Source organism: Carassius auratus, chromosome 14 (assembly GCF_003368295.1).
Source record: "Carassius auratus strain Wakin chromosome 14, ASM336829v1, whole genome shotgun sequence".
NCBI lineage: Eukaryota > Metazoa > Chordata > Actinopteri > Cypriniformes > Cyprinidae > Carassius > Carassius auratus.
The window spans coordinates 10,720,444-10,863,406 of record NC_039256.1 but is presented as its reverse complement, the minus strand read 5'-3'; the positions used below and the strand labels follow the sequence as shown (position 1 = coordinate 10,863,406).

The 142,963-nt window shown below is 38.5% G+C and overlaps 10 protein-coding genes and 1 long non-coding RNA gene across 24 annotated transcripts in view; 5 read left to right on the top strand and 6 right to left on the bottom strand.

Annotated features, from left to right (window-relative positions):
• The first annotated feature begins 12,803 nt into the window (after positions 1 to 12,803).
• Positions 12,804 to 22,196, top strand: LOC113113597 (uncharacterized). Its single transcript, XR_003293610.1, has 2 exons — positions 12,804 to 13,161; positions 21,647 to 22,196. It is a non-coding gene; the product is annotated as an uncharacterized LOC113113597 (long non-coding RNA).
• Positions 22,197 to 26,821: 4,625 nt separating this feature from the next.
• Positions 26,822 to 29,076, bottom strand: LOC113113596 (small integral membrane protein 19-like). 2 transcript variants are annotated; one of them, XM_026279886.1, is made up of 3 exons: positions 28,795 to 29,076; positions 28,479 to 28,684; positions 26,822 to 27,326 (listed from the first exon to the last, which is right to left on the bottom strand). In XM_026279886.1, exons 1-3 carry the CDS (start codon positions 28,923 to 28,925, stop codon positions 27,265 to 27,267), a joined length of 399 nt encoding a protein of 132 aa, XP_026135671.1. In that variant the 5' UTR covers positions 28,926 to 29,076; the 3' UTR covers positions 26,822 to 27,264. The 2 variants fall into 2 exon arrangements, with proteins under 2 accessions (XP_026135671.1, XP_026135672.1); XM_026279887.1 differs by having other exon boundaries at positions 28,560 to 28,684.
• Positions 29,077 to 29,591: 515 nt separating this feature from the next.
• Positions 29,592 to 32,054, top strand: LOC113113594 (uncharacterized). Of its 2 annotated transcripts, none has more exons than XM_026279881.1 (5): positions 29,592 to 29,791; positions 30,044 to 30,208; positions 30,313 to 30,412; positions 30,637 to 30,773; positions 30,874 to 32,054. In XM_026279881.1, exons 1-5 carry the CDS (start codon positions 29,738 to 29,740, stop codon positions 31,165 to 31,167), a joined length of 750 nt encoding a protein of 249 aa, XP_026135666.1. In that variant the 5' UTR covers positions 29,592 to 29,737; the 3' UTR covers positions 31,168 to 32,054. The 2 variants fall into 2 exon arrangements, with proteins under 2 accessions (XP_026135666.1, XP_026135667.1); XM_026279882.1 differs by having other exon boundaries at positions 29,604 to 29,791; positions 30,643 to 30,773.
• A 66-nt stretch (positions 32,055 to 32,120) lies between these two features.
• LOC113113595 (uncharacterized) lies at positions 32,121 to 36,199 on the bottom strand. 2 transcript variants are annotated; one of them, XM_026279885.1, is made up of 8 exons: positions 36,012 to 36,199; positions 34,902 to 35,000; positions 34,731 to 34,814; positions 34,596 to 34,652; positions 34,426 to 34,506; positions 34,104 to 34,202; positions 32,432 to 32,680; positions 32,121 to 32,276 (listed from the first exon to the last, which is right to left on the bottom strand). In XM_026279885.1, the coding sequence occupies exons 2-8, from the start codon at positions 34,998 to 35,000 to the stop codon at positions 32,250 to 32,252; spliced, it is 696 nt and encodes a 231-aa protein (XP_026135670.1). In that variant the 5' UTR covers positions 36,012 to 36,199; the 3' UTR covers positions 32,121 to 32,249. The 2 variants fall into 2 exon arrangements, with proteins under 2 accessions (XP_026135670.1, XP_026135669.1); XM_026279884.1 differs by lacking the exon at positions 36,012 to 36,199 and having other exon boundaries at positions 34,902 to 35,977.
• Positions 36,200 to 38,753: 2,554 nt separating this feature from the next.
• On the bottom strand, positions 38,754 to 44,690 carry LOC113113593 (uncharacterized). Of its 2 annotated transcripts, none has more exons than XM_026279879.1 (8): positions 44,584 to 44,690; positions 43,295 to 43,438; positions 42,123 to 42,206; positions 41,988 to 42,044; positions 41,807 to 41,887; positions 39,477 to 39,584; positions 39,136 to 39,390; positions 38,754 to 38,982 (listed from the first exon to the last, which is right to left on the bottom strand). In XM_026279879.1, exons 2-8 carry the CDS (start codon positions 43,391 to 43,393, stop codon positions 38,956 to 38,958), a joined length of 711 nt encoding a protein of 236 aa, XP_026135664.1. In that variant the 5' UTR covers positions 43,394 to 43,438; positions 44,584 to 44,690; the 3' UTR covers positions 38,754 to 38,955. The 2 variants fall into 2 exon arrangements, with proteins under 2 accessions (XP_026135664.1, XP_026135665.1); XM_026279880.1 differs by lacking the exon at positions 44,584 to 44,690 and adding an exon at positions 44,183 to 44,483.
• A 2,675-nt stretch (positions 44,691 to 47,365) lies between these two features.
• On the top strand, positions 47,366 to 55,487 carry ppp2r2cb (protein phosphatase 2, regulatory subunit B, gamma b). Its single transcript, XM_026279870.1, has 10 exons — positions 47,366 to 47,786; positions 48,235 to 48,331; positions 49,001 to 49,098; positions 49,842 to 49,983; positions 50,069 to 50,181; positions 50,256 to 50,433; positions 51,560 to 51,724; positions 52,036 to 52,205; positions 53,364 to 53,455; positions 53,548 to 55,487. The coding sequence occupies exons 2-10, from the start codon at positions 48,274 to 48,276 to the stop codon at positions 53,903 to 53,905; spliced, it is 1,374 nt and encodes a 457-aa protein (XP_026135655.1). The 5' UTR covers positions 47,366 to 47,786; positions 48,235 to 48,273; the 3' UTR covers positions 53,906 to 55,487.
• A 317-nt stretch (positions 55,488 to 55,804) lies between these two features.
• Positions 55,805 to 84,250, bottom strand: ctbp1 (C-terminal binding protein 1). Of its 8 annotated transcripts, none has more exons than XM_026279875.1 (10): positions 84,128 to 84,250; positions 83,902 to 84,019; positions 71,154 to 71,308; positions 64,345 to 64,489; positions 64,024 to 64,230; positions 61,917 to 62,131; positions 61,695 to 61,825; positions 60,234 to 60,361; positions 59,939 to 60,053; positions 55,805 to 56,744 (listed from the first exon to the last, which is right to left on the bottom strand). In XM_026279875.1, the coding sequence occupies exons 3-10, from the start codon at positions 71,289 to 71,291 to the stop codon at positions 56,558 to 56,560; spliced, it is 1,266 nt and encodes a 421-aa protein (XP_026135660.1). In that variant the 5' UTR covers positions 71,292 to 71,308; positions 83,902 to 84,019; positions 84,128 to 84,250; the 3' UTR covers positions 55,805 to 56,557. The 8 variants fall into 8 exon arrangements, with proteins under 8 accessions (XP_026135660.1, XP_026135658.1, XP_026135659.1 ...); XM_026279873.1 differs by having other exon boundaries at positions 83,906 to 84,019; XM_026279874.1 differs by having other exon boundaries at positions 83,906 to 84,015; positions 84,128 to 84,146.
• A 3,414-nt stretch (positions 84,251 to 87,664) lies between these two features.
• Positions 87,665 to 96,385, top strand: maea (macrophage erythroblast attacher, E3 ubiquitin ligase). Its single transcript, XM_026279866.1, has 9 exons — positions 87,665 to 88,037; positions 89,948 to 90,130; positions 90,225 to 90,428; positions 90,494 to 90,616; positions 90,807 to 90,883; positions 91,011 to 91,119; positions 91,268 to 91,401; positions 92,672 to 92,867; positions 94,816 to 96,385. Exons 1-9 carry the CDS (start codon positions 87,969 to 87,971, stop codon positions 94,909 to 94,911), a joined length of 1,191 nt encoding a protein of 396 aa, XP_026135651.1. The 5' UTR covers positions 87,665 to 87,968; the 3' UTR covers positions 94,912 to 96,385.
• Positions 96,386 to 96,645: 260 nt separating this feature from the next.
• LOC113113589 (L-asparaginase) lies at positions 96,646 to 101,063 on the top strand. Of its 2 annotated transcripts, none has more exons than XM_026279869.1 (7): positions 96,646 to 96,755; positions 96,942 to 97,087; positions 99,876 to 99,971; positions 100,090 to 100,250; positions 100,318 to 100,401; positions 100,478 to 100,640; positions 100,751 to 101,063. In XM_026279869.1, the coding sequence occupies exons 1-7, from the start codon at positions 96,749 to 96,751 to the stop codon at positions 100,778 to 100,780; spliced, it is 687 nt and encodes a 228-aa protein (XP_026135654.1). In that variant the 5' UTR covers positions 96,646 to 96,748; the 3' UTR covers positions 100,781 to 101,063. The 2 variants fall into 2 exon arrangements, with proteins under 2 accessions (XP_026135654.1, XP_026135653.1); XM_026279868.1 differs by having other exon boundaries at positions 100,746 to 101,063.
• Positions 100,986 to 104,842, bottom strand: LOC113113588 (fructose-bisphosphate aldolase B). Its single transcript, XM_026279867.1, has 9 exons — positions 104,695 to 104,842; positions 103,909 to 104,021; positions 103,448 to 103,659; positions 103,188 to 103,242; positions 102,184 to 102,344; positions 101,982 to 102,065; positions 101,721 to 101,895; positions 101,443 to 101,642; positions 100,986 to 101,300 (listed from the first exon to the last, which is right to left on the bottom strand). The coding sequence occupies exons 2-9, from the start codon at positions 104,018 to 104,020 to the stop codon at positions 101,205 to 101,207; spliced, it is 1,095 nt and encodes a 364-aa protein (XP_026135652.1). The 5' UTR covers position 104,021; positions 104,695 to 104,842; the 3' UTR covers positions 100,986 to 101,204.
• A 27,982-nt stretch (positions 104,843 to 132,824) lies between these two features.
• LOC113113586 (fructose-bisphosphate aldolase B-like) overlaps positions 132,825 to 142,963 on the bottom strand; it is an 11,694-nt gene continuing 1,555 nt past the window's right edge. The window contains exons 1-9 of one of the 2 annotated variants that reach the window (XM_026279864.1): positions 142,159 to 142,241; positions 137,394 to 137,506; positions 135,344 to 135,555; positions 135,080 to 135,134; positions 134,083 to 134,243; positions 133,859 to 133,942; positions 133,598 to 133,772; positions 133,320 to 133,519; positions 132,825 to 133,144 (exon numbers count right to left, since the gene is read on the bottom strand). In XM_026279864.1, the coding sequence (XP_026135649.1) occupies positions 133,049 to 133,144; positions 133,320 to 133,519; positions 133,598 to 133,772; positions 133,859 to 133,942; positions 134,083 to 134,243; positions 135,080 to 135,134; positions 135,344 to 135,555; positions 137,394 to 137,506; positions 142,159 to 142,226 (1,164 nt within the window). In that variant the 5' untranslated portion in view covers positions 142,227 to 142,241 and the 3' untranslated portion in view covers positions 132,825 to 133,048. Of the gene's footprint in view, positions 133,145 to 133,319; positions 133,520 to 133,597; positions 133,773 to 133,858; positions 133,943 to 134,082; positions 134,244 to 135,079; positions 135,135 to 135,343; positions 135,556 to 137,393; positions 137,507 to 142,158; positions 142,242 to 142,963 lie in introns of those variants that run through there. The other variant, XM_026279865.1, reaches the window with a different exon arrangement.

Sequence of the window (142,963 nt, the reverse complement as noted above, 5' to 3'; positions counted from 1 at the left end):
TAGTTCAGGTTTTCAATGCATTCTGGTTTTAAGCAGCTAACAGATTTCCGAAGAGACCGAACTGCAGGTGCAAAAATGTCTAATGAGTCGAGTGCAACGTCTCCAAATAATGATAGCTCAGGCCACAGCTCCATGACGGAGACAGATGGACACTTCACAGATAACTGCAACAATACAGCCTCAACAATTGCAGCAGCATTGAGTCAGCACAAATAACTGACATAAAAACATCTTTTAGCTGGTGAAACTGGCCACCACTGTTTATAAATAAAACATATATTACAAATGTTACGCAGTTTACAAATGAAAATAGTCCATTTTTCACAGTTAACAAATATGTATGTTGGTTTTGATGTGAAAAGACAACAGAGGACGGATTATGTTACTGAAGATGGACTTTGGTATTTTGGCCAGAAATGACAGTTTAAACTTCAAAAGTTTTAACGATGGATTTATTTCTTACAAACATGCTATACTTCATTTTGCAAGACGTTAATTTATAGACTGCAGTGATGTGGATTACTTGAGGATTTTTATCAGTTTTTTTACTTTCATTCTGACGGCACCCATTCACTGCAGAGGATCCATTGGTGAGAAAGTGGTGTAATGGTAAATTTTGACAAATCTGTTTTGATTAATGAACAAACAATTTCGGATTGCCAGAAGATGAGTATCTTTTCAGCAAATTTCATTTCAGGATGAAATATATATATTAGGTCCACCTTGTCAGTACCTGGTTTTGCCTTCAGAACTGCCTTAATTCTCCATGGCATAGATTCAACAAGGTGTTGGAAACATTCCTCAGAGATTTTGGTCCATATTGACATGATAGCATCACACAGTTGCTGCAGATTTGTCAGCTGCACATCCATGATGCAAATCACCTGTTCAATCACATCCCAGAGTTGCTCTATTGGATTGAGATCTGGTGACTGTAGAGGTCATTTGAGTAAAGTGAACTCACTGTCATATTCAAGAAACCAGTCAGAGATGATTTGAGCTTTGTGACATGGTGACATGGAGTCATAAAGGGATGGACATGATCAGCAACAATACTCAGGTATGCTGTGGCATTTAAACGATGCTGAACTGGTATTAAGGGGCCTTAATTGTGCCAAGAAAATATCCTCCACACCATTACACCACCAGCAGCCTGAACCGTTGAGACAAGGGAGGATGAATCCATGCTTTCATGTTCTTTACTCCAAATTCTGACCCTACCATCTGAATGTCGCAGCAGAAATCGAGACTCATCAGACCAGGCAACATTATTCCAATCCTCTATTGTCCAATTTTGGTGAGCCTGTGTGAATTGTATCCTCCTGTTCTTAGCTGACATGAGCGGTACCCGGTGTGGTCTTCTGCCGCTGTAGCCGGTCTGCTTCAAGGTTCGAGGTGTTGTGCATTCAAAGATGGTTTTCTGCATACCTTGGTTGTAACGAGTGGTTATTTGAGTTACTGTTTCCTTTCTATCATCTCGAACCAGTCTGCCCATTCTCCTCTGACCTCTGACATCAACAAGGCATTTTCGTCCCCACAACTGCCTCTCACTGGATCTTTTCTATTTTTCGAACCATTGTCTGTAAACCCTAGAGATGGTTTAGCCATGTGATTGGCTGATAAGCAATTTGTGTTACCAATCAATCAGGTGTACCTAATAAAGTGGCCGTTGAGTGTATGTATGTATATATATAACCCAAAATGGTTCTTCTATGGTATCACTGAGAAAACCCCCTTCTAAAACCTCTATTGTTAAGAGTGACGTACATGCAATATTTGGTGATAAGCTCCAAATCAGGGTGTACTCTTCAACACATTACCTTTATTAAGGTCTAAATATTCAACCACTGAAAGTTCTGGACTGAAAATAGCCTTTTTTCTTAAAGTGTGGTGCAATATTCAGGAGGACACTTTTTCTGGTGTGGTAGCATTCCTGAAGCGACTGAAGGTAAAAGGTTGCCCTGCTGCTTTCTAGGTCTGTGACATTACTATATTGTTCGATGTTTACATTACATCCATCACCTGTGTTTTTCTAAGAACTTGCTCTCTGAATTCACACAGTGCAGGTGTGTAGTTAAGTCTCAACGTATTTTTATGAATATACAGAACGTGTATGTATGCTTCACTGCCCCATGTCTATGTCTACAGCCCATCCCTTGCTGTGTGTACAAACACACACACACACACACATCCATCCATCATCTTTTGCTATACGCCACTACAGCAGCTGTATGGACTTACGTGTGTCACAAGCAAAGAAGATTTATGAATAACACACACAACTCTCTGGGTCTGTATTAAAAAGCTCATGATGTCCCGGGATGCATCTGAGCCTCTTTAAATGTTAAAAAGCAATATGTTTTATTATTAAGCAAACATGCACCTGCTATGTTTATCTACATATTATGTCAATTTTCCCAGGAATCAAGGAGCTCCTAAACTTTCTTTGAAATTAAACAAAGGCTGTTCTGATGTATAACATCCAGCCTAGATATGCATGCTTCCACAAACACTAACATCTGTGCTAATAATATAATAGACCCATTTATTTTCTGAATCAATGATGATTTGTGATGCACTGAAATAAACATGCGGTTACACCGAATCCTTTCTGACGGCAGCAATTGATGTAATTGAATGAGTGTGTATTGATTTTTTACTCATCAACCTGTCAATCATCTGGTAGAGCTGCTGTCGATACATTGACGCGGCTTAAACCCTCAAATCTGTGTGATTCTGTTTTGTGTCCGCTCTCCCTCTCTTTCTCAGATTCGCTCTTTCAAACGCTCACCAGCACAAAGGCTAGGAAATCGACTCTGCTGTTCTCAGTGCAGTCTAAAAGGTCAGATGCTGCCCTGCACATGAGCTGATAAGGTAAAACAGCCTTGTGTAGAAATCCTGTTTAAGAACCAACAATCAGAGCGCTTGCATTACCAAAGCGTTTTGTAGCCACTCATAGAAGGTTTTTTCTTAAGGCATACAGAATATTTTTGATGTACATTTTGTGTCCCTTTCAATCAGATTTTTTTACTGTCTGCTATTGGTGCGTTGGTTCATTTGATGTCAGAATTTGGATTGTGTGTTGGTTTAAAAATCTTTATTTTTATTTTATCTCCATAATAAAAGCAAACTGTCCTTAATCATGAAATAAACTGCCATTTATGACGTACAGTTTGCATCTTTCCATGCTATTGTTCATGCAATTCTCACTGAATAACTGGCTCTTTGCATGTTTCATATCACTGCAAAAAAAAAAACATATGTTTATCACTAGATTTCCCCTTTAAAAAAGAAATACACTATAAAAGAGTACTTATGGAAATAATATACTTTAAATATATGTTTATAACTGTACATTAGTTGTTCAAAATGTGTCACAGTCTAAAATTGTATCAGATGCAATTAGTTGAACTCATAATTACCCCAATCGTCTTTAAAATATGGTTCAATAAGTTTTCTTCCGAATGTAGTGACAAACATTTATGATGACTTTAACGTCATTGATATTGAAACGTGTCATATATTTCAATACTTTTTTGTAATGAAGTTACAATCTAGTAAATTTAAAATATATTAAATGTAATATCCCAAAAAACACGACAGTAAAGATTTAAATAATGTACATTACGTACTTTCGACTGTTGATGTGTGTGTGTGTGTGTGTTTATATATATATAAATATTTTTATATATATATATATATTTTTTTTTTTTTTTTTTTTTTTATCCAAAGGGACAAATACTTAAATACAGCAATAGAACGTCAGACACTTGGTGATAATGATAACTATGATCAATGCCATTTTAATGGAAGAAACTGCACATAATGATAGTTCATTCTTAATTGTGCTTATTATGCTTAAGTGTCCCATCTTACCCTGTATTCAGTGTGAATTGGGATGTGTGAAGGCAGGGGAGGACATTGAACTCAGGTTTGAACGAAGCGATCAAAACAGGTGTGAAAACAACCTGAATCCTCAAATCTGGCCAGACTCTCATGCTTTCGATAAATGCAGGATGTTTACATATAGAAAATGTTACTCTAAGATAAGACAGGTTAGTATTGTAACAGAGATCCTGGTCAAACTACAGTCAAACGCTTCAAGCTAGCAGCTCTGTCGGATCTGCTCCTTATTCTGTTTCACTTTCCTCATTTAATAAGACAAGTTTGAACAGTTTTGTTTTGTGTTAAAGACGATGATGAAACCGAAGGAATGTGTGGTTTGATTACTCGCTCAGCCTGAGTAGTTGTTTGAGGGATTGTTTTTTGAAAGCATACATAAGCACAGTCTGAACTGGAAGGATTAGCTTAGCTTAGCCCAGTCACCGAGCAGCAGGGCTGGAGCTCAGGAGAGCAGGGAGTGGCTTGAGCACCGCCGAACACACACACACACACACACACACACACACACACGCTGCGGCCCAGGCCCTCAAATCTCTCCTCTCCCGCTGCGTGTCATGTGATCCGGGCTTAGGGAGCCAACCAGCTAAAGAAATATGGTCTCTCACGGCCAGCCAGGAAACCTTTGTGACCATACAAGGCACTTCCTTCCCCAACTCTTGTCTTCCTGTTGGCTATGTATGGAGTTTCCTGCCCTTTCACTCTTTTTCTCTTTCTCAGTATTGGCTGTCTGCCCTGGTAAACTGGCTGGGTGAAATCTTTTTTTCTCTCTCTCTGGCAGTTGCCTTTTCTCCGTGTGTGGAAAGCAGGCCAGAGGTTTCTGATTACTGATTGCTGCTGTGTGAAGGAATGGCAGTCGTGTGTGTGTGTGTGTGTGCGTGTGTGTGTGTGTGTGTGTGTGTGTGTGTTATCTTAACGCCATGTGAGATCAGGGTGTGGGGTTTAGACTAGGGAGACATATTAGAAATAGACATATTACAAAATAAAACCAGAAAAATCTTAAAAGTTGAAGAAAATGTAAAAGTTTATTTTGTAGGTGAATGTTAAATTAATGTTTTTTTTTTAAAGTAAATATAATACTTAAAATATAATGCTGGAAAGCTTCAAAATATTTTAAAACTATAGCAGTATTTGTTATATTAACTTTGAATACTGCATTTATAAAAACAAGTAATAATAGTCAGAGTAGTTTGAGTGAGTATCATATTTCATATTACTTCATACTTGAGGAGGAAAACAAACACCTTTTTATTATGCAATGTGGTGTCATTGTCATATTGACAGTATATGATGAAAATATTAAATTCTGATATCTCTTAATGTAAATATATGAGATCCCTATAAATACAGCAGTCACTTGCATAAAATGCATATAAGCATCAGTTGTCCCCCATATATTCCTTTAATATGTCTTATTAACATATTTAAATTGTTATGATCAAAACCTCTGTAGTTTTTATTGTGGAGAGAAAAATGCATTGCAATACAATTATTTCCTCAAAAGACTGATAGATTTTATTTGATAAAATTTGATTTCAAATTTTTTTATACATTTCTTTCAAAATTAAATTAAATTAAATTAAATTAAATGTTGTATTGATAATCAGGTAAACTTTTGTTGCTTTAGTTCATCTTAAAATATTACTAACAATTAAAGTTATTCTTACATTGTTAATTTAATTATTCATTCATTCTTTCATTCATTTTTTCACAGCTTAAAAAAACACAACCTGAAGGATTGTTTTTCACAAAAATATTACAAGTTTATTTTTATGAGCTAGAGAAAACTATCAATCAGAGGCATGTACTAGATTGTGTGAAACAGTGATTTCAGCAAAGTTTTGATAATGTTGATAATTTGGAGAAAATGTATCAAACAGGAATACAACAGGCTTTATGTAGGTATAAGCTGATATCAATAAATATTTCTAGCATTACCATATTTTTAATTAAAAGCAGTGCAACAAATACTAGTATGATTTATAAGCACTTTAAAATAATATATTAAAATAATGTTGCAATGGCACAGACAGTGTATCACAATTTCCCTCTGACAGCAAACCAAATAGGACTTTCCTCATGTAGGTCTAGTAGACACACATTTACATCACACGTCCTAACATGCACTGTCCTGCACCAATAGCCGTACTAATCCATTACAACCACAACCTCGTCTGAGCTGCTGACATCATGGCCTGCTGAGATCTGGACCAATGGCGTCGCAGATCCAACACTGACATCACAAACCGGATGAAACTGATTCCTCTGGCCTTGTGTGAAGAACGTCGGTGCTTAAGTGCAACAAAATACAATTCTTTAGTTACTTATCCATGAATTATAATAATTAAAATGTATTTGTTTCATTTAAGTATTCAAAACTGTCTTCCCCTGAAGTGCCTAAAAAAAGAAAAAAACAGTGCATTTGCAGACATACAGAGTTATGATAATGTTAATCAATTTAATTTTACCCAATTTCAGCAAAACTCTCCTTGTGATCACCATTTCATCATAGTTTCATCTAGGAAAAAATGTATGAGATATTAAAGAGGCCACATTTGCAGATAATATAAATATAATTCTACCTATTTACTGAACCATAATGAATATGATACTCAAACTGATGTGACTCCAAATCACGTTCTGAAAAATAAAAATAAAACTCAATGTATGGTTCAGGGACCCACTATTATCAAGATAAATATTTAACGTTTTGAGTCCAGTTGCAGTTACCAATTACCAATTTCAGAGTTAAAACACATTTCATTTAAAATACATTTTAGTACTAAATAATATTTTAAAAAGATTCCCCCTGGAGTTTAAAAAATGTTTGGTAAAATTAATTTTCAGCCATCATTTGCTCACCAAGTTATTATATGTCTTCAAAAGACTTCAAATACAGCATTTTGATTGTACGGTATAAACCACTTTCTATGGCCCTTTTATGGAACTTTTTATTCTCATTTTGATCACTATATACAATACCACGCTGTAAAAATGGATCAGAAACATGTATTTACATTAAACTTTTCCAAAGCCCTTCAAAGAGATATGGTGATGGTAAATAGAAAATATATTGCAATGATTTTGCATTCTTTCTCAAAAGCATTGCACTCCCCCAAAAAACTTTACGCACGTTCACAAAAGCAAAAATGATGGTAACACTTTAGTATAGGGTCCAATTCACACTAATAACTAGTTGCTTATTAGCATGCCTATTATTAACATATTGGCTGTATATCAGTTCTTATAAAGTACATATAATGCATGACATCCATAATCCTACCCAATACCCTAAACTTAACAACTACCTTATAAACTATTAATAAGCAGCAAATAAGGATTTAATTGAGGCAAAAGTCATGGTTAATGGTTAGTTAATAGTGAGAATTGGACCCTAAAATAAAGTGTGACCAAAATGATTTCAGTGCTTTTGTGAGTAAGTTTTTCAGGGGAACATGAATGATTTGACGACTGAGATCCCACAGAGTGATGTGGCTTATAGCTGCGATTACAACAATCACAAAGAACTATTATAAATAGTAGCTACAGTGTGTAACCAGCTTTAGTATTTGTGACTCAAAAGGTCCTTTAATCTGTAAAAGCCTGAGTTATCATCACTTCCAACCCTGCTCCAGCACACTTGTCTGTAATTATCCTCACATGTTCCTGAAGATCTTAATTAGCTGCTTCAGGTGTGTTTGATTAGGGTTGGAGCTGAACTTTGCAGGAAAAGTCTCTAGGCAGATCTCTAGGAGCAGGATTATCCACCTGCACTATATATTAAAAATATATTCGAGATACAATGATATAATATAAAAGAGAAGCAATAACACTCACTTCTGTTGATCTTGTTAAAATATATTTCTATATTGAATTAGGTTTCTTCTGGTTACTGCGCCCTGAGTTCAGTCTTGACTCTGTATGTGATTTTCAGTGTCTGTTTGTGATGAGATGTGCTCAGGGTTAGTGCTGAGATGCAGTGTGACCTTCAGGTAAACACCACGGCTGTCCATGCCAACACTTCCATAGGAGTCTGGCAGTCATCCACACGGCTCTCTCTGTCTTTCCCTCCCTCTCTCTCACTGAAACACACACACATGCAAATCCACATACAAGCACAGAGCAGATGTGGCCACATCAATTATATATCCAGTGTGCACTTTGTGGTGTGAACATTTCCAGGTCTGATTAAATGCACATCCAGAATGCTGAGATGCATCCAAAACAGAGAAAAGATCTGGATTTTTTTTCTTTATTTCTTAATTATCAGTTAAACCAAACATAAAAATACTTAAATTTTTATAAATTACAGTATAATTAATAAAGTGCAGTGGTTTTAACTTGATATCATCTCAGCTTTCTCTTTTTTTTAACATCAGTGTGCAGTAAACGCTACATGTAACGTTATTACATGTTATAGAATGTTACAACTTTTAACATATTTTACAACTTATAATGCATGGTACATATAATGCTACACATAAATACGTTATAACATGTTGCAACTTTTAACATTTTACAACTTATAATGCATGGTACATATAATGCTACACATAAATACGTTATAACATGTTGCAACTTTTAACATTTTACAACTTATAATGCATGGTACATATAATGCTACACATTACGTTAAAACATGTTACAACTTTTAATGTATTTTACAACTTGTAATGCATGGTACATATATAACACTACACGTAACGTTATAACATTTTACAACTTTAAACATAATTTACAACTTGCAATGCATGGTTCATATAAATTCTACACATGACGTTATAACGTTACAACTTTTAACATATTTTGCAACTTGTATTGTATGGCACATATAACACTACATGTAACGTTATAACATGTTACAACTTTTAACATATTTTACAACTTACAATACCACCCAACACTGAAGGTAGTGTGAAAAAGTAAGCTATTTATGTTTACAAAACAATGATTTTGTATTTTTTCTATTTAAAAAAGTTTTGTGTACAGATGACAACCTTGTCAAAGCAATCCTGTTCACACGTATATGTGAAAGTGACTAAAAATGCTGTATTAAACATGCCAGGCCAGCAGCTGGCGATGTTCTTTATGCTGTATGTCTGTGCACAAACAGTAACACTATGCATCTATACACATTATTATGGATTGAATACATCAAATGAATGTCCGTGTTGCCACCGTTTTCACAAATTCCCGAAAAATAATTCGCGAAAATAGTATCTTTTTCCAAAACTTTTAAAAAAAGTTGTTTTTAGGCCCCCAAAATACCATTTTGTATAAATGAATGTGTAAATGTGCCAACACACAAAAGGTTTTCCATTGTTGAGTAAACTTGTAATGCATGTTACGTATGTTACAAGTAACGCATACTACATAAATGCTTATGCATGTGCATGTGAACCAATCAAATGTAGCATTGTTTTGTTTTACTTAAAGATTACAAAGGCACATGAATTGTAAAACCATAATGATAAATAATTTACAATACACACTGCAATTTTCCATTAAGAATAGTTGATTTTCATTTCATTGTAACTTTAATGCTTATCGAAATCATCACTTAAACAGATGGAACTTAAAAACTCAAAACACACTATGGATGTAAATGAGATTAAGTTTATAAGCATATCCCGTTTTATGAAACTCTGTACAAATCGCACATCAAACAAGCTCAAACCGCCCTGTTGCTCGGCTTCCAATCCCTTTGATTTGATGTTTTCTTACACAGATATTGTAAAGTATTACTCCATTAATTCAAGAAAGTATAAACACACGCAAACACACACACACACTCTCTCTCTCAGAGAAAGCAGCGAGTTCTCTCATACGGCTGCCTGTCTCACAGCAATTACATGATGTGCTGTAATTGCCGGTCTTTCATGCATCCTCTTCAGACATACTTCAAAGAGATCTGAACACATCCAGAGCCGCAATTAGCAAGCACAGCGCAAGCCCCAGAGAAGCAGCACGGCCGCCGCAGCGATCCCATTGTTCTCCATCTCCCTTCTCAATACACACTCACGGTCTGCAGGGGGACACCTGCGCTCCTGCAGTGCCACTGACAAACATCCTGGTCAGGCACAGCTCAAATCACCTCTGCTTTCTCTTTCTGAACATTAAATGCAGTGCAGTAGTGTGGGGGGGGCGTTACATGTACAACTTCTAATGCATGTAACACTTTACACCCAAGACCAGAAGAATGCATTAAAGTATACACTTTACTCATAACACAAGTGATTAACAAGTAACACATAATATAAATGCAGTTACACTTTATTTTAAGGTCTTTGTTACAGGGTAATTATGCATTTAAGTACTGAGTAATATTAATGAATTGCATGTACTTATTATATGGGTAGCATAAGGCTTAGGGTTACTAGCATGTAATTAAGCATCATTTATTGATATTATAATTGTAAGGACATGTATTATGTGGATCAAAGACACCTCGAAATAAAGTGTTACCATAAATGCATTTACTTGTAGCTGTTAAAAAACATAACATAGTTCTTTTGAGATCACGTCTTCACAATTGCACTTTGTTTGAATCTTTTGCAGTAGATTTTTAATGTCACAAGACGGTTTGTGCGGTTGAATCTGACCCTAAATCTCTTCTCCCGCTCTGCTTTTTCAAGTACTGTGTGTTATTTTGTTATTTAAGTTCATTTATTTACTGACAAATGCAATTTAAAAAACCTCTGACTTCATGATAATGACAGTGAGTAAAAGCAATGCAAGTTGCAAAAATGCATACACAATAAAAATGTTACATAATCAAAGGCATTTTATTGCATGACTTTTAACATTTTTGTAGTGAAGTTTGTGTGCTGCCGTGTGTGCAAACATGCTTCTCAAGAACACATGAGATGTTTTCGAGGTTTTGTTTACCTCCAAGTCAGTCTAGGGTTGACCAACTCTCAGTTTTGCTTTATTCATGGAGGGTAATAGTCAACACGATGAGAAGAATGCTTCAAAAGAACTTCAAGGTTCTTTATAAAAGCCCAAACATTCAAGAAAGCCTCTCTGCCTTCATCCATTTGTACGGGTTCAAAATGGCACAGCTGAAGGTTAAACAAAGATGATGCTCTGTGTGTGCATTTGTTGAGCGGTGTTTGTGCATTGCTGCAAACACAATGAATCATCACAGACAGAAGCACAAAAGTCTCCACAGCAACTCGTATGAAGCTTTCAGCGGGTGTAAGACTGATAGTTCTGCGTAATAGCTGCACATCATCTCTGCCCTGATATTCTACACTGAGCAAACATACACGGTACATTCACAGATGTCCAAATGACTGACAGCTGGTGATGGCCTCGGCTGTCATGACCGCATCGCAGCAGCATCCAGACAGACCACATGGTAACACACAGCTCTGCTGACACCTACAGTAAATGTTGGGGTGAACCTTCAGTTCCTCATTCACTGAGATGCTGCAGTGCACGCGTGGACTGGTATAACAGAGGAGGCTTGTGAAAGTCAGTTAGTCTTACAGAGAAGAACAGTTATACGTGGTGTTTGCTAAGGCAAGTATTTGTATTAACAACAGTAACAACATTACTACTGTTGTTTGAACTGGAGATCTGAACAAACCTCCGTGATCTTTAAAAGAATCAGGTTTGGTCACAGATGGGTCTGGCCCACCCCAAAAGGGAAAATGCAAACCAATGTCACTTCACTCCATAGGAATAGTTGAATTCATGTATTTGAAATTAGCAGACAAGATAAAATATTAAAAATGGTAATTTATGATTAATTATTCAAAATATATGTGGTCTCTAATTAAATAAAAGAAAAAAGTAGATGTTATTAAAAAATGTGCAGACGTGATAAAAAAAAACAATTTTTTTCAATAATAATTAGTAGTATTATCCCATATATTTGGTTAAAAAATAAATGAGTAGAAATCGTTAATATTATTATATTTCTACTCATTTTAAATAATTTACATTTTCGAGTCGTTTTATTTAACAGTAAGAATAATTCTTGTTAATAATATAAACATTTAATAAAATATTACATGAGTAACATTGTTGATGTTGTTATGTAAATTAAATTAGTAGAAATAAAACAATAATTATTGTTATTAAAAATATTCGATTACCATTTTAAATTTAAAGTATGAATTTGTAGAAATTATTTAATATAATGATTATGATGATGATTACTCCTTCTCCTACTATTACTACTATTGCAAAAATATTTGATTCAAAATATAATCATGAATGCTTTTTTTTTTTTTTTTTTTTTTTTTTTTTTTAAAGTTTGGAGAAACTCTCAGTGAATTCCAAATGGCATTTTTGTGCCTTAAAGGGCACTTCAGGAAGGAGTAGGGCATTCCAAGGCAAAGTGGACAACTGAATCCCTTCATGAAGGACCCTTCCAGACCCTTGTTAGTGAAGGGAACATGTGCTGGTCACTTCAGGGAAGGGATGGCCATTTAGCATCATGTGATGTTGGGTAAAAAGTTCTCGTAAAGAATTTTGAAGCGAAGTTGGGGTTAATGTTCACATCAACTTTAACAGTTTAAAAGTGAATAAGACACAATTAAACATGTTTATTTGCAGAAACCGATGAAATGCTGAATTCTGCACTGTAAAGGTAGCATTTGGTCAGTCTCTTCCAACGGAATTCCTACTGCTTCCACGAGACAATAATGCCCTACACCCTTCAAAGAACTCACTTCAAGAGCTCTGCCCTTCAAAGGAAGCAGGGCATAAGGAACACTCTCTATCGGTAAGAATTCTCTCTCTAATTACTTATTAGAGTCATCTGCATAGCAACAGGCTAACAAGCGCTGAAAACACCTTGACAACCACAGCACCCCAGCACGACGATGGCCAGGTTTACTCAGGAGCCCTTACATCATAAAACCTAGTTCCATAATAGTTCCCAAAGTGCCAAACGCCTCGCTGCCATTTAAAAGACACACTCTGAGCAGAACGTCTCTCCTTATTCAGACAGAATCTTGATTTGGTTAGAACACATCATGCACTGTGTGAAGCGCTTGTCAGAAAGGAAAGGAACGGCTGTGACACACATGAAGCAGAGCAGTCAGTGGCTTTGCACTTTGATCCCAGAATCACTGTAGTGAACAGCTGAAGAAGTGGACTTTTGAGAAGCCTTGTGAAGTTACACACACACACACATAGTGCAAAGTACACACTCGAAAGCAGCATGCAGCACAAAACAACGAAGACCACAACCGTGATGGCAAATGTTACGAAGCACTGCATCGTCAGAAACCAACGCTTTTAAAACAGGTAACAGCGTCCAAACGCTACACAGCACGAGTTTGTCGTGTGCTATTATAAACCAATGAGAGCGTGTTATATAGCAGTCAGGCACAGCCTTCTGAGAACATCAGAAATGTGTGTAGTGTAGAGAAACAGACAGGAACGCCTGGCCCCTGTCTATCTGACCTCAGTCTGAGCCCAGCCTAAACCAGCGGCTCCAGGGAGAAGTGAGGCAGGACGTGTAAAATAACAAGAGGCTCTCGTAAAGACCCCGCTCCAAGGGCTGCATCACAGTTTTGGAATATATATAGATGTATTATTTAAATTAAGCCACTTAGCAGTAAAGTGGTGTTATTTTCTTGTAGAAGAGATAATACTTCTCTTTAAACTTGCCAGAGAGCAATATGAATTGGTTGTGGTATTAGTGAGTCCTTTGCATAAAATAAAATAAAAATGCATCTTTAGTTTATTTTATTTTTTAACTGTACTATAAAATAAGATTACTGAAACAAAAGGCCACTTAAGTGTACTTAAAGAGCGTACACTTTCCTGACTGTTTTTCTTAAAGTACACTTACTGTACTTCAAGTGCCCTTTTAAATCATTGTGTTAATAATCTTTTGTCTTGGTTTAAAAAAGTACGCTTGTTTTGACGTGTTGATTTAAGTACTTGATTATCATTTTAACTGTAATGTGTTATTTGACATTTGACATTTGGGAAAAAATTATTTTAAATGTACTAAATACAGCTTCATGTGTAAAATATGTTCAAATATGTGCCACACAAGTTTCAACAGAGATTACGGTAAAGTAAATTTTAGTTTAAAAGCTTGTCAGTACAGTACATTCACAGTAATTATTAAAAATGTGGGTATAATTGTAGCAATAGCCCAAAATACACTTCATGGGTCAAAATGATCAAATTTTCTTTTATGTCAAAAATAATTAGGAAATTAAGTTAATATCATGTTCCATGAAAATACTTTGTACATTTCCTACCATAAATATGTAAAAACTTTTTGATTAGTAATATGCATTGCTAAGAACTTCATTTGGATGACTTTAAAGGTGATTTTCTCAATATTTCCTTTTTTTTTTTTTTTTTTTTTTTTTTTTGCACTCTCAGATTCCTGATTTTAAAATAGTTGTATCACGAATTGTATCAAAAATTGACATTTAAGACTTGTTTTGTAACCCAGGGTCACATTTGCCCTTTAGTCTTACTTAAGTGAGTCAAAAATAGCTTCCATATAAACTTCCAAATAAAGTCCAGCCTTTACTATACGTTTAAACTATAACAGATTTTAATTTGATTGTAAATAACATGCAATGAGTTCAATTCACACTTAAGTAGCCTATATTCTTTTTAAGTACTATTTCCATATTGTTTATGAACGTATATGCTGTGTAGAAGGCTACTTCTTTTTCACAAGGGAGTGGGGCAAGTTGTCACACAGGAAGTGGTCAAAAGTGTTCAGTGTTATTTTTCCCGTAAGAGTAGGCATGGCCATTTGTACATTTAATGTGTCTAGCTTCCAGTCTCATCCGTTTCCTGCTATTTTTAGCTGTAAAAACAGCTGGTTTTGCTGTGGTCTGTATTATTTTAATTAAGAACGGACTGGTTTGTAGCACAAACAGTTTCACTCTTTACTCAACTTTGTTACTATCATTTCTCTACAGTGGCTAATGAAGTCATTCACAGAAAACAACGTACTTCCGCCTTGAGTTTAGCCAAACATCCAATGACACCAATATTTTTGGCAGTGAATTTGTATGATGTTTTCCAACATCGTGTTCAAAACTGGCTTGAATTTCAATGTTTTGATTCTGTCCTTCCTCCAATATTGTCATATTTTTGTAAAAGCTGTTGGGTAAACAAGCAAACACAAGCGTGTTAAATCAAGGCTTCGTCTATATTATATCACAAAGTATTTGGAGTCATAAAAGGTCTGTGTGTTCAATAACTCCATGAAACAATGTTTTATAAAGACTTAGTTTCCCTTTTATTTTTAATGTTCCTTTATGAAGTTTGACATGCTGAATACTTTCTGTGCTCATGAAAACAAAATCATTTTTTTTTACTTATACAAACTTATACATCAATGATGAAAATGTTTTTATAACGTTTCTGTTTTAAAGATTTAATAGAAAATTAATAAATATCTCAATGGCAATCTGTCAATGACAAAAAGGCAGAGTTCATGGCAAAACTGTGACAAATGGACAATTATATGTTTTGTTTATGAGATAATGATGCAGACATTTCTAAGAAACCAGATTCCAAAATATAACCAGACATGTTGTACTTAAGAGAAAAAAAAAATAATCTCCAACAATTCCACGAATTCTCTTCAGAAATAAGGCCTGTGTTTCCAGACAGATCCTGTGTAGTGTTAGTTACCGGCCATGTATTTGTCTTCTTTTGTCTCTCTCTGTTTCTCTCTTCACAATCACACACACTATTAATCGCTAAAGAAGGGCAGAAGTTTATATGTAACACTGAAATAGATGTACTGTAAAGCACACACGTCTGTTGTCCAAAAGCAATAAATCAGCCTCAAAGAAGTTACTCAATGCACCATAAACATACTGAGATAATCAGCTCGCCGAAAAACCATAATAAATGGTTCCAATTCTGGAAGTCTTGGCTCTGCGGATCTGACGTTATTAAGTGTGTCTGTCTGAAAAACACGGTTTACAGAAAAGTTATTGTCTGTAAACTTGTGCAACCGAAACAACAAGCTGTTTTTAAAAGAGACGGTATTATGTAACATGTTTAAACGTTTAAGTGTTGTGAAAATGAAGTGAAAAACACAGTTCACATCCTCGATGGAGTGTGTTCGTGTGTGTGCGGGGCAGCAGGCAGATAGTTTAGCCGAGCCAGAGTTTAAGAGGCTGGTAATTATGGTTAACCACACTCACCTCGCACACTTTTATTTATAGAGCGCCTTCAGCACGGCCCTGTTTTTCACCGAAAGGGGAATTTTCATCAGATTCCTTCAGTTTTTCTCCTCAAAGTGAAACAAAAGTTATTTCAGAAGCTATGTTGCTTGCAATCCATCGCTCTGTATGTAGGGCAGTGCAGTCACAAAGTACACTGGTATGCTTTGTGTGTGATCCCTGATAGCAAACATTCAAGATCTGATGTGTATGTGACTCTCAGTGACAGTCTAGCATTTAAAAGCTATGTTTATTGCACAGCCGTGCATCAAGTGACTCCAGTCTGAATCCCAGCTCAAGGTCTCTTTTTTACTAGCAAGGATACATTAAATTGATCAAAACTAGCAGTAGAGACATTTTTAATGTTAGAAAATATATCTGAAACTTATTTTTCCAAAATTTCCTCACAAAATGCATCACTTTTCACAAAAATATTAAGCTGAATCAGTTATTTTCAATACTGATAATCAGAAATGTTTCTTAAGCAAATGATTCTGACACTGAAGACTGAAGAGTAATGGTGCTGAAAATTCAACAATATTACTGTTTATACTGCATTTTTGTTCAAATAAATGACACTTTGTTAAGCATAAGAGACTTTATTCAAACATCTAAAAAAAATTAATAAGCCCCAACTTTTGAAAACATTTTGAATACACCTTTTAAAGCTTTATCCTGTATAAAATGTTTATTTTATTTTATTTTATTTTATTTTATACATCCAGTTTTTTCTTTCTGTAATCCTGTATGGAAATGTAATGTTGCCATATATGTGATATATAATTCACGATTCATTAATAACATATATAAAATCCTCAGTAAAATGTGTATATTTACTGCTAATATACGTATATGATGATTTGTATATAGTATAATATGTAGCAACCATATCAGTCAACAATAAATATTTTATATGCAACTTCCTTATAAAATCTGTTTATATATGTTTTTGTCATTTTTTTAATACATGACTTATCTGTACAGATCTTATTATACATTAAACATATCATATATATATACACACACACACATTTTTATGTATGTGACAAATATGTCGAAAACATTGTTACCTCATATTTGTGTGGGCAACATACATGTATTAATATATAAAGTTGTTCCAATTTATAGTATGTTTTACTTCCTATGACAATATACTTGATATATGGAAATATAATATATGTACTTGTATTACATTTGTGTATGGGATAAATGAGTGAATGATACATGAATAGTCGTAATTATCATTAACATTTACACTTCAAATGCAGTGTGGTCACATGTGATTCTCAGTAGTGATTTGAGTGAACAGAACAAAACGTTTAGGACGCTGTTTACGCATATTTTTAGAGCGCCAGTGCAGATGTTTATCAGATGTTTGTAGACAAATATGACACTTAAAATAGAACATAATGCATTCCAGATGATGCTTTTATTCACAGATGTCTTGGCAAAGCATGTCTGCTTAACAGTTAGTGGGTTCAAGACGAAACTTCACCAAGCGACTCATCTCCTGCTTCTTCTTCTCTCAGCACCGTTAAAGATTCTGGTTCACATCCTCATTCCTGCCCCCGGACTGAGAGACCAAGTCAGTTCACAGCGTAAACAGCTGTGTGACTGAAAGCATGTTGAAGACCAGGGATGTGCCCTGAGGACAGGATCAATTGTCAAGAAGAGTTGGCTGGAGCTAAACTGTACCGACAGGCCTCATCAAAGAAACATGGCCGTCAGAGTGGCTCTAAATCAAAGAGTGGGGCAAACTGAAAAGTGCCTAGACGGTCATGCAACTGTCCGGCTGATCCTCAACCCGCCCTGGACACATTCACTGGAGTGGAAAACCCTCAAAGTGCCTTTTTGCCTCTCACTCACCGCTTCCAATAAAACAGGTGGAACCGTACAGGAAGTGGACCAACATTTGTTTTTTAATGAGCCACTGGTGCTTGTAAAGGATTCTTAACAGAAGAAACCTGAATATCAGAAACTGAACCATGTGCAGCACAAATGAGGGAAGTGTAAAACATAACGACAGGATATCCGGGTTTGATTGTCATGAGGGGGTGCGGTCCTCTTAGATGTGGTCTTTCATTGAGCCGTTCAAGTGACACATGCTACAAATATTAGCAGCAGATTTTGTGATCACATATGGGGTTAGATACAGTATGGGGCTTTCGTTGGCAAAGCGCCCATTCCACCCTGTTAAATCTGGACGTCTTGGTCCTGAAACCACTAAAAAACACATGAACATGGCTTTGGCTTGGGCCTCAAAGCTTAAAGGGTCTCATTCGCTATTTCATACAAATGTTCTTACTTACTGTATTTGTGAAGAAAACACCCAAAAGCAGCGCAGATTTATTAAACTCCTTCAAATGTTCATAAATCCAGAGAATGTGCACAGTTTGCAATTAGCATAATACACGCCCAAACGTCTCTATACATGGGTTTTCCTTTTTCTTAACCAGCCAGTCATTTTCAAATGCATGCTTTATATGTTTTCAAATTCGAATGAAAAGTCCAGTTCCTTCTTTGTCTTTTGTTGTTTTTTCATTACAATAGTATTTTCAATCTTCTTCTTCATATCGTTTTTAAATGCAGTGGCCAAACTTTGAGTGTTGCCACTTAGTGGACCAACAAATCAGTGCAGTCGATTCCAGGCATGTGCACGAATTACAAAGACACGTGGGAAATAGCCCTTACATATGGTTTGACCATGATGTGAATCCTGCTCAGGGGTGTGTTTTTTAGCTTATCTGCCACAATAGGATGCATTGTTTGAAAAATTTATTAGTGATTAACCAGTACTGTAGTAACATGGTTTGAACCATGCCGTTTCAAAAATATAAGACTATCATTAGTGACGTCACATGTAGGTGGAGGAGTAACTTCTGATAATTAATCAACATGAAACAGAAATAGAATGCCATTCACTTTTTAAATTATGTTAACATGCAGTATGTAACTGGCATACTGCATCATGTTAACATTAAAAAATGACTTTATTTAATGATTTCATCTCTGCCGAGCTGTCAGGAGAGTACCATGACATATGTATGAACACGTGTTGGAGACTGACACAGAAGAGAATTAAATTGTTGAATTAAGTTATTTTTGTTTTGTTTTCTATTCTCGTGGCTTCATAAAATTAATCTTGAACCACTGATGTCACATGGACTATGTTAACAATGTTCTTACGACATTTTTGGTCCTTGAATGTGGTAGTTGCATTGCTGTCTACGCATTGCTGTCATAAAAATGAAATCTCGGATTTCATCAAAAATAACTTAATTTGTGTTGAAAATGGACAAAGGTCTTATGGGTTTGGAGAGACATGAAGGTGAAAAATTAATGACAAAATTAAAATTACTGGCTAAACTAACCCTTTAAGTAAAATGTATATTTGTTACAGATGGAATTGAATATATAGTTTGTATTGAATGTTAGTTTGCTTGTTTTGCTCAAGAGCATGATGAACTTTTCGTACTAGCAAGAAATTCTGCTTCTAACCAAATGTGGACAGCTGTAGTTTCAACCACACAAGTTTGTGATGTGTTAGTAATGACAGAACGCGCGACCGTAGTTGGTTAGTGATGTTTTTTGGAAAACACACCCCTAAATGGTATGAGGATGGATTATATTTGGTGCCATGACCCGGATGGGGGTTGAGATTAGGCACGCTAGCTTTTAAACCTTACTCCCCTGACTTCAAGTGATACACTAAGGGTAATACATAAGTGCTCCTGTGGCTCATTGGTAGAGCATTGTATTTAGCAGCGCAAGGTTGTGGGTTTGATTCCCAGGGAACACGTGTTAGGTAAAAAATTTATCCTGAATGCACTGTAAGTCACTTTGGATAAAAGTGTCTGCTAAATGCATACATTATTTTTATTATTACACTACAGGCTGCAGTTTTTAGCATCCCTGTTAGCCTGTCGACCTCCTATGCCAAGTGACAGTGGTTCGAGTCCAATGTCCCATAGTTTTGAATTGGTATTCATCTGGACCTTAACACTGTGTCCTAACTACATATGATGCCGTGAACAACACAAGTTTATTCAATTGTTTTTTACTACTATTTAGCTTTTTCTAATCAAGTCCAAGATTTTTTTTTTTTTTTTGGTGGGGGGGGCACATAGCGACTGCCATAAAAGTTATACTTTTTTTTCTGTCTAAAATGACCAAACAACACCAAAGGGTTAATGATGCTAAAAAGATTTTATATTTTTGAATTTGAACTGCCAATACCTTGGCTTCACCTGCACTTGTGTATGTTAGGCCATTTAGTGTAGTGTATACGTGAGATAGACTTTACCCTCTTTAACCATCATCAGAACCACAAAACCAATCTACAAAGAGCTACTCGCAACTGATGGGAAATTTCCAACGACAAGCTTAAAAATGTCAAGCAGCTGTAGTTTCCCTGGTCCGGTGCACCTCTGGAACTCCCAGAAGCTTGATTTTGGGCGCTGACCTCTATATGACCACACGACCACCCGTCTCTCATCGACTGCACCAGTGTCCACAGAAAGAGAAAACTCTGTCGCTCTTCTTGACACGACTGCAGCTGAGAGAGGTTTTTAGCACTGTCCAAAGAAATACTTGAGGTTAGAAGAGTAAGCACAGAAACCACTAACAACAAATAGACAAGAGGCAGTCTGTCTGTGTCAATACAGTACACACCACACTTCTGAAACTACAGGAGAGAGAGCTCAAACCGTGAAAGCTAAGGGTAGAGGCGAAGAAAGGAAAAACAGAGGGAAAATAGTCATGAGGACAAGCAAAAGAGCAAATTATAAGAATTTGTTGAATTTGGGTTTTAGGGTAAAACATGGGTTAAAAACTGCCATGCATATATATATATATATATATGTGTGTGTGTGTGTGTGTGTGCTCTTGTTTTTGTGACATATCAGGACACAACTCTGTATACACATGGGTATGACACAGGTTTTACAAGGAGAGGGTGACTTATGAGGACATAACCCATGTCCCCATTTTTCAAAACGCTTAAAAATCATAAAGAATGAGTTTTTTTGAGAAAGTAAAAATGCTCAAAGTTTCCTGTGAGGATTAGGGTTAGGTGTAGTGTTGGTGTAGGGCCATAGAATATACAGTTTTTACATTATAAAAAACATTACACCTATGGGATGAACACACTTTACACAAAAACAAACGTGTGTGTGTGTGTGTGTAAAAATATATATATATATATATATATATATATATATATATATAAACAGGAAATGGCAGAAAGTAAATTCGGGGAGTGGACTTGTTACTGACGGAGCAAAACCTGAACTCACATTACCTGTATAAACACCATTTAATTTCATTAACAGCAAATAAATTAAAGTTATTTACTGACGCTTTTTACTGAATTATCAATGTATGTAGTAATAGATAAACACACAAACTATCATCTCTTGGGTAATAAAAATGTCTGGCTTTCATCAGATTAACATGTCCTGAGTTTGTCCTTCTTGTGTCCATTTCACAGCTGATGCAAATATTGACTGAGCTGTCTTTTTGGCTTGCCATAAGTGACTGTGGCTTTTCAATTCTCCTCTTGTTGTTTCTTGCAGAAAGCTTGAGGTGAAATGGACCCTGCGGCGGAGCCATGGCTCGCATCCATACGGCGGTCCATACGTGTGATGACGGGCTCCGTGGATGCAGTCTGAGTGGGGGCCAGAGAGGAGGTTCAGCCTGGGTCTCGTGTGTTTGTTGTTCAGGGCTTGGCTCCACAGAGGCTGGTGGTCAGACAGAGACCTGGGTCATACCTGGACTGTTCTCTGCCAGTGACCGGAGCCGTCTGCCCCCGAGGGGCTCTTCTTGAAACCACACACATGACTAATAGCTCTGAGCTTTAGGAGGCTTTGTGGAACTTTAGTGTGAAGAGCAGCTGACCTCAAAGAGATGGTGAGAGCCAGAGACGCTTTCTCAATCACTTCTTTTCAGAAGAAACAGACCAACTGTACCAAGACCCTGGAGAGGAACCAGCTCCAAAACAGCCCTCGTACACTCTCATTATCTGACGAACCTGATGCTGAAATCCTTATGGATACCACAAGGACACGCACGAGACTACAGCTCTCGTTTTGTTCAACTCTGTTGGTTTAAAGGGTCTCTGTGTTTGACAAAAGAAAAACATGGAAACAAGACAGTTGAAAAGAGCTGTGTTCCTCTTTTGATCCTCCTGCTCTGCGAGAAGGAAAAGAAAGCGACCACCAGTCAGCCTCGTTTCCAATCCTCCCAGATTAGAGCTCCCTGTTTTAAACGTCTTATTATTCCAGTCTCTTTGTCCCAGTCCCCCTTCCCTAATTAGCGCCTGTTCTCTTTCATTCCCAGTCGTGTCTTGTTTCCACCTGTGACATAAAGAAAAAGTGTGGAAAAAAAGAGAAAAGAATGGTGGAATGAAGATGAGAAAGGCAAAGCGCTTGGCCCCACAACGCTAGAGCGGAGGGGAGGATGAAGGAGCTTGTCATGTCTCATCTGTGCTTGGATCCAGAGACACGCAGCATGGAAACACACACAGACTTGCGCTTCTGTGCGACGCCGATGCCTTTGAAAGAAGAAAGCGATGTGGAGAAATGAAACGGGGAGGGAGAGAGAAGCTCAGGTTTCGGTGCAGTGTTGGGGATTTCATTGTGACCCATATTTGTCCCGGTGTATAATTCAAACACAGAGGTATCTTAATGAGTCTCTAATTTCTGTAAGGGAATCAGAAATGCATAAAGTACCTTTAAAGTCAGCAAAGTCTAAATAATTTACTCTATTTACTTCCTTTTGTGACCGTGTACAATACATTTCTGCATGTTACTCCACAGAAAAACAAAATATATAATTCTTTTAATTACCGGCTGACGTCACCAAGCCTTTTTATTTTTCTACACCTTCCCTCCAACCACCTGTCATTTAGAAATCACTTTTCACAGTCCAATCATTTAATGATGAATGAAATCATGTCATCATCTGTTTCAGAGAGAAATATATAACATGTATTATGGCAGTAAATTCGGTTGGTTTTTAGAGCCATATAAGCTGTGTGGGCTAATGATAAATGTTAACTTACAGACAAATAGCTATTGTTTGTTGTATAATTTGCTTGCGCCTAACAGAGGGTTAGGTTTAGAACTGGACTGTCATGGGTTTTTTTCTTTCTTTTTTTCGTTGTTGCTAAAAATCATACATTTTTGTACAAAATCTTTCTAAACCTAGCAGCTTTCTGCTGATTAACGCTGTAAATGTGTCTGACAAATTTGAAAATCTTTTGAAATATTTGTTTGGAAAATATTTCACCTTCATACAAATTCCGTATAAAAATAAATAAATAAATACATAAAAATGTCAAAAAGTGGTGGGGGTTTGTCAGTGCAGATTAGATTTTTATGCCAATAGGTGGCAGCAAGTGGCTATCTTTCTATGAGTGAGTCATTGAATCATTCGTTTGTCCAGTTTGTTCAAAAGTGACACTTCATTCCTGAACAAAACAGCTATAAGTCTTCATGAGTCCCCTGTAAAAACCTTGTCTCAGAGGACCACCAGGACAAGACCACAGGAAACAGATGATTCTTCTGCACAATCTGACTTTGCTGCAGCCTGGAATTGAACTACTGGTTTCGTCTGGTCAGAGGAGAACTGGCCCCCAACTGAGCCTGGTTTCTCCCAAGGATTTTTTCTCCATTCTGTCACCGATGGAGTTTCGGTTCCTTGCCGCTGTCGCCTCTGGCTTGCTTAGTTGGGGTAACTTCATCTACAGTGATATCGTTGAGTTGATTGCAAATAAATGCACATACACTTTTTAACTGAACAGAGATGACATCACTGAATTCAATGATGAACTGCCTTTAACTGTCATTTTGCATTATTGAGACACTGTCTTCCTAATCAATGTTGTTCAGTTGCTTTGACGCAATGTATTTTGTTTAAAGCGCTATATAAATAAAGGTGATTTGACTTGACTTGACTTGAATCATTCACTTTTTTTTTTTTTTTTAATGGAAATTATTCCTGAACAAAACAGCGGACAGTCTTTATGAGTGAGTCACTGAATCATTCACTCAATCAGTTTTTAAAAAATGGAAATTAATTCCTGAATGAAACAGCTAACAGATTCTATGAGTGAATCATTCACTCAACTGATTCATTAAATAATGCAAATTCATTCATTCATAAATGAAACAGCTGAAAGTTTTTTAGCGAGTCATGAATCATTCACTAAACGGATTTGTTCAAAACCAATGAGTCATTCATGTTATGCTGAGGGTTTGTTTGTTTGGAACTATTTTCATTGCCTGATCAAAACTATTGTGTCTAAAATGTAGTTTCTTTTTGATTGAACTGTTGTATAAAAACAATGCCACAATCATGCTTAAAATTAGTGTTCCTGTAGCTCAATTGGTAGAGCATTGCGTTATCAAGCGCAAGGTTGTGGGTTCGATTCCCCGGGAACACATATTAGGTAAAAAATTGATAGTCTGAATGCACTGTAAGTCGCTTTGGATAAAAGCGTCTGTTAAATGCATAAATTTAATTTAATTTTTAATTTAAAAATGTAGTCCTGATAAGGTATCTGATCGAACTGTGCACTACAAGTTTAGATGTAACCTAATATGCGACCTCCAAGACTAGAGGCCGTCTGAAGCTTTTTGAACTTTATAAATAGCAGAGGGGACAGCCACATTAAATAATAACAATAATCGTAACAGGTCTGGATGGTACTCTAAAGAGAAAGCAGCATAATGCATTCAAATTCTGTGTGCTGCGGTTTCATAAACAGTTATTCCAATTCAAATGTTGCTTACTCACAGCATTTATAAATGTTTATACTATTCATAAGCATGTTGTATAAGCAGATCACAACCTTCTTGTGTCGTGCCTTTAAAAAAAGTGATTCTGTTTAACATTGACCAGTTTGTGGGCCTTGTGGCAGTGGGCCAGAGACGGGGGCCATGGCACTGACATTCCAGGCTGTTTTTGTCAGCTGCTGGCCTGGAGCCAGTGCATGCGGTCAGGCCATGTTTACATCTGTCTGGGCTTCAAGCAGCCACAGGTCTCAGAACAGCACTGTGGATTGAGACAGAGCAGAGGACGACACCCAGACTGTAAACATCAACCATACGCTGATGAACGTGTTGAAATCCAGCGGCCATGAACGTTGCTCCTCAATCCTGCTGGTTTATTTTTCCTCTGGTTTATTGATTTTTTCTTTTTTTTCTGTTTTGAGCTTGCAAATGGATGCAGCACGAGCGGTTAAGATCTGTGTTGATGCATGTCACGCGTCAGTACCTGGAATTCAGCGGTCTGTGTGTTTGTTAAACAATAGATGGGGTGAGACCGAAAAAAAAAAGGAAAGAGAGAGACAGATAGAGGGACAGTGTGTTATTTAAGTGTTAAAGCAACAGTTCGCCCCAAACTCAATTCACTCTCATGTCGTTCCAAACCCATGTGGAAAACAAAAAGAGGAATTTGAAGAATCTTCCCACAGCTCGTTTATATGTCTGTCAAGAGACAAAAAAGCTTCATAAAACCATCCGCATGACGCATGCGCTACTGGACGAATTAAATAAGGTGCTTTTTGACGTTAGTGGCACCGATAACCACCACTGGTTCTTGTGTTTTCTGACCAAACATCAGTGGCGTCAAACCTGTCACCTTATTCCTTGTTTTTTTTTCGAGCTTTTGTTATTTTTCTCACACCAGCTATTGACTTCAGGGGACTGTGGATATAGCACATGAGTCATATGGACTGCTGTTATGATGCTTATTGATGCTTGGCCGGTTTGGAAAAAGCTGCGTGAAGATTCTTCTAAAACTCTCTGTTTGTGTTCTAACGGCGCACACTTGGCAACGAGACTCTCAGGGTTTAATAGAAAAGGCAAAAGCAGATATCCTGTAGAATAAAATTAGGATTATTGGAGGTTGAAAAATGATAAAGAGAAGAGTTTGTTCATCTTATTTCCATAGAGACCAGTGGGAAAGCACAAGAGGAAGCAGCGGGAGGGGGAGGCAGATGACTAAGGCATCATTTCTTTAGCGTTCTGTGATTCATCTGGGGAAATGATAGCACGGCGGATCAGAAGCTAGAGGATGATGGAAGAGTGACATGAAAGAAAGACCAAAAAAAAAAGAACTAAAGCAACTAAAACAAAAGCGAGACCGGCCAGGATTGTGATTCTCTCTCACACCTTTTAACTTTTTATTTCTCACTCCATTGTTTTTCATTTCGCACTTCTCTATCACTTGGACTCGTTTACTGCACTTAGTTCATCCGATGTTTTTGAAACAAGAAAAGAAACTACATTTTAACACTGGAAAAAAACAAAAAGTGAGAGGTGCTTGCCCATAAAAGAGTCATCAGAATGATCCCATGGCATTTTATATGTTTGCTAATGTGTTTTGGACAGTTGCTAGGTGGTTACTTAATATCCCAAATCATATGACGTCCCCCTCCTCCATGCTCCATGATATTCTGATTTATGAATATAATTCAAATACTTCCTTAAATGTAAATCTTTGGGATTTTTGCCCCCATGTTAGTGCATGTCATCACTACTTCCAGTGAAGTGCGGTCAGGACAGGACAAAGCATTGCTGATACAACCTTCACACTAAAGCTATTTAAAGCTGCTGGAACTTATTTCTAGAACATTGTATCGACTACAGTTAATAATGTATTAATATAGAGTGGGGGAAGCGCTTTCTTACCACGTTTGCTATGGATACATACTGGCAAATGTTAAAAATTAAGACTCAGTAATATGTTTTTAATATTAACATCTTTATTTTATGCAGGTTCATATTTTACAGCCTATAACAACTGACATGCATGTCATCTAGCACTAGAGGGCAATATGAGACATCTGAAAAAAGGTACCTAGAATCAGAGTATGGTATTCTCAACATCTTCACTTTCAAAAGCTTAAATAGAATTTTGCAACAATGTTTTTGAGGACAGGTAAAGTGTTTGGATGCAGATCCCAAACAGTGATCAACCTTATGGCACACAATGTGTTTGCCACTCATATGAAACACTGAGATATTATACATCCTATTTCACTTCCAACACCAGAGAGCAGTCTGTTTCACAGTCCATCGATGCTCTTAAAGGAAAATCATATCACAAGGTGATAAAACAGCACTTCTGAATGACTGAGAGGTATGAAGTGAGCATTAGTGTGTGAAGAGCGCCTCCTCTGGTCAGATCACTCCATCGACAGCTGCACACTGTCTGACTGCTGCTGCTGCTGCTGCTCATATTTACGAGCTGGAAAGACACAAAAGAAGCATTTGAAAAAAAAATCTTGGTAACAATCTTACAATCCTATTATTAAAACAAAAAATTAACCGTGTCATGATATTCTCTTCAGGGTTTTTTGTTCAATTAATGTTTTGCACAGATCAACTTCATCTAAAAAAAGTTTCCAAATAATTTTCACAATTTTGACAAACCCTGACCTGTTGAGAAATGGACACGTGATAAACAAGTGTGAAATGAGTTTGGCATAATTTGATTTTTTATATATATGCGTTTTTTAAGTCTCTCGTGCTCACCAAAGCTGCTTACAACATAACTGTTTTCTATTGTAATATATTTTAATATATGTCATTTATTCCTCTGATGCAAAGCTGAATTTCCTGCATCATTTCTCCAGTCTTCAGTGTCACATGATCCACCAGAAAACATTTTAATATGCTGATTTTATGCTCAGTTATCAATTATGGCTTTTATTATGTGGTTCTTGCTACATAAATGTTAAATACAATTTCTGCTGCATAATATTTTTGTGGAAACCGTCACACACCTTTTTCAGGATTCTTTGATGAATAATGTTTAAAAGAACAGCATTTCTTTCAAATACATTTTTTGAAACATTATAAATGTCTTTACTGTCAGTTTAATGTGTCCTTGCTGAATAAAAGTTTGTTTATTTCTTTCTTTCTTTTTATTGTACTTACTCCAATCTTCTGTTTCATGGTTTCCACAAAAATATTAAGCAGCACATGTTTTTCAACACCGTAATAAATGTTTCTTGAGTAGCAAATCAGCTTACTGCAATGATTTCTGAAGACTGGAGCAATGATGATGAAAAGTAAGGAATAAATGACATGTTAAAATATTCTAATAGAGACAGAGAGAGAGAGAGAGAGATAGATAGATAGATAGATAGATAGATAGATAGATAGATAGATAGATAGATATCAAATGAAACAATGTTATTATTTTATATTTGATGTATTTCAAAAGGATATTAAAATGATATTAATAATTAACTAATAGAACCTAATGCATATACAGTAGAAGGGCTATCATAACAATTTAATATAGTATATCCTTCACACAGAAGCTGTCTCTATCTAATAGGGGTTTTGTTTTTATTTTTATTATTTGGTGTATAGCAACAATAAGTGTACCAACTTGGTGATATTGTGATAGGAACTATGATAAATGTTCCATGGTAAATTTTCCAAACGACAAAAAGACAGTTTCTGAGCCCACCGAGCGAGTACATCTCCAGCTGCTGTCTGAGCCGGACCTTCTGCAGACTGTCGTAGAAGTTGTGCTCCGAGGAGCTGCTCGCTGCTGGAGGAAGAGTGAAGATCCGCATTATCTTCCGCTTGTTTCTGGATGAAAACAGAAGACACTCATGGTTAACATTAGAGGAGACGTCTGGTGTTTACAAGTTCAACTGTTATCGTGTTAGTAATGAATATGAAACTGAATGTGCGCTTACTTTCTGGCGTACATCAGCAGGGCGAAACTGACCAGAATGACCAGCAGGTAAACATTAGTGGCCTCGTTCCAGGCTTCATGAACCGAATAATCCAGAGACACCTCATCTGACATCACCCCGTGGCCACCCATAATCAGATTATTGTGCGTTTATATAAAATGTGAAAATATGCCGAAGAAATTCTAATATAAGATGGATAAGATTTTAACAGAAAACGGCAACCCCTCAAAAACATTACAGTCAGTTTCGCATGAGTGCGTCTAAAGAAGAAGAGAACTTCAAAATAAAGGTCCCTGCTCAGACCTTTTATCACTAGGGAATTAATTAAACTTTTATATATCTGAATAATAATACAACAGTTATTAATTGCTGTTATTATTATTGTTGTTGTTGTTCGGCTGTAGTGTTAAGCAACTGAATTCTCCAGCATCCAATATTAACGATGTATTATATTAATGTTCAAATATATATTTATTTCAAAGCTTGATTAATATAATTATATTCTTATTTTGTATTTACAAATAATAATCAAATAACAAAATTGCAATATTTTCTTGACAATATAATATTTTTATACATGTTATTTATATGTTTTCTACATTTGAATATAAAAAGAATTCGAGATCTTTTGTGTTTTTAAAATGTTTTTTATTTATTTATTTTATTTTCCTTTCTCTCTTTCTCACGCATAAACATGCTTTTACTTTGACGCTACACTTCCGTGGTGTCTCTTATTATGCTTTGCTTCTCGTTTCCTTCAGCTGTGTAAACAGGAAGTAAAATGTAACTCCACGGGATGGTTTCATTGGTCGAATGTTCGTGAGGCGTGTCAGAATACGACTCTCTGATTGGTTGCGCTTTTAGCGCATATGACTCTGAACCAGCCACTGCTCGAGATATAAACACACGGAACACATCGTCATTTACACGATAAAGTTTAACAATGTCGTTACGAAGCGTTTTGAAGCTTAGCCTCCGCTCAAATTTGGGGTTATTGGTAAGGTTTTTAAATGAGCTAGTACTCTGAACTGTGAATTATTCAGATATCGCTTCAAAGCAGCAGTAAATCTAATGTCATGCAAGAAAGCATGCGTGCAGCTGTACATCTGTCTGTCACTGCATTATAATCATAAACATACATATCGTTCTGCACTGAAGAGTTGAACTTGGAAACTGACATCAAGTTGTTTATTAGTATGAAATGATATAATACATGTAACATTATTAAAACAAGCCCTGTCCTTCGCAGTACTCACTTTCCCCAGCAAGCAGAGTAGTTGTGAAAACAGCAGCGAGTCACACAAGACACAGCAGCAGCAGCAGAGGGTCAGAGGTCATCAGCCGGTACCCAGTGCCAAACAAGAAGAACCTGCCATTTGATATCGTGGAGCTGATGGAGGAGGTCGAACAGAAGGTTTACACCAAGATAAAAAATGAAAAAAGTCTATCTTAATTTACTCAAAAAATATGAAGACGTTTGTGTCAGTACTAATAGAAGATGTCCATTTTCATCTACAGGGAGGGTTTTTGCCCAATGTCTTCAAGGTTCTCGCCCATCGTCCTGCTGAATTTCGGGCTTTCTTCTCTTATTATAATGCCCTCATGAACAAAGAAAGTGGTATGACCTTTTATCCATACTTCATGGTCACTAGTAGATTTTTCAGTGAAATTTAATAAATTTTTATAGTTTCTTATTAGTTTCAAAAACATGGTGAGATAGGAGACCTACAGTCTAGAACTTATTTCATTCATTGCTTTTAATTCAAATTTGATGTTATATGTAGATAACTTAATGCTTTAAGGGATCAGGGTGTGATAATAATGTGGTTTATTTTACTTGAGTTACAGGTGGTCTGTCAAAAGCGGACCGGGAGCTGATTGTTGTTGCGACCAGTGCTCACAATCACTGCTTGTATTGTGTGGTATCCCACAGTGCATTGCACCGCATCTATTCCAAAAAACCCATGCTGGCTGATCAGGTACCTAAAACTTTAGCAAAACATACTGTTAAACTGTTCACCACCCTCTCAGACTCAGTATTCCTAGAATATTATAGATAATGTGTGTCTGGTCGCACAGGTTGCAGTTAATTACAGGGTTGCGGAGCTGAGCGCGCGTGAGAAGGCCATGCTGGACTTTGCTCTGACAGTCTGCAGGAGTGAAACCGTAACTGAAGAACATCTCAGCACGCTGGAGGCTCATGGATTTGACCGAGAAGATATTTGGGACATTGCTGCCATTGCTGCCTTCTTTGCTCTGTCGAACCGCATGGCCCATCTGACTGACATGAGACCTAACGCAGAGTTTTACAACATGGGGAGAGTGCCGAGAGACAAAGAAAAAGCCTCTGATGGGCAAGCCAAGGACAAATAGACTCTTAGTTATATTATCTATAATATAAAACTATTAAATAATCATTAAGAGGATTGTTAAAACACTGTTTTGCTAAATATCACCCAAAAGTTCTTTCTGTAACCCTTTAACAAATGTTTGCACGCTTAGCTTTTAAGCTTCTTTGATACACGCTGTTTTTTTCGTTAGTCTTCTCAGTGAGAAATTTATCTTTTTAGTTTACTTAAATTAGTTAATATTTATTAAAAAGAGAGAGAGATCTGAATATCACAAATATCTATGACATACAGCTGTGAGCGGGGTTATTATCTAAAAATGAAACCATGACAAAACATTAGAAATGTTGGACATGAGCTTTAGCTGAAATAAAATAAAATGATATATCTAAACTTGAACTTATTTTATTATTTTCATTTAGTTTAACTTGAAGTACTGAAGTATCAAACTAAATTATCTCAAATGAAAAACTATGTCGACAATACAATTTTTAAACAACAAAATCTACCAAAAAGGACGGAAACAAAAACGAAACTTAACTGAAGCTATAAAAGCTTAAATTACAATTAAAACGAAAACATGAATTCAAGATATTAACAATGACTGTAATAGTATCTCAGCTATAGTGAAATAACTGGTTAGTTTGGATACGGTTATACATGATTCAGATAATCATCTAATTTATAGGTTATGTACACATTTTAGTTGCATTTAAGTTTATTAGCTTAAGTGAATAATAGAGATGCAGATCAGGCCAACAATGAATTATTTTTACCATTAAAAACCTAATTTACCATTAAACATTTTTAGAGAAAAACAATCGTAATAAAATGGAAAACCCCTCATGCACATTAAACATATGTAGTTGTTTTTAAAGTAGTCTTACTTTAACATTAAACAGTTTTGCGTGACTTTTGACTTCACTGGTTTTATTAGGTTTTATGTGACAACATTCCTTTACAACAAGCACTCACAGATTTGATTTTCAAAAATAATTTATTTGTTTCATCGTAATATTATTTATAAATTATTTACACATTTATACAAATATTTTTTGGTTTTCCATCTCCCATGATCCAATGTGTAAACACCGACTGAGATCCGGTTCATCTTCTGGTCTGTAAATCTTCATACTGCAATAACAAACCACAGTGTATCAGAGCGGTGCAGTACAACAGTTAAAGCATGTTAGCAAGTAATTCTGAGTGTTTAAAGGTTTTAAATTGGTATGAACCATTATAAGTTATGAATAGATTTCCTGGCATTATTTAGAAATGCTCATAGTTACCTCATATGCTGGTGGAGGAGCGCTTGGGACTGAACTGTAGTTTGGTGGAGGTGCAGCTGAGATCTGGTCGTAGGCTGGTGGAGGTATATCTAGGACCGGACTGTAGTTTGGCAGAGGTGCAGGTGCAGGCAGCACATACATGACTGAACTAAAGGACTGTACCACTGCAGACGGGTCCGGCTGGCCCATGAACACAACATGGTTGACAGGCAAATCTGCGTTCATGTAACTGATCTCGACACGTCTTGACTGAGAGAGAACCAAAGTTATATTTGTTACACATCTTCAGGATTAGTTTTTTCAAGATGGGACATTTTTAAAGGGATAGTTCACCCAAATAGCAAAATTATGTCATTAATAACTTACCCTCATGTCGTTCCAAACCTGTAAGACCTCCGTTTATCTTCGGAACACAGTTTAAGATATTTTAGATTTAGTCCGAGAGCTCTCCGTCCCTCCATTGAAGCTGTGTGTACGGTTTACTGTCCATGTCCAGAAAGGTAAGAAAAACATCATCAAAGTAGTCCATGTGACATCAGAGGGTCAGTTGGAATATTTTGAAGCATCGAAAATACAGTTTGGTCCAAAAATAGTAAAAACTACAACTTTATTCAGCATTGTCTTCTCTTCTGGGTCTGTTGTGAGAGAGAGTTCAAAACACTGCAGTTTAGTGATATCCGGTTCGCGACGATTCATTCAGTTCACCAAATCGAACTGAATCGTTTTAAACGGTTCGTTCACGAGTCAAGAACCGTTTCTGTCAGACGTATCCGATTCGAGAACCGAGGAGCTGATGATACTGCGCATGTGTGATTCAGTGTGAAGGAGAATGACACACAGAGCATCTGAACCAAACTGATTCTTTTGGTGATTGATTCTGTGCTAATGTTATGAGCCCAGGTAAACCGAAGGCTTGAATCAAGGGCAATCATCGCCAATGACGCCATTATGTTGAGTGCAAAAGAACCGGTGAACCGTTTTCTTCAACCGGTTTATTGAATCAAACTGTCCGAAAGAACAACTGATGATCCGAATATCTGGCTCGGCTCTGTGTTCATCTTCAGTTCTCTCTTCACAGCAGTTCAGTCAATGAACTGTTTGAGTACATGAATTACTCCGGGATATTGGTTTGTTTGAACTCAGAGCGAGTGTCAGTCACATTAAAAAAGTTAACAGCTTAAGTCATTTGTGGATTAATGCTTATTGGAGATGCGAACCGTTTAAAACGATTCAGTTTGATTTGGTGAACTGGTTCAGAAAGATCCAGTTACATCGAATAGTCCATTCGCGAACCGGATATGACAAACTGCAGTGTTTTGAACTCTCTCACAACAGACCCAGAAGAGAAGACAATGCTGAATAAAGTCATAGTTCTTGCTATTTTTGGACCAAAATGTATTTTCGATGCTTCAACAAATTCTAACTGACCCTCTGATGTCACATGGACTACTTTGATGATGTTTTTCTTACCTTTCTGGACATGGACAGTAGACCGTACACACAGCTTCAATGGAGGGACTGAGAGCTCTCGGACTAAATCTAAAATATCTTAAACTGTGTTACAAAGATAAACGGAGGTCTTACGGGTTTGGAACGACATGAGGATGAGTTATTAATGACATAATTTTGCTATTTGGGTGAACTAACCCTTTAAGCTCTTGATGAATCTTACCTTTGGTCTGCAGCAGCAGCAACAGAAGGACAAAGCAACAGTGACAGAGAAGATGAGGATGAGAGTATCACAGGCCATCAGGAGAAAACAGATCACACCCTGATCAAATAATAGACACACAGTGATTATGAACTAAAATATGAATCAATAACCGGTTGCCAGATCTAAACAGTATAGAGGATGGGCTATGACACATTGTTGTAGACTATCTCCATCACAATATATAAGGCAAGGCAAGTTTCATCTATGTCTGGTAACACAAGAAATAGTTTGAATCTAGACATATATTTGTACATGTGTGAGATTCAAAGCAACCACTTACCCAACTGTAATAAAAATGAAAGCGTAGAGACACAGCAGCTGCTGCCGTATTGAAACAGCTGAGCATTTGTGAGGATTTGACCTGTGGTACAGAAGATCAGTTTTAAGATAAAACCCATGAAGTTGCCCTCAAGCAAAAATATTACACGTTTTATTAAAACTGACACTTACCAGACATGGTTTACATGTTCTTGCTGCCGAGACTGTCAATACTCCAGTTAAAATGAACTTCAGAACAGAAATGGAACAGAATTCAGTTTTTGTTCTTTGTATAATATTATTTTGGTATTCAGATGATCGACTCACGCTGATTGGTGACCAGAGAAGAGAAAAATGGACATTCCAGATTGTCAAACAGAGTCCCAGTAAGGCTAGCAATAGTTCCAATATCTGTGAGACAAAAACATAAGACTGAGTGCCTGTTTCTTCATGAACACTGAATACTTCTCTTGATGTGGAACAGAAGTGTGTTTTTACCCCCAGAGCCAGTGGCTTGACCTTCAGGAAGCTGGAGACGTCATACTGCCCTCGCTGGTGAACTGGCACGGTTGGCATCTCATCAGCGGGTTTTGGCATCTTTGAAAATAAAGAGAGTATCTTGTCTTTGCACGTCTTGTCTTTCTCGTCAGCCAAAGCTTACTGAGTGTGGAGAAACAATGTTTCACTGATCATTCTGTCCTTCTCAAAGAAGGGAGTCAGGATTTACCTGAAGAGCTGCTTAACAACAAAGAGAAAGCATTCCTGTGGTGTTAAAGAATGTAGAGGGCTGCAACGTTATCCTGTCAATCACAATCATAACCCATGGGTTTACCCAGCGACACATGACCAAAGAATGCAGGTCTGAACATCAGCCTGGCTGGCTCATATAAAGTATGTATATATAGATATGACATTGCTTTTATACAACAGTTCATTAAACGAGTTAATTCAATTGAATTGATTATGTAACTGTAACTGGGTGTTTCTTCATCTTTGGACACTATGTCCCAGCCGGGGTTAATTATTAAATCACGTTTAAATTTGTTTCATATTGGAAAATGTGCCAAGTGTGCCCATAGTCAAACCAGGCTGGTGCTGGTCCATCCAGTCAACATTACCAGAATATAGGCTACTAATATAGTCCGGGGAAAAGTGGCAAAATAGGTGTGTTTATATGGTTTATAAAGAGTAGTCTATAGATTGATATAGCAAATTACATTTATTTATTCACACGTGTAACAAATCCCGTTTTACCACCTTAAGATGTATGCAAAATAAATAGACGACTAGAAAATTACACCTAAACTTTAGTAGTACAAGCTACTGTTGTAGTCAGTTATCCATCTGTTTCCAAGCCACTATATTTGACTAAAAAAAAACAATAGGAAACTTGGGAAATTTTAAAACAGAAGCCTATTGTTAAAAGAATCTGTCATGTGACGCTATGAAAAGATATGTTGAATAGAAGTTTTACTCATCTCTAGCCATCCTCTGCCGGCCCAACACAATCTTTCTTTAAAGAGAATGTAGCGTTCAAATATATATATAGAAACCATGGAGCTGATCATAAACCTGAACATGAATTATTATATCGAGAGATTGCTTTACCTGATGTTGGTGTTGCTCTTGAATCTTGCTGTTTTCATTCTCACGTTATCTAGTAGGTCCATCTTTGTAAAATAAATATGAAAAGACTCCTCCCCTCCAGTCAGTGTAAGAGAAACTCAGTTTAAACATGTTTTGCATGTTTTTTTATTCATCACCAATTGCAGATTATTATTTCTCCCATGGAATAAAAAAAAAAAAGTAAATGCAACTATTTATCCCACAATTCTACAGGTTCTGGTCATATAATTATAATATCATCAAAAAGTTGATTTATTTCAATAATTCCATTCAAAAAGTGAACTGATATATTTCAAATGTTTATTTCTTTTAATTTTGATGATTATAACTGACAACTAAGGAAAATCCCAAATGCAGTATCTCAGAAAATTAGAATATTGTGAAAAGGTTCAATATTGAAGACACCTGGTGCCACACTCTAATCAGCTAATTAACTCAAAACACCTGCAAAGGCCTTTATATGGTCTCTCAGTCTAGTTCTGTAGGTTACACAATCATGGGGAAGACTGCTGACTTGACAGTTGCCCAAAAGACGACCATTGACACCTTGCTCAAGGAGGGCAAGACACAAAAGGTCATTGCAAAAGAGGCTGGCTGTTCACAGAGCTCTGTGTCCAAGCACATTAATAGAGAGGTGAAGGAAAGGAAAAGATGTGGTAGAAAAAAAGTGTACAAGCAATAGGGATAACCGTACCCTGGAGAGGATCGTGAAACAAAACCCATTTAAAAATGTGGGGGAGATTCACAAAGAGTGGACTGCAGCTGGAGTCAGTGCTTCAAGAACCACTACACGCAGACGTATACAAGACATGGGTTTCAGTACCTGGTTTTGAGGACTGGTATCCCTGTTCTTAATTGGCCAGCAAACTCACCTGACCTTAACCCCAAAGAAAATCTATGGGGTATTGTGAAGAGGAAGATGTGATATGCCAGACCCAACAATGCAGAAGAGCTGAAGGCCACTATCAGAGCACCCTGGGCTCTCATAACACCTGAGCAGTGCCACAGACTGATCGACTCCATGCCACGCTGCATTGATGCAGTAATTCAGACAAAAGGAGCCCCAACTAAGTATTGAGTGCTGTACATGCTTATACTTTTCATGTTCATACTTTTCAGCTGGCCAAGATTTCTAAAAATCCTTTCTTTGAACTGGTCTTAAAGCTGCGGTAGGTAACTTTTGACGCTCTAGCGGTTAATAAACAGAACTGCTTGCGTCTTGCAGAAGAACATCGTAGCCGGAACTACTTCTCTCTGTTTATGTCTATGAAGAATCACGAAGGTACTGGGTTACTCCGCCGCGGTACCCCTGAAGCAATCTAAAATAGTCAGAATATAAACACTTATTATAGGTGCACCCTATTGATTCAGGACAAGCTAAAAACACGGTTTGGAAAATGGATTCATGGTGTACTCGCTTATTATATACATTTTTCTACATTTTGAACACAAACAATGTTACGGACCGCAGCTCTGATTGGTTGTTTCTTACGGGAGCGATGTATTTCTGCAAATGACAATAGGACCACTGGGAGGAGCCAGAGGAACTTGATTTTTTCACAGATTATCTGTCTCATATTCTACTGTCAGGACATAATGACAGGTTTAACAAATATGTAAAAAAAAAAATATTTTTACAAAAGTTACCTACTGCAGCTTTAAGTAATATTCTAATTTTCTGAGATACTTAATTTGGGTTTTTCCTTAGTTGTCAGTTATAAGTCTGTGTGTAATGAATGAATATAATATACAAGTTTCACTTTTTGAATGGAATTAGTGAAATAAATCAACTGTTTGATTGTAATTATATGACCAGAACCTGTATATCTGTATGAACTTCATAACTCATAATTGCATTTTATCTCACAATTCTGAAAAAAACTATTGTCAGAACTGAGTCATGAAGTCTGAATTGAGATAAATTTCTCACAATTGATATAAATTCGCAGTTTTGAGAAAAAAAAATCTAAATTGCAAAATATAATCTCACAATTGTAAGAAAAAAGTATTTGTATCTCTTAATATGCTTTTTTATTCTTTACTCTGTGGTGGAAATAAGCTTAACAGAACATAAATTTGTTAGGCTTTGATTATTAATTTAAAGGAGAGAGAAGATCTAAATATCTAGTTGCACAAATGCATTCATAAAACACTATAACACAGTTGTGAGAATACTGTTTGAAATAAATTAGCATGAAAGGCTGTCCTATGAAATCAGATATTCATCTACTTTATTAATTTAATTACAGTATTCTAACGTTTTTCATTGATTTTATTAGCTGTGATCTGAACTAAATAATAGAGCAGGTAATCAGACCCACAGAGTAGTTTTCTGGCCATCTAAACCCATCTTCATGCTGAGATGAAGTGTTAATGTGAATATGCAGTGTTTTGTTTTCAGGTCTTCTGAAATATTTCTGAACAGGTTATGCTGTACTAGAAGTTAAGGGCTGGAAATAGTATTTTGTGACAGCACAGGTCAAACACAAATTAGAATCTAAAATTGTCATTCTATCTTCAGACCATAATTCTAAAAATTAATGAATAGTCAATTTATAACTTGATTGTGCAAACCACTTGCTTGAGTGATGCAAATTACAACATTATTATTTAATTTAAAGTACACTTTGAACACTAAGATAAGATTTTAAATGTTAAGTCTGTCTGTAAATCAATCGTGTGCCGTTTACTGTGTTGAATTAAAAAGTAGAAAATGCACATAAATTAAGAAAACTGCCAATTTATTATATAAAATCAAATCAAACAAAACAGTCATTTGGGGAAATATACAACAAATGAAACATAATGAAAACGTAAGACTCTGAGGCATGTTTCTCATCCATTCAATTTACAAACTTCTAAAGTATAATCTTTGGTTTTCCAACACCATAAATTGTGCAAACGTCAAACATTCCGAAGATATTATTCATCTTCTGGCCTGAAAATCTTCATGCTGCAATAACAGAACACAGTGTATCAGAGCTGTGCAGTACGGCAAATACAGCAAATATAATCAGAGGTTGAGATTATTTGTGTGTATTAACCATTTTTAAATATATTTTCTGATTTAGTAGGTCTGCACTTATTTAGAAATGCTCATAATTACCTCATATGCTGGTGGAGGGGTACTTGGGACTGGACTGTAGTTTGGTGGAAGTGCATCTGAGACTTTTTCGTAGTTGGATGGAGGTGTAGTTGGTACTGGACTATACATTGGTGGAGATGCATTGGGGACGTGACCGTGATTTGGCAGAGGCACCAGTGGGACCGGGGCCACTGCATAGGCGTCCGGCTGGCCCATCGGCATGATGGGGTTGACAGGCAAATCTGTGGTCATATAACTGACCATGACAGGGATTGACTGAGAGAGAACCAATATGATGTCAGTTATACAAACTATTCCATCAGATTTTTTAAAGCATGTTTTAATCCTTTGATAATGTTTACCTTTGGTCTGCAGCAACAGGAACAGGAGGTTACGGCAACAACAAGAGATAAGATGAAGATCAGGATATCACAGATGACAGGGATGTAGAAGAACACATCTGAAGTAACCTAATTAATAGCGAAACAGGGATTAATATAATTATAAATATGACTCAAAAACAAGTTGGCAGTTCTAAAGAGTTTAAAAGACAGATTAGACACTGTGAAATGGTTGTAGACTATCAGTGTCACAATATACACGAGGTAACTAAACCGCTTGTAAACAATATATCACGTAATGATTACCTCAGAAAAGCCAATGGCCATAAACTAGTTACTCAGCTGGAAAAAATAGACTACTCTGGAGAGGAGCAGTTTTATACATTTTTGCACTATATTCCACTGTTCCACTGCACAGGGTTGGAGCTTCTTTTGCCTTACTGCCTTAATTATTTGTGGCACAGATTCAACAAGGTGCTGGAAATATTGAGATTTTGGCCCATATTGACATGATAGTATCAAGCCCAAAAGCACTTCAATTCAGACCCCCTTAAATTTTTCACTCTTTGTTATATTGCAGCCATTTGCTAAAATAGTTGAAGTTCATTTTTTTTCCTCATTAATGTACACACAGCACCCCATATTGACAGATAAACACAGAATTGTTGACATTTTTGCAGATTTATTAAAAAAGAAAAACTGAAATATCACATGGTCATAAGTATTCAGACCCTTTGCTGTGGCACTCATATATTTAACTCAGGGTTATGTCCATTTCTTCTGATCATCCTTAAGATGGTTCTACGCCTTCATTTGAGTCCAGCTGTGTTTGATTATACTGATTAGACTTGATTAGGAAAGCCACACACCTGTCTATATAAGACCTTACAGCTCACAGTGCAGGTCAGAGCAAATGAGAATCATGAGGTCAAAGGAACTGCCTGAAGAGCTCAGAGACAGAATTGTGTCAAGGCTAGGATCTGGCCAAGGTTCTGCTGCGCTTAAGGTTCCCAAGAGCACAGTGTATCCTACATAATCCTTAAATGGAAGATGTTTGGGGTGACCAGAACCCTTCCTAGTCGGAAGTTATAGGAAGTCAACCATCACTGCCGCCCTCCACCAGTCGGGGCTTTATGGCAGAGTGGCCCGACAGAAGCCTCTCCTCAGTGCAAGACACATGAAAGCCCGCATGGAGTTTGCTAAAAAAAAAACACCTGAAGGATTCTCTCGTCAGATGAGACCAAGATAGAACTTTCTGGGCTGAATTCTAAGCGGTATGTGTGGAGAAAACCAAGCACTGCTCATCACCTGTCCAATACAGTCCCAACAGTGAAGCATGGTGGTGGCAGCATCATGCTGTGGGGGTGTTTTTCAGCTGCAGGGACAGGACGACTGGTTGCAATTGAGGGAAAGATGAATGCGGCCAAGTAAAGGGATATCCTGGACGAAAACCTTCTCCAGAGTGCTCCGGACCTCAGACTGGGCCGAAGGTTCACCTTCCAACAAGACAATGACCCCAAGCACACAGCTAAAATAACGAAGGAGTGGATTCACAACAACTCCGTGACCATTCTTGAATGGCACAGCCAAAGCTCTGACTTAAACCCAAGTGAGCATCTCTGGAGAGACCTGACAATGGCTCTCAACCAACATTTACCATCCAACCTGACAGAACTGGAGAGGATCTGCAAGGAGGAATGGCAGAGGATCCCCAAATCCAGGTGTGAAAATCTTGTTGCATCTTTCCCAAAAAGACTCGTGTCTGTATTCGATCAAAAGGGTGCTTCTACTAAATACTGAGCAAAGGGTCTGAATACTAAGGATCATGTGACATTTCAGCAACCATTCTGTGTTTTTCTGTCAGTATGGGGTGCTGTGTACATTAATGAGGAAAAAAATGAACTTAAATGATTTTAGCAATAACAGTGAAAATTTTAAGGGTGTCTGAATACTTTCCATACCCACTGTATATTTAAATTATCCTCATTTGGTACAAAGGAGCGTAAAGTGTGCCAGGAAAATATATTTCACGCCATTACACCACCAGCCTGAACCACTGAGACAAGGCAGGATATATCCATGCTTTCATGTTGTTTATGTCAACTTCTGATCAGATCGTCTTGACCATGTCTACATGTCTAAATTCACTAAGATTCTGCCATTTGATTGGCTGACTAGAGCAGTTGAAGGGGTGTACCTAATAAAGTGGCTGGTGAGTGTATATCCAAATGAATCGACATTGAATCTAATTTGAATTGGAATCAAATCGCAAGCTTGTGAAACTGAATTGAAATTTGTGTAAATACCCAGCCTACTAGACACACACATACTGTAGGAGTGTAACCACTTACCCAACGGAAAATGAAGGGAACACGGAGGGAGAAAGTAACTACCGCACAATTCACAAAGCTGAGCATTTGTGAGGTTTTGACCTACAATACAAAACAAACAAATGAATAAAATTCCCCTAATGTTTGCATTCTTAAACATAGGCCTATTGCTTCTTCTCAAGACAGTGACGTAGACACTTACCAGACGCGGTTTACGTGTGTGTGCAGCTGCGACTGTTAAAGCTCCAATTATGAAGAACTGCAGAATAGAAATGGAACAGAAATGAGTTTTTGTTCTCTGTATAATGTTGTACTGATACAGAAATGATTAACTTACAATGACTGGTGACCAGATAAGGATAAAATTCTTTTTCCAGATTATCAAACAGAGTTTCAATAAGGTTATCAATATTTCCAAAATCTGCAATACAAAAACATAAGATATAGTGCCAGTAAATCCATACACACTGAACACTGGCGAGGCAAGAAGAAGAGATGTGGATCTAAATGCAGCTTGGTTTATTTAACAAAATCACAAAGATGGAACACAGGAGGAGACAGAAACCAGATAACTTTACATACAAAAATAAACACAATACTTCACAAAAATAAATGAAGACTTAAAGGGATACTCCACCCCAAAAAGAAATGAATCACTTACCCCCATGTTGTTCCAAACCCTTAAAAGCTTCTTTCGTCATTCGAACACAATTTAAGATATTTTGGATGAAACCGGGAGGCTTGCCCCATTGACTGCCAAGTAAAATACACTGTCAAGGTCCAGAAAGGGATGAAAAGTATCATCAGAATAGTGCATCTGCCATCAGTGGTTCAACTGTAATGTTATGAAGCGACGAGAATACTTTTAGCACACAAAAAAAACTAAAATAATGACTTTATTAAAAATGTTTCTCCTCTATGTCTCTCTGCATCACCATATCGCCATTTTGGAGAATTTGAGCTGGACAAAAACTGCGTATGCTCTTCTGTGTCAGCCGCAACACAAGGATACTTTTCTACATGTATTTACACTTTGATTTAAACAAAAACAGCACATCTGAGCAGCGCGGCTGACATGGAAGAGCATACGTTTCTCCAAAATGTCGCTACACAGAAGAGATGAACTGTTAAATAAAGTCCTTATTTATGTTTTCTTCACGTACAAATAGTATTCTCGTCACTTCATAACACTACAGTTGAACTGTTGGTAGATGCACAATTCTGACGATGTCTTTCATCCTTTTCTGGACCTTGACAGTGTAAGTTACATGGCAGTCAATGGGACAGTCACAAGCCTCCCGGTTTTCATCCAAAATATCTTAAATTGAGTTATGAAGACAAACGAAGTTTTTACGGGTTTGGAACGACATGGAGGTTAGTGATTAATGACAAAATTTTATTTTTAGGGAAAGTGTCCCTTTAAACAAGATGATAATGGAAACAAAGGACACAGGAAATAAAGAGTAACAGGACCTAAAACCAACACAGAACATGACAAGTTTGTTTTACCCCCAAAGCCAGTGGCTTGACCTTCAGGAACCTGGAGACTTCATACTGCTGTTGCTGGTAAAATGGCGTGGTTATCATCGCAACAGTTGGTTCTGGCATCTTGGAGAGTATCTGTACACGTCTTCTTCCAAGGTTATTGTATGCCTACAGGAAGAGAATACTATATTAATCTATAGTAAATACAATAGAAGTTTTGAACCAAACTGTAGTAAAGTATCAATTAATTTGTTGTAGTAATTCTATAGTTGATGTGGTAATATAACTATTGTAATATAAACAAATGACTTTACCCCAATACTGTACTAGGTTTTTTACAACTATAGGGTATACAGTAATAATACTAGAATACACTAGAGTTCACTGTAGTAAAAACTAAAGTATACTACAGTATTTATTAGTTTATCAGTTAACTAGTTAATACTACAGAATGCTCTAGCATTCATTAACAAAGTGTTATAAATATTACAATATATACAACATAATACACTTTACTACTTTACACATATACTATAGTATGGTTAAAAAACTACAGTATTTACTATAAATTACAATAGTATTTTTTTTCATGTGGGACATTGATCACATTTTGAACATACTGTACATTTTCTCAAATGTATATTTACAAAGCCTAGATAAGGATATGAAATAATGTATTTGTATCTTCTGAATGCAATTCTATGACACCGTCATAATTCGTTTACATGTGCTATTTTATGCTCAGACACTTGTTCTGTAAATGAAAAGATTACAAAAATACCCAAAGATCCAGGTGACGTGACATTTAAGATCTGTTTTTGCCATCCAATCACCATTTCTCAGTTATAAAAATTAAGCGATTTGTGTATATTTAGTGTAAATGTTTTTCAGTCCGAAAGTATTCCAACTTACGTTGCTTATATTTGTACGTTGTTTCCTCTAGCGGTTCAAATCTAATCTGAATAAAAGATCATCTCGCAGAATCGACCAAATAAGGGCACACAGTTTTACTGAATAAATCAGAATTGCTCAACTAATCACTTGAGCGAATGATTGAGTAACTCATTCTCGGGGACAGTCAGGATATGTTTATACATGTGCCAAAGTGTTGTACCTCACGTCTAGCTAGTTATTCTCCCAAACCTCTGCCTCACACACAACCTTTACAGCTCAGCTCATCTTTAGGAGAAAGTAGCTAGTTCTCAACCGTCATTCTACAGCCTCCATGCCATTCTACATATGTATGTAAAGGGAATATGTAAAGAGATCAAATAAAACACGGTATTGAGAAACAACGAGCTTTATTAGCCTACCTAAAGATGATGTCGCTCTTGTCTCCGATCTTCTTATTTTCAGTTTCATCTAGTGTTTGTCTGTCTGCGTGAACACAGACTCCTCCCCTCCAGCTAGTGCGTGTCATTGCACGCAGTCAACTTATCTGGAACTCCAAAATATATAAATAAATCAAAATCAAAAAATCCCCATCATATCAGTTGAAATTTTGCTAAACATTAAAATCTGTCGGTAAGCAGTCTTTTAAGAGAATGTGCTATTCAGGAAGTGAATCGTCTGTAGCCAAAAGTGCAGCATAAAATTACGGAAGCCGTGTGTGTGTGTGTGTGTGTGTGTGTTTGCAAAGAAGAAGCGGCTAATGTTTATTTTGGATTGATGTAATTTTATAGTTCACAACAAAAACGCTCTGGGAATGTGGTGACAGTGGAACAGTGATTGGTTGTTGGCAACAACCAATCACTGTTCCACTGTCACCACATTGAACACATGAAGGAAAAGTAAATTCACGTCTGTACAGTAGAACATACACTGTAAAAAATAATAAGTTGGACCAACTTAAGATTTTAAGGCAACCAGCTTCAGCAGATTTTTGAGTTTACTCAACTTAAAGGTCAAAAAGTTGTACAAACATTTGTGCATGTTTAATCAACATAAACTTGCACGTGCATATATTAAGTTAAACAAACTTTTAGTTATACTTATTATTTTGTGTTTAGTTGACTAGGAGAAGAAGGTTCAACACTCTTCAGCAATAAAAAACAATGAAGCACAATTGTTAGTTTATCTAAAGTCATTTTTGCTTACTGGATCATCAAAGGTCAGCCGCAAATACATTAGTTAATAAAATGAGATTAGATTTGTGTTATTTAATTATTGCAGGTTTGTGTCATATTCTGAGTTTGCATTTCACTTTTTTATTTAATTATGATTAATACTAAATCTGTTTTTTGCGAGTGGGATGAATAAATTCACATTTAGTATGTCAATAAATGGGTAACTGTTGATACTTTTTATATATATATATATATATATATATATATATATATATATATATATATATATATATATATATATATATATATATATATTTGTAAATTAAAGAGTAATGCATTACTAGTTACTTGAAAAAAGTAATCTGATTACATAACTCACGTTATTTGTAATGCATTCCCCCAACACTGGCACTCCATCTGGATGACGCGACATAGCCATAGTGCGCCAGAATTTTACTGGTGTAGAGGAGACAGACGGATGAAGCCAATCAGAAGATATGGGGATTGTTAAGAGACCATGATGATCAGAGGCCAATGGGCAAATATGGGCAGGATGCCGCGGTTACATCTCTTCTCTTTTTGAAAGACATCCTGGGATTTTTAATGACCACAGAGATTCAGGACCTCGGTTTAACATCTCATGCAAAGAACAGTGCTTGTTGACAGTATAGTATCCCCATCTCTGTACTGTGGTGCTAGGACCCACACAGACCACAGGGTGAGCACTCCCTGCTGGCCTCACTAACACCTCTTCTAAGTGACCTAGATTTCCCAGGAGGTCTCCCATCCAGGTACTGAGCAGGCTAAACTCTGCTTAGCTTCAGTAGGCGACCAGTTTTGGGCTGCAGGGTGATTTGGCTGCCTATGGGGCTGGGTTAAAAACAAAGGGAATTTGGCCCAGAGTGAAGGAAAAATGTTTTTCCACATGAGATTTCATGGACTATAAATTCTTTACTTGCTCCACTTTGTGGTAACTGAAAGAGGTTTGAATTGGTTCTTGTAATAAGTGAACACAACCTTTTTTATATTATTCTAGCAGCAGGAGACGTATGGATGCATACTGCCCATCACAGGCATCTGATTGGTTGCGGACACTGCTGCCACTTTCTGATTGGATGTCCAGCTGCCAGGAACTGACTTTTGGCTGCCACTGAACCCTTACTGCAAAAGGACTGTCACAACTTCAGTTTCATGCTGACATTAATATAAAAAATGAAATAGGCTAATAAAAAAAAACATTTTCATGTTTAGCCATTAAAAATTAATTATTACTGAATCTCTGTGTCTGGACCTATGTATTTGGATCTTTATATTCTGCTTAGTAAACTAGCCTGAAACTTTGCCTGTATTCATCTTCACTGGACTTTAAATGTGACCAAATACTGGACCTAGAAAATACATGGAAATTGCAGCTATTAATGTTGCTCCAGTGAGGAGTATTAGTGCATCTGGATGAAGAAGATTGGAAGAGGAACAGCCCCCAACTTCCCCCCCCCCCCTCACTCCCACCCATAAACATCTTCCGCCTCTGGTGATGGTTCCCCCAGTATTTCCACCATGGGCCTCCATACTACCTGTGCTCTGTTCTTCCACCTTATTCATCCTGCCATCGCCTTCTCCGTGGATACTCAAGCCATCAACTTCCCTCCCTCCATCTGCTCTGCTGTGGTGGTTGGCTTCTCAGGATGCTCTGGATTGATAGTTTCCAACCCTGACTGATCCACCTCACCTGCTCTAGTCCTGTCCCCTTCTGTCAACAAACAAACCCTGAAAGCTGTTATTTTTAAGTCCATTCATTCAGTCTTACAGAACAGGTTTCTCATGTTTCCTCCCTGACTCTCACAGACAGATGCGGTTACCAAGCAACCGCTCTTGTAGCTATATCAGTATCAGAGGCTGGAGTGGGGGGATGCTGCTCAATGTGATGCTGAGCCGCTCTCTCATTGGCCACGACTCCCTGACCAGTGTCCCCATTGGACGAGAGCACGTCCCTCAGCATCTCTGTGTCTCCCTCTCTGTGATATGCTTTGGAGGAGGAGTCTATGCAGCAGAACAGACAGAATTGCACCCCTCCCTCATTCTTTTGCACAAACATCAGTATGCCTACGCACAAGTCCAGCTGTCATGTGTTTACCTCTGATTTCAGGAAAACCCAACAAGAATGATTTAACCGGAAGAGTGTAGATGCATCCCAGCTGAGCCAAGAGATTGTGCTTTTTCTTCAGCCTCTATATCATCTGCCTCTTCGTGTGGACTTACTGCTCACAAACCCCATGACGCTTTGCAGCAGACCTTCATGCTGATGGCTGAAAAATGGATGGTGTGCTGCTCATCCATCAAACAAACACGCACCTTCACAGACACCTCTTATACAAACCAACACCGCAATGGAACTGAATGAATATATCAGCAGCTGAACACGATTGTTAGCACAGCAATGTGACAAGAAGGTAAAAGAGTGTTTTTCTAAGTATTTCGTGTTATTCGTTTGAATTTTCCTTTTCATTCATGATGTCTGGATGTTTACATGCATAAATGTGGTTTGTGATCCCTTTTAATGGCTTATTGAACAGATGGAGATGTTAATATACATATGTGGCAGATCCCCCCCACCCCCCACCCCTGATGATCTGATGTTTTATTGATGTAGAACAGGATTACATCCACTAATCTCAAATCTAGGCCCATTGCAATACATCAGGGCTATACTGTACATAATCTGGATGGTTGTGGTTTATCTCTGCTGGCGCTCATGTGACCTGTATGTTTGAATATCAGTGTCTGGAATCGTTCCAGCAGGTGAGAGAGTCTCTCTGGCAGACATCAAGACACCGGTATCATGTCATAACCCTTCCTCTCAGATTTTAAGGCTGATCATGAGACTCCGCCTCTTTGCAGGATTGGTAGAGCTGCAGCCCCGCCCCGTTCTGTCTCAGAATGCTGAGCCCAGTTCTCTGTTCCGATCTCGCAGCCTTGGAGCCAGAGTACACAGAGGGTAACACACACACACACACACACACACACACAATCACACGCTACAATACACTCACAGTGGCTACACTGCCAGTCAAATGTTTGGACACACTTGACTGAATTTGTTCCTTGTAAGGGCTTTGCTGAAATGCTTGAAATTACTTTTCTAGACCATGATAAGCATCTTTATATGAAGCAGTCCAACAAGTGGGAACTAGTTCAATGCTGTTTACAACCATCCCATGATGATAACTCATGAGGTTTTGAGAGAGAGCAAGCATTAGAGCGAGACTATTAAAGTTTTTAATCATTTAGATTAATTTTTATTTTTTTAAATTTTTTATTTAATTTCATTAGTAGTGTTTTTGTCCTGTTTTTGTAGTTTTTTTTATATATTCGTTTCATTAATGTTATTAGTCATTTTAGTACATAAAGTTACACTATGAAAATGAGAAATGCTTCCTTAGCAACTAGCTGAAATAAAACAAGTATAAGTTGTATATGTATAGATGTGTTTTTTTTTCATTTAACTATAATAATCCTGGTGTAACCCTGTTTTTGAATCTATGTTCAAATACAAACATTGTATTTGTTTAGTTTGGCAAAGCAGTGTCAGGCACATCTGATCTTAAGCAATAGATAGAGGCCTCTGCAGGATTTATTCTTGATTTGATTCTTGTGTGTGATCCAGCGGATGTCATCTCTACGGTGGAGTTCAACCAGTCCGGAGAGTTCTTGGCCACGGGTGATAGGGGTGGGAGAGTTGTCATCTTTCAGAGAGAACCACAGGTTAGACAAATCTCTGACTAACACGTTGATTTATGTTCCCTTTTTCTCAAACTTCCTTTTGAAACAGGAAGCTAGAACAGGACACTGAAGCATTTTTGTTTGATTGTTATCTTCTTTTTTGTCAGTCAGTAACTTTCAGTTTACGTCAGTGACACCATTATTGTCTTGCTGTTGTGAGTTGGAGGCAGGTGGTGTTTATAATACATTGGGAGGATACATTATCATTCTAGAAAATGTTTTATTGGACAAAACTGTCTAACTACCCCCAAAAGATGGATGACACAAGAGCAGAACGAAGGCCTGGTTAAATGACTCGTAAAATCAGCTTTACGGATCTTGTCACTTTTGACAGATTGTGTAAGAAGTGTTTTATGAATGATTTACACCCAAGTTTATTCCCCTCATGTTTTTACAATGAGACCCAATAAATGGTAAATGCGCGTATCCTGTTAATGTTTATTTTGTAACATGTATGATGATGTAAACATGTATTATGCCAATTACATAAGCGATATCAACTCAATGCAAAACATCAAATTCTCAAAGATACCTACCCGACTTTTAGACTTTTTTTGTAGTTTCCATTCACCACTATAGAGGTTTACTTACCTAAGATACTGTATAACTTCCACTTCTCTGGAAATGTGAAAAGTCCATTAATTCTGTTGTGGACACAGTTAATTAATTCATGCAAACAGTGTGACTATTTTCTGTTATCTTGTCCCCTTACCTCTCTCTTTTAGGGCGAATATAATGTTTATAGTACATTTCAGAGTCATGAGCCTGAGTTCGATTACCTGAAAAGTTTGGAGATTGAGGAGAAAATCAATAAGATTCGCTGGCTGCCTCTGCATAACCCCGCCCACTTCCTCCTCGCCACCAATGGTAAGAGCTCAAACCCTTGCTAACATAACGCTGAAACACAGTACTGTTTCTTTAAGAATAACATACTTTTTCTACTTCTTTCCAGACAAGACCATAAAGCTGTGGAAGGTGAGTGAGAGAGATAAGCGAGCCGAAGGCTATAATCTGAGAGATGAGGAGGGCAGACTGAAGGACCTCTCTACAGTCACCACTCTACAGGTGTGTTGCATTTCTCCTTCTGTTTCCTTCTCTGTATGAGTTTGTTTCCTGATGTGAATTACTGCATTGTCCAGGTGCCAGTCCTGCGGCCGATGGATCTCCTGGTGGAGGCGTCTCCACGGCGTGTTTTTGCTAACGCTCATGCATATCACATCAACTCCATCAGTGTCAACAGCGACTGTGAGACGTACCTGTCTGCCGACGACCTGAGAATAAACCTGTGGCACCTCAACATTACTGACCGCAGCTTCAGTATCCTCATGCTTCGCACCGTAAGACAGAACTACACAGAGAGATATGGGGTGTTATAATTGTGTTTATTAAGCAAAAATGTAGTTTTTGACATGTTGTCACCAAAAATCTTTTCAGAGGAAATATAGAAGAAAGCATTTTGCTCTGTTTATTCGAAGCACTCACTGCAGTTGTTCGCTTGTTGCTTTAAATGCACGAGCTCTTTAAAGTCAGGTGGATTCTGATTGGCTTTGAATGTTTTCTGTCATTCATCACCTGGGGAAAGAAATCAGTTTGATACTTGTTCTAACAATATTGTTGCTTTGTGTCGTAATCATGATATAGTTGTAGTGGGGATTTCCCAATTCTCATTGAACTTGAATGAATATTAAAACATTATAATGATTGTTAACATTATATAGGTGTCTTTTGTGCTGTTTATGGGCCTTAACTAGAAGCCCATTTCTGCCACTGAGTCAAAAAATAAGTTATCTGTGACTTTATCTCACGATTCTGATTGTTTTTCTTGCACTTGTGAGTGTATATCTAGAAATTGTGAGTTTTTTTTATATCTTGCAACAAACTTTTTCACAGAATTGCTAGATGTAAACTTGCAATTGCGAATTATAAAGTCAAAATTGCGTGTTATATAGACTACTCATAATTTTGAGAAATAAAGTGAGATAAAAGCTTGCAATTCTATTTTTTTCCCACAGTTGTGAGTATATATCACATAATTCTTACACTTGTGCGTTTGTATCTTGTAATTCTGAAACTATATTTGCAATTGCAAGAAAAAAGTCTTTAAATTGTGACAGTAGGCCTGCCCTTGTTTTTTTTTTTGTTTTGTTTTTTTTGGCTGCAACAGGCTATCGTCCTGAAAAGTAAATGCCCTTAAAAATGAATGCCCTTAAAAGTCGAGTAGTTTCTGTTTTCCGGTTAGTGTTAGGTTTTTATAGTTCATCAGCTGGAAAAAAAATTGTTCTGAAAAACAATATATTTTCTCTGATTTTATTGTTGTAGTTCATTGTTGAGTAAATTTCCCTGTCATTGTATGATTATTAAAAATGTATCATTATATTAATCATCCTTGCTGTGAACTGGCCTTTAAAAGACGTGTTGGGTTTCCTCAGTGAATTTCTCTCAGATATTGTGGATCTGAAGCCTGAAAACATGGAGGACCTCAGTGAGGTGATCACAGTGGCCGAGTTTCACCCTCACCACTGCCACCTGCTGGCCTTCAGCAGCAGCACAGGAACCACGCGCCTCTGCGACATGAGAGCGCGCGCACTCTGTGACCAGCACGCCAAGCGTGAGCCGCGCATGCGCATTCTGCACATTCTTTGCTGGTCTTGCAACACCATAACCACGTTCCAAGATTACAAAGATGTTTGATCCAGGAACATACCCACTAAAACACCCACATTACAAGACTTCTAAAAAGAAATATATATTTTTTAGGTTTAATAAAATGTTACTTAAGTTTAAGTAAATCACTTAAAGTTCCAGAATTGAAACCCAGTTTGCCACTGCCAGAATTTAATGTAAAGTGTTTTACTTTGAATGAATGTCCTAATAGTTGGTATGTTGTTATGTCATGTGTCTATGTGCAAACTCCATTAGTGTTTGAAGAAGCAGTGGATCCATCCCGGCGGTCCTTCTTCTCCGAGATCGTTTCCTCGGTGTCAGATGTGAAGTTCAGTCACAGCGGTCGATACCTGCTCACTAGAGATTACCTCACCGTTAAAGTCTGGGACATCAACATGGAAAATAAACCAGTGGAAACATACCAGGTCTCTCACCTATGCACTCACTCATATGAGAAACCATGCTTCTCAGTGCACGTGAAGAGGAGTTGGCTTCACTAAGAGACTCGTTACTGTAAAAATAGAAATAGGTGTGAAATTATGGAGATAAAATTTTGGATTTTATATACATTTATTGCACAAGCTAAAATAAATTCTTAAAATATGTGGAAATTATTTATTTTGTATTACGTTTAAAGTTTCTGCCTTCTATTAACAATATATAATTATTTAAAAAAATAAATATAATTTAAAGATAATTTTATAAAAGAAAATTACCTATACCTATTGTTAAATAAAACTAAAACCTGTTATTATTAAATTACGTTATCATTAAAAATAACTGTTGTTAAATAATAATAAAAAAAATACAACTACATATTAATATTAAATGGTAAAACTTACTTCAAAATAAGTTTAAAGAACTGATATAACTAAAACTCAATATAGGTATAATTAAAACAACATAAAATACACACAAATATATACAAATAAAAATGACTAAAATTACTAAAACTTTACCAAAAAAAAATAACCGCTAGTAAAATCTTAAATACTATAATAGTATATCAGTTATACTAAAATACATATACACAGATATATGCACATGATATAATGTTAAATGAAGTAGATTTACCTTACAATTTGGTAAATCTTATATATTTCTATTATTATTGTTATTATTGTTCTTTTTTTATTTATTGAATGTTTTTAGTGATGTGTGTGTGTGTATATATATGTATGTGTGTGTGTGTATATATATATATATATATATATATATATATATATATATATATATATATATATATATATGTATATATATATATATATATATATATATATATATATATATATATATATATATATATATATATATATATATATATATATACACTTTACAATATAAATCCAGCCACTTTGATGAAAGGTATAAGAATTTGATGCAGTTAGACAAAAGTTAAGGTACAAATCTTTAAAAATGCCTTTCATTCTCTATTGGAAAGCAGGAACAGTACAGTTTTTACAGCTACAAGCATCATTCCTGTTATTTGGTTATATATAAAGAAGCTTGACTGCACACTAAACATGACTAACCTTTACTGTAATGTTTTTCTACAAAATTCTCATGTCTGCTTGTGTTTTTAGGTCCACGACTACCTGCGAACCAAATTGTGCTCTTTGTATGAAAGCGATTGTATTTTTGACAAGTTTGAATGTGCCTGGAACGGAACGGACAGGTGAGGCCAGTCACCCTCAAAACATCACCTTTGACCTTTTGAACCATAACCAGCATCTGTTCCCTCTCAATCCCTCTCTTCTTCCTCTGCAGCGTGATCATGACAGGGGCTTACAACAACTACTTCCGAATGTTTGACCGGGCGAGTCTGCGTGACGTGACCCTGGAGGCCAGCCGGGAGGTGTGTAAGCGGCGGGCCGTCCTGCAGCCGCGGCGGGTGTGTGTGGGCAAGAAACGGAAAGAGACGGACGTCAGCGTGGACAGTCTGGACTTCAGGAAGAAAATCCTCCATACCGCCTGGCATCCCGAAGAAAACATCATCGCCATCGCGGCCAGCAACAACCTGTACATTTTTCAGGACAGACTGACGCCCAACGGACATCACAACACGCCCGAAATACAGAGTGCACCTCCCAAGTGGCAGACGCAAGCAAACCCTCCCACATACTAAATTCAGTTCATGCCCTTTATGATCACATTCCCCATTTGGATTCAGTGTCGCCAGCATCACAACAAACTGTTATGAAAATACATATCCCCCAAAATTGAATAATAGAAACTATAACTGTGGTCCGAATGAGAATGTATCGCTCAGATGCTAGCGCATGGCATGCAGTATGAACACTCGGGTTAGATGATGTGAAGCCACCCTGACACATTCAGATGGCACATGCATGTTTACAAAGCTATTGAACAGGGCTTATTTAACAAAGTCGATTGTAAACGAATCAGATGCTTTCTAACGCTCTGCAGTGCTTGTGTAGAATTAAGTGCCCATTCGTTTTCTTTGGTTTGACAAACTGCTCAGGGACTCTCTAAGGCCTCTTCTTATGTTCAATGGCAAAACGCACCAAAACGAAATCCAGAACAAGCAGAGGACAGGATGAAGGAACTACGGAGGTCTGCTGAGAGACATTGCATGCGCAGGGATCAGTTTCGATGCCGAGTCATCACCTCCTTCACCGCAATGTGTAAAGAACATTCCCTCAACTCGACGCTTCTGACCACGTACTTACAGGCGCTTGCTAGCTAGTGCACTGGTTTGATGGTTTTGTCTTGTGTGTTAAAGTAGATCAACCAAAAATGAAAAAGGAATTTCCCACCCTCATGGATCTATTGTGGAACACAGAGAGAGAAACTGAGCGGAATGTTCGTGCTGCTCTTTTCCACAAAATGAAAACCTATAGTATCTTCAGTATATATCAGTTACGAGACAGGCAAGGTGTAATGTAGTTTGCCGTTGATGATGTCAAAACCTACTATGTGCGAGTATTAATGAGATTTTAATGCCATAGAAGAAGAATCTTGTTTTTTGAATGTGTATTTAAATTTGTGTGTGTGTGTGTACATTGGTGTGAAACATACGGAGCCCCACACATGGCATACAGGAAAAAAATAGTAGGCTTAATCGTGTGCACCATTTACTATTTCGTTCCCACGATTTGTTAAATTGTGCACACGATTTATAAAACGAGAGAATTAATTAGTAAATTGAGAGAACAAAATAGTAATTGTGCACATTTTATTACATCGAGGGAACGAATTATTAAAGCGCATTATTTATTTATTTTTTCTTTGCTTGTCATGTGTGGGGCTCAGTCGAAACGGATAATCGAACAAAAAATAAGGTGTGAATTGTTTCTGTGCGCTTGATAGTGGCAGATCTCGAAGTGTTTAAAATTTCATCCAAAATTTGCATTCGCCATGAAAACTCTACTTTTCTAAATCCATGTTACTACACCAAACAATTTGGTCAAGAAATCAAAATTTCTCCATTTTCACATGGGTTTTGAACATGAGAGTGAGGGTACATCAAATTTGGGTGAACAAATCCTTTAATACAGATTCATCAGAGTGAGCTCGATCACAGCTTTGAGTTAAATCCCAATTCACTGTATGAAGTATTTCATGATGCATGTTGCCTGATTGGTACCTTTTGATCTGCATATTACAGAAGTAGCGTCCACAAGCGTGCGCTCACAGTGATTGTGTTTCTATCCTGAAATGGGTTCAAATACAAAGGAAACCTGAACTGAACCTGCACTGTTTCTGTTGTCCTGCCATGACTTTAGTGAAACGCAGCCGTGTAGTTTAACTCAGACTTTTATTTCATTTAAAATAATTCATACAAATGCATACAGTCACAAACATTTCTTTTTGGATTCTGTTTAACAAAAAATATGAATATCTCATAGTATATATAGTATGTATATTGCTAGCCTACCACTTTACCAGGAAGGAAACTATGTAGGCGATGGAAAGCTGCAACTATCCCGGCATCCTCGGAAAACACGGTACAATCAAGTCACACACAAACAGGCAAGCATTACGCCAGCTTTGCACAAGACACTTTTTTTTTTTTTTTTTTTTTTACATTTTGTTCAAAAACTGAACTTTTCTGTTTACTTTTTAACCTTTAACACATAAGTAATACATGCTCCTAAAATAAAAACATACTGAGTGTAGTTCTTTAAAGTGATGTACTGAATTTTGACTACAAAAGACAAAAAACAATGCACTATGTGGTTTAATTTAAAAGGAAGGGAGGGGGGGAAATCAATTTTCCTGAGAGGGTGTGCAAATCCTGCCTCTTTCGGGGCTTTTAAAATCAAACGAGCGAAACTAATATGCTTTTTGTTATCATATCTATAATTAGGTGGTAAGATGCCTCCCATAATGCTGTTTCAGTTTTTTTTTTTTCATCTACAAACCATTGATCATGTCCTAAAAACTGTACACAAACAGGTTACATTCATGTAATAGCTACTGTTGTTTTAACAATGAAACCCATTAGACAGACAAAATAACAGATAAAAGATCGCCCACTGCACTTGGACAGACTACTATCTAAAACAGCAGGATTTTGCATCAGGGAAAAGTTTGAAATCCACAAGTTTTTCTCTTTTTTTGTTGTTTTTTTCCCCCACTAGACACGTCAGAGAGCGCAGTCCACCACCTTCAGTCTAAGAGTTGGCTACTTCAGAGTCGTGGTTGTTTTTAGTGGCTGGTTCTGAGCCCGGGAGCCTGTTTGTGCTCCTCTTCTTTGGGGTAAAGAAGGACCAGGAGAGTTCTATAGTGGTACGGAGAGCCTTTGAAGAGGGGGCTACAACTGTTCGTTGGGGTGCTGCTCTCTATCGGGTTCAGCTTTGCCGGTTTGGCCGGGTGACGGGGCGTGTGGAGGGTGGGCTGCGGTGGGCAGGCTGTGGGTGATGGGCACGGTGCTTGGCATGATGCCCTCCACTGGAGGAGGCAGACCCCCTGAAGCTAGGCTCACGACGCTTGGGGGGTACCTGAGGAAGAGGAATAACATTAACGACAGCACAGCAATGACCCCTTTTATCCAAAGTGACTTACAGTGCATTCAGGCTATACATAATTCTTTTTGTCAGTATGGAATATATATGGAGGGTTACTGCAATCTGATTGGATGAGTCACATTTAAATATATCACACATATGATGTGATTCATTATTTTCTATAATCTCGGTTTTATAAAGGAACACTCCACTTTTTTTAGGCTCATTTTCCAACTCCCGTAGAGTTAAACAGTTGAGTTTTACTGTTTTTGAATCCATTTAGCCAGGTCTGGTGGTAGCACTTTTAGCTTAGCATAGAGCACTGAATCTGATTACACCGTTAGCATCTCACTCAAAAATGACCAAAGAGTTTCTATATTTGTCCTATTTAAAACTTGACTCTTCTGTGGTTACATCGTGTACTAAGACTGACGGGAAATGAAAAGTTGCAATTTTCTAGGCTGAAATGGCTAGGAACTGTACTCCCGCAATGATATTACACAGTGACTGAAAATATTCCCCGGTAACTCTGCAACTACACAAAACTACATGCTAACAGTCTAACCAGATTCAATGCTCTATGCTAAGCTAAGCTAAAAGTGCTCCCGCCAGACCAGGAGATCAGCTGAATGGATTCGAAAACGGTAAAACACAACTGTTTAACGTTAGGGGAGTTGGAAAATGTGCCTATTTTCAAAAGTGTACCTTTAAACTTTTGGGGTTAGTAAGTTTGAAGTAAATACTTTTATTCAGCAAGGATGCATTAAATAATTGATCGACAGTAAAGACACATATAACTTTCCAAAATTCCTATTTCACTCACATAAATGCTTTTGAAATGTATATTCAGTAAAGAACCCTAAAAATTTGCTTTGCCATCGCAGGAATAAATTGCAATTTAAAATATATTGCATAAGACAACAGCTATTCAAAAGTGTCATGATATTTCCAAATTTGTATGTTTTTACGGTATCTTGGATTAACTAACTGCAGACTTGGTGAGCATCAGAGACATCTTTCAAAAACATAAAAATAAAAAAATGTTAGCGCAAAATTCTGAACGTGTATATTAATGCAGCAACTTGCACAGCAACCGTAAACACCCAACAGTGAAGCTAATGAACCGTAAAACTAAACATTACGTTTGTGTGAGTGTATTTTATAAGCTGTGTGTCACAGTGGTTTTACCATGGCATGGGAAAAAAAAAAGTTTCTATAAAAACAGGTAAAAGTAATGATGATTTCAAACATTTCTATCGTGAATATGCATTATTGTTATACTCATGACTCTAGAATAATTATATATCAAACTGATTCATGAGCAAGTTGTTCACTTGAATTGGTTCTTTCAAATAATCAGTTGAACATATTCACATATTGGTCTCAATGATTCATTAATGATTCATTAGTCGCAATCAAATCTATTTCAAAACTTCTTATCTAGTAATCATAAAAGGATCAAATGTCAAAAAATGCCCTGTGTCTGTTTTAAAAATTAAAGACTTTGTCAGTAGATATCAGTGTCTGTGTTTAATTTCTTGAATATAGTTATTCTATTCCGTTATTATTTATTATTATATATAGTAGGGGTGTAACGGTAAACAAACAAGACGGTTCGGTACGTACCTCGGTTTTGACGTCAGTTCAGTATGATTTCAGTACAGCAGGGGGAAAAAACTAAACATAAAATTGCTTTTTTTATTAAACAGTGGTTCACTGAACAAATTGCTCTTTCTTTAAATAAACTGAATTATACATTTTAACTTTCCTAGGCGAAAAAAATCTCTGCCTAAACTATAGGAGCCCTTTTACATTCAATTAACAACAGTCCAAACCTACATTTAATTTCTATTTATTTTAAAATATAATAAATCAACACTCAAATTGTATACAAACATAAATTTCACATAATGCAATTTTTAAATAAACTTCTACATTTCTATTTGCTGTTGAAATATATTCAATTACACAGTGGCTGTCATAACTTGTTTCATAACACAAACTAATAATTAAGACATTTTTAACAGGTAAAGTAAAATATAATGAGAACAGAGTCTAATTTTTCTCAAAATGCTCTTCTCTAGACTTAATAAACTAACAAGATGTGGACACTGATGGCTTGCCTGAGGTAAATGAAATGGTACCTGACGTTTTGTTTCCGCGGTTAAATGACTGATTGTGCGATTACGACATACGCTGCGAGATGTTCATTCATGTTTATTTCACATTACAACTAGTAGTAAAGAGGAAGGGACGATCGTGCTCTGCACTGCCATTTGAGGCGTAAAACAGCGATCTGTCAAGCCACAGGAAAGAGCGTCAATTTATTGTTGAGATTTCCTGTAAAATGGACGTAATTTCAAAGGGGAGATTTTGTTTCATTTCAAAAGTAACAATACCAAATATATGTGTACCGTTACACCCCTAATATACAGTAAACATAATTAGTACTGGCTACCGTCCACTCTGCACTCTAGATATCGTAATGGGCAATGATGAGCCCTTATTGCTAAATTAACGGATTATTTTCCCAACATGCATGGCATAGGCTTTTCAGAGACTTTGCAAGTTATGACATTTGTGACTCTGGACCACAAAACAAGTCTTAAGTGTCAATTTTTCATCTGAAACATCATCTGAAAGATGAATAGATAAGCTTTCCATTGATGAATGGTTTATTAGGATCAGACAATATTTAGCAGAGATACAACTATTTGAACATCTGGAATCTGAGGATGCAAAAATCAAAATACTGAGAAAATGGCCCTTTAAGTTGTCCAGATGAATTCTTAGCTATGCACATTACTAATCAAAAATTACGTTTTTATATATTTATGGTAGGAAATGTACAAAATATTTTCATGGAACATGAATGATTTTTGGCATAAAAGAAAAATCTATAATTTTGACCCATACATTTTTTTTGGCTATTTCTACAAATATATCCCAGAGACTTAAGACTGATTTTGTGATCCAGAGTCACATATATTAAAGAAAGATTAGAAGAGTTTTCTAATAACATGCAATAAGACCAGGAGCATGTATTGAGTATCCCAAAGTGTTGATTTGAACCATTTCTGTGCAAATACAAAACAACAGCACCACCTGTATCCTACATTCAGTAACAAATGTTACGAATGTGGGATACAGTTATGAATATGAATGAATTCTTCGGTAGTTTGTTGTACCTGTAGGCTCCATTGAGTTCTGGATGAACCACAGTGGGGTCCAAGCCGGCCCAGTGCGTGGTCTGTGTGAGGAACTCTTTGTTGACGCAGTTCTTGAGGCTGTCTGGAATACGACCTGGAGGAGGAAAACACCTTCATTACAGCAAACCCTGAGTCACTGATCACAGCACATCAAGCTGCAATGAGAGAACGAGGATTTCACTCGGCTGATGAAAGAGGTCAGACACCCAGCGCTCTTCAATCATTAGACGAACGCAGTAGAGAGTGTTGCTGATAGTGTCGTGTGCTGACGTACCGGTGATAGCCCGACGGATCTCACGCGCCGCCTCCTCGCGCATCTCAATGGAGGCCTGCTCGCTGTACCACGCCGCGTGAGGGGTGCAGATCAGGTTGGGTGCATCTTTAAGAGGACCTTGGCTAAAACTGACACACAGATACAGCTGTATAAGAGTCTGAGGTGAGAACAGCCTCAGTGTAAGAACATTTCACAAGTAAGACAAATATGCAAAAAATAAAAATAAACACTTTTTACACCATTGTGTGTGTGTGTGTGTGTGTGTGTGTGTGTGTGTGTGTGTGTGTGTGTGTATGTATGTATGTGTGTATGTATGTGTGTAGATAATGAGGATAATGAGATAATTTCTCAATGATTTACTGCCATTGTGTGAATAGTATGTAATCATGTAATCCATGAAAAACTTTTACGTGAATAACTTTAACGTGATTATAAGCATGATAAAATATACTATAATACTAATTACGAGTACTTGATTTTTGTTATCCAGACAATACATGTAATCAGTTACTACCCAGCGCATTTAATGCAACCTTTATGTCATTTTACATTGCATGCAGTTGCTGTCAAACAGTCTAGTCTATTAGAACGGCCCTAAAATTCAACATCTGAGGGCAAATAATTACCTATAGTTTATCAATATCACCCAAGCAAGAGTACTACTTTTGTCTGAGTATCTATACAAGAGTACAATAAACAAGAAGTTAATTCTGTGTTACATTTTAGACATAGTATTATCTGCTTTAGCTCAATTTTCAAGATATATTGCTCCAAACAAAGCCAAAGTGCAACTGTTGTGCGTCTCTGAGCAACAATATATAAAAAAAAAAAACATTGTTTATAATCTCTGCATAGTAGAGTGTGAATCCAATATTGTGCATCCCTAGAATAATCAAGACTAATTAATCAGAGCATATGATAATTAACTGCATTTCAGACCTAACTGGCAACTGAATAATTAAATAAATTAATGTAATAATAATATAAATGTTATTATTAAAATAAGCTGAAGCAATGAAATGAAATAAAACAAAATTAAAATTAAAGATGAATAGTAATATAAAAAAAACTTTAATAGAAATGACAAAAGCATTAAACATTAAGCATGAAACTGATACTAAAATATTAGTGAAAATTATAATAGTATAAACATACTAAAATAACACTGGCTTTCACAATTGGTATGAGAGCAATTTTACCTAATTTTCGAAAGTGTACCACTTTTTAATGGGGTACTTTATTATTGCTGCTTGTCTCGTTTGAAACTGCCTTTGGGAAACAACTAGCACTCTCTGCAGATATTTGTAGCAAACAGATGCATGTTTTGTGGGTTTGAAACCAAATAACAATGCAAAAAAAAAAAAAAACAGGGTGTGGAACAGAAATGTGGTTTGGAGCAAGCGATCCATCCTAATGTCAAAATAACACGATTGTTAAACATCCCATGTTGCTGTTATTCACCTGAAGGGCTCGGTCTCATGGACGTCCAGGGCTGCTCCCCGTATTCTGCCCTCTTTCAGAGCCTGGGCCAGGGCCTTCTCATCCACCAGACCTCCACGCGCCGTGTTCACCAGGAAGGCGCCCTGACGCATCTACGGTCAACACACAGTAATGATGATACACAGTTGTGGCTCCAGCGCATGTATGCTCTTGTGCTTGTGAGTGGCTGCAGGCGGCCTTCACCTGTTTGATGGTGAAGTCGTTGATGAGATGGTGGTTGTGCTCGTTGAGGCTGCAGTGTAAGGTGACGCAGTCGCTGTGGAAGAGCAGGTCCTGTAGGGTGTTGACTCTCTGCAGCCCCAGGGCTCGCTCCGTCCCATCAGACAGGTACGGGTCGTAGAAGATCACGTTGAAGCCGAATGCTTTGGCCCTCAGCGCCACCGCCTGTCCAACACGCCCTGAGAGCAGACAGATCACTTGTGTGAGAGGACCTTTTTAAATTACATTAGTTCAATGCCAGTCACTGTCATGCCAAAATTACAATTCTACAAAAAAAAAAACTAAAAAAAACTAAACAGGTTTTATTAAAATGTGTGTAGTTATGTGAATTTTCCTACACCCTGGGGAGGAGGGTGGAGTATTTAAAAATCCCAATATTGCTGTATGAGTCCTCATGAGCCTATGTGAGCTTTCTTTTATTGTTCTGATTTGAAATCTTAAGCAAAGGGTGTTTAGGAATTAATTGAGTTATATTTTAGCCGTTTTATTGATTCGGCTTGTTTTATTATTTCTTCTGTGTAACAGTTTGTGCTCAGGAAGACTTTTTTAAGATTTTTGAAAGAGGACTCTTGTGCTCTACAATACTGGATTTATTTCACTTGAAATACAGAAACAACAATAATATTATGAAATGTTATTACAATTTAAAATAACGGTTTTCTATTTGAATATACTTTAAAATGTAATTTATTCCTGCGATGCAAACCTGAATTTTTTGCATTATTACATTACTTATTATACATTTTTAAATTATTATCAGTTGTACTGCTTAATATTTTAATGATTCTGTGAGATTATATAAATTATCATTTTAGTGGCTGCATTAAAGCCCTGCATTTCAGCCAATTTTCACGTTATAGCTCACATCCGGGGCCGGGCCTCTGCCTTTTTTGGGTTATCCTTCTATTTATATTTTTAGACATTAAATAAAAAAATGAGAAGTTGATGTCGACGATAGAAAAACAAACATAGAAAGACATTTCATAACCTCATAATCTGATAATTCAACCCGTTATAATTAAACTGACATACTGACATGACAGTCTCACGCACGCGCACGCACACACGCTTTTGTGTCAGCGCGACCCACGATTATACTACACTTATATCCACTTATTGTAGTAGTAGCTATTATAGGCCTCTAAAGTAATGTAAATGTAAATGTTCTGTGGTGCATTTTTGAGGTAAGATAACCTGCAAGTTTGTTTTTAATTAATTTAATTTGTTTAGATTGTAGGATATTTCTCATTTCGTTTGCGAGCCTGCCTCAGGTAGCTATTTCAATTTTGTATTTTATTTTACTCACTGTGGTTTAATAAATAAACATTTATTAAACTAACTGTCTGTGTGATATGCTTGAAGTGTTTTATATATGGATTTTATTGTAGCCAAGTAAAGTATTAGCGTTAATTTGAGAGGCTTAATTGATTAAATATGTTTTAGGCTACTCGCTGTCGGCTCGGCTGTTTAACGTTAATCGTCTTTTTAAAAAAAAAATGCTCCAAACATTTTTCTAAAATAACTTGATAAAGAAATGAAAAGAAACATAAAACAAAACTGACCAATTTTTTAATTGTTGCAAATAGGGCAGGCTTCCGCTGTGTAATAAAATAAATAAATAGAAACACGGGCTCGTGTCGGACTCGGGCTGATAATTATGATGAGCTGTCGGACACGGGTCGGGCTCGGGCCTAGATTTGAGGCCCGTGCAGGGCTCTAGGCTGCATTAGTCCACAGACCAGCAGAAAAAAATCCTAATTGATGAGAGATGAATTCTGTAATGATGACAGAAATGTAGATCACATTAACAATAGTTTCCTCTCTGTTATCTTCACAGCTCCATAAACATAATTTGAAATGTTTTGGGGGGGTTTTCTGTCTGAATCAGTGTATTCAGATTTACTCACCCCTAAACAGCACATAAGAACAAAACAAACAGCAGCTGGTTACTTTATAGCTCGTTCAGAGGATCTCTTTCTGTCTAAGTGGGCGGTTCTTGGCCAGAATACACAGTGAAGTGGATCAGACTTCATGTCTAGAGTCAAGCGTCTGGCTATGTGAGACAACACACCTAGACCAATGATCCCCAGCGTCTCTCCTCTGATCCGGGCCGCCCCAGACGCCACCTCCCGGATCTGTTCTGCGCTCTGGACCCGCGTGCCCTCCCGGAGAGCCTGGTGCAGCCAGGTGGTGCGTCGGTACAGGTTTAGGATGTGACACATGGTGGAGTCTGCCGTCTCCTCGACTGAAGCTGCTGGCATGTTGCAGACTGCTATTCCTGCGGATGAGGATGGGTTACAGTCAGACTCTTCATACAGCAAACACACACACACACACACACACACTGTTGTGCAATGTGTGGGATGTCACAGAAAACCTTCTTAACCATTACCTAAGTCTCCAGCAGACTTTATGTCGATATTATCAAAGCCGCTCCCAATGCGGACAATTATACGAAGAGCTTTGAACTTTTCCAGGTCCTCCCTCATCAGGGTGATGGTGTGGTACATGAGAGCACCCACTGCTTCATTTAAAACCTGAGAGAGGGGACACAAAGTACAGTCAGTCTGTGCAAAGAAGACAGCTCTCAAACTGAGAGAAAGTCCAACCATCTCATAGAGCCTTCTTAAATATAAAAAATTAAGAATTTGTTCCCGCAACATAAATATTTGTTACCCCGTTTTAGTAAATCATGAGCATGTTGTGCCTGGTTAAAATGAGAGAACAGATGGGGGGCACACTATGTCGGCAAAGCAGTAGGACGTGTTTGGCAGGGCCCCTGGCATGCTTACCTAATTTAGTGTTGTTTTCTTAAAGTATTATTTCAAAACTCGATGCCAGAAACTTTAGTATTGGACCCTCTTGTTAAGTCGACTCTAAAAACTATGAAAATGGCGACAAATCTCAGAAAATACAAGTACACGGGGCCTGCGAGCAATAGGCCGAATGTCTCCTCGGACCAGAATGTTTGTAAGTCCATGAGTGAATCGGCTCCACCCTCACCAAATCCCAGCGAAATGGATACGTCTGGTTTTAAGTCTGAAATACTTCTCGCACTGAGGTCTGATATTTCAGCTGTGATTAAATCAGAACTGAAGGATGCCCTTGCAGAAGACTTTGACTTTCTTAAGAAGGAATTACGAGCGGTGATATCTGAAATAATAAACAGCACAATGGTGCTTCACTCAGAGTTAGACCAAGTCAAAGCGAGTGTCAACAATATACAGGGTGGTTTATCTAATTGGTCGGATGACCTACAGAGTTGTCGCCCTACAGAGTACAGTGGGTGAGTTGAAATCGGAACTAAAGGAGCTAAAGGGGAACAACCCTTACTAAGTCTGCTCAGTCAATCAAATCATTTCTGGAAACGTATGGTGTGGCGCTTTCGCAATCCTACCTCGAGGGCATATTCATTCTTCTCCTCTGTTCATAAGACGTACTCCCGAATTGATTATTTTTTCATCAACAATCGAATTCTACACTTAGTCAGGGAATGTGACTATGGCTCCATAATCATTTCAGACCATGGGCCAGTATGAAATTGTGTTTTTCAGATTCACAATCAATATACCGCCCATGGCGATTTAACACTTTACTACTTTCAGATGAGAACTTTGTCTTTTTTTTAAGGGCAGAAATTAAATTCTTCCTGTAAGTTAATCAAACCCCAGAAATGCCATTTTCTACGGTCTGGGAGTCCTTAAAGTCTTATTTAAGGGGTCAGATAATCTCATATTGTGCCAACAAGAAGAGGAGAAGCTCTGAATGGTTAAGATTGTTGACAGACGAGATATTACTTGTGGAGAGGGAATATAGTCATTCTCTTTCGCCAGATTTAGTCAAGAAACGTATGTCACTTCAAACTGAATTTAATACTCTGTCTACCCAGCAGGCCAAGTACCTGATTTCTAAGTCAAGGCATGGGTACTATGAACATGGTGAGACGGCGGGACGTCTGCTTGCACATCAGCTACGCCAGAGATCAGTTACTCAAAATATTCCAGCTATAATCAATGACCAAGGTAATCAATGTTCAGACAATGAGAAAATTAACTCATGTTTTAGTCAGTTCTACCAGTCACTGTACTCTTCTGAATCATCCTCTTATCAGTCTAATTTGGAGACCTTCTTTGAAGGTATAAAAGTAACCTCTGTAAGTCCGGATCTGGCCGATGAATTGAAAAAAGATATTTCGGTAACTGAGATAGTTTTTGCAATTAGAGACATGCATACCCTGGACCAGATGGCTTTCCGGCTTAATTATTCAAGAAATTTTCAGAACCGCTGTCTCCTTTATTACTGTCAGTTTTCAATGAGTCTTCTGTAACCTTGTCACTTCCAGTATCTATGCATCAAGCTATCATCTCTTTACTACTTAAAAAGGATAAAAACCCTCTAAATTGTAGTTCATACCGGCCTGTGTCACTTCTGAATGCGGATGCCAAGATCTTCGCAATGGTTTTGGCAAAGCGCCTTGAGAGGGTAGTTCCCACTGTTTCAATCGACAATCCTTTAACATTAGACGACTGTTTGGTGTGTTGTATGCTCCCACTTCGCCCAGCCACAAAGACAATGAGGTGATACTTTCCCTTGATGCTGAAAAAGCATTTGACCAGCTTGAGTGGGGTTCACTCTTTAAGACTTATTTAAATTTGGCTCTAAATTTATATCATGGATAAAATTGCTTTATTCTTCGCCAATGGCAGCGGTACGTACCAATAATAATATATCCAGCTATTTTGAATTACAACTAGGTACACGGCAGGGATGCCAGCTCTCGCCCCTCTTATTTGCGATTGAACCTTTGGCTATTGCCGTAAGGCAGAGCTTAGTCATTAAAGGTATAAATCGTATGGGCTTTGTGCATAAGGTCTCTCTTTATGCCGATGACACACGCTATTGTTTATTTCGGACCCTCTGTCTAGTATCCCTGAGTTATTGATTTTAATTGGTAAATTTGGGAGAATTTCTGGCTATAAAGGTTAATGTTCAGAAAAGCGAGATGATACAAACTTCTAACCCAGTTGTTGTCCACACAGTTAAGATTTGGAATCAATGTAGACGGTCTTTTGGTTTTACCGGGTGATTGTTTGCTGCCCCTGTGTCAAATAACCACATGTTTATCCCTTCGGTAACTGATGAGGCTTTTAATAGTTGTGCTTTGAACGGACTACGTTCACTTTATAATCTGTACATTGATAATAAGTTTGCCTCATTTGAACAACTGGTAGAGAAATGTAATATTTAAAAAAGAAAATCACAGGTCTTGAGCCGGATTTACACACTGCTCAGTTCATACCATGAGACCAGTCTGGACATTCTGAAACACAGGTGGGAATCTGACTTGAAGACATATCGGACGTGGTCTGGCGAAAGGTCATACAAAACATTCACTCATCTTCGGTGTGTCTGAGACTTGCTGTTATTCAGTTTAAAGTGGTACACCATCTGCATTGGTCCAAAGACAAACGGTCCAAGATAAAGTTGGACTTGGATCCTGCATGTGATCTAAGCAAACAAACCCCTGCTACGCTTCTTCACATGTTTTGGACTTGTTCAAAACTTCATGGATATTGGCTATATATCTATTTTTGATGCATTTTCCAAAATATGTGGAAAAACTGTGCACCCATGCCCTTTGACTGCATTATTTGGGGTGATCAAGGTGGATGCTTCTTTTAGCAGGTACCAGGTGAACATGATCGCTTTTTGCTCTTTGCTAGCTAGAAGACATATTTTGTGTAGGTGGAAGGATTCATGCCCACCAACATATGGAGACTGGATTAGAGAGGTCATGTGTTATATACATTTCGAAAAGATTAGATACATTGTAAAAGGGTCGGTTGAGAAGTTTTATAACATGTGGATACCATTTATGTCTACTTGTCTACCATTTATTTACTTTGAAAGTGTGTCACCTGACAATTTTGTATAACTGTTTACACAAACCTGTGTTAAGAATTGTATGATGTTACCTAGAGGCCTGACTACTGTTTACATCTCTTATTGATCCAGTATGGGGTGGGGGATGGGTGTTATTTGTTGCTGTGTTAATTTAAACGTGAAACTGAAACTAAAACAATAAAAAGACTCTGTTCAAAAAAAAATTAGAGAACAAAGTAGTACAATATGCCAACAATTAACTAAAACAAGGGAATGGATTCTTAATATGGCACAACAGTTTAACTGAAACGAGGGAAGAAATTAATAACATGATAATGAATATAAATATAGGTCATGTCTCTATTATATATTTATTAAAAGATTAAAATGCTGATAGTGTGAGTTAATTCATTATTATTATCTCATAATATAGTATTAATATGCAGAGCATCACAGGCACACACTGGTCAAGAAGCTGCAATGAAATTATATTATATTATATTATTGTTTGCATTATATGTTTTTTGCATTTTTATTTGTACACATATTGGATATGTTCAGAAAAAAATATGTTTTAATTACATTTCTTTATTTTTTATTATTAATTTTGGTGCCCTTTTTTTGCCTTTTTTAAAAACATGACTATATAGATGTATTAATATTTACTTTTTAGTTTGTTATTTTACTTCAAATGTAAGCTAACTGAAAAATGTTACTTTGGCGACTAGCTGAAAAAGATAATAAAAATGATAATAACCTGGTGAGAGCTGAGACTGTGGGGATGTGTTAAATTGTCATGAACTAATTATGCACTCCAGGATCACGCTTTTACATTGTTAATCTGATTAGAAAATCCTGAGGTGGAGGGAAACTCTTTAGAGGAAAGTATTATGACAAACACTAAAAGCCTGCAACATGATTTGCTGTTAATTTGACTCAACATATTTAGTTTTCTGCTGATGACCAAAAAACACTTTACTGTATAACTTCACTAACAAATGGTTCATGATGATAAATCAGTTTACTTGAAAACACTTGACATAATCTGTGAGTAATACACAACATAAACAGATTTATCACAATATAACTGTGGCTGATGATGAAAAACACCATTCGGTTTGACGCCCATCAAGAAAAGTCACCGCATTAAGCAATCAGTGTCGTTTATGAGCTGCAACAGAATGAAACAGATTTGTACAGCCATTTTTAGAAGACAGTTTTCACGTCACTTTATCATCCACTCTCCCAGAGAGACGATTGATTTTCTATCTTATCAGAAGCTCTTTTCTCTTTATAGTTTCTGTCCATTCAACAGCCATTCTGTCCAGTTAAAGCAGTCAAATAAGGAGGCTCTTTGTAGGTTTGTGGGAAGGGGCAGAAAGGGAGTGCCATCTGTCTGTGCAGCCTGGGGAGTGTTCATCGAGAATCAACCTGGCAGCCACCCAGAACCACACAAAACATGCCAACAGCAATCGACAAATCAGCAGAAAACATGCCACGTTCTGAAGGAGCACGGACGCAGCGCGAGGGAGATAATGTTTTTATGAGATGGAATTAAGTGAACTGGGTTGAGACTGAGAGTGAATGATTTATGGCGGCCTGCGATGGCTGGTCTTTGGTGTGTAGCCAGTTGAATGGATGGAGCAAATGGGTTTCATTTAGGTTCATGGGTAGAGTGAAAAGGAAAACTGTTACTCTTGATAATACTGACAGCAGAAAATCAACAAACACACCATCAAACGCTGCACTTGCTCTTTTTTACAGCCAGTTATATTTGATCTTTATTTAATCCACATACACTTGTATGGGTCAATAGTGCTTGTTTCCCACTACTGGCCAAAAGTAACATTTTATTTATTTATTTGTATTATTGTATCCTTCAGATTTGGAGTATTGCAAGCAATTAATATTGGATGTATTTCTTTATTTACATTTTTTTCCAATAACTGAAATTGTATTTATATTTAAAATACATTTATTTCATACTAAGTATAGTTCAATGTGTGACTCTGGAGCACAAAACCAGTCTTAAGACACTGGGGATTATTTGTAGCAATAACCAAAAATACATCATACGTCAAAATTATCAATTGTTTCTTTTATGCCAAAAATCATTAGGATATTAAGTAAAGATCATGTTCCATGAAGATATATTGTAAATTTCCTACCATAAATATATCAAAGCTTAATTTTTGATAAGTAATATGCATTGCTAAGAGTTCATTTGGACAACTTTAAAGGTCGATTTACTCAGTATTAAAATTTTTTTGCACCATCAGATTCTAGATTTTCAAATAGTTGTATCTCGGCCAAATATAGTCCCATCATAACAAAACATACATCAATGAAAAGCTAAATTATTCATCTTTCAGATTAAATAAATAGACCATTATAACATATACATAAATTAGATTAATTATAAATGTCATTATAACTTGCATTCTAAAAATCTTTAGTTTATGGTTTATCTTTGACCATATGACACTAGAGTCGGAGATTCATTCTTTGCTGAGAAACATGTCACACAGTATTCTTAACAGATGACAAAGAGAAATGAGTTTTTTCACGATGAAACATCAGAACACGACAGATCTGATTCCGCACATCTAACTTCAACAGAGAAAATGATTGATCAATGGCCGCGAGCAAGTGAGATTGAGAAGGAAATAAATAAATCAGATGAAGTACAGCGGGAAGGATGGCTGTGAGATTTCATCATGCTACCCAGTGAATTCATCTAATGAATCATTCTACTCACTTCTGGCAAAAACGCTCACAGCCTCATTAATATTACCCCATTGTGCAATCTACTTTTTTAGCCTGCGAGATGAAGTGCTTTTTCCATGTAACAAAGCCAAAGAGGCTCCATCACTTCGAGCCAGTGGGATCTATGATGTATTGCAGAATCATACTCTGACATACATTACATGATATATTCATCTGTACGAACCAGTGGAGAAAAAAAAACAACACTCCACACAGTCGTAATAAATCTTGAATGCATTTTACATGTGTGACGCGACATTCCTTCGTGAAACAGTGGGAATTCATGAGCAGGAGTTTGTTTTATTCATCTGGATTGGATTGGTGAAAAACAGGCTGAGATATTATTGGTTAATGTTGTTTTAGCCAACAGAAAAGACATTTCAAAGGTGGAGAAAGTTACATTTGAACATTTTTGGCTTCGTTCTGAACTGTGAAATTTACATTTATTTAGCCGATGCTTTATCCGTAGCAATTTAAAACGAGAATAACACAACAACGAAGATGAAAAGTGCTACCGTACCAAAACAGCAAGTGACGTTAAGTGCTAGATACCTTCTCGTGGATCTCCTGGGTGGACTGGGCGTCACAGAAGGCCACGGTGGCCACGTCCTTTAAGATGGGCATCTCTACTGTACAGTCCCGGCCATCCAGCAGCGCCACCAGAGGACGAGGGTGCATGGGGCCATTCATTATGGGAGGCCTGATGCCTGCAGAGAGACAGAAATCACACGTTACACATCTTGATCTTGTGAGCGCTGACTGTGTAAATCTCAGTTTGTCTGCACAGGTAAAGAGAATTCACTGTTGTGAGACTACTTCCAAATGATGAAACCCAATACTAGATTTGGCTCAAGGAGGTGCACAGATATTAGTTATTATGGTTAGAATGGTTAAAATAAAGCAACTCAAAAACACAGAAAAAGACAATAGTGTTTATTAGCAGTCACATGATTCCTGGATTTATTGCTCAATATTAAAACAATTTTTGCAACTGCTGATACAGTAAAACAAAAAGCAGTTGTGGGTTTTATATCCTCTAATAAAAGACACATCAAACGGACTAATGCTGTTATCTCCTAACCCTTTCTAACAAAGAAATGTTCATTGAGTGTTATGAACACTGATGATGTCAGCTTGTCAATTACTAGTCAGTAACATTTTGCTAAATGGTTTTATGATAACAAAACTGTGATAACTAGATTGTGTAGATATATAATCAGCCAGAGTCTTGATATCAATCCCTTTGTAAGAGGACTGATGGAATTATGATGAAATAGCTACACAGAGAATCTGTTTAAAGGAGAAAACAATGAATGAATTATCTCACCGTGACTGCAGCTCCAGTATCTCAAACTGTGCCATTTACTGGTCTAAGACTACAAACATTTTCAGACCTGAATTATCAGTGCATAGTGATAACCCAACATACGCTGGTCAAGCTAATCGACTTCAAGCCAAATTCTCACTGAAGACCAAAATATGTTGATGCTACCATATAAAACCCACTTCAAAAGGACTTTTCAGCGGCAGCCCGCTTACATAAACCACTGTGAATAATGTAATCGACTACACTCTCAAACTACTTATATATGGTTATATTTGAATATATTGAAATAAACCTAAAATGATATGTATTGTATTGTGTATTATCGATGATAATTAACTAGCACTAATAACTAATTAACGGCACCTGGACGCCAGCACTCTGAACGCTCTTTGTTTGCACATGTCAGTATTTATGAATAGATTAAATGTAACGGGACAAAATTAATCTTTACAAACTACATATCATTCTAAAGATCTAAGCCTCAAGGATCGACGACAGATCGCTGTTTTTCAATGGAAAGCTTATAAGGAATGTATTTGCTACATTTGTGTAAGCAGTACACATAAAAACATGCATAATCAAAACTCTGTACGTACCAGATTCATCGTAATAATGAGTCATAAACACATCCACAGCTCTAAATCCCAGTTTAGTTAGAAAGGTAAGGGTCCACTGAACAATATCCCAAAGAGCACTTTTAGTCCAACGAAGCAATAACGTTGTAATATGGATGGTTATTCCTTTGTTTACGTCTCATGGTTATTCCTTTGTTTACTGTCACTCTTCAGGGACAGTATTGCTTGTGTCCGTTATGTAATAATCTACGCTCAAAAAAACTGCATCTTGGTAGTAAAAAACAGCATTGTTTTGTAGCATACTATGACGTCTCTTTTGTCTGAGCTGCAGGTGATTGGCAGATTGGATGACGTGGTGTTGCACCTGCACTGAATCAACGCTCTGTTAAAAGGACTTGTTTGAACTGATGGCGGAGAAAGATTTGGTGCTAGTTGGCGTTTGTTTGCCTTTCATGGAGCTACCGGTGTTCTCGAGGGTTATGGAGGTTGCGGGAGACCACCGCCGCACTCGAGGAGTTTTTGTATGATCCGCCTTTCCTAGATCGGATATTTGGACATTATCTTTCGTTGGTTTTGTTAGTTTGAATTTGTTACATTTGTATCAATTACATGCATGCTGACACACTGACTATGCACTTATACTGACTAATAAACATTTCATGTTTATTTTCTATAGTTTAATAAATGTTTGTTTTTGCAAATTAAGCAGTTGTGTGGCGTTTCTCTGATTTTGTTGCATTCCTTGCCAGTGTCACTAACAGGATGAGACCATCCACAAACAAAGTGAAGATATGCAGAATATTGATTATTTTAATTCTGGCGCTCTCTCGTGACGGCTGTGACGCGATCTGTGCACCCGTCCTCTGATGGGGGTGTAATTTAGTGATCGGCTTTTTTGCACAAATAATACAATTCTTTCTTTTCTTCAATATTTTTCATATATGTGTGGGTGCTTTGTGGGGAATGGGGTTGTATCTGCATTATTACCATCTCTATCTGCGCAAATCATTGTGTGATTACTGTGTGTACGACAGTGTGAATGCAGTCTATATGAACAGAGTGTGATTATTGACTTTAAGGGGCATTTGTATGATTATCATCTGTACAACCGGCCATCAGCATGTGATTACTGACTGTATGAGCATCTAATGACTAAAATATTTTGGAGAACCCTTCAATATATTTGGTATAGCTTTTTGGTAAATATTTACATAGGGGGTGTTGGGAACTAGATATAGTCTCAGAAAAATGGTTGCAGCAATGTAATTTTTCATGGTATCATCTTCAGATCTGAAAAAGAAACTCATGAGACATGTGACTTTCAACCCATGACTTGCTCCAGGTAATGATTTCATCTATTTTTATATGAAAAAATTTTCAATGCACTTCAGTGTCTATAACTTTTTATCTTTTTGACCATTATCAACTCTGGATGGACAGTAAAGCCTAAAGGGTCTTCTTTCCAAAGACACTAAAATTGTGTGTGTAGCACACTTAAGTCAGGAACTGTTGCAATTTTAAATTAGGTAGGTCATTGTGAGCTGTGATACCCAAAATGGGGGATGTAGGTTTAACAGGTAAAAAAAGAAAAGGCAGTGTTTGTAATGTTGATTCATCTCACAGCTGGTTGGTTTAAGTCCCTATGAAGAAAATGAATGGGAAAAGTACTTCCGGAAGCAAGGCTGCAGAAAAGGTGGGCAGTGACTGTTGCGCTGTATTGACATTGGAGATAAGTGCGCTGCTTGGCTGAGTAGCAGAAGTTGGCTTTCTGCCTAGTGTCAGTTAAAGAATCATCTACCAACGGACTTGTCAATGGAAAGTCCAAGTGTCTTTGTAAACTACCGTTCAAAAGTTCAGAAAGATTTTGGAAATGTATCTGAAAGAAGTGTCTTATGTTCACTGGAGCTACACTTATTTGATCAAAAATACACTAAAAACAGTTATATAATGAAATATTCTTACAGTGTAAAATAAATTATTTCTATTTAGGTATATTTTAATTAATATTAATAATAATACTTTTTATTATTCCATTAATGCAAATTCCTCCAGTCTTCAGTGTTACACGGTTCTTCAGAAATCATTCTAATATGCTGATTTATAATCAGTGTAAAACTGTTGGGGGGGGGGGGGGGGGGCTGTGATACCTTTTTCTTTGATTCTTTGATGAGTAAAAAGTTCAAAAGAACAGCATTTATTCAAAATAGGAATATTTTCTAGCAATATAAGTCTTTACTGTAATTTTTTATCCATTTTACATATCCTTGCTGAATAAAACAAATTAATTTATTTTAAAAAAGAAATAAAGAATGAACTGACTTTAAATGTTTGAAAAGTACTGTATATTGTAACACAAAATTTCAATTTTCCAAAATTTTCAAACAGAAAACACTGTTTTTTTTTGTTTTGTTTTTTATTTTTTAATCAAAAAATTATGAGAAAAAAAATCATCACAGGTCTCAAAACATGTTAAGCAGCACAACTGTTAGCAACACTGACTATAAATCATTATATTAGAATGATTTCTGAAGGATCATGTGACACTGAAGACTGGAGTAATGATGCTGAAAAATCAGCTTTGATCACATAAATAAATTACATTTTATAATATATCCACATAGAAAACCCTTATTTTCAATTACTATATAATATATATACATATATATTAATACAAATATACATAACAAAAGTACAATATGTGCACCTGTGACCTCTCCCAGTTTTACCATATACAGGCTGGCAAGTGCAGACATGGTGTAATCACAGACACACCCACCTCTATCAGCACCACCCTCATCTTTCACACTCAATACACATGTTTATGCACAAACAAGAGCTCTTTACCTCTGTGAAGAGATCCCTGGCTTCCATGTATCCATTCCCACACAGAACCAGCTGTTTTCTCCATTTGTAATGAACTTTTACACCCTTAAATTATGTGTTAGTGACATCTAAACCATCCCAACAGCATCCAGTAATCTTGTAACACAGCCACTGTTATCTCTTTTATTTCTGATTAGGACAAACTGCCAACAACATGCAATAGATGCATCCAAGCACGCACAAAAGCACGCAGATCTCGGATCAAATCCTGCGATCAAGAAAAAGCTCCATCTTTGCATGTAAAACCACAGCTAGGTAAATCAAGATGCCAGCATTGGAAAACAAAAACACACACGGCAGTTCTGTCGAAATCCCTCGGCGCTCTGTTCATATTGCCCTGCCCCGAGGGTGAGCTAGATCTGTTTGAATTAGCTAGTTCATAGCAACAAGAACCAACAGGGTCAGTCGCACACGGCGTCTAAAGACCTCGACTGCCCGCGGGCGATAATTCAAGCTGACATCCCCCCTTTGTTGCCTTCTGGCGAAAATGAAAGCCAATTTCAAATCCCAGCCTCACGTTCACCGTGCGACAAGAACAAAACCTGTTTTTTAATGACACGCTTTAGCTCGTCAGAGTGTTGTGAAGCTTGCTTTTTGTAATTGGTGGAAAGCCAATGCATTGTTCTCAACCCAGACTTCCAGGAAATGTGCACTTTGGATTTTTCAAAAAGGTGGAAAGGGAGTCACTTGAACACTGTAATGACATTCATAGAGATTTTTAACTTTCACTAGTCGATCTCCTCTTAAAAAAATGAGACAATAAAAATGTGCTTTTTTCATGATCAGGAATCTCTTACGAATACATGTTTATTTTAAGATATTAAATAGCTGCCCATTAGCAGCATGCACCCTGTTCTTCCTATGGCTAAGTATTCCCACTTTTGGACTCTTCTAGAATAAGAATTTCCTTCGAAGAGACTAAATTTAAGGAAGTAAGTCAAGGCCGGAACTGGAAGCCACATTTCCACTGCACAATGTGAGGGAGGGCCATAGGAGAGAGAGTCATGTCCTTGCCAACCCCTCAAATTTTCCAGAGTGCATAGTGTGTGTGTGTTTTTTTTTTTAATCTTTAGAGCTCGGAAAGATTAATGCAGTTAATAAAGCGAGCCATCAGAGGTCCGTAGCCCCGGCTCTCTGACGAATGCTGTCTTTGAACGGGAAAGAGAAAGCAGAGAGCAAGCAATTGTGTGTGGATGAATGGTTCAGATGAAAGATAATAGGAAAGAGGGAAAAGCGAGCAGAGAGGAGGGGAGGAGGAAAGGAAGAGGGGGAGGGGAAGCCAGAACACTGTACGACAGCCGAACGAACGCTCAAATATCTGCAGATATCCGTACAAGACTTTCACTTGTGGTCCCATGCAGAAGGAAAGGGAAACGTTTACCTAATGGCAAGCCTTTGTTCAGCAAATGTGAGCTTCCCATCTCTTAGGATCCGCCAGAAAAACGAGCGCGTCTCCTCAGCAAGGCATTCACCAAAATCCTCAGCATATGGCGGCTACTTCAATTTTCTTATTCCTTCTTTTCTGTGAGTAGCTAGCTTAAGGACAAACACGCGCTCGCTCCCACCCCTCCTTGTCTTTCTCTTCCTCTCTAACTCCCTCTCTCTCCCCCACTCTCTCACTTTCTATTTCGACTCTCTCACTCGGACAAACACGCATGCACACACAGAATGCAAGTGTGACTGCATTTATGGGAGTGGGAGAGCTAGAGCGAGCGAGCTAGAGAGAGAGAAACGAGCGCGAGGTGGCTACAAGAAAGACTGAAGAGGAATGGGGTGGAGCCTGTGCTCTCGCAAAATTGATCTTTTGTTTCCTGAGAGGGGGCAAACAGAAAAAAAGGATAATGGAAAATTGCGGTAGAAAAACGAGATCGGGGGAAGGAAATCTGGCTGTGCATTTCCGGTTATTAAAAATGCATGATAGTCTTTTAGAATGGAAATAAAATGACTGGAAATTATTAAGCGACAAACAAACTGAGTGGTTTTCTCTTTTTTTGTCACTTCCCACAGTAGATGAATGTTCATGGTTAATTAAACGCCTCTGACAGCCATGGTTCTGGGTTATTTAGCTCTCAGAAAACCAATTACTGAATCCTACAGTCTTGACGGGCAGCTCAGAGATGTCTCCAAAAATAAATAGAGACAAATTAAGTACAAACAGGGTCGGGGCCCACAAGTCACTCTGTTAAAAACAGCAGCGGATAGACAAAATGTTAATCAGCACAAATGTGTGAACATGTCAATTCGAAACCATTTTACAACTTTTCTCACGTTTTCAAGAGTCATTTTGTCCTTTTGCTTAATGAGTCATTTGCTTTAAGTTCTAAAACAGAAACTGTTGAGTGTCTTTCACTGCTGCAGCATAAAAAAAAAACAGGTTTACATTATGAAACACTTTAGTCAGCCACAAAACAGTAACACGTTATGACTAAATGAGTGGTGTTGGTGGCTGTTGTAAATATATGCACACATATTCATATTCTGAACTAATGCAACAAGTCATGGAGCTGCTCTGCAACTGTAACCAACTATTACATCGTCATTACTCTCGAAATGTGTGGCACGGCTCCTCAAAACTACATGGCTCCCATTAAAACCAACAAAGCTTTCTACACTGGAAGTAGCTGGCTAATTTGCAAAATAGATTTCTGCTCAGTGTGGAAATGAGTTATTAATTAAATCACACATAAATTGCAGTATAAACAGTACAGCTGAATGTCTACCAGTTGGCACAGTACATATTAGTTATATTTTCAAAAAATTTTATTTGAACATTTATACTAGAATAAGATAAGATAAGACTTCCACCACAAGATAATCACTACATGAACATGTTTGCTTTTGATTTTTAAAAACTTAATAATCAGTCAAAACTTTTTTCTGTGGCAATCAGAGATGCTGCCAATCCGCCTGGGCTGCGTTTCCCAAAAGCATTGTAAGCTTAAATTGATCATAGCTCCATTGGTTTAAAAAAAAAATCTAAATTATGTCATTAATAACTCACCCTCATGTTGTTCCAAACCAGTGAGACTGTGTTTATCTTCAGAACACAGTTTAAAATATTCTAGATTTAGTCCGAGAGCTCGCAGTCCCTCCACTGAAACTGTGTGTACGGTATACTGTCCATTAGGACTGTCAACGAATATTCTAAATTCGAATATGTATTCGAATAGTTAAAAAAAAAAGAATTTCGAAGGTGAAAATTAATATTCGAATTAAAAATAAAATGTGGAAAAAAAAGTCCGCGGCAGTAGAGGCGTGGTTGTCTGCTTTGCGAGTGGGCGTGCTAGCGCGCCTGAGAGTTCAGGGACAGGTCACAGGAGTCGCACTGTCTGGCACAGCATCACTGATGAAAGTTGACGCGTCTTCATGGAAGATGCCAGCAAGTGCAGAGCCCAACTCGACCGCAGCAGAGAAAATGAGGTAAAATTGTTGACCCGCGAGATAAAGTTGTATGCAAGCAATTTAAGATACAGTTAGCATACCATTCGACCACCAGCAATATGAGGTCACATCTCAAAAATGTGCACCCAAATGAGGATGGAATAATGTGTGGAACTCCAGCTAAACAGTCACGTCTTGACACTTAACGTTACTTTGCATCGCCCGCCACAAGCTCTTTGTCTGCAACACGACAAGAGGCCATAATGGACATGTAAGGACATGAGACCGATCAGTATCGCGGATGGGGCACGCTTCGGGGAGTTCTGTCAAGCAATGGATCCGAGATTTGATTATTTATCGTTTCATTTCAAGGAAAAGGTCCATGTTTACCACAGCACAGCTCGCTCTGAGCATTCAATTTCAGTTTTATATGCTGTAAAACTTCAATTAATATTAATAATATTTGTTTCAATCACTGAATGGAGCCTGCTATATTTGGGACAACAGTCGCGACCTTAGATTGCTTGCACAAAAATGTGTTTGTTCATTTAAACCATTATGCACAGAGAGCGTGAGGGTGAAAGAGCTTGAGGTCTACAGTCTTGGCCATTGATTTCCTTGTTTTTGTTTAGGTAATACGTTGTCATATATGTTTAAACTTAAATAGACTACCTATACAATTAGTTACGTCTCTTTGTATTATTTTTTCCTGTTATTGACATAATGCGCGTCATTGACAACATGCACAAACAGATGTTTGAATAGTTCGAATATTCATGTATTTTTTATAGGGAATATTCAAATGTTATTTTTGAGCAATTTTGAGGGCCCTACTGTCCATGTCCAGAAAGGTAAGAAAAACAATCAAAGTAGTCCATGTGACATCAGAGGGTCAGTTAGAATTTGTAGAACCATAAAAAATACATTTTGGCCCAAAAATAGCAAAAACTACGACTTTATTCAGCATTGTCTTCTCCTCCGTGTCTGTTGTGAGAGAGTTCAAAACACTGCAGTTTAGTGATATCCGGTTCGCAAACGAATCACTCAATCTAAGTGGATCATCTTGAACCAGCTCACCAAATCAAACTGAATCATTTAAAAACGGTTCGCATCTCCAATACGCATTAATCCACAAATGACTTATGGGTCGGTCACACCTCACTTTTCATTCCACTGACTTCCATTCATACGCATGCGAATGCGTCAGACCGGAAACGCAAGCTCATGCGAAAAATTTTGCATTTCGCTGCATTCCAACGTTCAAGTTTGGTGAAATCTGACCTGCGAATTTGCATCACGTGAAGATGTGGGACCAGTAGAAGATCGATATGTCACTGCGTGACCTCTCTGTACAGAAATTCAAAAATGAAGGAAGCGCTATATAACTTTAGCTGTAGCGCAGAGTCCTATTTTCTATAATACATATTTAAAAGATTATAAAAAAATTTAAAAAAAGAAGCTGCATGGTTCGCAGTGTCCGTTGAAACAGGAACAGATGGTACATTTGAATGAGGCAGTTGTATAATTTTTTATTGCTTAGGGTGTATATATTTATAGAAAGAGAGATACAGAGAGTACAATATAATAGAAGCTTTCGACGCCGTCGCAAAAGGCACAGTACAAGCACATATTAATGTTGTGATAATCGAAGAGAGACCGTTTTATCTTGCTCCCGCCCATATTCGCAGCGGTGTCCGAAATAATTTTGCACGTTTAAAGTCTAGTGTGACTGCCCCTTTAAGCCCCTTTAAGCTGTTAACTTTTTTAATGTGGCTGACACTCCTTCTGAGTTCAAACAAACCAATATCCCAAAGTAATTCATGTACTCAAACAGTACACTGACTGAACTGCTGTGAAGAGAGAACTGAAGATGAACACCGAGCCGAGCCAGATAATGACTCGTTCACGAGTCAAGAACGGGTTGCATCGGCTTTCGGATAACCAGTAGTTCTTTCGGACAGTTTGATTCAATAAACAGAAAACCGTTCACCAGTTCTTTTGCACTCTATGTAATGACGTCATTTGCGATGATTGCCCTTGATTCAAGCCTTGCTGAATAAAGTCGTCGCTTTTGCTATTTTTGGACCAAAATGTATTTTCGATGCTTCAACAAATTCTAACTGACCCTCTGATGTCACATGGACTACTTTGATGATGTTTTTCTTACCTTTCTGGACATGGACAGTAAACCGTACACACAGCTTCAATGGAGGGACTGAGAGCTCTCGGACTAAATCTAAAATATCTTAAACTGTGTTACGAAGATAAACGGAGGTCTTACGGGTTTGAAACGACATGAGGGTGAGTTATTAATAACATAATTATGATTTTTGGGTGAAATAACCCTTTAAGCTTACAATGCTTTTGGGAAACAGCCCTGATCGATTACTTTACATTTGCAACGATCTGTTCTGAAGCTATATTTAATTCACCCTAAATAAATAAATGCATTTAAATGTAAAAAATATTATGGAAAAACACTATGGAATCCATCAACTTTTCTTCTTTTGTGTTCAACAGAAGAAAGAAACTCACACAGGTTTGGAGCTATCCTTTTAACATACAATCATTACAATTTATTATTAATTTGTACTTATTTTAAAATGGACTCAACATCAGTAAACTCATTAATTAGTAAGAAAAAACAGATCAATCGTTTTAAGAATCTTGAGGTGCCTAAAGATTCCCATCACTAACAAATGGTTAAAACATACTTATATAATCGCCGAGTTTTCACAAAGCATTTGTAGGTTAACTCACTCCACCTCTAAAGGCTGAAGGCTACATACTGTATGTTGAGTGATGTACTGTACTACATTTCTGCTGTCTGCCAGGCCTCGACTGCTCTGTGTGAATAACAAGCCAGGCTGGGAACACAGACACACTGTATCTTGTGTGTGTGTGTGCTCCAGTGGAGAAGTCAGATGGATTGGTACTCAAGCAGAAGAGCCCCATTCTTTATGAATTCATTAGCGCTGGTCAGGACCTCAGGGGAGCACTGGTTTTGGCAAGTGAAGCGCACAGTATGCGTCACGTATGTGATCCGAGCTCTTCGGCCACACTGAATAAGCTGGCTAATCACTCCTGCACCATAAAACGGCCGCTCGTGCATTGATCCAAAAGGAAGATGAATGGAAAATCCATGATTTGTTCAGAAAAAGCCTGGTTTGACTAGCTAACTCATTAAACCTAAAGTAACTAGTTTTATTACTTAACATAACATTCCAGACACCAGACGACAGAAAATGCTATCTAACGAGTTATAACAGATCTGTAATAAAAATAATCGCCACACCACACAAACTTGTGGTACAACTTGTTCTCTAAAGCCATCTTTCATGTCATTAAGCAAGTCAGAATTGAACTAACGTACATAAAGAGCTGCTCGGCTTTGCTACTGCAAAATCCTAATAGGAATATATCTTCTCTAAACCCAACCAGGCATTTTTCCTCGTTGTAAAACAGCGCAAGGACATAACAAGGTGAAAACCATCTCAACACCAGACCGCACATCCACCACAGTCGAATCAATTCAAGAGGACAGCTGGGAAAAGAGCCTGTCAGAGGACACGATCTATGACGAATGAGGAATATCTCAAACCACACCAGTGAAAACCTCAAAAACCCATTGAAAAAGACAATGAAAGAGGGAAAAATAGAAGTGGGGAGAGGCAAAGAGTATAAGAAAGATGCCTCTGAGAAAGATTACACTGCTTTAGATACACACTGCTGCTGCTGCCGCCTCCCTGCCAGCGCACACACACACACACACACACACACACACACACACACACACACTGCAGCGTGGCGAATGGGTAAACTCCCTCACATTGCCTATCTTGAAGGGAAGGGGGTGCACGGATAACATTTCCCTAAATAAATTCAGTGTGACTGAACGCATTCCTATTAAACTTGGCTGCAAACGGGGAGTGCAGAAGCAAGAGAATTTCATTGAAACACCCGCAGAGACCTAACAGTCCATCATTAGATCAAAGCCCATTAACAGATCGTGTCGAAGGAATATCTAGATGGTGAATGCGAGAGAACAGGCAGTGGTTCGTTCAAGATTACGCTATTGGTGCAGCTGTGCTTCCAGTCGACTGTGTTCTCAACAACAGACAACATTGTACAGGATCCTAAAGAGACACTTGATGTTCTGCTCAACTACACGCCAAACACACACTAAAAATACGACCGGAGTAAACCACACAGAGTAAATAAACAGATAAATATAAGAGCTGACTTACTATGAAGGTAGACTAGAGTAACTAGACACCTAGGTGACAATACTTTGAGGAAGTTGACATGTGGTCTAACCTTTACACAGTCTATGGGTGTACCATGCTAGATTTCCTCTAAAACTAAAGTGCTTTTTTTTTTACTTATTACACTATCATGACCTCATATTAATTTAGACTACGTGGAATGTTTTACATTTGACAAAAATAATTTGTCACATCACAGGATTTAATAGAATAGAATGGTGTATATATATATATATATATATATATATAGAGAGAGAGAGAGAGAGAGAGAGAGAGAGAGAGAGAATGGTTAAACAAAGTGAAAGCTATTTTTCCAATTATCGTCCAATTATAAATACATATTTTGTGTCATTTTAACCTAAACTCTTGATGTTGAAAGTTTATGAATGTTATTTGTACTACACTTCCGATTGCCCATGAATACTGATGATTTTTTTTCATATACAAATATTTATGAGGATTAAAGTATTTATGAATGTATTCAAATATTTATAAGGAGTAACTTTGTAGGTATAAAACACAGGTAATATATAATGACTCAACTCCAGTTTGACATTCAGAAACGTTAATGTAAAACTCAAGCTCATCCGCAGTCCAGTTCGATCTTTATATATTCATTTTTGATATATTTACAATATTTTATATATTAATCATCAATCCTTTAAGTTAATAACGATATATGCAGATTACACGGACACACACACAGAAATATATACACGTGTGTAATTTACGTATTTAATGCTAGCTGGATTCCTGCAAAAATAGCTAAACTTTTAAAGCTATTGTCGGGATTGTATTTACCATGTCCTCAGGGATTACTCATTAAAGAAGACTGTTGAATTTATAATATCAAGTGACTGTGTACTCACTTACTCATAGAAACCCGAATTCAGCCACAGTGTTGACAACTAAGTGCCCCTTAAATGCAAGTGTGTTAGCTAAGAAAGCCCGCCGCTCCAAAGCCGCTCCACAGGCGCCTTCATCTGCCTGACAGAAATAGAAAGAGCATGTGAAAACAAGGCTCTATCAGTGCGGCTTGGCTTCTACTGACAAGCACACACCCAGCTCAAAGAGAAACGCAAAACAATCACAAACCTTGCATCACCCGCTCTGAAGGCTAAAGTCCCCGAATGTGCCCGGGATTCGGGTAAAACATGTAACGAAAATGCGACCAATCGGAGCCGTGTGACCGTAGAGGCAGCCAATCAGCACAGGCTACGCTCGGACGAGAGCCAATCAAGTCAAGGCTCATTGCTCCTGCGGACGCAGAGGGATGGGGGAGGGTCCAGGAAACAGAAACGTGAGCGCGATGTGAGAGAGTGACGCTGTGTCCAAATTCAGGGTCTACATCCTTCGGAGGACGCATTTGAAGGATGTTACGTCACAGCGCCGCGACGAAGGCTGTCCAAATTCGTAGGATCCTTCAAATGCGGCCCACAAATGCGTCCTCCTTTTCCCCGAATTCGAAGGATGGGTGTGATGGATCCTTTCGCGTCCTACCTATCCCATAATTCTTTTTTGGGCAGGACGAAGCGAGCGGTAGCGGAGTGGGGGAGGAGTATTATTTTCGATGTTTTTTAAAAACTGGCTTTTCAAAAAGATATATTTTCAGTGGTTTTCTAGTTAGGCATTTTGTTTTAGCGTTAAGCATTTTTTTTTTACATGTGTACGTGTATATGTAAAAAAAAAAAAAAAAACGTTTACTTTTGTAAACTAGCTTCTTCCTTACTGCCTGTGTGAATATCCCCTTACACACAGCTTATTTGTTAGTGATTGAAGCTGTTTTAACGCTTCTAAGGACGAAAGAGCAGACAGAAGTGTTTATAAAGCTCCGGGGAGAGAACGATGAGCTCTTCACCCGCGTCTTGCTTGGCGCTGTCACGATATGAGCAACGGTTAAGGGAGGGAACTGAAAGAAGGGTAGGCTGTCCAAATTCACAAACACCGACTTCCGGTTTTTGCGGTCGTCGGAGGACCCATCCTCCTTCAACCGGGTAGGAAGGATCCTAAGGAGGATGCAGACCCTGAATTTGGACACAGTGTGAGAGTGAGGGGGGATGGTTAGAGAGTGGAAAATAACTTTTTATAAAATAGTGCTGAAATCCATGATTCTGGAGACAGGCAGAAAACAACCCACATCCTATATAAGTTTATCAAATAGTAACATTTCTACTTTGAAATAATTTACTGAAGATCACTAGAATATTCTGTTGATAAACACATTATTAATGGGATAGTGCATATCTTTCAGAAATGGGTGAACAGTTGCTGGTCTCCATTGACTTCTATACACATTCTATACAATGGTGACCAGAAACTTTTTGATTACATTCTATGCATTTTTCATATATAATCTTTTGTGTTCAGCAGAAAAAAAATTAATAGTTTTGTATCAACTTGAGGATGAAGCCTAAATAAATTTCCATTTTGAGTGAACAATAAATGTAACTTATAGTTAATAAATTATACATAAATAAATATTTAAAAATAAATATATTAATAATATTACTACTTCTTGTCAGCAGATATCTTGTCAAATATTTAAAAAAAGAAAAAAATCTAAACTATGCTTTTTCTTAAAATGCTTTATATCCTGGAAGCTGCTATGAGGTCAGTAGGTTTACACACACACACTCCTGGTGAGTTTTATAGTTAGAATTTTTAATGTATATATTTGCACATATACATGCTTATATTTTCTGTGTCAGAAAAAGTGTTCCTGTGACATGTTTTGTCGTCTGTTTTGTATGTAGGAATAGAATCAGTGATGTGTTTCAGCTTGAAAAGTTTGTTCTCACACCAACATAACATTCAAATATTTAGCTGAATATTATTTAAAAAACTTTAAATGAATCTGCAGTTTGGTTGTGCTACAAAGTACAAACCATACTATTTTATTTAATTGTAATACAGAGCCCAAGGTAATCATTTAAAGAATAAATAATTATTTAAAGAAAAAAAAGATGGATATTTATAGCTTATTTATTGTGGTAAATATAGTCTATAAGTCCCTAAATTAACTAATATAGCCTACATGTCTCGTCTTCGGAACACTATTTAAGATATTTTGGATGAAAACCAGGAGGCTTGTCACTGCCAAGAACTTACACTGTCAAGGTCCAGAAAAGTATGAAAAGCATCGTCAGAATAGTGCATCTGCCATCAGTGGTTCAACCGTAACATTATGAAGCAACAAAAGTACTTTTTGTACGCGAATAAAATGAAAAAGTAAAGATTTTATTTAACGATTTGTCTCCTCTGTGTCTCTCTGCATCACTGTAGCGCCATTTTGAAAAATATATGCTGAATGCAGGCAACATACACTCTTCTGTATTAGCCGCACCACAACAATGCACTGTTTTCTTTCCAATCAAAGCGTAAATAAACATAGAAAACTTATCCTTGTGGCGCAACTGACACAGAAGAGCGTACACAATTTGCGTTGATGCGGAGAGACACAGAAGAGACAAATTGTTGAACAAAGTCATTATTTTTGTTTTATTCACGTACAAAAAGTATTCTTGTCGCTTCATAACGTTACGGTTGATTATTCTTACAATGTCTTTCATACTTTTCTGGACCTTGACAATGTAAAGCCGCGTTTCCACCACCGCAACTTTACCCAGGAACTAGGGACTTTGGACTGGTACTCTGTGTGTTTCCACCAAAGGAACCAGGAACTAAATTTCCAGGTAAAAAATGCCCCTCAGAAAGTCCCTGCTCTTAAGGTAGTACTTTTTCAAAGTTCCAAAACTTTTGGGGGCGGGACTTGTGCGCTAAACATGCTGATTGGTTGAGTTCACGCAGCATTGTGATTTCAACCTCCATTCATTCGATCATTTTCAAATTTTATTGCCATGAAATGTAATTTTAAAAGTATTTCAGGCAAGAATGTAGTGGTTTAAAATGTTCTGTGGTTTATTTATATTGACAGTGCCTATTTAAAATGTGTTTCACTGATTTCGGAGACGATCAGCTCCACGCGATCAGTGGGAGCTCAGTGATCATTTATCCGCCGAGAGCAGCCTCTACTCAGCTAGTCCTTCTGATGTGTGCCGCTGGCTCTGATGTCTCTTTAGTGGTTAAAGATAAAATATAATTAGTTTTGGGTAAATCTAACAGGTAATCTTTGATCTTTATTCAATTTATCTATATGTTAAAATAAATTAAAAAGAGGCAATTGATATAATATTTTGTTTCATTGTAATGGCTGTATATAAACACATTTCCCTGAAGTACATTTCTGCGGCTATTATTATGTTTAAATGAAAATGAAAGGAGGCAGTGGTATTTGATATCCTATTTTGTTTTATTGGAAATATACAGTGAGGAAAATTGCAGTAGTCAAGGCGAGCTGACTGATGTTATCAAGTACGCTGCTGTTTGCAGAAATACCGGATTTCGTCGCCGCGGACATCACACTCTCAAATCAAATGTGCAAAGTCCAAACTACGAAGGATGTGAGTCCGAAATTTGCGTACTTTGAGTTGAGAACCGCGCGCAAATCTACATCACCAGACTATTTGCCTAATCTTCCCAGTACTTTAGACCATGGTGGAAACACAGAAAGCAACAGGTCTGGGGATAAAACAGTTCCTGGGGAAAAAATGTTCTTGGCAGTCAATGGGACAATCACAAGCCTCCCGGTTTTCATTCAAAATATCTTAAATTATGTTCTGAAGACGAACAAAACCTTTACAGGTTTGGATCGACATGAAGGTAATTGATTAATAACAACATTTTCAATTTGGGGTGGAGTATCTCTTTAATCTAAAGATTGCATATTTTCAAGTAAAAACAAAATGGACTAGCTTCGAAGGTTTTGAACCGCACCGTCACACTAGGAGGCAGCTTTGAGCAATCTGTCGTCATTGTCTGATGAAGACCAAAGCCGAGAAGAAGACGAACAAACGCTCCTCAGTTTCCCCAAAGCAAGATGGCGGTGCAGGAGACGGCAGCTCAACTCTCGATGGCCCTAAAGGTGCAGGAATACCCAACTTTAAAGGTCTGTCAAGCCTTTCTTCTCTATACTCAAACCGTGCGGTCGAACTGATCCCATCTGCGTTATATAACCGTCAAAACAGACCGTCTAACGGAAACGATCGATCAGATGAAAAGTATTTGACTGCATTTAGACAGTTAACTGGTTAGCTCTAGGGCTAGATAACTTAGCAAAACAAGTCCAACACAAACAGATCTCACCGAGGTGATCGCAGACACACATCGGCTGTACAGCTGTATATCGACGGATCTATAAATGAGAGCAATAACGTCAGTCTGACGCCTGTCAACTAGTCTTGTTTTATTAAAGCGCTTTTGATCCCATCACAGGTTTGTCCACTAGTGTAACCAGCGAGCAATGCAGTTTAAGGCAGATTGACGAGAATCGCATCGGATTTATAGCTGCTTTATAATCGAGTGAGTTACTGGTCAGTCTCGTATGCGTCTGATTTGGAGTTGAACGCTGTCGTCGGAGGCTGTGATTCAGATTTTTCGTTATTTTCGTGTGTCTAGATGAATCCCGGAGGAACACACACATGACCAGAGCTCGGTCTGCACCATATTAGGATCATGTTATGTTGATCAGTGTCAGCTGTGAGCACGTTTATAGCTCAGGTGTGGGTGCTCGATGAGGGGCTTATTATTTAATATTTGGCCACACAGCACCTTTGTTCTCTGCGTCACAGATTTCTTCCCGATTGATGGCCTGGGTTTGGATGAACGATCGCGTGAATCCTTTGGTGATGAGTTGTATGCTTTGTAACCCGATGAGCTCGTGCATCTCCTGTAAAATGACGCCTGTTTATGTACACGCACACTGAATGTCAATAATATATGGTCTTCACTGCTGTATGTCAAGGGCATGTTGCATCTGAGCTTGTCTTGCAGCTTCGGGAATGATTTCCAGTAACGTTACCTTCTTGATCACTGCATCATGGTGAACTAGTCACTTTATTAGGTTTGTGTAAAATCTTAAGGGATTATTGAATTATGAATAAAATGTATATGCATGGGCCATTTATTTTTTGGAAGCCAATGCACTGATTCTTGTAATACTTAAGTTTAGAGAGTCATAAATCATTCAAATTGGCATTCATGTATGCAAGCAAATTGTGTACAACTGTGAAGCAATACATTTTTCTTTTTGACAGCCAGGTTTGTACATTTGTAAGGTTATGTGTATAGGCACACAAGAACAGTAGTTTATCTTCTGTTGTTTGATAATGAAAGAAATTAATATATGTTGTTCCTAATTAATATTAATTAATATTGTGTTCCTGTAGCTCAATTGGTAGAGCATTGTGCTATCAAGTGCAAGGTTGGGTTTGTCGCTTTGGATAAAAGCGTCTGTTAAATGCATAATTATTATTTTTCTTTAATATCTTACAGTTGAAATGAAATATTTGGTATGGTATGATTTGATGTGGTTTGGCTTAGTTGCCGGCTCATTTATGCATCAGTGCTTTTTTCAGTTGTTTGCGTATATTCTGGCTCATATTCACTTTTTCCTGCCAAATTGGGTTTCACCTTTTAATCCAACAAAGGTCATAGCTGCAAAATAGCATTGACTGATGTAGAGTGTTTATCTACTCTTAAACATGATCATGTCTCCTCAGAAAACTTTAATAAAACTGCTCAATTATATTTTTGAAAGATTATGGAAATCTCTGGTTTCATAAAGAAATATTTTCATTCGTGTGTGGAAGATGAACGCGAGTCTTAGGAGTTTGGAACGACATGAGAGCGAGTAAATGTCAGAATTGTATATTTTCAGGTAAACTGTCAGAAATGATTCCCTCACGAGAGAATGTAATGATGGATGAAGTGCTTTGTGAACCCACACTATAAAGAACGATATTTCTGAGCTTACCGAATCTGTGCCTGGTAATGTAATGCAGTTCTTTATCTCAACAGGTTCCTTATGAAACCTTGAACAAGCGCTTCCGAGCAGCTCAAAAGAATATAGACCGGGAGACCAGTCACGTGACGATGGTGGTGGCAGAGCTGGAGAAAACACTCAGTAGCTTTCCGGTGGTGGATACCGTGGTCTCTCTCCTGGACGGAGTGGTTGAGAAGCTCAGTGCCCTCAAGAGAAAGGTATGCTGTAGCTGAAGCATCAAGTTGAATAGTTCAAATTTTAGTGCATTCGTACCAATTACAGTAAAGAGTGAAATGGTTTCGTATCTGATAGGCTGCTGAGTCTATCCAAGCAGAAGATGAGAGCGCCAAGTTATGCAAGCGGCGCATAGAGCACCTGAAGGAACACAGCAGTGATCAGCCAGCCAGTGTTAATGTTTGGAAGAAGAAGCGCATGGACCGCATGATGGTGGAGCACTTGCTACGCTGTGGCTACTACAACACCGCAGTCAAGCTAGCCAGACAAAGCGGGATTGAGGTGCGTCGCCACTTTTTCTGTGCGGCGAGGAAGATTCTTTCTCATGCGATGTTTTGTCTTTGTAGGATTTGGTCAACATAGAAATGTTCCTTACTGCGAAAGAAGTTGAAGAATCTCTCGAGCATCGGGAAACGGCTACCTGTCTGGCTTGGTGCCACGATAACAAGTCTCGCTTACGGAAAATGAAAGTAAGAAACTGAGTTCAGCTGGGTTTGTTTTTCTCTCACTTGCAGTTTTCAAATATTTACTTATAATATATACCGTCATTATGGAGCCACATTGTGGTTATATTTCTTGCAGTCTGGGTTTTCATTGGCTGATGTTTCATTTTTCATCCTGCCATTGCCTGAAAACGATGCAATTAATTTAAATTTTCAGAGCTGTTTGGAGTTCAGTTTAAGGATCCAGGAATTTATTGAACTCATTCGACAAAACAAACGGATGGACGCAGTAAGGTATGAGATGCTAGGTCTTCATGGCTGGACTTGACATGACTGCCATTCCAAGTTTCTCTGAATTACTTGAATTTATTGTTAAACAAAGCATAGTTGGTGTTAATAAATCAAAATGAATGTCCTTTAGACATGCACGCAAACACTTCAGCCAAGCAGAAGGAGGGCAGTTGGACGAGGTACGGCAGGTGATGGGCATGCTGGCGTTTCCCTCAGACACGCACATTTCACCGTATAAGGTAAATTGCCTTTCTGTTTCTATATTATCTGAAATATGTCTACCACTCTAAGGACCTGTTTTGATATTAATCATTAATTGTGTCTGAATATGCCATCGTAGCAGGTACAAGTTCAGTGGTCTGTAACATTTCTCGTCTTTTCTCCCAGGATCTTTTGGATCCAGCTCGCTGGAAAATGCTGATCCAGCAGTTCAGATATGACAACTACAGATTACACCAGCTGGGGAACAACTCCGTGTTTACCATTACCCTGCAGGCAGGGCTGTCTGCCATCAAAACCCCGTATCCTCTCTGCAGAAAAACAATTACCATCCTTAGGGTTTTCAGTTTGCACGTCCAGCCAGATCATATATGAAACTCTGGATTTTTAGTAATGTTAGGTGATTTTAACATACAGTGACAATAGAAACAAAGGTCATTATTTTAAATTACTGTTAAAGGGGTTGTATGATGTGATTAAAAAAAATTATTTTGTCTTTGGAGTGTTACAAGCTCTTGGTGCATAAAGAAGATCTGTAAAATTGCTAAGACTAAAGTTTCAAATCCAAAGAGTTAATCTTTATAAAATTAAGACTTGTCCACTCCCTCATAAAACGGCTTGTTTAAACACGCCCCACATCTCCACGTCACTATGTGGGAAGATTTGCATAACGCTGCCCAAATGTTCACGCAAAGAAAGAAGCCGTAACTTTTATTCACGCTGTTGCCGCCTGGCGCCATTTTGTGAAGACACTGTCTTTCGATGTGAAAACGAAGCTACTTTGTTAGGCCTTCCAAAAGAGGACACAACTAGAAATCAGTGGTTGGGTTGTATTTACAACACTGTTCCAGAACAGTTCAACCCAAATATTCAGATGTGTGCAGTGCATTTTATGGAAGACGAGGACTGTTTCCTGTGAGAGTTGTGTAAAATGACTGTCTGTTTCTATAAAGTGGGGCAATTCCAACTTTGCAAGTACAGTATGGCGCTTCTGACTGACAGACTGTAAGCACATTTACATATTTTAAAGAATAAGCCCCTAATGATTCAACCATGAGTTTTGAGCAGTGCAGAGTAGTCTTGTTGTTTGTCGTTTCTCCGATCACAAATGCAGACATGGTTTTATGTTTACGCAGCATGATACTCAGCGTGTAAAAAGACAGTGTATGTCATTATAATCAGTAATTATATCCCCAACGGATGCTACAAATAGCTTGTTTGTAATGGGTTTTATTGGTTTTGTCTCATCACGTCGCAACATATGGCATCACAGTAGGGTATGGGGTGTAACGTTTCCGTCACATGCTTGAAATATTCAGCCAATCACAACACACTGGATAGCTGGCAAATCAGAGCACACCTCACTTTTCAGAACGATGAGCTTTGTAAAAATCGACATGTTTCAGAAAGGTGGGGCATAGAGGAGAACAAATTATGCACAGTAGGTGGAAAATGTGTACCACATAAAACCACATAAACACATTGCATTACATGAAATACACAAAATGTTGTTCTTTTAAGCAACGTCAAGGCTGTTGAGTAAGTTAAGTAACCTTAATTCCAAGTTTACAGGCAGTGTTACAAAGAAGATGGCACTTCCAAAAACCCAGACTGTCCTGTCTGCAGTAAGTCGCTGAACAAATTGGCTCAACCTCTTCCAATGGCCCACTGTGCAAACTCAAGGCTGGTGTGCAAAATCTCTGGCGAGGTCATGAATGAGAACAACCCACCCATGATGCTGCCTAATGGCTATGTTTATGGATACAATGTGAGTTTTGAGGCTAGTTTTGTGTTCTGCTCTTCGGTACTCTGTGTATATACAGTGTCTTGCGAAAGTATTCATACCCTTATGTTATGTTGTTACATTATGGTAAACCGCTTTAAATTGCTTTTTTTTCCACATCAATCTACACTCCACATACCATATTGACAAGGGAAGAACACAATTGTCACAACTTAGTAAATTTATTGAAAATAAAAAACTGAAATAGACACATTGCATAAGAATTAATAAACAATCCCAGGCTGTGGCTGGGCCACTAAAGGACATTTACAGAGTTGTCTACAAGCCACTCTTGCTGTGTGTTTAGGGTCATTGTCCTTTTGGAAGGTAACCTTTCTGCCCAGTTTGAGGTTCTGAATTGGCTGGACTGGGTTTTCAGTAACGGCGCTTTTCCACTACACGGTACCAGCTCGACTCAACTCTCCTTTGTTTGGTTTTGCACTGTGTAAAAGTTGTACCTGTACCTGCTTCCAGGTACCTTTTTTTTCGTATCACCTCTGGCGAAGTTAGGAGCGAGCTGAGGCGATACTAAAATGTGAGGTGGAAATATGGCAGACTGCTGATTGGTCGGAGAGAATCGTCACTATTCACTGCGTCATCATTGCAAGCGCCAGATGGAGTAAACTCTCCTGTTTTTTTTTTTTTCAACATTTCATTATGCTGCCCTCAGCCTCTCCAGAAACAATGTTTGTCGTCTTGCTGTGAGAAACAGCCACATCCCGAGGATCAAAAACAGCATACACTTGATTTCCTCCATTGTCCTGTGTGTGTGGGTAGCGGGTGTGTGTCGCGTAGAAGATCACGTCAAGGCATTTTCCTGCGGTGTCGCTATTACGACCAGGTACTATTGTGGAGGTAATATCTGCAATGGAAAACGGAGCGAAAAGCGAGTCGAGTTGAGTTGAGCTGGTACTGGTAATGGAAAAGCGCCATAAGGTTATCTCAATATTTTGGTGCATTGTGCTTTTCCTCTACTCTGACGAGTCCCTCAATCCCTGCTACAGAAAAACAGCCCCTCAGCATGATGCTACTCTGCAGGTGATGAGGAGAGCTGCTTCCTTTCAAACATGATGCTTAGAATTGAGGTTCATCAGACCGGAGAATCTGGTTTCTCAGAGTCTGAGGGTCCTTTGGGGGTTTTTATGCAAATTCCACGCGTGTTTTCGTGGGTCTTCACTGAAGAGAGGATTGAGTTTTGCCACAAAGCCATAAACCCCAGATCAGTGGAGTGTTGCAGTGATGTTTGTCCTTCTGTATATTTCTCCTATCTCCACATATGATCCTGGAGCATGGAACTAGAGTGACCATCAGGTTCTTGTTCACCACTCAAACCTTCTGCATCAGTTGCTCAGGAGGACAGCTCTATGAAGAGACCTGGTTGTTTCAAACTTCTTCCATTAAGAGTAACAGAGACTGCATGCTTCTGTGAACATTCAATGCAACTGTTTTATTTTTTTTAACTCTTCTCCAGATGTGTGGCTTGACGCAGTTAATCCATGTGACATCAGAGGTTCAACTGTAATTGTACAAAGCTATGAGAAAGAATACTTTTGGTACACAAAGAAAACAAAAATAACTTTATTCCACAATTCGTCTCCTCGTCACAGTAGCACCATTTTGGAGAGTATCCACAGAATGTAAACATGATCGATTTGCAAAGATGTTAAAAACCTTGCTTTTTTGTTTTTTTGCTTTATCATTATGGTGTATGGAGTGTAGATTGATGTGGAAGTAACTTAATTTAAAGCAGTTTAACATAAGGCAGCAACATAACAAAACGTAAAAGAATGAAGGGGTATGAATACTTTTCGAAAGGCACTGTATACTTCCAGTGTATGCTATTTGAAATTCTGTATATATATATATTAAGTATATAATATTTGATTTCCTGTGTATATATAGTGATTAACATTCCCTTGCCTCTGGTTTTCAGTCTCTCTTGTCAATTCGTCAAGATGACAAGGTGGTATGCCCCAGGACCAAAGAGGTTTTCAACTTTTCCCAGGCTGAGAAGGTTTACATAATGTGATGGGAGCTCCACATAAGTTTTGGGACATAAAGTTGTGGTGCCATTGTAGGCTGGGCGAATTTCACATTGACACCATTTGTCAAAGGGCGTCAATCCTTCAGCCCTTGTTCCATGCAAGTGAATCTCATTGACAGATGTCCTTGCCCTCAACTGGCCTGCAAGACCTTCACTGAACTGATGGTTCACAATGGAGTCGCTAAACGGACAATTGTGACGAGGGATTTCTTTTTTTGTTGATGTTTTTAAAAGGGTTGATAGTTTAGAATTTATTTAAATGGTTTATTTTCAGTAGTGTAAAACAAACCAACACGACTCCATATCATTCTCAAAGGAGCTTCTTCTGCCTTGTAGTGTGTTAAGAAAATGAATTATTCATTGTTGGTTTTTTGAACAAGGGCACCCATTTAGGTCATTATTTTTAGATAGATTGTGTGTAGGTTAGTTGTAGAGAACACTCTCCGATCCCTTGCTTTTGCACCTGTGAAATCTGCGACAACTTGCATTTATGTTAATGTGATATTTTTTGACTGACATCCTCTGTTTGAGGCAACATGTAAAAAAAAAAAAAAAAAAAGTAGCTTTTATAGCAATACTGCTCTTTATCTGAAGTCTGTGGATGTACAGACTTAGACTTCGTTATTTGGTGTCAGACTGGTGTTTTTTTGTTTTTTTAAATCACATTAGTTTACACTTCAACCGTAAAATACTATACTCACCATAATACAGACGATTTATATCATCAACATCATCTAATAAAACATTCTGTGTATGACCAAAATCCTTTTAGGACAAGATTGCAAGATTGCATTAAGATGGTTATGCCTAAATTTGGAACATTTTTTTTAAACTAATGGTATTTTGTTATATAAACAATATCATATATGGTAATCAATAAGGTCATGCTGCATTAAGTGCCGTTTTGTGACTGAAGGTTAAATAGCAAACTTAAAGCAGTTTTTGTTTTGGATCTCACGGTAGATTCAAATCGCACACAGTTTTATTACATGGACTGTTTTTTTTTTTATTATTATTGTTCAAATTTGTAATTATCCAACCTTGATACCCTCATTTTGTGATGTAAATGTCTTGTGTGAGTTTTGTTCTGCTGCAAAAAGTTTTACATTTTTAGAATTTGCAAATTCATAGTAAGTAATCTGTAGAGTGGTTTTGAGCACAATTTTCAAACCAGAAAATAGTATAAAGTACATTTTGTTAATGTTCCCCATGCACACAGTCTCAGGTTTCACAGGATCAACAGCAGGTAATCAATGAGTGGGATCTCTGAAAGGCCCTCTGGTCTTTTAGTTTCATTAAAGTACACCAACATCTGTTCCTGCTGGAAATGATTCTCCAAGTATATGTTTAATTGTAACTGTGGAAAGACTTGCTTAGAAACTGCGCATGCCTGTGTATTTTGGTAGGGTAGATGGGTTGTTTGTGTCCAATTGCCAATAAAGATTGATTTGATTATGTATTGTCATTGTCTCCCTGAAACACATAGGTGAACTTACACTAAAGAAAAACGTAAATTTTAATTTCTTACAAATTAACATTTAAGTGAAAGTGAAACACTACTATTACTTATTACTACGTATCAGAAATAGTTATGAGTATAGCGGTAGTGTGCAACTTAATGTTTTCCATTCTAGATTAGGAGCTTTAAATTGTCTGACGATTAAAATAATTTATTCGCAAAATTACTATAATTTATGCAACAGCTTTTTTCGTCAGTGTCATTTTTCTCATGACGTGACTGCGCGCGCGTCAGGAGCGGGAGCTTTGAGGTTATTTTAACGGTCGCTACAGCACTGCTTTACAGGATAAATATATCTTCAAAATGTACTGTAAGTAATAATAATAATAAAAAAACGTTATTAAAATTCAACATATATCACCAACTTTTATGACCATTTTGTCAGTTCTATAAAATAGCCTGTAATTATAATCTATTTAAAATTATTGATGGTGTTTTTTATCTCATGTATTTTTAATTCTTAAATTTTCCTTTACGTATACCTATACATTCATAGATGAGACCAAGGAGAAACGAGAGGAGCCATACGATCCGTTGTTTCTCCCATTAACTAAACTGGGCGCTAGAACGCGAGAGCGACGGTTCCTCTGCACCGTGGGCGAGGTGCTCAGTCTCGGCTGGCTCAAATACAAGACCTCTGAAGTGAGATTATAAGCTTGGCATCTTCTCCTTCCTCTTCTTTTTTAACCCTAAAAATGGCAAACCCATAAAGATACATCAGAAAATTTATTTATTGCTAATTTCCATCTTATTGGGACACAAATGATACAACTTAATATTGATTTAAATGTTTGTATCCCAACGGATACATTGCCATTTTGTGGGTATAAATGAACTGAACACAGAACACTTGTTTATCAGTGCTCCTTACAACATGGTTGTTATTCATAAATGCTTAGGAATACAGACCTAAAGTTGGTCTCTTTTTAAAGAAAACACATAGCAAATTATTGCTGAAGTGAAAGTAAAAAAAAAAAAAAAAGTAAGTATATATAAAAGTATAAAAAAGTATATTATATTTTATAATATTTAAATAAGTATATTATTTTTTATATTAAAAAAAAATGCTTAATACTTAATATGTTGCACTTAAATTGCTAACAAATTGCTAATCCAGGGACCGGATTCACAAAACATTCTTAAGAATAAAATTCTTCTTAAAGGTACAGGTTGTAGGACCTGCCACTAGAGGGCGCACTATCAAAACAATAACAATAGCGTGGTTTAATGACGCTAAGAAGGAGCGTGTAATGATGGGATTTGTTGTCTTCTACCCAACCACTGACAGCCATCAAATCAGACGGAAAGATAAATCATGGATTTAACGCGAGTTCAACGATTTGCGAGAGTAGATTACATACAAAGTCAATGCAAAGATGCGATCAGACTATGGATGAGACGCGTCCTCGCGCGGGTCTAGAGACGCGATCCAGATCCCCAGATACCCCCGTTTGGCATGTATGGCGTGTATGCCCCATAATACTAATCTTGTTGATCGTTATAATAGCATAGGTTTTCTGTAAAGATACTAGTCAAAAAAACTCACCTGTCGAGTAAAACACAAGCGAGATCGGCCTCTCTTTTTAGTTAAAGTTTGTCGTGAAGCTACTTCCGTATTTGTCCATGACACTGTTGTCATGTGGTTTCTACATCAGTAAAGGCGGTAACAAAGGGTAACTAACATCATTAGATTCATAGCCATGCTACATACTCGATATGCACCTGATAAGCCATGGTTGCAATCTGCCTTAAAACTAAGAAGAAGAACTAACGTCATTAACAGGCGACTGCATTGTCCGTGTCACTGTTTAGAATGGGAATTTTCTCATGATTTACAAGTAGTTGAAAACATTAGAGATATTGTTAGTAATTAGCTGGACAAAATATATAACACTAGCCTAGTGGTTTATGGATATTTTACTACAAATATCTTACAAATTGTACCTTTAACTGCCAATTTCTTCTTATCTTTCTTCTACCTTGAGAAAAAAGATAAGAATATTTTGTATTCCCCCCAAAAATCTTCGTAAGAATGTTCTTATCTTTTTTCTTAAGATTGTTCTTAAGACAAAACCTAAGAAGAATTCAAATTCTTGAAAAGAATCTTCTTAAAAATAATCGTAAATAACTTCTTAAATTTAGGACAGCCCCAGACTTTATTATTTAATGAATTTATTGGGTTATTTCAAATGAATTGTTATATTTTAGCATTTAACGTGATCGCTCATGATTAGTCTGTGTGTGACACTGCTTTTTGCTGACATCAAAACTCATTAGCAACTCAAAAACGAGTCAGATAGGGAGCTTTATTTGAACGCCGTAAATTTTTTAGCGTATAAAATACATAATCTTTGGCAGTATTCAGCGCATATGAATGTACAGAATGCATTTGCTGTAGAAGCGCGGACTCAAATACCGGAAGCGTTCACTCAGATGAGAGTGCAAAAACACGGCACAAAATTAATTAAACATATCGCTGCAGCTTGAGACAGACTATTTTAAAAGTAACTGTTCAAAAACAGGCTGCATTAAAAAGGTGAAGCTGAGCGCCAGTCAAAGCCTGAACGAAAATATACAGTCTATGGTGCGTGCTTATTATGATTATTAGGGTAATCTACTGGATGCGCAAGACAATAGTGGACAATAGCAGCACGTCATGTATTCATCCAGATAACGGCTGTTATTTTCTTCTTAAGAAAAAAATTAAGATGTTCTTAAGAAAATATTTGCAAACTTATTAAGAATTTTTCAAGAATTGCACTTAAGAACATTCTTACGAACTTCGTGGAATTTAAGATTTTTGTGAATCCGGCCCCAGATGTTTAACCAAGTTATGTTACAAATTTGAAGTTGATTTCATCAAAATTGTGGTTTCTGTGAGATTTTGTTTGGGCAAAATACCAAAATTAACCACTGGGTGACACTCCATTGAATTCTTTTGATCCAGTTTTCTGTCACAAATCAATTATTTTCTGTCACGATATCACTTCTAATTACAGAACAGTCACCAAATATGGAACCTTTTCCAACGATATCTGTTTTGTCAAGATTACATGATTCATAACATTTAGATGTAAACCTAATAAGCTAATGTTGAACAACAGCTTTTTAACCAGGTTAGTCCCCTCCAACATGTGTAAATATGTGAACTAGATCAACTTTTATCGGAGGGTGAGTAGACTTCCCACTAAAGGCCAGCCATGCAGTTTTAAATGCTGCCCGTGAGCTAAAAAAAGAATGTATGAACAAAGTCAATATATGTCAATATTCACAACAAACACCGTTTAAACACCTCCACTTTCCCTGCCTCTCCCCACAGCCTTTACAATGTGTGTATCCCACAGGAAACACATTGCCAGTTTTAGGGTTAATTGCTATTTTACTGAATTGATTTAAGTGGTGTAACGTCAAATATGATTTTTTTACCCAGGATGTCAATGCAACTGTGGCCTTGTTGCTGCCCTCATTCGCCTCCAGGTGCATAGACAACAACGACTTACTGTCTTTGCAAGAGATTCTTGTCACGGTACGAACGATCATGCATAGAAGATGTAGAATGCTTTTGACTATTTTTCTACTCTTTCATGTGGCCGTCTGTTATATAATTCCTAATCCTTGCTTTAAATACCTCATCTTGTCTTCAGATGGATGTAAATGCTGGTGATTATGATGGCAACACTGTCATGCACAGAGCTTGTGAAAAGGGTAAAACTGATATGGTTAAATATTTACTGTCTATTGGAGCAGCAAGCCAGTTGATAAACCGCTTTGGTTGCACACCTCTTCATCTCGCCATAAGAAACAAGTAAGATTTTGAGCAGATTTAAATATTGGTGTGTATATATATTACACAATTTCCTTACATATGGCAGGCACTTTGACGTGATCAAGATTTTGATAGTGGAAGGAGCCACGTTGAGTCTAAATCCTGTGCGAGTTGGCATGGAACTTATCAAGTCAGTGTTTTCAAACTACAAATGAACTTGTCAGACTGTTGTAGACATTTGCATTCAGCGGTCTTCTCTCATTTAGGGCTGTTCTGACTAAAGACTGTCAGCTTCTGCAAGCGTGGTACTTAGCTGGTGCAAACATGAGCCAGAGTGATTATAATGGACAGACCGCTTTACATACAGCAGTGGAGAAGAGGGACAAGAACATGGTGTCCAAACTTCTTGAATATGGCGCCACCCCAGAGGTATGATAAATGCAGATTTTGGTCTTATTATTAATTCTGAAAACATCTTCTGCTGTAAATTGTAACTGCAGTGTGTAACATGTAGGGTTTGCCTTTCCTTATCAGAATAGAAATATGTGGGGAAGGACAGCAGAAGATGAAGCAAGACAAAAAAATCTTCATGACATTGTGGTGCTCTTCAATCAACTTTACTCTTTGTAACTCACCCTTCAGCACGTTATTGTGTAGGACCTAGTCAAGCAGACCAGCTGATATTATTTTCCAGTTTTATACCTTAAAAACCAAGTTAATTCTTAGTAAAGAATTCTGAGTGCTAATGTTTACACAAGAAATCAACTCAAAGCAGGCATTTTATCATTTATTTCAAAATGTAAAGCATAAGTTGGTGCATATGCATGAAGTATTAAACCAATCCAGGGTTAACAGAGTCTAGTTGTGTCATTCTTGGTAGAACTGCATGAACATGTTTAATTTCTACAGTTAACATGTACTCATGTTGACGCCATCTTGAATATCCTTTGCATGTAAATTGTGTACTTTCCAGCACAACTTGCTGTTGTTAGTTTAGTAGACATAGCTGGCAGTAAAGAGGGACTGTGTAGATGCTTGGTCAGCCTGACCTGAGGGTTTGTATTCACCTTTTGATGCAAGACTATTAATCTGAAGGAGGAAAAACACAAATCAATATATGCAGCTTCAGCTGATATAGTAGGCCTATAAATTGACAACACAATATAATTTAGTTGTGACTTTATTGCCCACATGCAGTATTTTAAGCTTGAATCATAACTTCATTGATTACCTTGGCACGTGTGACGAAGGCGTCCTGTGCAGCCTTCTTGTTTGCTGCTTGTCCCTTCCATGCAGCGAGAGCTGAAGCCTGCAGGGCACGGCCATAAGAGAAGCTCAGCTTCCAGGGTCTGTGCAGAGGAAGCTGGTTCATGGCGTTCAGATTCAGAGAGGCCTCCTCCTCACTTTGACCACCAGAGAGGAAGCAGATCCCTGAGAATCAGAAGAGACATGTTGAAGAGCATTTAAATGAACGCCATCCTCTAAAGGACCAGTGGAGGACTGTCTTACCCGGGACAGCAGCTGGCACGGTGCGTCTGAGAGCAGTAACTGTTGCCATGGCAACCTCCTGAGGGGTGTACTTCTTGGTACAGGAGTGTCCAGCGGTGACCATGTTTGGTTTGAGCAGAGTTCCCTCCAGATACACATGGTGGTCAGAGAGAGCCTTGTACACTGCCGCCAGGACCTTTGGATGCAAGTTGTTGGGAATTATTTTTGATGGATAATTTGGCTTTGCTCTGCTTTTATTGGTTATTCTGGGAGGAAGCGTACCTTCTCAGTGGCATACTGGCACCGTTGCAGATCATGATCTCCGTCAGGGAGGATCTCAGGCTCTACAATAGGCACCAGGCCATTCTACAGAAGCGAAGGAAGAGTTCATGAGGAAAAAAGGATTTTGTGGACAGTTTGTGAAGAAGATTATCTATGGTCACATAAAAGATCCCATAAACAAAGCACATTCGGTCAGACATACCTGTTGGCAAATGCTGGCATATCTGGCAAGAACGTTTGCGTTTTCAGCAATTGAAAGAGCAGAGGGGCAGCTGTCAGAGATCTTAAGCACACAACGCCACTTGGCAAAGTCACAACCATCCTTTTTGTATTGGGCACAGCGCTCAGACAGACCATCCAATCCTGAGTGAAATGGATCAAGCAAAAATAGCTTGCTTTAAAATGGGTACAAGTCAGGAAAGATGTTAAGATGCATTCAAAAGGAATAGTTCACCCCAAAATGAAAATTAATTTATTCATTAATTACGCACCCTCATGTTATTCCAAAACCGTAAAACCTCCGCTCAACTTCAGAACATATTACGATATTTTTGATGAAGAGAGAGTTATCTGACTCTCCATAGACAGCAAAGTAACTGAAACGTTCCCAGACCCAGAAACATAGCAAGGATATCTGTAAAACTGACCATGTGACATCAGTGGCTCAACTTCAATTTTGCAAAGCTACAAGAATACTTTTTCTGTGCAAAGAAAAAAAAAAAATCAACAATTCTTCAACCACAAGTTACCGTATTCTGCCATTTTGCAGAATACTACGATGCATGCGCAAGCTTTCCCCTGAACATAATCAGCTTTGTTTAGGTTCAGGAAAAAGCACACACATGCATCATGGTATACTTCAAAATGGCAGATGACTAACTAACTCAAGAGAGAATTGTTGAATAAAGTCATTATTTTTTATTTTCTTTGTGCACAAAAAGTATTCTCGTAGCCTTGCAAAACTGAAGTTGAGATGTGGCATCAGTGGCTATTTTACAGATGTCCTCGCTACATTTCTGAGTCTGGGAACATTTGAGTTGTCTTGCGGTCTATAGAGGGTCAGCGAGCTCTTAGATTTCATCAAAAATATCTTGATTTGTGTTCCAAAGATCAACGAAGGTCTTAAGGGTTTGGAACATGAGGGTGAGTAATTAATGACAGAATTTTCCTTTTTGGATGAACATAACCCTTTAAGTAAAAATGTACCCTGTGTGGTTGTCTCTCCATCTGTACCACCCAGTCCTGCAGTGCCTTTGTCCACCTTCAGACACAAAGAACAGCTTTTATTTATAACATTACATGGCAAACACCTGAAAAGCCCTTGTGTTTGTATGCAGAAATGAAAGAAGGCTTCCACAGTATTCAAGCAGTGCTTTGGTTATCTATAGGGCAATAAAGCAAATAAAATGCATAAACATTAACATTAAGTTATAGAAGAAATCTTCAAGAGTGCACCAAAACCTCACCTTGATACCAACTACGATGCCCTTGTCCTTGATGACTTTTGGAAACAGAACTCCCTGGGCTGATTTCTGGTACAGTGTTTCATGGAAAAAGATGACACCACCAATATATTCAGACACTGAATTGTCTACAGAGAAGAGTAAGTCCCGAAAGCTGCGACGGTTCTCTTCAGTGTTCTCCACATTTATCTTCTGAAAACGCTTCGCCATGGTGCCTAAAATATGAAACACACATCGAAGAACACCTGGAATGTGAGCTTACCACTACTTTTAAAAAAATACAATTAAATTTTACTACAACCATAAAGCTGATAGAGGACATAAAATAAGACAACACTGTTAAAAAAAGTTTTAAATAGTATTTATTCCACAACATATTAAATATTTGTATTGATTACTGTTGATCAGTTAATATATGCATATAGTTTGTACTCTGTTCCATACAAAACACCACTAATTATTACCTGTAGACTCATCTGCAGCCAGAATGCCTTTTCCAGTAGCCACAATGCGCTGGGCAATTGTGGCGAGCTCCTTCTTCTGCTCCGTAGAGAGAGCTGGAAACTGATGTGTCATTCTGGGAAAAGAGCAGAAAAAACATTACAGAAAATATACCCAAATCTGTCATTTACTGAACTTTTATGATCTGGATCACTGTGTTATTCACTGCTATCTGTAAATATTTGCCCTGACTGTTGAACTTCAGTCAAGAGAAACACACTGGCTCCTCCCACTGAACAAACAAGTCCAGGGTTCAGTCCTCTGCTAAACATTTTGCTGTTTTCCTTTCCGAATATGTGCAAAATATTTCAGAAATTTTGCAATATCGTCTTTCATACACTGTGTATTTATGAAAGAAAATGATATCCTTACTTTTATAGTATAAGCGGAAATGCTTTACGTATAAAAAAGCAACAAAATGCATTGGCTGCATTCATAACAATAGATAATTTGCAAAATTCACCATCAAACCAACAAACAACCAAGACAGTTCTATTTTTTAAATAAATCTTTGGAATATTTTTTACAGTAATTTATAACTTGCATTAAAGAGCAAACCCTGAATATTTAGCGAAATCATTGCATTGACGCATCTGCAGCTTGTGAATTTACAGTAGTTATAGGTGTTTACGTTTTAAAACTGGCAAGTTTTTGTTTTACTCTACCCTTCTAAATAAATATAAATACTAATGTGGTAGATGTGATGATAATAATAATAAAAATGAAAAATCTTTAAAACCCATACATACTTGAACGGTGTGAAGGCGAGTAGCACTGTAAACTAACAGCTGAAGTGGCTCTCCTCTGACGCCGGTGGCTGTAGTGAATCGGGACCGAGCGATTCCAATGAGTGGGTATTTATCCACGCGCAGAGGCTGGACTCAGGGGATGTGAACGGGCGTGCTCTGCCTCCAGGAACACCATTGGCTGGGACTTCGGTTGGGTGTGCGAGAATATCTGTGGACTTTGGAAGAAGGGTTTTAACGGCAGGGTAAGCGATTTTTCAAAAACGCTTTGAAAAACTGAGCTAAGTCCACACAAAGCCAGAGCTTTCTCTATCTGATCTCGTTTCCCCCCTCTCAAGAAATATCTGCGAAATATCCATACTAAAACCACAAAACCGACACAAAAGGATCGTATACATGCCAGACCAGTATGTGGCGCTGTAATTCTGCCACAGAGATACACACTAAAAAAGGAGAAGAAAACTTGGGACCAGTGTTGCCAGACGTACGATAATTATCGTATTTGTACGATAATTTTTACCTCTGTATGATGTACGATCAATCATGAAAAAAATCCTGTAATGTACGATAATTTCAGAATTTTATGAAAATTTAAATGATGGTAGTAATAGGCTTCATACATGAAATCGGCTCATTACAGACAGTCTAAAAACGTTCGTGTGCACCTCAGGGTGTGTTAAAGGAACACTCCGACTTTTTGGGACTTTTTTTTTGTTTTGTTTTTTTGTAGTTAATCTTTTAATCTTTCCCTTCCCCACTTTATTTTTATTTTTTTTATTTTTTCACATAAACAGAGTACATCACACAATTACAGATACAATTGTAATATCACATAAATGTAATCAATTCCGTCTCTTTTGTTCATAGAAAGAACCAAATAGCAAATAGAGACAGAATAAAGTTAATTCTAAGTTATAAAAAAAGGAATAATAAAAAGGAAATATACAATTATGGATCCGTCATATGATGCAACTTACGTCCAAACAGCATTCAGCATGAGAGAATAAAACAATGACATAAGTATAAACAATAAGCAAGAACAGCAACATAAACCAAAAAGTAAAAAAAAAAAAAAAAAAAAAAAAAAAAGGAGAGATGATGAAATAATAAAAAAAAAAAGAGAAGCCATATAAAGCTTGGTCATCCAAAGACATATTCAGGTTAATCTTGCGTGTAAGAAGATTCTTTACTGCCAGAGGGGATATAGACAGGTGTTTAAAACCATTTCACTTCCCTACACAATCTAGAAAAGGTCCCCAAATATTATAAAAGTTGTCAGAAGACCCCTTTATTGTATGCCTAATTTTTTCTAGTTTGATAAAATGAAAGATATCATTAATCCATGAAGAATGAGTGGGAGGTGTAGGTGATTTCCAATTTATTAAAATTAGGCGTATCCCCAGAAGAGTAACAAAAGCTACAAAATCGGTCTTATATTTGGGCATGTCAAGTGAAAGAGAAAGAGTACCAAATAGAGCTGTGACAGGCAAAGGTTGGACATAAATTCCAAGAACTTCAGATAATGTTTTAAAGATCAAAGACCAATATTTGTGTAGAGATGGACAAGACCAAAACATATGCGCAGTAGATGCAGGGGCTTGATGACAGCGATCACACATGGGATCTACCTCAGGATATATTTTAGAAAGTCTAACTTTGGTCCAGTGGCTGCGATGAAGGATTTTACACTGCATCAGACCCTGTCTGGCACAGAATGATGAGGAGTGCACACGACTTAGAAACTTTTCCCATTGTTCTTCTGGAATATTTTCTCCTATGTCTTCCTCCCACTGAGATTTGATAGATGCAAGTGAGCTTTCACGTAAGGAGCAGATTTCTTCATAAAAATGTGAGATCATACCCTTCATAACATGAATAGGTTTGAGGAAGGAGTCAATGGGAGTAACACTAGGGAGACTAGGAAACTGAGGGTGCGTGTCCCGGACAAAACTACGAACTTGCAAATATCTAAAAAAAATTGTGTTTGGGCATTGCACAGTTTTCCCGTAATTGCTGGAAAGACGCAAATACATTATCTATATAAAAATCCTTAAATGTTATAATACCTAATGCCGACCACTGAGAAAAAGTCCTATCCATTAATGATGGTAAGAAAGCAAAATTTGCTGCTATAGGTGCAGAAATAGAAGAGGTTTGTAAACCAAAGTGGAGTCTGAATTGCTTCCAGATTCTCAATGTAGTTTTAACGATAATATTTTTGGTGTAGGGAGAAGATGAGCATTTAATGGGAGCATGTACTAAGGCTGCTAGCGAAGTAGGCATACATGAGGTAGCTTCCATGGTAAGCCATACAAATGAATCATGTGAAAAATCTTGATTTAACCAGTATTGCATGACCCTAAGATTTGTAGCCCAGTAATAAAACTGAAAGTTAGGTAAAGCCATTCCCCCAAGTATTTTGGGTCTCTGAAGAAAAGCCTTACGAATTCTGGGGATCTTTTTATTCCAAATAAAACCCAAAATTAGAGAATCAATTTGACGAAAAAAGTGTGGAGGAAGGAAAATGGGTATGCACTGAAAATAATAAGAGAATTTTGGAAGAATATTCATTTTAACAGAGTTGATTCTTCCAGCCAAGGACAGGGGAAGCAGTGACCAGCGCTCAAAATCTTTCTCCATCTGTAGAAGCAACTTAGAAAAGTTAAATTTAAAAAGGTCTTTAAATGTATCTGTGATGCAAACTCCAAGATAGGTAAATCTATGATGAGAGATCTTAAATGGAAAATTATGTAAAGGGTAATTTCTAGCAGCAGAGTTCAGTGGAAAAATCTCGCTCTTGCTTAGATTTAATTTATAACCAGAAATTGAACCAAAGGATTTTAAGACACCAAGTGCTGTAGGTATTGACCTATCCAAATCTGAAATGTAGAGAAGAAGGTCATCCGCATACAAAGATACCTTTTGTTCTGTACCCATTCTTTTTATGCCCATTATAGAAGAATCAGATCGCAGTGCAATAGAGAGAGGTTCAATAGCAATGGCAAAGAGTAGCGGACTCAGAGGGCATCCCTGGCGAGTGGACCGATGGAGGGGAAAATAACCTGAACGAGTATTATTGGTCCTGACAGAAGCTTGTGGGCCAGAATACAGTAAGCTCACCCAAGAGATAAACTTATAACCGAAACCAAATTTTTCTAAAGTGTAAAAAATATACCTCCACTCAACCCGGTCAAATGCTTTCTCTGCATCTAATGAAATGACAGCCTCTGGGACAACAGAAGAAGAGGGATTGTATACGATATTAAACAGTCTCCTAATATTAAAAAAAGAGTGTCTATTTTTTATAAACCCGGTCTGATCCGGGGAGATAATGGATGGTAAAATGGACTCTAAACGTATTGCCAACAACTTTGATAATATCTTTGATAATAAAGTCAACATTAAGAAGACTGATCGGGCGGTAAGAAGTGCAGTGTAAGGGGTCTTTATTCTTCTTTAATATCAAAGAGATGGAAGCCTGATTAAGTGTCTGGGGGAGCTTGAGTGAATCAAATGATTCAAAATACATGTCAATCATCATGGGGGCCAATTTGTCTAGAATCTTTTTTATAAAACTCTACTGGATACCCATCTGGCCCTGGACATTTACCATTTTGCATAGAGGTAATAGCTTGAGTGAGTTCTTCTATAGTGATTGGTTCTTCCAAATGGGCAGCAGAATCGACAATGGGTATGTTCAGTTTGCTAAAAAAGACATCAAAAGCAAGGGGGTTATCAGTTTGTTCAGATGTATATAGGGAAATAAAATATTCTTTAAAATGATCATTAATTAGCTGAGGGTTTGTTGTTACCCCTGATGAGGTTTGAATCTGAGGAATGAGATGCGAGGATGAATCCTGTCTTAATTGATGGGCCAGCAACTTACTTGCCTTATCACCCTCTTCATAGTATTTGTATCTAGATCTAAGCATTAAATTCTCTGCGTAGCATGATGAAAGAATGTCAAATTCTGCCTGTAGAGCAAGACGCTCCCTATATATATCTGGGGATGCAGAAACTGCATAGATATTATCTATATGGGCGATTTTCTGAATGATCTCTGATAGTTTATGCTTCCTCATTTTTTCCCTATATGCAGTGTATGAGATGATTTCCCCTCTTAAGTACACCTTCATGGTTTCCCAAAGGAGGGATGCTGAAACATCTGAAGACTTGTTTGTCAATATAAACAAATCTATCTGATTAGAAACAAATTCCACAAATTGCTCATCTGACAACAAACGGGTATTTAAACGCCACGGTGGCCGTGTGCCCTCGAGTTCCTTAATACACATCTTCATACTAACCGGGGCATGGTCTGAAATAACAATAGCGTTGTATGAGCATAACTCAACTGAAGAAATTAACCTGTTATCTATCAAAAAAGAGTCAATCCGAGTAAAAGTATGATGAACCTGAGAAAAGAAAGAGTATTCTTTCCCAGATGGGTTAAAAAAGCGCCAAGGATCAGAGACCTTAAATTCCTCCATAAAAGACTGAATCACCTTTGCAGACTTTGATGGTGTATTATGTCTAACAGAGGAACGATCAAGTTTGGGATTAATCCAGCAATTAAAATCACCTCCCAAAATAAGATGTTGAGAAGAAGTATCAGGTAGTACAGAAAATAAATGTCTAAAAAAATTATCGTTATCCCAGTTAGGCGCATAAACATTGGCGAGAATAACTGGAAAATTACTGATTTTACCTGTGACAATGACAAATCTACCATTGGGATCTGCTATGACATCAGAGCACACAAAAGGAACTGACCTGTGTATAAGAGTTGCAGCACCCCTGGCTTTACCCTGAAATTTGGAGTGAAATACCTGCCCAACCCATCTTCTCCTCAACAATAGGTGGTCGTGAATTTTAAGATGTGTTTCTTGAAGATAGACAATGTGAGCTCCTAAATGTTGGAGGTGATGTAGTATCTTGCTACGCTTAACGGGATTGTTCACTCCATTACAGTTCCAACTAATAAATGTCAAACTCCTCCCACTTAGATGTTGCGTCATTTTAGGTTGTGGCATAGATGATATGGATCAAATTTTGAATGTGAAATAATTATTTACTGTGAAACTGACAAAAATTGAGCGGAGACCAAGGAAAGAGGAAGAGAAAACAAAGCGAGAAAAAAGAAAGAAAAAAAAAAAAAAAAAAAAAAAAACACATGAAAACAGCAACAAAACCCCTTTTCTCCCACCCCCCACCCACCTCAGCAGAAGCATCTCCCCAAACGAGACACATGCACTTTACCCTTTTAACACTCGGACAGCTACAATTAACTCTATGCTGCCTGGGAGAAAGTGCAATAATAATAATAAAAATAATAATAATTAAACACAAATAAATAAAAACAGAGGACTAAACTTTGTCCATAACACCAATAACGTGTGCGAACTTATGTTAAACTAACATAATTATATTAATAGGAACAACACTCGCAGGCAAGTTATCGAGCAGAGTGACAATAGCCATATTTTGGTCAGTGCACACTGTTTAAAGCCAAACTGACTACATGATATTTACCTCAGGTATTAGCAGGTAAGACAGTTTTTTTTATAAAGTCCGATGCGGCGGCCGGGTCCTCAAACTTGTGTACAGCACCATTGGAGAGAGTGATCCGCAGCACAGCTGGAAACAGAAGGCCAAACTTAACCCCGGGGCATGAGTGAAGGAGACGTTTTGAATCCTTGAAAGCAGCTCGTTTCTTCACAACAGCAGTTGTATAGTCCGCAAAGACAGATATCTTATTTCCATCATGCATCAGAGGAGATAGCTGCGCGGCGCGTCGTAGAATCTCATCACAGGCTTGAAAGTAGTGGACTCTAATGACAAGGGGACGGGGGGGCTCCCCCTTCCTTGGCCTCTCACGCAGTGTACGATGTGCCCTGTCAAGTAGAGGTTTCTCCTGAAGATGCAGCAAGCTCTGCAAAAGCTGAGAGACGAAGTCAGCTGGATGCGAACCCTCAACTCCCTCTGGTAATCCGACGAGGCGAATATTGTTCCTTCTGGATCTTCCCTCCAGATCTTCACATTTGGCATCCAGTTGTACCACCTGTTTTTGAAGCGTGGATATGACTGATTGCATTTCAGTTATGCGATCACTGTGATCAGATGCCGAACGTTCCAGTTCTCTAATAGTGTCAGCGTTAGCGTCAACTTTTTGCTGCAAAGGGCCTAGCCAGTCTTTAACTTCTTGTCTAACTGTGACGATCTCTGACCGCAGATCCGATGACAATAAGTCAATTTTCTGGCAAATATCATTTTTGACTGACTCCAACATGCCCTGAATGACAGTTATGTTTGCAGATGAACTGTCTGTAAACTTGATGTTTGCTGAGGCCTCATCAGCATCCTCCGGCGAGTGTGCAGTTTTGCCGCGGCCGCTCTTACCCGCGTCGGTTTTCGCTCGAGAAGACGACATATTCGTGACTTACAGTCAATGCGAGTGATTCTTCTAATGTTAGTAAACTATTTTTACAACTTGTATAAAGAAATTATACAAAACTGTGCAAATAAATGAGTAAATGGAACACTTTCTCTCAGAGCAGCGGGGAAACACGTCTTACATCCTTTCTAGAAACAGCGCCCCCCGACTTTTTGGGACTTAAGCTTATTCACAGTATCCCCCAGAGTTAGATAAGTCCATACATAACTTACCTTTTTCATTTCTGTGCGTTCTGTAAGTGTTATTTGACGCACCCACCGCTAGCCTAGCTTAGCACAAAGACTGGATGTAAATGGATAATGGTAGCATAGTAAACCAAATAAGTGTGATCATGGCTGAATGATCACGAGTCAAGTCTAGCTAGTTAGTCACGTTTGTTTTGTTTACGGAACCATCAACAGGGCGTCTCGTGTGCTGCGCTAATCACTCCGCTCAAGTAGCCACTCCGCCCAAGTAACATTAGCTGTGCTCCTAACTGTGCACGACTTCCTGCTCCCGGGAAGTCGTGGCCTAATGGTTAGAGGGTTGGACTCCCAATCGAAGGGTTGTGGGTTCTAGTCTCGGGCCGGATGGAATTGTGGGTGGGGGGAGTGCATGTACAGTTCTCTCTCCACCTTCAATACCACGACTTAGGTGCCCTTGAGCAAGGCATCGAACCCCCAACTGCTCCCCGGGCGCCGCAGCATAAATGGCTGCCCACTGCTCCGGGTGTGTGCTCACAGTGTGTGTGTGTGTGTGTTCACTGCTCTGTGTGTGTGCATTTCGGATGGGTTAAATGCAGAGCACAAATTCTGAGTATGGGTCACCATACTTGGCTGAATGTCACGTCACTTTCACTTTCTTTCTTTACGCCTAGTGAGAATATAGTTCCCAGTATTTATATGATTAAAAATGGTCTCTATCTCATATAGCCTTGTTATTTGTACACGCTGTGACTATACAGATCACAACATGTAAACAGGAAAATGTTTGCATTATTTTGTCACTTATTGGGTTTACTATGCTACCATTATCCATTTACATCCAGTCGTTGTGCTAAGCTAGGCTAGCGGTGGGTGTGTCAAATAACAGAACGCACAGAAATGAAAAAGGTATGTATGGACTTATCTAACTCTGGGGGATACTGTGAATAAGCTTAAGTCCCCAAAAGTCGGAGTGGTCCTTTGCAGGAGGATGCCCTGCTTTAAAGCAAACGAGCACTGTGTTGCGGTCCATGACAGCAAGAACTCCTTCAACATCTGGCAACATGCAGTTTTCCCATAGATACAGACGGTTGGTCTGGGAACGCCCCGTCAGGTGATGTGAATTTAGCCCGTGGGGGAAAACATTGCCATGGCGCCAATTGAAATACACGGGACAATCATGCCAAAGAGTTATTGTGTCGTTTTCTGTACCTCCAATAAACTAACAAATTATGAATTGAAGTTCTACATCCTTCCTTAAAAACATACAGAACTGGAAAGGAGGACAAAATGGGTACAAGCAATAAATTGTGAGGATGATCAAGGGAAGTTGTGGAATCCCAAGACTAAGCATGTGTATGTGTGCAGTCGGCATTTCATTACAGTAGGCTACATTAACAGTGTATTCATTATTCATTATTTCATTATTTAACGTTATCAAAACTGTGTAAGGTTGTTTCAGAAAGTGGCAAGCATATATAGTTAGCCTTATCATTCTACCTGAAGCAAAACTATATAACAGTAGCCTAGTGTGGAACTTTAACTCGCATGAAAACCCTTCTGCTAAGAGGTGCAGTCTACGTGATACGCCATATTCCCACTAGAAAAGGCCAAGGATTTCCTGATACCAACTTATAAAAGCGTGAAGATAAGTAACAACTTAGTTTTGTGTCTGAACTTTTACACTTTCATTCATAAATTCACCCTGTCTGTGTTTGCGCAAGGACATGGATAAATCGCGGAATATAGTCAAAAATGGAACTAAAGCAGAACGTCATGGAATTTGGCTATTTTTTTAATGAATACATCTACAGTAGGGCTGTACAATGAATCAAATATCGATATGGACTAGTGTATATGAATAATAAAGTTAGAAGAGACTATAATTGTTCTAAGCGTCTCTGGGAATTAGCGCTCAATATGTGCACTTTTGTCATTCAAATACACACGATGTTCACTGTATTTCCCCCACGCTGACTCTGCCCTCACCAAGCCCCCAACTATGACTAGATGCCGACTGTATGTATGACAGCGGCTCAGATGTGGAGTTAACTGCACCAGGGAGGAGACTGCGGAGTCTTCAGGCCAGGACCAGCAAACTGAAGGACAGCTTCATCCATCAGGCTGTCAGGAAATTTAACTCGCTCCCGAACTTGCCCCCCCCCCCCCATCCCTCTTCTGCTGCAGGCACCACTGAACTATGGACCACATCCCCAGGTCCTTCCAAACCCACCCCCCAACTAACATACTATGGCATGCACCAGTCACTTTGTGCACCATTGGTCTGCTCACTACCTCATTCAGCATGGAACTGACGTTAATCTACTACCTCTTCAGTCAGTTAAATAAAATAACTGCTCTTGAGCCCTTTGTCACTTTAATCAGACAGAATAAGCTTGTTTTGCACTAAAAACTTTTATCTGCATTGTTTGTTCACTTCACTGCTTTGCACTCTATCTGCTATGTGCCTTGCACTGCTTTATGTAACTTTATTTAATTTAATTGTATTATATGTCTTTTTTACATTCCCTTATTGTATAGCTGCATCTTATATTTGATCTAGATCAAATTTTAGGCTCTACTGTTAGTGTTATCTGTATGCACCAGGGGTCTGAGAGTAATGCAATTTCGATTCTCTGTATGTATGTACTGTACATGTGGAAGAATTGACAATAAAGCAAACTTGACTAATGTATTGTGCCAAAGATTTAATGACTTTGTTTTAGGATATTTGAAACCATTTTAACATGCTGCTACATGTGCGTTCAGTTGATCAGCAGTTATGCAGCCTTTCTGTCTGGTTTTATGACAGCTATACTTTATGGTTATTAGTAGAACATTAAAACATTTGTAGCATTTGGACCAATCAGACACACAACTATTTGTTATATTTAACAAATAATATCTTCCCTTCCCCCAAAATGCAACACCTCAAAAAAGGCAGAACAGGCCTCTGGTTCCATAGCAACCTAAGGCACACTATCTGATAACACTAGGTTTATGACACCCAGGAATCTGGCTAAGCAACTCTTAACTCAAGTCTCTCAAAAACAGACACATAATGGACATAAAAAGGGACACTTCTCTAATTATAGAACAATACATAGAAAAACATTCTTTGATTTATTCAGATATACTTTAGGGCATTGTGTATGCTGTTAATGTTCTTGTATATTTTGTTTATTTTATTATTAAAGTTTTCTTCAAATGTTTGCTGGTTCCCGTTCCCGCCCCCTCCTTCCTGTGACTATGAATGTTTTTATATTGTTACAGATACATTTAAGTACCATGTGCACCTTTTACAAAGGTGTGTTTGAACTAAGAAACTGATGTTTCCTTCAGGCGGTAGATCTGCTGAATATCAAATTATACCATAGCTTCCTGTCTGTATTTATCTTCTCTTTACTGCTTAAGCTTTAACCCTTTTTCCTATGCCAACTGTATGCGAGTGGGTATGTATATTTTATTCAGAATTATTGCTCTATTATTCTCTGGAGTTCCGTCAGTTTAATCGCATATTTATGCAGCAGCGCTTATTCACTGACGTAAGCCTCGCCCACTCCTGACAGCAAAATGTAATCAAACCCGATTCTAAAGAGCTGGGACACTGTAAAATAAAAATTTTAAATAAAAAAAAGGAATGGAATTATTAAACTTCATAAACTTATTTTATTCACAATAGAATATAGATAACATATTAAATGTTGAAAGTGAGACATTTTGAAATGTCATGCCAAATATTGGCTCATTTTGGATTTTATGAGAGCTACACATTCCAAAAAATTGGGGACAGGTAGCAATAAGAGGCTGGAAAAGTTAAATGTACATACAAGGAACAGTTGGAGCACCACTTTGCAGCTCATTAGGTCAGTTGGCAACATGATTGGGTATAGAAAGAGCCTCTCAGAGTGGCAGTCTCTCTCAGAAGTCAAGATGGGCAGAGGATCACCAATTCCCCCAATGCCATGGCGAAAAATAGTGGAGCAATATCAGAAAGGAGTTTCTTAGAGACAAATTGCAAAGAGTTTGAGGTTATCATCATCTATAGTGCATAATATAATTCAAAGATTCAGAGAATCTGGAACAATATCGGTGCGTAATGGTCAAGGCCGGAAAACCATACTGGATGCCCGTGATCTTCATCCCTTAGACGGCACTGCATCACATACAGGAATGCTACTGTAATGGAAACCACAACATGGGCTCAAGAATACTTCCATAAAACATTGTTGTTGAACAAACCACTGCCATTCGCCGTTGCCGGCCAAAAAAAAAGAAGCCATATCTAAACATGATCCAGAAGTGCAGGCGTTTCCTCTGGGCCAAGGCACATTTAAAATGGACTGTGGCAAAGTGGAAAACTGTTCTGTGGGCAGACGAATCTAAATTTGAAGTTCTTTATGGAAAACTAAGATGCCATGTCATCCGGACTAAAGAGCACAAGGACAACAACAAGTTGTTATCAGCGCTCAGTTCAGAAGCCTGCATATCTGATGGTATGGGGTTGCATGTGTGTGTGTGTGTGTGTGTGTGTGTGTGTGGCATGGGCAGCTTACACATCTTGAAAGGCACCATCAATGCTGAAAAGGTATATCCAAGTTCTAGAACATATGCTCCCCTCCAAATGTAGTCTATTTCAGGGAAGACCTTGCCTTTTCCAACATGACAATGCCAGACCACATACTGCATCAATTACAACATCATGACGGTGTAGAAAAAGGATCCGGGTATTGAAAGGACCAGACTGCAGTCCAGATCTTTCACCCATTTAAAAAAAAAAAAAAAAACCACACACTTGGCGCATCATAAAGAGAAAGAGGCGACGAAGACCTAAGACAGCAGCTAGAAGGCTGGATTAGACAAGAATGGGACAACATTCCTATTCCTAAACTTGAGCAACTTGTCTTCTCAGTCCCGAATAACCACAGAAGAGGGGATGCCACAGTGGTAAACATGGCCTTGTCCCAACTTTGAGAGGTGTTGATGCCATGAAATTTAAAAATCAACTTGTTTTTCCCAAACATTTGAGGTCATCTGTGTTGTATTTTGAATAAAATGAAACTTCCACATTGCATACTGTTATTATTCAAAATTTGTACAGTGTACCAACTTTTTTGGAATCTGGTTTGTATATCTGCATGACTTTCTAACATTTACAGATGTAAAAATATACCTGTAACTGTTAGAGGTAAGAACGATGGAAGACCAGGGCGGGATGCGGTTAACGGTCTTTAATGAAGTAAAGTTTCTTCAATGAATAATTAGAACAAAATCACAGGCTTCAATCAGAGCCAGAACAGAAAAGCCAGACGACTGTATCGAAGAAAAACTACATAAACTTCCACGAGGACAGAGGTAGGGACCCCAAGATGCATACAGCCAGTCCGAAACAGTGAAGACAGCAGGCAGCGTGAACAGGTACTCTGCAAACAGTCACAGATGGATAATACACAGTACAATGGAAGTATAACTTACAATTGAAATAAGGATTTGACTTCCCACTAGGGATGGCTGACGCGAAACTAACGTTTCGACACAGTGTCGAGATCCCGAAGCGTAGATGTTTCGAAACACTGCTCCGAACTGTGATTCAAAACACCCATGTCACGTGACTATGGCTAAACGAAGCTTCTGCGCGTTTCATAAGTGTCTCGACCGACAGGTGGCACGCTTGCCGAGTCTGCGTTTGATTGACAGGGGCGGGAACAAACCACACAATCGCACATCTGTCTCAACTGCCACAAAGTTTAAAAGAGGAGTTAATGCACCTTCACCTCGTGGGTTTTTGTGAGAGGAGAAAGATTTTGAGATAGCGTTTACGATTTATTGACATTTATAGTGCGATTTAGTTAGTTATATTTAGGTTACATTTAAGTTAAATATATTTACTGATAAACTAAAGACAGTGACAGATAGTTAGGATAGATATAGTGACACATTTATATAGGCTAAGTTAGATATTGACAGATAGCACAGTAGTTAGAGATATAGAATTTAGATAGATTCATATATATAGATAGATAGATTCATAGATATATAAATTTATATATAGATTCATATATTAATATATATATAGAGAGAGAGAGAGAGAGAGAGATTCATATAGCCTATATATATATATACTTTCATAAATATATAGATTCATAGATAGATAGATATATATAGACATTAATAGAATAGATAGAAATGGAGGCTCCACAGAAGAGATGCCGTAAATCTGTGGTGTGGGAGCATTTCCATTTGGAAACCCCAAATAAAGTGAGATGTATGTATTGTGTTACTTCAACAATACATCATCCATGATGCGCCATTTGAGGAGCACTCATCCTGCCATTTTGCAGTGTGCAGAGGATGGTAACATTCCCCCTGTACCTAGGCCTGCTACTGACACTGCTGGGCCATCTAAACAAGGTATACATTGTTTGATATAATATGTACTTCATGTAACACTGTTTAGAAAGTCCATAGTTTTAAATAGACTTAGGCTTGTGTCCACCAGCCTTACAACGTAACGTCAATCTTTTCCAAAACTCCCAATCATGTTGAAAACAGCTTCACTCTGAATATGTAAATGTAACATCTCACAAACTTAGTCACTGTATTACATAGATATTTTTATAGGCTTGAAGACAACATTTTGGTTTTCCTAATTGTTGTAATTTTATATTGTATTTGATCTGTCTTTGCACACTGAGCATAAACTTTTCCAAACTTGAAAAAGCTTTTATTTTTCTTGAAATTTAGTTTTGTGAAAGTACTTTTAATCTTTTATCTTTATTTTCTTTTAAAAGGCAGACAGAGGGAATTGGATGAGGCTCTTGTAGACATGGTGGTAAAGGATTTGCAGCCCTTCACTATCGTGGAGGATGAGGGTTTCATGGCTTTTGTGAACAAACTTGATCCAAGCTATGTCCTCCCATCCCGGAAGGCACTTAAAACGATGGTAACCGAAAGGTACAACATTTCTAAGGAGAAGACAATGGAGGACCTAAAAAAGGCAGATTTTGTTAGCCTTACAGCTGACATCTGGTCCTCCATTAATATGGACGGATACCTTGGTGTTACTTGCCACTACATAACACCAGAGGCAAAGCTGGCAACTGTTGTACTGGGTGTAAGGAGGTTTTACCAAACACACACAGCCCAGCATCTCATGGAGGCTAAAGCTTTGCTAATGGCCGAGTGGGGAATAACCACCAAAGTTCAGTGTATGGTGACTGATAATGCATCCAACATGATCTTAAGTGCCCAGCTACTGAACCTTCGGCATGTCCCATGTTTTGCCCACAATTTAAATTTAATTGTAAAAAAGGCCCTAGATCAAACCCCACTCATCAATGAAATACGACAGAAAGCCAGAAAGATAGTGGGGTTATTTAGATCCAGCTGCAAAGCAAAGGACAAGCTTGTGGAGATGCAGGGCTTGATGGGCAGACCAGCTCTGAAACTGATGCAGGAGGTGGACACAAGATGGAACAGCACTTACGACATGTTGCAGCGCTTGTATGAGCAACGAGAGCCAGTGGGTGCAGCACTATCAAATTTAAACAGTGATACTGCTCCGCTGACAAGTTTTGAGTATAACATTATACAAGAATCATTGTCACTACTGCAGCCTTTCAAACTCGCAACGACAGAGTTGTCAGAGGAACAGAGAGTGTCTGCTTCAAAGCTCATACCACTTTACAGGATGTTGCAGCACAAGCTATCGCAGAAAAAAGGCCAATCAGCACAGGAATCAACTGCACAATTAGGTTGGCCACAATGACCATACTACTGTATGTAATGTATTGGCCACAACTGTCATATTATTTTTTATCAATATAACCAATATGGTTTGCTTGTGTTTTGAACAGGCACATACCTGCAAGAAGGTCTGCACTCAAGATGTGGTGGGTACGAGTCATTCAGAGCCTTGGCTCTGGCTACACTGCTGGACCCAAGGTTCAAAAATGTGGGTTTTGGAAATCCTGCCAAACTGGAGTGTGCTTCGCTGATGCGTTCAAACACAGCAACTCCTGGTAAGCAGTTTCACTCTTCATCTGACATTATGGAGTTATGTCATCTGAATAATTATGTGACTTATACTTCATATATGCTGTCAGTTTAGACTTAGTAACTAATTGTTGTTTTTACTTTCATTCAGAGCCACAGTCAACATCAGGCCCATCATCATCATCATCAACAACAACATCAACAACAGAAACCCAGGACAGTTTATGGGAACTTTTTGATAGTCGTATCCATGAAACCCAGGCGATACACAGTGCCACAGCAGATGCCACAGTAGAAGTTAAAAAGTACCTAAAAGATGCATTTTTGCCAAGAACCCATGATCCACTAAGTTACTGGAAAGAGAGAGCTGTGATTTTTCCTCATTTGTATGTCCTTGCTAAAAAATATCTATGCATGCCAGCAACAAGTGTCCCTTGTGAGAGGATTTTTTCTAAGGCTGGAGAAATTATCAGTAAAAAAAGAAGTAGGCTAAGCCCTTCCACAGCAGAGCAATTAATATTTTTGAATAAAAATCTTAAAAAAAAAAAAAAATTAGACCATTGTGGATTTATTTGTTTTATTCATTTTTCATGACCAAAATAACCTAGTTATTATTATGATATAGGATGATATAGGATATTATTATAGGATTTTAAAATATCACCACATTAACGAAAACAAAATATTTTTATTTATTTTTAAATGGCTTGTTGTCAAAGTTGTTTCAGATAACATGGGCAATTGGCCACTAGGTGTCACCGTGGGGACGGGTGTCGGTAAAGTTTCGAAGCCTCGAAACAAATACGGCACTTTGCTTCAACTGTTTCAGTGTTTCATGAAGCCTCGCTCTGCCCACCACTACTTCCCACGGACAAGACAAGACTAGGGAACAGACGTGTATTACGAGAGGTCATTGAATAATCCGACAACAAGATAAGGCTAGAAAGAGGGAATAAGAAGCAGAGACAATCAAGGGCAAAAGAGGGGACAGGTGTGGAGAAGGGAACGAAAGGGGAAACAGATGAAAGCGATAATGAGTGGAGGAGTGGATGTGTGTGCGTGATAGTGTGAGTGAGTATGAGACCACAAGGGGGAGACAGAGAAAGAGGAGAAGAAACCAGGATCATGACAGTAACATGTCAGCTATGCACTGAGGAAAACACAATGTCTCAAATGCATTAAAATGGCATAAACATTCACCCTTTGTCATGGTGGATCTATTTATTTCATGATCGACAATAAAGGCTGCTTAAGAATAAGTGTGCACCTCAAATTATCCAGACTCATTGAACCTAGACAGAATTAGTGAGATTGCGTGAACTTAAATTGTTGTTTATTAAACCAATTTTACAACCAACAAAGTCCCGATTTATTTGTTTAGTTATTTCAAGTCAGGTTTTGGCTTTTAATCTTCGCACTTCTCAGTGTCTTTTATGAAACAGCACCCTGGGGACCTTGATTAGCTGGATAATGTGTGTTTGATTTAAGTTGGAGCTAAACTTGTAGAGCTGTGGCCCTGTGAAGTTTAAGCCAAACTCTCTCTCTCTCTCTCTCTCTCTCTGTGTGTGTGTGTGTGTGTGTGTTGAATGAGTCAAACTTGTCTGAATGTCATTAACATCAGACACAAACACAGAATAAAAAAGTGCTGGCTGGGGCGAATTACATCAATAGCAGTTGATATAATCATTTTGGCAGACAGGCAAGATGTGGTCTGATGAAAGTGTTTGAGCAGTCAGGTCATTGATAAACTTGCTGCATGATGAAGACAAAGATGTGCACTGATACTTTGAACCAAGAGAACAAATATCGGGGGATTTCGCAACATGAACTCTGCATTCAAAAGAGAGAGAATCGAATGCATGCTCAAGGACAGAGTCCAAATAGTAGTTTGCGAGTGTGACATAATAATAACTGCAATGAAGTAAGCATTTGAGTCAAAGTACAAGACATACACTTAAATAAGGTTCGTTACAGTACACACACACACACACACACACATAATGGTACCCACCATACATAACCAGGAGCTTCCTTTAATTGCCGTTTAGGCTAAGACGCCAACAGGGAAAGTCCATTTTCTCAGATTTCTGAAGCCTTTTTCAATCATGCAGTAAAACTACATGACCATTGGTTTGTGGAGTTAGATAGAAACTCCACAAACCAATGGTCTTTCATCTTCTTTGCTGAGGTGTCTAAAAGAACTAATTTCCTAGAGCAAATTTCACAACGTTGTTGCAAATGTCGTGCCACAGCTGTGGCTCGTGCAGGGCCCCCCTGCACGCTGGTGATGAGCACGATGAGTGTGTGCGATGCCTGGGTAAATCCCATGCTGAACCCCGCGCTCATCTACACGACCTGTCCACATTGTGTGGATATGAGTCTGGCCTCTCTGCGCTTGCGGATATCTTCCTTTTCAGAAAAAGACTCAACCCCTCATGCCCTCCCATTTCTATCCTCCAAGGAGCCTGTGAGGAAGATACAGTTGGGCAGAGGATCCCAGTGCTCAGATGAGATCGAGCTTGAATCGGCTCAAGGCCGGTGTGCATTTATCTCTCCTCAAAGAGAGTTTTTCCCTGTCTGCTTCTCCCATCTAGACCAACATCCTTCTGCCAGCGCAAACGACCTGGTCTAATTCAGCAGGTCAGAAGAAGAGCCGATAGATGAAAGCACGTCAACAGCGTACTTAAAGTTATACATCCTCGATAACCAGTTGTGTCAGCATCAGCAGACTTCAAGTTTACAAATGTAAAATTGAGGTAAATATTTTTGACTATGTTGTATATATTTTAGATTGTTGATGTTTTTTTTTTTTTGTTTAGCTTTCATTTGACTATCTGATTAGTTTTAAATATTCATTGTTTAACTAATATTGCATGTATTTATTAGTTCTACTGACAGTTATTTGTAATGTAATGTTTTAATATTGTGTGCACCTGCCCGGGACTGCAGATGGAAATTAGCATTTGCTAACTCAAAACAAAACATATCTTCGTAAGATTAATGTATTTTGTACATTGTCCCTTACAAATAAACGAAATTTTTTTTTTTAAAAAAGCACGTCAACAGCGTACTCAGAGGCCGTGGATTGGTCAGCCTTGACTCAGGACCCTGCCCCTTTGCCGTCTACCCAGCCAGTTGACGTCAGGACTTCTGTGGACAGCATGCTTATCTGGGTCCTTTCTAAGACTGTTGAGGAACTCTGGCTGGGGGGCCCTAGAAGTGGTTCCCTCAAAAGGACGGCAGTTTCCGACCCATCCTTGATTTAACCGGGCCCTGATGAAGCTGTAACGTTATTGGCCGCCATAGCATAAATAAACTCTTTAGGAAAATGTTCGGGTGCCAGTCAGGTTTCAACCCTGACAAAATTTTAATTTACCCAGGATAGCAAACTAAAAAAAAACAATACAAGTTTAAACAATAAGAAACACACAAACAAAAAAACAAAACCACAATTAGCAGAGGGGAAAACAACAGTTCAAATTAAGGTTTGTTTTTAGGTCCCCATTGGCATTGCGTACCACTATTGTACATTTCTGACACAGCAGATTCACGTCCACAATCGTTTATACATTGTCCATAAAGAAAAAAGAACATTTAAATAAGCATTTGGACATTTCATAATTATCATATCTCAAAGTAACAATAATCATTTAACTCTAAAAAGAAAACAATAAGCACACCAAATGTGCGAAAGAGAATGTGGTGTGAGTGCATTTAGGTGTAGTAGTGAGTGAAATGAATATGTGTAGTGGTGGCAAGTACTGACGAAACAAAAAATGACTAGTACAGATGACAACCTAAAGACTGTTAAATAAAAGGCATCTTTGTGAAGAATCTCTTCTCCAACCCTGATTCTCTTACCGGAATCCTGTCCGTATTTGGTCGCATCAGCCAGCGTAATATAAAGTTGTAACATGCCTCCGTTACATTGATAATGTCAGATAACTTTCATAACTTTTGAAACTGTGTAATGGATTTACAATCAACCAAGAATTCAAAAGAAAAAAACTGTATGACAATATTTACACAACTATCAATACTTTGTTGACTAATTACCAAGCATTGTTGAATTTGTTCAGTCTGTGATGTAAAAAGTTTGCATTATCAATTAAAGAAAAAAATACTTGGCAAAATGTGGTCAGGTCAAAGTGTCTGAATAATTTTTGGTCCCAAATTTTACTTGTAGTCCACTGTATGAAGAATTTGGGAGTATAATATGTGACAATTTACTTTATTTTATTTACTTTAATTTACTTTAGGTTTCCAAATAAAATACAAAACTTGCTCTCATCTGAAAAGAGGACTTTGGACCACTGGGAAAAAGTCCAGTTCTTCTTCTCCTTAGCCCAGGTAAGACGCCTCTGACATTGTCTGTGGTTCAGGAGCGGCTTAACGAGGAATACAACAACTGTAGCCAAATTCCTTGACATGTCTGTGTGTGGTGGCTCTTGATGCCTTGACCCCAGCCTCAGTCCATTCCTTGTGAAGTTCATTCAAATTCTTGAATCGATTTTGCTTGACAATCCTCAAGGCTGCGGTTCTTTCTGTTGGTTGTGCATCTTTTTCTTCCACACTTTTTCCTTCCACTCAACTCTCTGTTGACATGCTTGGATACATCACTCTGTGAACAGCCAACTTCTTTGGCAATGAATGTTTGTGGCTTACCCTCCTTGTGAAGGGAGTCAATGATTGTCTTCTGGACAGCTGTCAGATCAGCAGTCTTCCCCATGATTGTGTAGCCTAGTGAGAGACCATTTTGAAGGCTCAGGAAACCTTTGCAGTAGTTTTGAGTTGATTAGCTGATTGACACGTCACCATATTCTAATTTGTTGAAATAGTAAATTGGTGGGTTTTTCTAAATGTGGGCCAAAATCATCTCAATTAAAAGAACCAAAGACTTAAACTTCTTCAGTCTGTGTGCAATGATTTTATTTAATACACAAGTTTCACAATTTGAGTTGAACTATTGAAATAAATGAACTTTTCCACGTCATCCTAATTTGTTGAGATAAAAAAAAAATCAAAATTTGTTGGCCAGGAACTGCACTCTACGCCATCTTTTAGAAAGGTAAAGGTCTTCCTTTAAAAAATCTCCTGGTGGTGGCAGTATTATTGACGATTTCATTGTCAAGAGAAGGTTGAGTGTAAGTGGCTGAGGTTCGCTAGGATCATCGAGTAGGTTTGCTGTTATAGGTCTGCTATTTACGATTGCCATCACTTCATATAGGTAGGTTCTTAAGGATGAACTATCAAGGGTTCGGGATGACTGATCCAAGATGGATTCCCAGACTCCACCCATATGACTGGCAGAGGGTGGGTTCATGACAAACTCACAACTTTGTTGTTTTTAGGCATTCTTGGTCCATTTGTTTTACAGCTTCCAAGAACTCCCTTCTTGCTCCAACAAAATTGGTGCCTTGGTCTGATTGCAGTTGACGGACATTTCCACGTAGAGCAATGAAAGCACGAAGTGAGTTGAGGAATGCATCAGTTGATAAATCATCAAGCAACTCTTTATGTACTGCACGATAGCACAAACATGTGAACAGCAGTCCATAGCGTTTTATTTCTTTCCTTCCCTCCTTAATATAGTACAGGCCGAAACAATCCATCCCACAGTGTGTAAAGGGAGGAGTTGTCTCCATTCGTTCGCTAGGCAAGTTTGCCATCTTTTGTTCTTCTTTTCGACGTCTGAATTTCCTGCATTTGATACAGTTGTAAATAAACGATGATACTGCTTGACTACAGCCAAGAATCCATAGGCCATTAGATCTCAGTTCGTTCATGGTCATGCCACGCCCTTGATGTCTCACTTGCTGATGATAGTGATCATTCAAGAGTTGTAGTCAAGTCCAGCTTTGTTGAGTCCAAGTCCAGGACTAGTCGAGACCGAGTCAAGACAGAGTCCAAAGAGGTCTGAGTCCAAGTCAAGTCCAAGTCCTAAAGTTTCGAGTCCAAGTCAAGACCGAGTCCAAATGAGAGAAAAAGGGTCCCCTTCAAGACCACATACTTAACTACTGATAATGTTTGTGATGCGAGAGACAGCATATCTCCTATTCTAAGAAAATAATTTTACATTATTATTTGTACTGATCAAAAAGCATGTGCAAAGTAACAACTCTGTAGGACAGGGGTCTCCAAACTAGATCCTGGATGGCAATGTCCTGAAAAGTTTAGCTCCAACTGGCCTTAACACACCTGGAAGATTAGTGTGTCTAGTAAGAGCTTGATTAGCTGTTTCAAGTGAGTATAACTAGAGTTAAAGCTAACAGGGGCGTTACACAAGATTCCGGGCCCTATAGATAGGCAGTCCTGATGGGCCCCCATGCCCCCCACCCATGAAAATATCCAGGTAAAATAAAATATATTTCAGATTCATACTTTTCAAGGGCCCTCTCTTCCTGTATCAAGTTCTCCCACCTTTATCTCTCCACTGGGAAGTTGATCTTGCCAGAGAAAACTTGGACCACTAAACCAGTTGGAAGCAATGAGCTCTTTAGATTTGAGTCCTCGAGATGCATGGTCAGCGGGGTTGTCTTCTGATGCGACATACTTCCATTGTGTTGGTTTAGTACTTTCCTAGATGCGCTGGATATGGTTCACTGCGAAGACATGAAAACGCCTTGCTTCATTGTTTATATATCCTAAGATGACTTGTGAATCCGTCCAGAAGAATTCTTGAACATTTTCCAACTCTAGTTCTCCTTTGATCAGGTCACTTATGGGCACTGCTACTACTGCTGCGGACAACTCCAGTCTCGGCACAGTAGTTACCTTGGTGGGTGCAACTCTGGACTTGGCAATGACGTGAGCAGTAGATTTGTCCTGATTTACTGATCGCTCTTAGATAGATACAGACACCATATCCTGCAACATTTGCATCTGAAAAATAGTGGAGTTCATATCGCTGAACTTCTTGAAAATTGTCTGGAAGATAGCAGCGATCCAGAAACGTCCATCTGCTCTCACTTTAACTCCTTCATCCATTATAGGAATGAAGCGCAGATCCTCTTGAGAGAAGTGAGAATCTTCCACCTTTCTTTCACTGAAGTCAGACTCAAGGATTTTAATCACATCTGGTGGTGTGACTACTTCTTTGACTTGTGTGCAACAAATGTAATGGACTTCATTTGGCAACTGATCTGATGACTGACTAGGTGTCACTTCTTTGACAATGATCCTATGGATGCTTCCAATAGCATCACCATAGTCAACACAAGGGTCAGCACCACCAACTATTGTCCAGCCGAAGTCTGTTCTTTGTGCGAATGGCTCATTGTCTTTTCCTGACACAACTTCTCTGGGTAACAGTGCTTGCGAGCAGTTGTAACCTAAGAGCAGACCAACATTGCATTCTATGAGAGGGGTGATCTCTTCTGCAAGGTGCTCTAGGTGGGGCCATTCCCTCCCTGTCTTAGGAGTGGAGATGTGATTTAGATTGGTAGGAATAAACTCTCTTGTATAGGTTACAGGAAGAGGGATTATCTTTGATGAATAAAAGCCTCTGACTTGTAGCCCAGACAGCTTTTCACTTGGAATGACTGTATCTCTGGCTCACAGTGTAGAAAGCTTTAACTGTACATGTTTCTTTTCAGAATCCAGAGCATCTGCCTTTTCTTGTAGAATGAATGTGGTGTCACTCTGACTGTCTAAAAGGGCATACAGCAGGAATTCGTGTTCTGGTTCGCTTGCTGTGGATAACCAAACTGGATTAATTGTGGATGTGAGGTTACTGCTGTTGTTTTGGACTACACGGTGCGATGTTGCCTCGTTTGGAGCTTCTTTATTTTGTTTGATTTCCTTTGTGTCCTTAATGCTTTTGCTTTCCTTTTGTTCCTTCTCACTTTCTTTGTTCTTTCCTATTTCGTTGTCCCGTTCCTCATGTAAACAGGTTGGGTGTTTTCCTTTTTCCATGTGTCACAAACACTTCTCTTTCCACATTTCTTTGAATGATAACCAGAGTTGAGGCATCCAAAACATAGACCTTTCATTTATACTAACTTGACTCGTTCCATTATTGTGTCACGGGACAGGCCAATCAGGCTGCACCCACCCCTAAGACCCGTACCACCCTTGGGGAGTCGGACAGAGGCCAGGCAAGACAGACAAGGCTTCAAGTAACAAAGTATTTTATTGAATATAAAAAGGGAATCTAAAATGGTGAGTCTTCTGGGCAGGGTCGTTCTGTCCTGCGGACCCGCCGGAGGCCCACAGAGTGCAATATAGGGTGGTGCTCTGGTAAGTGACTTTGCTGTCTTCCAGTGAGAGAGACAAGTCAGGGCTCACAACTGGGAGGAGGCTACTGTAGGACCGTTCAGGTGCGTATTTCGGGTGACGTACTCCCTTCTTCTTCCCAGGGGAAGAACGGGTCGGGACTTACGACCAGAGGAACTGTAGTGGAACAGTTAAGGTACGTGTTTCGGGTACATACTCCTCTTCTTCTGCAGATGACAGGCAGAGAACTGATGGCTGAGGAGCTCCACTACCAAGCAGTCCGTTAAGTATTGAGGTATGAAAACCTCTTGATGGACTGGCAGACACAGAGCTTACGACGGGAGAAGTTCGCTGAAAGCAGACAGGTGAATACACAGATACGTAATCCTTTCTTTAGCAATGACAGACAGAGAACTTACAGCTGGAGGAGCTTCACTGCAAAGCAGTCAGGTGAGTATTTCCAGTATGAAATCCTCTTGAAGGGCTGGCAGACACAGAGCTTACAATAGGAGAAGTTCACTGCAAAGCAGACAGGTGAATACACAGATACGTAATCCTTTCTTTAGCAATGACAGACAGAGAACTTACAGCTGGAGGACTTCACTGCAAATCAGTCAGGTGAGTATTCCAGTATGAAATCCCTCTTCACAATGGGCTGTCAGATAGTACACTCAAATATCTGTGGATTACAACAGTGTTAGCCTCTTCTTACGTCTTAGAACGTGACAGAAAACTCAGGTAAGTAGTGGACACCTGGCGGGTTTAAGTTCACACTTCACACATCAAAAGTGCATCACATCACTTCATCACTGCAATTCAACACTCAGTGGGAAATACATATTTAGATGGCCGTCGCCCATTTTCTGACCTGGCATTCACGTCAGGGAGTCCCATAAACAAGAGAGAGGATGGAGATCGATTGAACTACTCAGTCTCTCACAAACGATCTTACTGTCCAGCGATTTCCTCCGGTTGAGTCGGCGTGCTCTTTCTCCCAAACTCACAAGGCCGTGCCCGTTTGCCAGCCCCACTTCCTATTCTCCACCGCTCACGCTTCCTCCGAGATTCACAATCCCCAAACACAGCCCCCTCTTTGGTGCATCCTCTCTCCTTTTATCCTACCCTAATGGCAACGTGTCCCAACGTGCACAGCTGCCGGCGATTTCCGCTGATCACCCCATTCGCTGGGATTTTTCGCTAACCCGGAACTAGCCCGGTGTTCCGTTGTTATTGGTCCGGCGGGAGGCAATCGCGGCGAACATTAGTTCTGCCTTGAAAGTTTGAATTTTGTCACCTCGTGACAATTGGCTTGTCTATGAATTTTCGACATGTGTGAGTGCTATGGTATAATCTTTCACAGAAGACACATTTATTTGTATTTGATTTCTCTTCTGCACTGCTTGCCAGCACCTTAGCTCCAACACTTCGAGTCTTTGTAGGCTTAACCCTCTCTGAGTCACTTCCCTTGAGTGCATGGAGTGACGTTACTTGGTTGCACGCTATTTTGGCTTCTCTTCTGATGAAGTCGACAAAGTTACTGAATGTTGGAAAAGAACCTTGCTGCTCTAAATATTATGTCAATTGCCTGTTTTATTACTGATTTATTTTATCGACTGTGAGTGACGTCACTTTCCAATGCAAACACGCCCAATAAAATGGCCCCACCCCTGTCACTTGATTGACAGGTTTCCGTGTTGACGTTGGAAATGCAAATGCAAAAGGAATTGCGATTTCATTTGAGTTTTGGCAGTTTACATGCACAGTGCAGAGAGAGTGAAAAGGCAATGTGGTAATTAATATTTCTATTTAAGTATGACAGGCTCATAGCTCTTAAGATATGGGAAACACAATTGCAAACGGACTTTGCATTTCCATTTTAAATTTGGCAGACACTGTGCGTTCGCTTAAACGAAAATGCAAACGGTAATGCGTGAATTGCATTTGCGTTTGGATTATGTCACATTTTATGCGTCCACAAATTAAAAACGCAATTGCAAATACAATTTGCAATTCCTTTTGAATAATGTCTGGAAAATCATTCCATACGTCAGAACTATGAAAGAAAATACACAAAACTTAAATTAACCCTCTAAAAGAGATGTTTATCACATAATAAACAAAAAAATACATACAAACGAATAAATAAAGTGCACATTTCCACCCACAAGTAAATTAACTTAATTGGCTAATTATACATTAACACACGATCACGTAACAAACGTTCACATACGGAAGCCAGTTAATACGATAAAACACATACCTCATTGGCCTCTCTGACTCAAGAGGAATAAACTTGGAGGGTTACAGCTTCTTTTAAACAAAAAGTTGATATCTCTTCTTAGCACCACTTATGGCTTAACTCTTACAGACATATGTTACTAGTGCGGCACCTCGTGTGGCTCTTTTTACATGTAGTGCACCGGAAACTATTCTGATAGCAACAATTAAATAAATCCCAAGCGGAACAAAATAAAAAATAAATAGATTCCCCCTTTTCTAAGGTTTTAGCTGAATAATATGAAATTAATTGACATGTATTAACAAAATTATATTACTTATCTATTCTAATGATTATTCTGAACATTTGGTAACACTTTATTTTGATAGTCCACTTTAGACATTCTACTAGCAGTAAGTACCTTTGCAACTACATGTCAACCAGCAGTTAGTAGAGTATTAGTAGACTGTCTGCTTAATATCTTCTAACACTTTCTTTGTAAACTTATTGTCAACTTATACTGAGCCTAAACCTAGCACTAACACTAACCCTAAACCTACCCTAACAGTCTACTCTGAGAGTTAGTAGACATGTAGATGCAAATTTATGAGATTTAGTTGATATGTAGTTGACATATAGTTACAAAGTTACTTATAGTCAGTCAAATGTCTAAAGTGGACAATCGAAATAAAGTGTAACCGAACATTTTAATTATTAATTGACCTTTTAAATGTAAAGTGCATATAATGAATGAAATATATGAGAAGTTGCCTCTGATGGCAGCTACAGGAAAACTGTTCTGTGGTCAGACGAATCAAAATGTGAAGTTCTTTTAAGGCGGGCGTACACTGTGTGATTTTTGCTGTCGTACGAGTTTGCATGCAATTTTTTTTCAATCGTGTGGAAATCGCGTATTCTCGTATGGTCGCGGCTCGTATCATTTGCGATGAATTACGAGCCGAGCAGAGTGGCCTACGAGCACTTCCCGACCTCCCGAACATTTTTAAACATGTCTAAAAAGTTCATGAGCTATCGGTTTGAATTTGTGCCATTTGTGCGGTTGAACGAGCTGTTGAACGTTGACCAATCACGAACTAGGAAAACTACAGAAGAAGAAATACGAAGACGGCAGCTGAAGTCTGTCAGGAACAGCGAGCGCTGTATGATGTTTCTAGCAACGTATTCCAATACCTTTTTAGTTCTCTCTCACTCTCTCTCTCACACACGCATGTGTAGTTTACAGGGACTATCCATAAACGTAACGGTATTCTATACTGTATATCCCAATACACTACCTCTATCCATCACGAAAAATGCATGTTTAAAATTTCTATTAAACACCGTATAGTATTTTTTAAAGCCATTTGGTTTACGAAGGCACAGTAATTGTCCTCACAAACCATGTTTACATTTTAATACCCATTTCAGATATTTATAAACCATATACAAGAACACACACACAGGGTAACCAAACGTCCCGGTTTCCTATTGCTGAAAAATAACCTGTACGTGTAGGAAATAGTCACGGCTCGTATCAATATTTTATTTGCAGTTAGGAGAGAGGGAGAGCAGTTATATTAGGCGCGTTCCACTTGAAGCACCGCTTCACGCACAGAATGATCACCTGTGCGTGCAGCGCTGCTTCAAGTTGAACGCGTCTATCAAATTCGTGCGATTGCTTCTGGAATTCGCAGGTTGTAAAATCGTGTCGTATATCATCTCGTCCGTACGAGATTTCAGATAAACTCACTCGTGCCGTGTGCGTGGACATACGATCTTCCGACCATCCAAATTCGCACCGTGTACGCCCGCCTTTAGGAATACTGGGACCCCATGTCATCCGGACTAAAGAGGACAAGGACCGCGTTCAGTTCAGAAGCCTGCAGCTCTGATGGTATGGGGTTGCAATTTGTGCATGTGGAATGGGCAGCTTACACATCTGGAAAGGCACCATCAATGGTGAAAGGTATATGCAAGTTCTAGACCAACATATGCTCCCATCCAGACATCATCTCTTTCAGGGAAGACCTTGCATTTTCCAACATGACAATGCCAGACCACATACTGCATCAATTACAACATCATGGCTGCGTAGAAGGAGGATCTGGGTACTGAAATTGCCAGCCTGCAATCCAGATCTTTCACCCATATAGGAAACATTTGGTGCACCATAAAGAGGAAGAAGCGACAAAGAAGACCTAAGACAGTTGAGCAACAAGAAGGCTGTATTAGACAAGAATGGGACAACATTCCTGTTCCTAAACTTGAGCAACTTGTCTCTTCAGTCCCCAGGCATTTGCAGACTGTTATAAAAAGAAGAGGGGATGCCACACAGTGGTAAACATGGCCTTGTCCCAACTTTTTTGAGATGTGTTGATGCCATGAACTTTAAAATCAACTTATTTTTCCCTTAAAATTATACATTTTCTCAGTTTAAACATTTGATATGTCATCTATGTTGGATTCTGAATAAAATATTGACATTTCAAACTTCCACATCATTGCATTGTGTTTTTATTCACAATTTGTACAGTGTCCTAACTTTTTTGGAATCAGGTTTGTATATATACCGTATAACACAATTGCCTTAAATATGCCAGGCACTTTGACGTGATAAAGATTTTGATAGTGGAAGGAGCCACAATAAGTCTAAATACATCATATTATTAATTATGAAAACACCATCTGCTTTAAATTTTTCTAATTTAACTGCATTAACAAGCTGAACATTTAATAACCCTTAACTGATACAGTAATAACATGTATGGTTTGTCTTTTCCCTATCAGAATATGAATATTTGGGGAAGGAGAGCAGAAGATGAAGCAAGACAGAAACATCTTCATGACATTGTGGTGTTCTTCAATCAACTTTTCTCTTTTTGTAACTCACCTTTCAGCACGTTATTGTGTAGGAACTAGTCAAGCAAACCAGCTGATATCGGATTCAAAACCATATTAGTTTTATACCTTGACAACCAAGTTAATTCTTAGTAAAGAATTCTAAGTGCTAGTCCAAGAGCTGTAAATGGCTGGCAACTCTCCTCCTAATTACCAAGAAATCAACTCAAAATAAAGCAGGCATTTTATCATTTATTTCAAAATGAAAAACATAATGGTGCATATGCATGAAAAGTTAAACTTATCCAGGGTTAACAGAGTCTAGTTGAGTCATTCTTGGTAGAACTGCATGAACATGTTTAATTTCTACAGTTAACATGTACACACGTTGACAGCATCTTGAATATACTTTATATGTAAATTGTGTACTTTCCAGCACAACTTGCTGTTGTTAGTTTAGTAGACATAACTGGCAGAAAAGAGGGACTGTGCAGATGCTTGGTCAGCCTGACCTGAGGGTTTGTATTCACCTTTTGATGCAAGACTATTAATCTGAAGGGGGAAAAAAAACAAAACACAAATCAATATATGCAGCTTCAGCTGATATAGTAGGCCTATAAACTGACAACACAATATAATTTAGAAAGTTTAGAAAAGTTGTACTATAGTTGTGACTTTATTGCCCACATGCAGTATTTTAAGCTTGAATTATAACGTCATTGATTACCTTGGCACGTGTGACGAAGGCGTCCTGTGCAGCCTTCTTGTTTGCTGCTTGTCCCTTCCATGCAGCGAGAGCTGAAGCCTGCAGGGCACGGCCATAAGAGAAGCTCAGCTTCCAGGGTCTGTGCAGAGGAAGCTGGTTCATGGCGTTCAGATTCAGAGAGGCCTCCTCCTCACTTTGACCACCAGAGAGGAAGCAGATCCCTGAGAATCAGAAGAGACATGTTGAAGAGCATTTAAATGAACGCCATCCTCTAAAGGACCAGTGGAGGACTGTCTTACCCGGGACAGCAGCTGGCACGGTTCGTCTGAATGCAGTAACTGTTGCCATAGCAACCTCCTGAGGGGTGTACTTCTTGGTACAGGAGTTTCCAGCTGTGACCATGTTTGGTTTGAGCAGAGTTCCCTCCAGATACACATGGTGATCAGAGAGAGCCTTGTACACTGCCGCCAGGACCTTTGGATGCAAGTTGTTGAAAATGATTTTTGATGGATAGTTTGGCTTTGCTCTGCTTTTATTGGTTATTCTGGGAGGAAGCTTACCTTCTCAGTGGCATACTGGCATTGTTGCAGATCATGATCGCCGTCTAGGAGGATATCAGGCTCTACAATAGGCACCAGGCCATTCTACAGGAGCGAGGAAGAGTTCATGAGGGAAATGTATCTTGTGGACAGTTTGTGAAGAATTAACTAATTACTGGCATGCTATCAATTGTTTAGAGTCATATAAAAGATCCCATAAACCAAGCACATTCTGTTTAACGTACCTGTTGGCAAATGCTGGCATATCTGGCAAGAACGTTCGCATTTTCAGCAATAGCAAGAGCAGAGGGGCAGCTGTCAGAGATCTTAAGCACACAACGCCACTTGGCAAAGTCACAACCATCCTTTTTGTATTGGGCACAGCGTTCAGACAGACCATCCAATCCTGAGTGAAATGGATCAAGCAAAAATAGCTTCCTTTGAAATGGATACAAGTCAGGGTGGATTAATGTCATGTTAAGATGCATTTATAGGAACAGTTCACCCCAAAATTCAAATTATGTCATTAATTACACACCCTCATGTCATACAAACCTGTAAAACCTCCGTTCAACTTCAGAACACAAATTAAGATATTTTAGATCAAATCTAAGAGCTATCTGACTCTCCATAAACTGCAAAGTAATTGAAATGGTCCCAGACCCAGAAATGTAGTAAGAACATCATTAAAACAGACCATGTGACATCAGTAACTCAACTTAAATTTTGCAAAGCTACAAGACTACTTTTTCTGTGCAAAGAAAAAAAATTAACCATGAGTTACCATCTATTGCCATTTTGGAAAGTACTATGACGCATGTGCATGCTTTCACCTGATCGTAAACAACGTTGTTTATGTTAAGGAAAAAGCACACACATAAGTCATTGTACTCTTCCAAAAGGCAGAAGACTACCTCAAGGGAGAATTGTTGAATAAAGTCATTCTTTTTGTTTTCTTTGTGCACAAAAAGTATTCACATAGCTTTGCAAAATTGAATTTGAGACCATGTGACATCAGTGGCTATTTTACAAATGTCCTTGCTACGTTTTTGGGCCTGGGAACATTTCAGTTGCGTTGCTATCCATAGAGGGTCAGAGAGCTCTTAGATTTCATAAAAAATATCTTAATTTGTATTCCAAAGATTAACAAAGTTCTTAAGTGTTTGGAACAATATGAGGGTGAGTAATTAATAACAAAATTGTAATTTATGGATGAACCTAACCCTATAAGTAAAAATGTACCCTGTGTGGTTGTCTCTCCATCTGTACCACCCAGTCCTGCAGTGCCTTTGTCCACCTTCAGACACAAAGCACAGCTTTTATTTATAACATTACATGGCAAACTCCTGAAAAGCCCTTGTGTTTGTATGCAGAAAGAAAGAAGGCTTCCACAGTATTCAAGCAGTGCTTTGGTTAACTATAGGGCAATATCAATCAAATAATTGCATAAACACATTTACATTAAGTTACAGAAAAAAAATCTTCCAAAGTGTGCCTTAACCTCACATTGATACCAACTACGATGCCCTTGTCCTTGATGACTTTTGGAAACAGAACTCCCTGGGCTGATTTCTGGTACAGTGTTTCATGGAAAAAGATGACACCACCAATATATTCAGACACTGAATTGTCTACAGAGAAGAGTATGTCACGATAGCTGCGACGATTCTCTTCAGTGTTCTCCACATTTATCTTCTGAAAATGCTTTGCCATGCTCCCTAAAATATGAAATGCACATTTAAGAACATCTGGAATGCAAGCTTACCATTAGGTCTTCAAAAGTACAATTCAGTTTTACTACAACCATAAAGGTGATAGAGAATATAAAGTAAAACAAGGCTGTTAAAAAACAGTTATAGTATTTATTTCATATCATCTTAAATATTTTTATAGCTTACTGTTGATCAATTAATATAGCATGTACTCTGTACAAAATTATAAACGCACTTTTGTTTTTGCCCCCATTTTTCATGAGCTGAACTCAAAGATCTAAGACTTTTTCAATGTACACAAAAGGCCTATTTCTCTCAAATATTGTTCACAAATCTGTCTAAATCTTTGTTAGTAAGCACTTCTCCTTTGCCGAGATAATCCATCTACCTCACAGGTGTGGCATATCAAGATGCTGATAAGACAGCAAGATTATTGCACAGGAGTACATTTGGCTGGCCACAATAAAAAGCCAATCTAAAATGTGCAGTTTTATCACACAGCACAAAACCAAAGATGTTGCATGTTTTGAGGGAGCGTGAAATTGACATGCTGACTGCAGGAATGTCCACCAGAGCTATTGCCAGTGAATTGGAAGTTAATTTCTCTATCATAAGTTGTCTCCAAAGGGGTTTCAGAGAATTTGGCAGTACATCCAACCGGCCTCACAACTGCAGACCACGTTTAACCACACCAGCTCAGGACCGCCACATCCAACATCTTCACCACCAAGATCATCCACCCAGACAGCTGCTGGAATAATCAGTTTGCATAACCAAAGAATTTCTGCACAAACTGTCAGAAAAAATCTCAGGGAAGCTCATCTGCATGCTCATCATCTTCATCAGGGTCTCGACCTGATTGCAGTTCGTCTTTGTAACCGACTTGAGTGTGCAAATGCTCAAATTCCATGGCGTCTGGCACTTTGGAGAGGTGTTCTCTTCATGGATGAATCCCAGTTTTCACTTTACAGGGCGGATGGCAGACAGCGTGTATGGCGTCTTCTGGGTGAGTGATTTGCTGATGTCAATGTTGTGAATTGAGTGGCCCATGGTGCCGGTGGGGTTATGGTATGGACAGGCATATGTTATGGACAATGAACACAGGTGCATTTTACTGATGACATTTTGAATGTACAGAAATACTGTGATGAGATCCTGAGGCCCATGGTTGTGCCAGTCATCAACGACCATCACCTCATGTTGCAGCATAATAATGCATGGCCTCATATTGCAAGGATCTGTACCCAATTCCTGGAAGCTGAAAACATCCAAGTTCTTGCACGGCCAGCATACTCACTGGACATGTCACAGATTGAATATGTTTGGGATGCTCCGGATTAGCATATACATCAGTGTGTTCCAGTTCCTGCCAATATCCAGCAACGTCGCACAACCATTGAAGAGGAGTGGACCAACATTCCACAGGCCACAATCAACAACCAACTCTATGCGAAGGAGATGTGTTGCACTACATGAGGAAAATGGTGGTCACACCAGCTACTGACTGGTTTGCAGATCCCCCCAGACCCCCCAATACAGTAAAACTGCACATTTTACAGTGGCCTTTTATTGTGGCCAGCCTAAGGCACACCTGTGCAATAATCTTGCTGTCTAATCAGCTTCTTGATATGCCACACCTATGAGATGGATGGATTATCTCGGCAAAGGAGAGGTGCTTTGTGAACAATATTTGAGAGAAATAGGCCTTTTGTGTACATAGAAAATGTCTAAGATCTTTGAGTTCAGCTCATGAAAAAATGGAGGCAAAGACAAAAGTGTTGCGTTTATAATTTTGTTCAGTGTACTTGTTACTCTGTTCTATACAAAACACCACTAATTTTTACCTGTAGACTCATCTGCAGCCAAAATGCCTTTTCCAGTAGCCACAATGCGCTGGGCAATTGTGGCAAGCTCCTTCTTCTGCTCAGTAGAGAGAGCTGGAAACTGATGTGTCATTCTTGGAAAAGAGCAGAAAAAAATTTATTTGCAAAGTATACCCAAATTTGTAATTAACAGAACTTTTATTATTTGGATCACTGTGTTATTCACTGTTATCTGTAAATATTTGTCCTGAATGTTGAACATTAGTCCAGAGAAAGACACTGAACAAACATGTCCAGGGGCACGTTCTTCATGTCACAGTTGGTAGAACTGTCATCTCTGTTGATCACTATGTGGGTGGAGTTATGTGTGTCTCTCGTCTGCACTGATTGTTTCATGTGGGCATCTCCATTAATTGTTCATCAGATACAGCTGCCACTAATTACCTGCTCCCTATTTATTGCCCTGTCTTTAATCTTGTGTTAGATCGTTGTTTCTAAGCTACCTGTTTACATGCTTGGTTTCTCATCCCTGCTTCGGCCTGTTCTTCACTACCCTGGATCACTGCCCTTCTGGAACCCCATCCACTCACTTCTCCACTGGAACACTCATCTCAGTTCCTGCGTCACGCTCTCCTGCTGTCCCATTCCACCTCAACTTCCTGGCCACCTGTGACTTCATCTCTCTTCATCCTGTCGTTCCTGCTGGTTATCCTGTGATCATTTGTTTATTCTACTCATTAAAATTATGTACACTTGCATTTGCTTCCTCGCCATTTCTTTCATTACAAAACGATCTGACCAACCATGGAAGCAGCGAGTTCAACTTCTCTGACTGAGTTCATTCACCACAGGTTTTCCCGAATGGATCAACAGCAGGAGAGCATCTTCAACACCGCACATGCAGTTCAAGTGCTGGTGGCGCAGGTGTCCGAGCTCACCCAGCATATCCAACAGCTAACCATTCCCGTAGTGCCGCCCGCACCGTCTGTTCCCCGAGCTGCTCCTCAGTCAAGCCATCTTGGCCGGAGCCCCGCCTACCCGTTCCTGAGAGTTATGCCGTTGAGCCGAACTTCAGTAGAGCATTCCTTACCAGATGTTCCATGCATTTCTCATTGCAGCTTCGCACCTTTGAGATGGAGGAGTCTAAGGTGGCCTTCGTACTCCCATTGCTCATGTGAGTGCATTGCATTCTGTGCCTTGTTCCATACTTTTGCGGCGAAAACGAAGAGGGTGTTCGATCGTGTGGTAGCCGGCAAGGAGGCTGCCAGAAGGCTCATGGATCTTAAACAGGGAGACTTTTCCGTTACTGACAACTCCATTGAATTTCGCACGTTGGTGGCCGAATGTAAATGGAACGAGGAGGTGCAGTGGGATATGTTCCTGTATTGGCTGGCCGACCGTGTTCAAGGGGAGATTTACATGCTGGAATTACCACAGAGTCTCAATGGGTTGATTGGCCCTGGCTCTTCAGGTGGATGCCCGCATTGAGCGACTGGGGCAGCACACCCGTTATACACATTTCCTCAGCAATACTGGAGCTGGCAGCCAAGGCTCAGAGAACACGGTCGAGCACATGCAGGTGGGAAGAGCTTGGCTGTCCCGGGAGGAGAGAGAGAAGTAGAGGTCCCATGGACTCTGTTTATAATGCGGTGGCTCTGGACATTTTCTACTCTCTTGCCCTGTAAAAGGAGGAAGCCCGGTAATAAACCTGGGGCTACTATCGGGTGGGATCTCTGCCAGGAAGTCTTCATCATCCACTCTCCTTCCGGTAAGACTGAGATGGGCCAACAACAACACCTACTCTGGTCAGTCCCTCCAGGAATCCAGAGCAGAGGGTAACTTCATTGACACCCATCTATCACAACAGTTGAAACTCTCCATCACGTCTCTCTCTCTCTCTCACCAGATCTCCATCAAGGCACACAATAACTTCCCAACATCACCTTCACTACTGGACCCATAACCCTGATCACCTCCGGCAATCACAACAAGACTATTCCTTTCCTTCTCCTGGACTCCCCTGTGGCACCCATTGTCCTTGGTCACCCATGGCTGGCTAAACACAATCCACGAGTGGACTGGGGTTCCAACTCCATCACTATGTGGAGCGAGCGTTGTCATGAGTCCTGTTTGGTGTCTGCTTGTTCTTCCGTGTCTGGTTCTGTGTTTCAGGAGAAGGCAGCGGTTCTGTCAAATGTGCCCGAAGAGTATCTGTACCTGAAGGAGGTGTTTAGTAAGTCTTGTGCTGCTTCTCTTTCTCTGCATCGTCCCTATGACTGTGCTATAGAGTTATTACCAGGTAGGTCCCCGCCTACAAGCAAACTTTACTATCCATTCCTGAGAGGGAGGCCATGGAAAATATTTTTCTGATTCTCTAGGAACGGGGTTCATCCGCCCTTCCTCTTCTCCTGTGGGGGTGGGATTCTTTTTTGTTGGTAAGAAGGATGGTTCTCTGTGACCTTGTATTGATTACCAAGAGCTGAACAACATCACGGTAAAGAATACTTATCCTTTTCTGTTGATGTCTTCAGCCTTCGAGAGGTTGCAGGGAGCATCTATCTTCCCAAAACTGGATTGGTCCGCATCAGGAAGGGGAATGAATGGAAAATCGCTTTCAACACCCCCAGATGGCACTTTGAATATTTGGTTTTGCCGTTTGGACTTTACAACTCTCCAGCGTTTTCCAAGCTCTCTTGAATGACGTGCTGAGAGACATGGTAGACCAATTCATATATGTTTACCTGGATGACACAATGATTTTTTTCTTCGTCTCTCCAGGAACACGTTCAGCATGTCAGGCGAGTATACTTCAGAGGTTGCTAGAGAATGGGCTTTTTTGTCAAGGGGGAGAAATTCATTTTTCATGCACAGTCGGTTTCTTTCCTAGGTTACATCATCTCTTCTGAGGGAGTACGTATGGATCCTGACAAGGTTAAGGCTGTGATAGATTGGCCAAGTCCAGATTCCCGTAAGGCCCTACAGCAGTTTCTGGTGTTCACCAATTTATTTGCAACTTCAGCCAACTAGTTGCTCCTCTGACCGCCTTGACCTCCCCCAGAATGATGTTCAGGTGGTCCGTTACAGCCGAAGCTCTATTCACCAAGCTAAAAAGTCGTTTCGGATCCCACGTTAGTCGCCCTTGATCCCACACGTCAGTTCGTGGTGAAGGTCGATGCGTCAGAGGTGGGGGTAGGTGCAGTGCTTTCCCAACGCGCTACCTCAGATGACAAGATGCACCCTTGCACATTTTTTTCCCATCGTTTATCACGCGCCGAACATAACTATGACATTGGTAACAGAGAATTGTTGGCCGTCAAGTTAGCGTTGGAGGATTGGTGTCATTGGTTAGAAGGGTCAGGGGTACCTTTTATCATCTGGACCGACCACAAGAATCTTGAGTATATTAGATCTGACAAAAGACTGAACTCCAGGCAGGCTCGGTGAACACTTTTTTTTTTTTGACGTTTTGACCTTTCTCTATTGTACCGCCTGGGTTCCAAGAACATCAAACCCGTGCCCAGTGTTATGGAATTAATTTTTATCTCACATTTTTTATCCATCTGAACGCCCGGTGACCCCCAAATGTATTTTACCCAAGAAAGTAGTTATCTCCACATTCATATGGGAGGTCAAGTCAAAGGTCAAGAAGGCCTTAGAAGGGGTAATGCCCAGGTGTCCACCAGATTGGTTTTTCGTTCCGGAGGGGTTATGGTCCGACATTATTCAATGGGGTCATTGCTCCAATGTCGCTTGTCATCCAGGAGTAATCCGCACTATGTGCTTAGTAAAGCAACGATTTTGGTGGCAACTTATGGCTCGCGACATACACTATTTTGTTTTGGCCTGCTCAGTTTGTGCCAGTGGTAAGTTGTCTAACCGACCTCCCAGAAGGGTTACTCCAACCGCTGTCTGTCCCTTCGAGACCCTGGTCTCACATCGCACTAGATTTTGTTACCACCTGCCCGCCCTCTAATGGCATGACGGTTGTTTTGACTGTAGTGGACCGGTTCTCGAAGGTGGCACAAATTATCTTCAGCCAAGGAGACAGCGGTTATTGTAATTGACCACGTCTTTCGGTTACATGGCCTCCCAATGGACGTGGTCTCTGACAGGGGTTCCCAATTTGTGTCTAAATTTTGGCAAGAATTTTGTAAATTATTGGGAGCTATGGTTAGCCTGTCTTCGGGCTATCATCCCAAGAGCAACATTGCAACATTCAGTCTGAGCGTGCCAACCAAGATTTGGAGAGAATGTTGCGATGTTTGGTCTCCAAAAATCCTTCATCCTGGAGCCAACAACTCTCTATGGTTGAGTACACACATAACTCATTACCAGTGTCATCCATGACCTCTCCCCGTTTGAGTGCAGTATAGGTTACCAGCCACCAGTTTTTCCTAGTCTGGAGTCTGAAGTCACGGTCCCCTCCGCTCACGCCTTTGAAAAGTGTGGCTTTCTACCAACAACATTCCGTTCCCTTTCCAACAAGTTAGCACAGGAGGGTACTGTCATGGTTGGTAGAACCGTCGTCTCTGTTGATCACTATGTGGGTGGAGTTATGTGTGTCTCTCGTCTGCACTGATTGTTTCATGTGGTCATCTCCGTTGATTGTTCATCAGCTTCAGCTGCCACTCAGTACCTGCTCCCTATTTATTGCCCTGTCTTTTATCTTGTGTTTGTCAGATCGTTGTTTGTAAGCTGTCTGTTCACATGCTTGGTTTCTCATCCCTGCTTCTGCCTGTTCTTCACTACGCTGGATCACTGCCCTTCTGGAACCCCATCCACTCACTTCTCCACTGGAACGCTCATCTCAGTTCCTGCGTCACGCTCTCCTGCTGTCCCATCCCTCCTCAACATCCTGGCCACCTGTGACTTCATCTCTCTCCATCCTGTTGTTCCTGCTGGTTATCCTCTGAACATTTTTTTATTCTACTCATTAAAATAACATATACTTGCATTTGCTTCCTCGCCCATTCCTTTCAGTACACTTCGTACATTTCTAACTCAGTTAGCTGGATTTGATTGTTGATGATTTGGCATGATCTTGGATTGTTTGGTTGGGGCTGTTTCATAAAATTTGCTGAGAAAAGCGGGGATCCAAAACCTGAATTGAAATAACCTAACAAATCAATTGGGACTAAAGCGGTTTAATAAATGACAATTTAATTTCAATGAGTCCGGATAATTTGAGGTGCAGGTTTATTCTTAAGCAGCCCTTAATGTCGATCATGGATTAAATCGATCCACCATGGTGAACATTAAATATTTGTGATGTTTAATGCATTTGAATGTGCTTACGTGGAAAAACTCCTTGGATGTTACAGCCAACTTCTTCCCTGTCAAACTGTCTGTGTTTATATGGTGGGTGTGACCAGTTCTTCCCGTTTTAGACAGATTTCGTGAAGTTTCGTTTTCGTGTACTTTAGAGCTCAAATGTTTTATAGAAACAAACACGTTAATTTACTGAACACTAACTGACACGCACACATACTTGAGATACACGGTCCTTTATCAATAACAAACCATCAACAATTCCATCAAAAATTTGCAAACGCATGTTTCAAAAAATCTACATGTAGTACAAGACTAAATAA

Coding starts and splice junctions, on each gene's coding strand:
- ppp2r2cb (XM_026279870.1), top strand. CDS start 48,274: ATGCTGAGCCCAGTTCTCTGTTCCGATCTCGCAGCCTTGGAGCCAGAG. Junction 51,725..52,035: donor CTGTGACCAGCACGCCAAGC/GTGAGCCGCGCA, acceptor AAACTCCATTAG/TGTTTGAAGAAGCAGTGGAT. Junction 53,456..53,547: donor GCCTGGAACGGAACGGACAG/GTGAGGCCAGTC, acceptor CTTCCTCTGCAG/CGTGATCATGACAGGGGCTT.
- LOC113113593 (XM_026279879.1), bottom strand. CDS start 43,393: ATGCCAGAACCAACTGTTGCGATGATAACCACGCCATTTTACCAGCAA. Junction 39,585..41,806: donor TTCCCTTCATTTTCCGTTGG/GTAAGTGGTTAC, acceptor GCTATTAATTAG/GTTACTTCAGATGTGTTCTT. Junction 39,391..39,476: donor CCTGTTGCTGCAGACCAAAG/GTAAACATTATC, acceptor GTTCTCTCTCAG/TCAATCCCTGTCATGGTCAG.
- LOC113113589 (XM_026279868.1), top strand. Junction 97,088..99,875: donor TCAAATACAAGACCTCTGAA/GTGAGATTATAA, acceptor TTTTTTACCCAG/GATGTCAATGCAACTGTGGC. Junction 99,972..100,089: donor TGCAAGAGATTCTTGTCACG/GTACGAACGATC, acceptor TCTTGTCTTCAG/ATGGATGTAAATGCTGGTGA.
- LOC113113596 (XM_026279886.1), bottom strand. CDS start 28,925: ATGGGTGGCCACGGGGTGATGTCAGATGAGGTGTCTCTGGATTATTCG. Junction 28,685..28,794: donor CTGCTGATGTACGCCAGAAA/GTAAGCGCACAT, acceptor GTTTTCATCCAG/AAACAAGCGGAAGATAATGC. Junction 27,327..28,478: donor TCCTATCACAATATCACCAA/GTTGGTACACTT, acceptor GTGTCTTTCCAG/CTCGTAAATATGAGCAGCAG.
- ctbp1 (XM_026279871.1), bottom strand. CDS start 75,411: ATGGAGAAAACAGCTGGTTCTGTGTGGGAATGGATACATGGAAGCCAG. Junction 71,309..75,347: donor CCAGGGATCTCTTCACAGAG/GTAAAGAGCTCT, acceptor GTCTCTCTGCAG/GCATCAGGCCTCCCATAATG. Junction 62,132..64,023: donor GCTGGGGATCATTGGTCTAG/GTGTGTTGTCTC, acceptor GTCTGCTCTCAG/GGCGTGTTGGACAGGCGGTG.
- LOC113113595 (XM_026279885.1), bottom strand. CDS start 35,000: ATGCCAAAACCCGCTGATGAGATGCCAACCGTGCCAGTTCACCAGCGA. Junction 34,203..34,425: donor TTCATTTTTATTACAGTTGG/GTAAGTGGTTGC, acceptor TTATTTGATCAG/GGTGTGATCTGTTTTCTCCT. Junction 32,681..34,103: donor GCTGCTGCTGCAGACCAAAG/GTAAGATTCATC, acceptor GTTCTCTCTCAG/TCAAGACGTGTCGAGATCAG.
- maea (XM_026279866.1), top strand. CDS start 87,969: ATGGCGGTGCAGGAGACGGCAGCTCAACTCTCGATGGCCCTAAAGGTG. Junction 90,617..90,806: donor CTCGCTTACGGAAAATGAAA/GTAAGAAACTGA, acceptor TTAAATTTTCAG/AGCTGTTTGGAGTTCAGTTT. Junction 91,402..92,671: donor CTGTCTGCCATCAAAACCCC/GTATCCTCTCTG, acceptor CCAAGTTTACAG/GCAGTGTTACAAAGAAGATG.
- LOC113113588 (XM_026279867.1), bottom strand. CDS start 104,020: ATGACACATCAGTTTCCAGCTCTCTCTACGGAGCAGAAGAAGGAGCTC. Junction 103,660..103,908: donor GGCTGCAGATGAGTCTACAG/GTAATAATTAGT, acceptor TTCATATTTTAG/GCACCATGGCGAAGCGTTTT. Junction 101,301..101,442: donor CCTTCGTCACACGTGCCAAG/GTAATCAATGAA, acceptor TTCCTCCTTCAG/ATTAATAGTCTTGCATCAAA.
- LOC113113594 (XM_026279881.1), top strand. CDS start 29,738: ATGTCGTTACGAAGCGTTTTGAAGCTTAGCCTCCGCTCAAATTTGGGG. Junction 29,792..30,043: donor GCTCAAATTTGGGGTTATTG/GTAAGGTTTTTA, acceptor TGTCCTTCGCAG/TACTCACTTTCCCCAGCAAG. Junction 30,413..30,636: donor CCTCATGAACAAAGAAAGTG/GTATGACCTTTT, acceptor ATTTTACTTGAG/TTACAGGTGGTCTGTCAAAA.